Raw genomic sequence first — 133,523 nt, 5'->3', positions numbered from 1 at the left:
ATAATCCAAGTGGCTCAGGAGGCTAAGGCAAGAGGATCACAAGTACAAAGCCAGCCTTAGCAACTTAGCAAGGCACTAAGCAACTCAGTGAGACCCTGGGGCTGGGGATGTGGCTCAGTTCTTGAGTGCCCCTGAGTTCAATCCCCTGTACCCCGAAACAACAAACAAACAAAAAAGAGTCATGTCTTTTTAAAATTTTTATTTATTTTTGGTTTTTGGCAGTACTGGGGATTGAATTCAGGGCCTGTCACATGCTAGGTAAGTACTCTATTATTGAGCCACATCCCAAGCCCTTTTTATTATTTATTATTTTGAGACAGGGTCTTGCTGAGCTAAGGCTCTCACTAAGTTGCTGAGGCTGTCCTTGAACTTGTGATCCTCCTGCTTCAGCCACCTCAGTTTCTGGGATTTACAGGTGTGTGCTGCTGCACTCAGGAAAATTATATCTTTTATTAAGGAAACAAACTATAGTATCCTCAAATAATTTGAATGTCACCTCTGCTACTGTTGAAGGAGTTGCAGAACTAGAACTCTCCAAGTCTTAAAGTTGAGGGAGTACGTTAGAGAAATGTTACTGTGTGTTCCTTAACTTCACCTTCCAATCTCATAAAAATGGGAGATCCCTAAAAGAGTCAGAAGTGTTTGGTGTTTCTTGTTTTGGCTTTTGTGTGTGTGTGTTTGATGCTGGGGATGGAACCAAGGGCTTGACACTGCTAGGCAAACACTCTGAGCTACATCACCAGCCAAGACATCACAAGATTTTTTTTTTTAATATTTATTTTTTAGTTGTAGTTTTGGACACAATACCTTTATTTTATTTACTTATTTTTTTTTTATGTGGTGCTGAGAATTGAACCCAGGGCCTCACACATGAGAGGTGAGCGCTCTGCCACTGAGCCACAACTCCATCCCCAGAGAAGATTTTTTAACAGGAACAGTCACCTATTTTTCTGACCCCTTATTGTATCAGTCTCATTAAAGAATGGCTTTCTAGTTTCATCTGAGGATCCAGAATCACATTCCTTTTCCTCTAAAGAAGTGTGAATAAGAGGCAAAGTATAATGTTTTCTCCCTTCCCTAGAAGCTAGAGAGAGGAGAATGGATGTGGTTTCCAGTTAAGAAACATCTCACAGCCAGGTGGAGTGGAGCAAGCCTACAATCCCAGCCACGCAGGAGGCTGAGACAGGAGGATCACAAGTTTAAGGCCCGCCTCAGCAATTTACGGAGACCCTAAGCAAATTAGTGAGACTCTGTCTCAAAATAAAAAAAGGCTGGGGCAGTAAAGAACTTTTGGGTTCAATCCTTAGTACCAAAAAATAAATAAAAAGAAGGAAGAAAGAAAGGAAAGGAGGGTGTATGAACTAGGCATGGTAGGACATGCCTGTAATCCTGGGAGGCTAAAGCAGAAGGATCAAAAGTTTGAGGCCAACCTCCACAAATTAGAGACCGTGTGTTATGATTTGGATATAAGGTATCCCAAAACTTACGTGTGAGACAATGCAAGAGTGTTCATAGATTAAATGATTAGATTATGAGAGTTGTCACCTAATGGTGGTTTAATACATTATATGGATTAATGGGTGATAACAGTAGGAAGATACCGTGTGGTTGGAGGAATCTGGTCACTGAGGACATATCTTTGGTATTTATATTTTGTCCCTGACAAGTGGAGTTCCCTCTCTGATTCCTGGCACCATGAACTACAAGTAAGAAAAAAAAAATTTAATTACTCCCTGATTTTAGGCAGACAAAGGGAGGGCAGAAAACTCTTCTTGCAACTTTCCTCACAACACCCTTCCTACATGATGTTCTGCCTCACCTCATTCCCAAAGCCATGGGTTGACCATGGACTGAATCTCTGAAACTATAAGGCAAAATAAACTTTTCCTCCTCTAAATTGTTCTTGTCAGGTCTTTTGGTCACACTGATGCAAAATTGACTTAAAAATCCTGTCTCAAAATAAAATTTGAAAAGAATGTATCTCAGTGACTGAACATCCCTAAGTTCACTCCAGTTACCAATAAATAAATAAATAAATAGTTATACATTCGTCAGCTTTTCATTGCTATGACAAAATACCTGACATAACTTAAAAGGAGGAAAGGTTTATTTTGGCCCATAATTTCAGAGTTTTTGATCCATGGTTACTTGGTCACATCATTGTGGGCTTGTGGTTAGGCAGAGGTAGAGCAGAGCTGCTCACCTCATGGTGGTGGGTAGCCGGGGAAGGGGCACAGGCTAAGATACATGCTTCGAGGACACACCCCCAGTGACTTACTTCCTCCAACTAGGCCCCATCCCCTGAAGTTTCCGCCACCATTCTAGCACCACAGGCTACAGACCAAGCCTTGACCCAGGGACTTTGGGGGACATTTTAGATCCAAACCAAAAGAGGGAATAAAGCCTCCAAGTATAACTACTTCTTTGAGTTTTATTCCTCTGTCAACTCCCCATATGTGTATTATGAATAAGAGCTGTGCCTTTTCTCCTGTTTATGTGTCTTTTGTTATTTTAATCCACAGGTCCCCACACACTGAGCCCAAGAGAGGCAAGGAAAAGCTTTTCCTCCCTGCCACCTCTGAATTCACTCTACACTCAGCCCTATGTATCCACAGGTTCCATATCCTCAAGGTCAACCAATCATGGGTCAACCAATTGCATAAAAAGTTGCATCTGCACTGAACATGTACAGACTTTGCCCTGACATTATTCTCTAAATAATATAGTATAACAACTACTTACATAGTATTTACCTTGTATTCAGTATTATAGAGGTGATTTAGAGTCTACAGAAAGATGTATACAGTTTATATAAAAACAACACACTTTTAAATAAGGAACTGGGGCATCTGCAGATGTTGGTATCTTTGGGGGTCCTGGAACCAATCCTTAATGGATATCAAGGGACAACTGCACTGTGTTATAATGAGCTACCTTAGCTAACTATGTATATTTAGGGCCTATAAACTTAAATTATTATAGCAGACAATTACTTCTAAAATTCTCATAACAAAGTGACACTTAAGGTATTTTAGGAAGGGCTGGGGATGTGGCTCAAGTGGTAGCGCGCTCGCCTGGCATGCGCGAGGCACTGGATTCAATCCTCAGCACCATATTAAAAAAAAAAAAAAGTAAAATAAAGATATTGTGTCCACCTAAAAACTAAAAAATAAATATTAAAAAAAAAAAGATATTTTAGGAATCTTGGGGCTGGGGCTGTAGCTCAGTGGCAAAGCGCTATGCCTAGCATACGTGAGGCACTGGGTTTGATCCTCAGCACCACATAAAAGTGAACAAATAAAATAAAGACGTGCTCCATCTACAACTACAAAAAAAAAAAAAGAAGATATTTTAGGAATCTTGGTGATGGGGGGGTGCCTCAAGATATCCTAATTAAACATGTCTTCCAGTAATTGTAAAAGAAGTGGTTTTTATTGTTAGTTTGTTTATTTATTATAAGGCTGAGTTATATTCCATTGTATTTATATGATATGATAATAATTCACGAGTGCAGCCAGGTCTGTCTTTAAATGCTTATTATTTCCTAACAAACATGCAGTATTGCCAGGCTATAATGTAGCTCATTATAGAACACATACTTAGCATGAAGAACACATGATCCCCGGCATCCTCCTCCCACCAAAAAAAGAACCATACTTATTGTAGAGCTGTACAGTCCCTCAAAGAGCTCTTCTGTAGTACCTGACCAAAGAGAAAGATGAGCACTATTGATGCACCTTATGGGTTGAAGATGTGGGAGGGGATATCACAATTAAAATGTAATACCTTTAAAGCCTAGAGTGCCAGGTGCCTGTGGTCCCTCCACTCGGGAGGCTGAGACAGGAGGATCACTTGAGTTCATGAGTTCAGGTCAGCCTGGGCAACGGAGTGAGACCCTGTCTCAAAAAACAAACAACCAGGGCTGGGGTTGTGGCTCAGTGGTAGAGTGCTCCCCTAGCAGGCATGAGGCACTGGGTTCCATCCTCAGCACCACATAGAAATAAAATAAAGATATTGTGTCCACCTAAAATTAAAAAAATTAAAAAATAAATAAAAAAACAAAATTAAAAGTCAAAATTAAAAAGCAAACTTTTTATTACCACTGTTATGTAAAATATACTTGGTCATTGCCCCCTGGCACAAAACTCATAAAACCCTTTGGAATTCCTGAAATGATGATCTTTTGTTATCATAAAATGCCCCTTTCAGTTATGCCTGAGTTTATGCTACAGAGGTGACTTCTGGTGGGTTCCCAGGTAGCTTCAGGATGGGCCTAGTTGCCAGAGGAACCAACCATGAGATTAAGGAGTTGGAACTTTCCTTACTGGGACTCCCAGCCAATGATTTAACCAATCATGCCTGTGTCACAGAACCTCCATTAAATCCCTGAACAACGGGGTTCTGAGAGTTTCCAGTCTGGTGACCACACTAAGATCTGGGAGGAGGATTTTTGGGAAGGGGACAGAAGCTCCACATCCCTTTCCCCACATCTTGCCCTATACATTTGTTCCTTTTACCTCTTCCTGAATTGTACCCTTTGAAGTAAACCAGCAATGGAAATTAGCAACTTTCCTCAGTTCTACAAGTGCAGCCAGGTCTGAATTCTAGAGACTCACTGAACCCAAGAAAGGGTTTTGTGGTGTAAGGGTCTGGCGAAGCGTCGGAGGAAGAGACCACCAAGAGGCTGACTTTATGCAATAAGCAAGAGGGAGTTTATTGAGGATCCAATTCAGCGCAGCGCGCTGAGGCTCCAGGCAGGCTCGCTCAAAAAGGGAGAGCAGCCCAGAGCCCAGAGCAGAGGTCAGGCAGAGCTTAAGTACACTTTTTGGGGAGGGTGGGGGCTTTGCATACATCAGAACAAATCATCATGAGGCGCGGGGAAATTGAACAACAACTCTGAGACATGATTAGTACATTCATTGGCGGGAACAGATTGGACGGGAGTGATTGGCCACTCCTAAGCGGGGTACACATTTAAACTGATTGGTTTAGGTCCTGCGATGCCTATGTGACATATTACACAGAATCCCAAGTTTTTAGACAACCAGAGGAGTCAGTGAGAATATTTACTGGGCAGTTCGGGTATTGTCCTAACAGCTACAGGGATTACAGGTTTTGGGGGTAGCAGAGGAATTTAACAATACTTGGTCTTTTACTCTTTAACCCAAGCCTCGAAGCTTTACAATGCCCGGTCTTTTACACTTTAACTCAGGCTTTGCGGCCTAGAATCAGCTTAGAAATTTTACCTTTACAGTGGGAACCCCTGATTTCTAGTGGGAACTTGCGCAGTGGCACTGGTACATGCCTGTAATACCAGCGGCTCAGGAGGCTGAGGCAGGAGGATTGCGAGTTCAAAGCCAGCCTCAGCAAAGGCGAGGCACTAAGCAACTCAGTGAGACCCTGTCTCTAAATAAAATACAAAATATACAAAATAGGCCTGGGGATGTGGCTCAGTGGTTGAGTGCCCCTGAGTTCAGTCCCTGGTCCCCCACCCCTACCCCCTCACTTCCCCCACCAAAAAAAGTACAGGGACTTGCTACTGATGCCTGGAGGAAATCCTGTAGGAGTGAGGCCTTAAACCAGGGGGAGTGTGCTAACTCAAGGTGCTTTGCATCACAATTGAATTGAATTGCAGACCACCCAGTTGGTGTCCAAGAGAATCTGAGAATTGGTGGTAGAACCACAGAAGCAGGACTTCCCTTGGCTCCAGAGACATTCGTGGAGAAGGAGCCTGGGCAGCCATGCCCGCTGGGCATACCTGAAGCATGTTATGTATTCAATACCTGGAGAACAAATGTTTAATCAAAGGGAGGGAAAAGGAGGGAAAGGAGGAATACTGGAGAAAGATACTGAGCAAATTATATTGCTATATCATGTGCATGTAATTATAATGCACAAATAAAAATATGTAATTATAATGCACCAATAGAAATACAGAAAGAAGGCCAGGTGAGGTGGCACATGCCTGTAATCCAAGCGGCTCTGGAGGCTGAGACAGGAAATTATATTGCTATATCATGTGCATGTAATTATAATGCACAAATAAAAATATGTAATTATAATGCACCAATAGAAATACAGAAAGAAGGCCAGGTGAGGTGGCACATGCCTGTAATCCAAGCGGCTCCGGAGGCTGAGACAGGAGGATCACAACTTCAAAGCCAGTCTCAGCAATGGCAAGGCGCTAAGCAACTCAGTGAGACCCTGCCTCTAAATGAAATACAAAATAGGGCTGGGGATGTGGCTCAGTGGTCCAATGGCCCTGAGTTCAATCCTTTGTACCAAAAAGAAAAGAAAAATAGAAACAAGAAAGAACAATAACCAAAGAGATGCTTATTCAAAATAAGTATTATTGAAGTACCTTGCAAAATGAGGACATTCTATAATATTCTTGTAAAACTTGTGAGACATTTTCCAAGAATTCTGATTTGAAATAATTGATCTGGGCCCTTCACTTTGAAATTAGTCTTTAATTTTTTTTTGTTTCTTCTTTTTACATATTCATAACAATAGAGTACAGTTTGACATATTACACATACATGGAGATAACTTATTCTAATTAGGATCACATTCTTGTGGTTGTATGTGGTGTGGAGATTCATTGTGATGTGTTCACATATGAACATAGGAAAGTTATGTTTGATTCATTCTACTGTCTCCTATTCCCTTCCCCCCCTCCCTTTCCTTCATTCCACTTTGTCTAATCCATTGAACTTCTATTCTTCCCCTTCCCTCCTTGTGTGTTAGCATTCAAAATCAGTCTTAAATTACAGGAGGGGTCTGGCATCTTAACCTCATTTTGAGTTTGTCAAATATAAACATATATTTATTTAGCCAGACACAGTGGTGCACACCTGTAATCCCAGTGGCTAAGGAGGCTAAAGCAGAAGAATGGCAAGTTCAAAGCTAGCCTCAGCAACTTGGCAAGCCTAAGCAACCTAGTGACATCCTGTCTGAAAATAAAATATAAAGGGGTTGGGCTTTGGTTGTGGCTCAGTGGTAGAGTGCTCACCTAGCACGTACAAGGCACCTGATTTGATCCTGAGCACCACATAAAAATAAATAAATAAATAAATAAATAAATAAATAAATAAATAAATAAAATAAAGGTATTGTGTCCAACTACAAATAAAAAAATTATATATATATATATATATATATATATATATATATATATATATATGATATAGCTCAGTTGATAGAGTGCTTGCCTTGCATGCAAAAGGTAGGTCCTGGGTTTAATCCCCAGCACCACTAAATAAATAAGGTAAAATAAAATATAAAAAAGTGCTTCCCCCCGTCCCCTGACTCAGACAATGGCAAGGCCCTACTGAGGTGGATGGCGCAAGGTGTCCATCCTCTAGAGGAGCGCAGTATGTTTCTGGGAATGGGCTGATTTGTTTTTGTATTCCTGTTAATAAGTATAGTTGTGACTTCTCATATGACCATTAAGTATGAAGGAAAAAACATGACTTTCCCAATTAATGCAACTACTTCTAAAGAATAGATCTGTTTGCTCTAAATGCAATGATTCAGCTGTGGAGTGTAAATTGTTAATGTCTAATGAAAAACTCCCTGTATTCCTGTCAAGAAAGTTTTTGAGAAATTAAATAAAATCTAGAGAAGAAAAATTAATGTTAAGAAGACAGATTAGTGCTTAGTACTGGGCAACTTGTTCTTGTTCCTGTGCACAATGGTTTGTGCTCTTACTCTTGTTTGATTAAAATTAATAACAAGTCAACCACTTGCCATAACCATGGCACCGGTTCCAGTCAGTAAGTCAAGAAAGAATAGTCAAGGTATAGGCCAATAGTTTGGGACATTTGTAACTATTATTAAAAGTTAACTAAGCAGAAACAGCTCAAAGCAAAACGCGAACTGAAAGTACAAATGCTTGCTTATGCATAAGCCAAGATACATTCTTCTATTCTAATTGTAGCTAAGTAATATTTTGTTTCTTTGAATAATGATTCCTGTTTTGTAATCACAAAGTACTGTGAGCCTGCCAAAATGAAAAGTATATATATTTGATCAACTTCACAAGTAAAGATTGGGATCAACACCTGCACTTTGGTGTCTGTGTTGTTTCTCCACCGCTCTTTCGCCGACTCCTCACCATCCGTTAGTCTCCTGAGACCCCCTGTTGGAGCTGGTCTCCAACAAAAAAGGGCTAGGGATGTGGCTCAGTGGTAAATGCCCCTGGGTTTAATCCCTGGCACCAGAAAAAAAAAAAAAAAAGTGTTTGTTTAAAACAATACCAGTGCCTCAACTATTTTCAGCCTTCTCTGAATTAGATGTAAAATCCCTCACACAAGCTGCATAGAGATAAATGTGTTAGTCAGAGAAGGGGTGAGCAGGTAGCAGGAAGGTGAAGGATACAATCTGCTAAAAACTATGCTGCTTCAGCTTGATGGCTTCAGACACTGGTTTTGCCAATGTAGGTGGTGCCATGGTTTAAATGAGTTGCACAAAGTTCATGTGTTGAAATTTAATCTCCCAATGCACATGTTAATGGCATTTGGAGGTGGCTCCTTTGGGAGGTATTTAGGATTAGATGGGATCCTGAGGGTGATACCTTCATGATGGTATAGTGGCTTTATTTTTATATTATCTTATTTTTTGGTACTAGGAATTTAACCCAGGGGTGCTTTACCACTGAGCCACATTCCCAACCCTTTTTAATTTTTAATTTTGAGACAGAGTCTCACTATACTTAGAACCTTGCTAAATTGCTGAGGCTGATCCTGAACCTGTGATCTTCCTCCCTCAGCCATCCGAGTAGCTGGGATTACCTGTGCTCAGCCACCATGCCCAGCTGGTCTAGTTATAAAAAGAGGAAGAAATGTGAAGTAGGATACTCATTGTGTCTCTCCATGTGATGTCCTTTGTCACGTCATGATGTTTTAAGAAGCGCCCCCCCTCTTCCCCCGCTAGAAGCCAATTCCTTGCTCTTGAACTCCCAGCCTCTGGGGAAATGTGATAAAGAAATATTTTCTGTTTAAGCCAGCCAGTCCCGTATTTTGTTATAGTAGTGCAATCTGCTAAGAATTTAGGAGATAAAGAAAAATGATCAGGGCTGGGGATGTGGCTCAAGCGGTAGCACGCTCGCCTGGCATGTGTGCGGCCCAGGTTGGATCCTCAGCACCACATACAAACAAAGATGTTGTGTCCGCCGATAACTAAAAAATAAATATTAAAAAATTCTCTCTCTCTCTCTATCTCTCTAAAAAAAAGAAAAAAAGAAAAATTATCAGTCTTTTGTGAACTATGGAGAAGAGATGCTCATTCCAGACTTTTGATTCTTGATCCTGTTTAATTCCTCCAGTGTCATTTTTTATTTATTTTTAATTTTTTAGTTGTTGGTGGACCTTTATTTCATTAATTTATATGTGGTGCTGAGAATCAAACCCAGTGCCTCACACAGGCTAGGCAAGTGCTTTACCACTGAGCCACAACCCCCAGCCCTTTATATTTTCTTATTTTGAGACAGGGTCTTGGGCTGGATATGTGGTTCAAGCGAGCGCGCTCGCCTGGCATGCGTGCGGCCCAGGTTGGATCCTCAGCACCACATACAAACAAAGATGTTGTGTCCGCTGAAAACTAAAAAAAAAAAAAATATATTAAAATTGAGACGGGGTCTTGAACTTACGATGTCCCTGCTCAGCTTCTGGGGTGGCTGCAATTACTGGTGTGCCCCACTGTGCTTTTTTCTTTTACTGAAAAACAAAGGGTGGAAGAGTCAAACTAGTTTCTGGGGGAAGCTGTACAAAGACAGTGAAGAAAGAAAAGAAAAATGTCCAGTTTAAGTGGATCTTTATCCACTATGGTTTGGATCAGGCACGTCCCCAGAGATCCAAGTGTTAAAGTTTTGCTTCCCAGCTTGGCACTATCAGGAGGTGGTGGATAATTTAAAAGGTGGGGTGCTAGTGGGAGGTCATGAGGTCATTAAGGTGTGTGCTTGACGGGGACTGAGGGACTATGATCTCTTCTCTTTCTTTTGCTTCCTAGCCATGAAGTGAGCAGTTTTGCTCTACCCATGATGTGCTGTCTCAGGCCAGTCATGGACTGAAACCTCTGAAACTGGGAGCCAAAATAAACCTTTTCTCTTTATAAGTTGATTGCCTCAGGTGTTATGGTTTAGATATGAGGTGCCCCCCAGAAGCTCATGTGTGGTGTTATAGAAGCCTTAATCTAATCAGTGCGTCAATCTGCTGATAGGAATTAACTAGGTGGTAACTGCAGGCAGGAAGGGTGTGACTGGAGGAGGTGGGTCACTGGGGGTGTGCCTTTGGGGTTTATATTTGTCCTTGTTGAGTGGATCTCACTCTCTCTCTTTCTCTGCTTCCTGTCTTATCCTGAGCTGCTTTTCTTTCCCACGCCCTTCCACCCTGATGTTCTGCCTCACCTCAGGCATAGAAAAATGGAGTTAGCCAGCAATGGACTAAGACTTCTGAAACTGTGAACCCCCAATAAACTTTTCCTCCTCTAACATTGTTCTTGTCAGGCCTTTTGGTCACAGTAGTGAAAAGACTGACTGAAACACTCAGGTATTTTGTTATAGTAACAGAAATCTAACACAAGAGATAAAATGGAGGAATGTGGGAAACATGTTTTACCTTATGACCCTGTAAAAATGCAAAGCTCTGGAAACAGGGCTGAGCCAATGTTTATAGTAACACAGTGCTGGGCCCACAGTATCCAATAAATATTGGCCAATCTGCACAGGAAAACACTGATGTTTGATAAACCAGGGTGTAAGGGGTTTACCAACAGAAATTAATTTTCTTATCATTACAGAGACTTAGAAGTAAAGTTCAAGGTCCCAGCTGATTTGGTTCTGTTTTTGGCATACCACTTTCTTGCTGTGTCCTCCCACAGTCACCTTTGGATCTGTGTGTTATGTGTCTTCATCTCCTTTTCTTATAAGGGCTCTAGTTATTTTGGATTCAGCTTCACTATCTGACTTCATTTTACCCTTAAAACATTTTGATGGTGGAGATTGAATCCAGAGTCTCATGGAAGCTAACAACATACTTTGCCACTGAGTCACATCTCCAATCCCCTTTAATCATCTCTTAAAATTCTGTCTCTCAGTTGTGTATGGAGGCACCTACACGTTCTGTATCACAGTTGATCCAGGAGGTAAGCCAGGAGGATGGCAAGTATGAGGTTAGCCCGGGCAACTTAGTGAGATGCTGCATCAATAAATGAATAGATAAATAAAAAGAGTCAGGGATTTGGTTCAGTAGTTGAATGCCCATATGCAGTTTCAATTTGGGGGTGGGGGGTGAGGGACAGGGAGGGGGAGGGGGAGAGGGAGGGGAAGAGAGAGGGAAAGGAGAGGGCAAGGGGGAGAAGAAGAAGAGGAGGAGGAGGAGGAGAGAGGAAGAGGAAGAGGAGGAGGAGGGAGGAAGAGGAGGAGGAGGAGAGAGGAAGAGGAGGAGGAAGAGGGAGGAAGAGAAGAAGGAGGAGGGAGGAAGAGGAGGAGGAGGAGAAAAAGACCTATCTATCTACAGCACAAACATGTTGCAAGGTCCTGAGATTCAGCATGTGAATTTGGTTAGGGACACTATTCAGCCCAGAACAACAAGAATAGCCGCAAACCAACAAATGAGGGTCCAGTATTTCTGTTGGAAGAAATGGCACCAGAATAGTTTCATGAAAGGACAAACCCTATTAGAGGTAGTGTTGTATAATCAAAAATACGACAGTCCTTTGTCCCTGGTTCTGGGAGGGACTTTTAAAACCACTGGATTTTCCTGAGTAATAGGATTGTCTTTGTTACACACAGGCCCCTTTGATCCCACTTGAGTTATGTTAATGACGTGAGATGACTCAGGGTGGGGGCTGATCAACAGGAAGGGCAGCCAAGGGTTTGGAGGGTTGGGGCTTTGAGCCAGTCAGACTTCCGCAGAGAAGAGGAGGTGGAAATTCAGTTTAATCAGATGACCAACACTCAACCAGTCATGCCTGTCTGATGAGACCCTAATACGAACTCTGATGGTGAATCTCAGTGATGTGCCTGGAGGGTGATGCATCCTGATTCCTCAGGAATCAGGACCTGGAATTTCTGCACTCAGAGTCATTCCTGGCCTCACCCTACGTGTCTCTTTATTCCACTCTTCTTGTTGTAGCTTTGTGACAAAATTGTAATCAGTATGTATAGTGCTTTCCTGAGTTCTGTGAGTCACAGTGAATGATCGAACCTGAGCAGAGTTTGCATGGGAGGACATCGCCCACATCTGCAGCCTGTCATAGTTGAGGTGTCCTAGGGACCCTCTTACAGCTGGCTTCTGGAATAGGGCAGCCTTGCTGAGGCCTTTATCCTAAAGCCTGTGGAATTTGGCACTAACCGCAGAGGAGAGTGTTAGAATTGAATGGTAGCACACCAGATGGGATAAGAATATTAATTATTATTATTTTTTTTTGGTACCAGGGATTGAACTCAGGGACACTTAAGCACTGAGCCACCTCCCCAGCCCTATTTTGTATTTTATTTAGAGACAGGGTCTCACTGAGTTGCTTAATGCCTCGCTTTTGCTGAGGCTGGCTTTGAACTCCCAATCCTCCTATCTCAGCTTCCCAAGCTGCTGGGATGACAGGCATGTGCCACTGTGCCGGCCAGATGGTATAAGAATAGATGGTGACATTGGAAGGCTGTCAACTGTCACAAAGAATCAGAAGGATATATACCCATACAGGTGAATTTCTGTTGGATGGAGTCAGCATATGATATCTAGTGTTAGTATAACAGAAAACCCTCTGTCCTTCCCACCTTATCTTAGTACTGAAGGGACAGAGAGTTTTAGTTCTATGAACTTTCTTAATTTATCTGGGAAGTAATGACAGATGTTGTGATATGACGTAAATCCAGTAACCTTGGGTCCTTAGCCAAACTACTCAAACTTGTAGGTGTCAGGTTTCAGGATAAATGCCTACCTCAAATACCCATGAACAGTAGAATGGATAGATCTTTAATGGCCTATTTATACTGTGGATTAAAAAAAAATGCAATGAAAATGAAGACAGGTGCTGTGGCACATGCCTATAATCTCAACTGTTTGAGAGGCTGGGGCAGAAGGATCATAAGTTTGAGACCAACCTCAGCAACTTTGTGACATCCTGTCTCAAAATAAAAAAAAAATCAAAAGGACCAGAGATGTAACTCAGAGGTAGAGTGCCCCTGGATTCACTTCTAGGTACTGCCAAAATAACAACACAGTAAAGAGCAATGAAAATGAATAATCTAAAACAGCATGCATACTTAGAAGGCTGAAGCAGGAGGATCAGAAGTTTGAGGCCAGCCTGGGAAACTTAGTGAAACCATCTCAAGATAAAATAAAAAGGGCAGATGATGTAATTTGGCTTGCCTAGCATATGTGAGGTCCTGGATTCCATCCCTGGTTCTGGGGGAGCAATATGCTATCCTTAGTACCACTGTGCTTGAATTATATTAGCCTAGAAAAATAAAATACATTTTAATCTCTTTATATTAAAGAAGCAGAAATTAAAAACAAACAAACAAACAAACAAACAACAACAACAACAAAAAAAAACCCAGCATGCCCTGGGCTAGGAATATAACTGAAGGGTAGAGTGCTTGTGTGGCATGCCTCATCCCTGGGTCCATCCCCAACATTGCAAAACTAAGGAAATAAATAAATGAAAAAACATGCACACTACGAGCAAATCTCTCATAATAGTGAACGTAAGTGGAAGACACCTCTTTGTGTGTGTATTTTATATATGTGTGTGTGTGTGTGTATACATATAATAATAATAATAATAATAATAATTATTATTATTATTATTTTGATACTGGGGATTGAGCCTAGAGGCTTTACCACTGAACCACATTCCTAGCCCTTTTTAAATTTTTATTTTGAAGCAGGCTCTCACTAAGTTGCTTAGGGGCCTGGATAAGTTGCTGAGGCTGGCCTCAAACTTGCCATCCTCCTGCCTCAGCCTCCCAAGTCATTGGAAATATAGGCATGGGAGCCACCACACCTAATATATGATCAATTTTAAAAACCAGGCACATCAGATGTATGGGTGTTAAGATTCAGATATTCAGATGTGGTCATCCTTGGGGTGGCAACTGGGATTCCTGGCTGGGTGGGAGCACAAGGGGAGCTTCTGCAATGTTGATAATGTTTCATTTCTAGATCTGGGTATGAATGAAAATAGGAGTGTTCACCTGGTGAAAATCCACAGGTGTTATACTCAGGGTTTGTACATTTTTCTGTATGTACTTACTACTTCAAAAATAAGTGACCACCACACCATAGTGTGCATGCCTGTAATCCCAGTGATTTGGGAGGCTGAGGCAGGAGGATTGCAATTTTTAAAAAAATCTTTTTTTGGTAGCTGTGTATGGTCAGCATGCCTTTATTTTATTTGTTTATTTTTATGTGGTGCTAAGAATCAAACCCAGTGTTTCCCACATGCTAGGCAAGCACTCTGCCACTGAGCTACAGCCCCAACCCCAGAGGAGGACTGCAATTGTCTGGGCCATAAGCAACTTAGACCTTGTTTCAAAATGAAAGATAAAGTCAGGAATGGTGGCGTACACCTGTAATCCCAGTGACTCAGGAGGCTGAGACAGGTGGATTGTGAGTTAAAAAACAACCTCAGCAATGGTGAGGCACTGAGCAACTCAGTGAGACCCTGTCTCTAATAAAATACAAAAAAGGACTGAGGAGATGGCTCAGTGGTTGGGAGCCCCTGAGTTCAATCTCCAGGACCAAATAAATAAATAAAATAAAAATTTTAAAAAAAGGGCTGGTGGTATAGCTCAGTGTTAAAAGCTCCCCTGTGGACAATCACCAATACAGTAATAATAATAACAATAATAAATAACCAAAAATATTAATGGAAAAAAACAATATTAGTCATATAACATTCAAATTAAAAATTCAGAGAGAGAGAAGTTTTTAATATTTATTTTTTTTAAGTCTCGGAAACAACATCTTTATTTTATTTTTATGTGGTGCTGAGGATCTATCAAATTAAAAATTCAAATTAAAAGTTCAAACTATGGGGCTGGCTTGTGGCTCAGTGATAGAGCACTTGCCTAGTACATGTGAGACACTAGATTTAATCCTTAGCACCACTGAAAAATAAATAAAATAAAGGTATTGTGTTTATCTACAAATAAAAAAACAAGTTTGAACTGTGAGGATTTGGAGACAACATATGTGAAGCACTTGACAGGTTTTAGCATAAGGTTATTTGTGGGGTCTCCTCTGCTCCTTAGATAAAAGGCTGAATGAATATGCAAATGAGCAAACTGGATAGGGAAAGAATAATCAGCATACAGTGAAGAGTGGAATGGACCGAGGAGAAAGAGCCCAGATTGGGGTTTACTTTTAGGATCCTCCATTTATGAACAACTCACCTCTCTGAGCCTCAGCTTTGTCCTCTGATGAATAACCACCCAACAGGTGGTTGTCACCAAGAAGTGACTCACATACAGACCCTCTCTGGGCACCTGACCCACCCTCACCCAGCAGACCTCAGCAGTCAGTTAGAAGATGATGACGTGGAGTCCCCATATTCTTGCAGTCGGAAGCCTCACGCACTTGACCCATTCATGACTCTTGCCTGTGACAGGTACACATCGTCAACAGGCAGTTTAAACACAGATTTTCCTTGGGTGCTGTACGCACAACTGTAATTCCAGCAACTTGGGAGGCTAAGGCAGGAAGATCAGAATCTCCAGGCCTGGGCAATTTGGTGAGAGTTTGTCTCAAAATAAAATAAAATAAAAGGGTTGGGGGTGTAGCTCAGTAGTAGGGTATTTGTCTAATAGGGATAAGGCCCCTGGGTTCAAACCCTATTACAGCAAAAACAAAAACCAAATTCTCTGTAGACGTTAACCTCTAAACATTTGTTGATCGACACTTCCAATTTTGCTCTAGAAAGTTAACTTTCCAAGAAACATTGCTCACAATTTACCTTCAAGGAAATCATTTGCAGTTCCAGCAGCCATGTTCTCCCATTAAGCTTATTGCTGGTAATAACGGTGCCAAGACAGTATGCCAAAAACACTCTTCCTAAGTGACCTTAAAAAATTATGCTAATGGCAATTTTATGTCTCATGGAAACTGTTCCTGTGTATGACCTGCCAACAGGAGCTGATCCCAGCCTCTTCTGCCTCCATCCAACCTAGACATTTCAGGAAATTATATCCATGAAGAGATGCCTCTTAACTGTACTGTTGTTCATTTGGAAGCTAGCTGTACAACCAAGTTCTGGTGGAAACATACTTTAAGTGTACATTAATGTGTTTTCTCACCACTTACTCATGCCCTGCTAGAAGGCAGACATAATGGCAGGTTGTTACTTCAACAACAATTTCTAACACTTAGTACTAGAGAGGAGGAGGAACAACCTCTTTGATACTTTGCGTACCTCTCATGTCACTTTGTACCTGCAAGACCCTAGTTTATTGTGTGTATAAGGCCCAAATAATACACTCAGAATACATAGATCAAAGACCAAGAATGAGTAAAAGTGTTCAAAGGTCGTGAGCTAGACAAACGGGTTGTGGAGGAAGTATTATTTAAGTGGGATGCAAGTCACATGCCACATTCAGTCCTAGCAGACAGGTTCTTTGCAATAAGAAAGGCCTCTTGATAGGTGAGTGGCCTGAAGAAAGCTGAGCTTTCTAAGTATAAAGCAGCAAAGAATGGTGCTAAAAGTGGTCTTATGTTGTTGTCCAAGGAGTTTGAGAATAAATACTTCTGAAATTATTTTGGGAAAAAACTCCAGAGCTGGGTGTGGTGATACACACCTATAATCCCAGCTATACAGCAGGCTGAGGCAGGAAGATTGCAAGTTTGAGGCCTACTAAGGTAAACTTGTGAGATCCCATCTCAAAATAAAATAAAAAAGGCTGAGGATGTAGCTCAGTGGTTAAACACTTCTGGGTTCAATCCCTAGTACTGCAAAACAAATAAACAAAAATCAACAACAAAACCCCAAAACAAAACAAACAAAAACTTCACCAGAACTAGAAAAAAGACAATGCTAAAACTTACCACAAAAAACCCTAATAGTCAAAGCAGTCTTGACTGAAAAGAGCAAAGCAGGACCTGACTTCAAAACATGCTACAAAGCAATAGTAATCAAACCAGCACGGTACTGGCATTAAAACCAGATACATGTACAAATGGACACACATTGGAGAAAGGACAGTCTTTTTACTTTTAAATTTTTATTTATTTATAGTTTTTTGGTACCAGGGATTGAATCCAGGGGCATTTAAACACTGAGTCACATCCTCAGCCCTTTTGTGTATTTTTATTTAGAGAAAGAATCTTGCTGAGTTGTTTAGGGCCCTGGTAAATGGTTGAGTCTGTCTTTCAACTTGCGATCCTGCTGTTTCAGCCTCCCAAGCCGCTGGGAGTGCACCACTGTGCCTGGGTAGGATAGTCTTATTAATACATGGTGCTGGGAAAATTGGATATCCATATGCAGAAGAATGGAACTATATTCCTATCTCTTGCCGGTTATTAAAATCAATTCAAAATGGACTAGAGATGAAACATAATGCCTGAAACTATGAAACCACTAAAAGCAAACATAGGGGAAATACTTAGGGGTGTAGGAATTTGTAAGGAGTTTTTGGACAAGACCCCCAAAAGCAAAGGAAACCAAAGCACAAATAGATAAATGGGATCATGTGAAACTAAAGTCTTTGGCACAGAAAAGGAAGCAATCAAAAGAGTGAAAGACAAATCTAGAGAACAAGAGAAAATATTCACAAACTATATATCTGACAAGGGATTTGTACCCAGAATATATACAGAACTCCAAAAACTCAATAGCAAAGTACCAATAACTCAATTAAAAACTGGGCAATAGGGCTGGGGATGTGGCTCAAGCGGTAGCGCCCTCGCCTGGCATGCGTGCGGCCCGGGTTCGATCCTCAGCACCACATACAAAACAAAGATGTTGTGTACGCCGATAACTAAAAAATAAATATTAAAAAAAAAACAACAAAAAACTGGCAATAGATCTAAAGATACGTTTCTTAAAAGAAGACATACAAATGGCCAACAGGTACTTGAAAAAAAAATGTTCAAAATCATGAACATCAGGGAAATGCAAATCAAAACCATAGTGAGGGGCTGGGGTTGTAGATTAGTGGTGGAGCGCATGCCTAGCCCATGTGGGCCACTGGGTTCAATCCTCAGCACCACATAAAAATAAATCAGTAAAACAAAGGTATTGTGTCCATCTATACTATTAAAACACACACACACACACACACACACACATACAGTGAGGACTAGGGGTATAGCTAAATGGTAGAATACTTGCCTAACATGCACACAGGGTTTGGTATAGTAATGCTGTGAACCTGGGTTTGGTTCACAGCATTACCATACCAAACAAAACAAAATACAAAGAAACAAGTCGGGAGTGGTGGTGCATGCCTATAATCCCAGAGGCTAGGGAGGCTGAGACAGGAGGATCGAAAGTTCAAAGCCAACCTCAGCAACTTAGCAAGGCACTAAACAACTCAGGGAGACCCTGTCTCTAAATAAAATACAAAATAGGGCTGGGATGTGGCTCCGTGGTGGAGTGCTCCTGAGTTCAATCACTGGTTGAACAACAACAATCTCAAAATACAAAGAAACAAAATCTAAATCTCCCTCAAAACACAATGAGATAACATCTCACCTCAGTAAGAATGACTATTATCAAAAATACCAAGGATACTAAATGTTGACAAAGATTTGGAGAAAAGGAAACCCTTCTTCCTTGCACACCATCAGTGGGAAGGTAAATTAGTTGAGCCATTATGGAAAAGCATATAGAAGTTCCTCAAAAAATTAAAATTAGAACTACCGTATGATGCAGCAAGCTCTCTACTGGCTATCTATCCAAAGAAAATGAAATCAGTATGTCGAAGAGACATTGGCATTCCTATATTTATTGTAACACTGTTCACAATAGGCAAGAAATGAAGACAACCTAAGTGTCCATCAACTGATAAATGAATAAAGCAATGGAAAACTATCATTTGCAAAAGCATGGATGAAATTGGAATCACTACGTTAAGTGCAATAAGTCAGGTACAGAAAGGCAAGTACTGCCTGATCTTATTCATAATGTGGAATTTGAAAAAGTTGATCTCACAAAAGTTGAGAGTAGAATGGTGGTTAGCAGAGGCTGGGGAGAGTAGGAAGAGGGAGGGATGGAGAAATGTTGCTCTGTAGATACTAAGATACAGTTTTAAAAAAGGGAGCAAGAAGTTCTGGTAGGGTGACTATAGATAGTAATAACGTACCATTCATTTTGAAAAGATAGAAGAGCCCAGTGCAGTGGTGCATGTCTGTAATCCCAGCAACTCAGGAGACTGAGGCAGAAGGATCGCTAATTTAGTCAGCCTCAGCAACCTGGTGAGGCACTAAGCAATTTAGCTAGACTTTTGCCTCGACCAGCGCAGCCAAACTAGCAGGTTCTGGGTCGGGTGATGGGAGGTTAGAAAAAATAAAGATCAACATACGCAAATCTTGAAGATAAAACAGCTGAGACTGGGTGGAGCACTGCTCTCTGATGGAGAAGCAGGTCTAAAGAGTTAGACACCAGCAATCTTTATTATATATGTCTCTAAATCAGATTAAAGACTATGCAAGCATTATTCTTTGTATTTATGAAAGTTACAGAGCTAGCAACAGCATGCAGCTATTTCCTCAGTTACATTCTACAGTTGCAATGTGCAATGTTAGGAGCATTGTGCAGCTCTCAAGAAAGTCTGTTGTTTAAAGTTACTAATTCCCAGGCAGATTCATGAGCAGCGGAACTGGAGAAACATTGTGGTTATCTCAGCAAGGAAGTTCCTTCATTCCCAGGAGCTGTGTGCTTGAGAATAAGGTCAAAGCTGATAAGACTCTAGCATGGAGGACATCTCCATAGCAACTGGGCATCCTATGCCTTTGTACAGAAACTTTCCCAGTCACCAAGTATGTCACAGCTATGAAGTCATCAGGGACCCCAATCACTGTCACCACTCTCTACAACTTTGTCTCAAAATAAAAAAATAAAAAGGTCTGGCGATGTAGCTCAATGATTAAGCACCCCTGGGTTCAATCCCCAGGAAGAAGAAGAAGAAGGAGAAGGAGAAAGAGTAGGAGAACGAGGTAGAGGAAGAGAAAGAGGAGGAGGAGATGGAGAAAAGAGCTGTGGGCAGTGGTGCATACTTGTAGTTTCAACTGCTCAGGAGGCTGAGACAGGAGGATGGTAAGTGTGAGGCCAGCCTTAGCAATTTAGAGACACTCTGCCTCAAACAAACAAACAGTAACAACAACAAATCAGGATTAGAAGGGGAAAAAAAAAAAAAAAAAAAAAAAAAAAAGCCTGGATCCCAGCAGCAGCCTGACCCTGCTCTCTGGATGAAAGGACAAAATGTCCCAGCACTGGATCCTAACAGCTGCCACCCAGGCTGGCCACCCTGATGGTGACCCCAGTTTTAACTCCAGACATGCTGAGGCAGAAAGGTTATGTCTGTGGAGCTGGTCCCTGGGAGGGTCCAGCAGTTCACCCACTGCACCAAGCCATGCAGGCAGCTGGAGATGAGTTCCAGACCCTTGTGACTTCTGGGATCTGTGAGCTCAGCTGCATGGGACCCCGGGTTCAGCTCAGCCAAGCCTCACCTAGGTTTCTGACAAACTTTTCCAAGGGAGTCCCAACTGGAACTGTCTTGTGATCTTCTTTGTCTTTGGGGCTGCCCTGTGTGATGGAGATGGAGCCACTGGGAGGACAAGTGCAGGGGCGGATGGTGGCCTACCTGGAGATGCAGCAGTGGGGGCTGGGAGCTGGAGGATGTCAAAAAGCTGTACTGGGGAGATGGAGGAAGAAGTGGAGCAGGTACAGGAGCAACACGAGGTAGAGAAGCAGACCAATAAATAATAATAATAATAATAAAATAATAATGATTGGGGCTGAGGTTGGGGCTCTGTGGCAGAGCACTCACCTAGCACGCATGAGGCACTGGGTTCGATCCTTAGCACCACCTAAAAATAAAATAAAGGCATTGTTCCCACCTGCAACTAAAAAATAAATAAATGATTAAATAAATACATAAAATATATATTGTGAAAAGGATGGGAATCCCATGATTCTGAGGAGGGACCTACTTTGGGGAGTAGGGGGAGGCCCAGAAAGTGGGGCAGGGAGCTGCTCACTTTGGGGATTCACCATGGACACTTCTCAACGGTGCAAGCTGCTCCCCACTTCACTCCCTTGGGGGCTGCTCAAGGGTAGGTGGCCACGGGTGGTAGGGGGGTTTCTTTGACTCAGGGCTCTAGAACACCAAGCTGTTTTGCTTGTTACCTTCTCTGATCTTCTCCTTGGCAGTCCTCCTGCCTGCTCCTGTCCTGCTGGGTCCAACACCCACCCTACCCTCTTTCTGGCTCCCTGCCGCTCCAGATTGCCTGTGATCTATTTTGTTTCCTTTTGTGTTTCTTTTTCTGTTTTGAGTGTCTTTCTTTGTAGGCCCGAAAATCTCTGTTCTGCTTCCAGGAACTCCAGGGTGAATCCCCTCCCGGGTCTCCTCTCTAAGGAAATGCATGCCTTGTTTTGGGGGTGTTTTTTTGTTTTTGTTTTCCTTTACCTTTCCCCCACTTTATTTGGAGGGAATGGGAGGAAATGGGAACAGGGAGGTGGAGTTTGTTTATTTTTTAAGCTCATTTCCAGGGGGCGGGAATTTAAAAAAATATATGTATGTGTCATGAATAAATTTGTTTTTGAAACCAAAAAATGGCTGGAGATGTAGCTTAGTGGTAGGCAGGTTTAATGCCCCATGCCATCAAAAAAGAAAAAGAAAACCCAGAATTGTGCAATGTATATGTGTATTAAAATACCATAGCACAATACTCCCCTTAATGTATGATTTTTATGTTCTTTGTGTGTCAGTTAAAAGTTTAAATAAATGAGGGATGGGGATGTAGCTCACTGGTAGAGCATCACATGAGACTTTGGATTCTGTCCCTAGCACTACTTTTTTTTTTTTTTTCCTTAAAGGTAACAGAGGCAGGTGTGCTGGCAAATGCCTATAATTACAGTGACTTGGAAGGCTGAGGCAGGAGAATTGCAGTTTATTTTTTTAAAAAAACTATACACTCTTTAAAATATACCTTTATTTTTATTTGTCTATTTTTATGTCGTGCTGAGGATTGAACCCAGGGCTTCACACATGTCAGGGGAGCGCTCTACCACTGAGCCACAACCCCAGCCCCAGGAGAATCGCAATTTAATAAGACCCTGCCTCAAAAAAAAAAAAAAAAAAAAAAAGTAAAAAGGGCTGAAGGGTTGCTGGGGCTGTAGCTCAGTGGCAGAGAGCTTGCCTAGCACATGTGGGTTTGATCATTAGCATCACATAAAAATAAACAAATAAAGGCATGCTGACCATATACAACTACAAAAAAAATTTAAAAGTAAAAAGGGCTGAAGATGTAGCTCAATGGTAGAGCACCCTGGGTTCAATTCCCAATTTACCAAATAAATAATAAAAGAAATAGAAATATTTATAAAAGGACAGAAGAAAGCCACAAGTTTGGATATTGGCTTTATTTGTCATAATCATGTATACCTATATCTATTATATAAAGAAAATGTAGCACAAGAGTTAAAACTTAACCAGTTCAAATTTATCATCATGACCAGCCCACGCCACAAAAGCATGACCATCCAGGTCAGGAACACCATCCAGGTCTTGGGACACCAGACCAGGACTTATTGTAATGTGTTAGAAGCTATCTTTCCAAAGAAACAGCATCTTCTATCCAAATACTAACCATCCTGGCTGTCTTCTCCTCTGGAGATGGCCCACGTTCTCTTTTGAATGTGCCTCTGCTTTCCTAAATAAACCTCCCTTGTCTGTCTATGTCTCTGAAACAAAACAAAAAACAGAGAGAGAGAGAGAGAGGGGGCGGGGGGGGGGGGGGGGAGAAAAGTAACTATTCTGAATGTTGTGATTAGAGATTTTCTGCATTGTAAGATTAGATCCCATAGGCATGGGTTGTAACACTAGGAAGGAAATCCAGATGTTCCTTTTAAAAATCTAGAAGGCTTTTATTTTCTTCTCCATTATCTGTAAAATCCCAGGTCCTAAGGCATTGATGGAAAGAGCTTTTGAGGTCATTCCTATACCCATGTCCAGGACAAGATGCTTAAGCTCTACTGTCAGTTTTTGGAAATTGCTTCTTTGACAAAAATAGGGGATGAGGAGGATGGGAAGGTAAGCACAGCATAAATTTAATATGATTTAGGCCGAGTACAGTGGCACACACCTGTAATCCCAGCTACTCCTGGAGGCTTAGGCAAGAGGATCACAATTTTGAGGCCAACCTGGGCAATTTAGCAAGCTCCAGTCTCAAAAATAAAAATAAAATAAAATAAAATAAAAAGGGGCTGGGGATGTAACTCAGTGATAAAGCACCCTGGGTCAAAAATGATTTAGCCTCAAAGTACCCTGCTATTCCCAGAGTAAAATTTTCAGTAATAAGAGACTGTTCTCTTTTCTACCTTCACAAATAGTTCTGAAAGCTAAAAATAGAGTAAACCATTAAATAAAATCTGAGAAAAATAACTATTTGTTTTGTGACTTTTAAAAAATAAGTTTTGTCAATATAAATTGTATAGCATAAAATTCACACTTTTATTTAAATTTTTAATTTATTTTTGCGGTGCTGGGGAATCAAACCAGGGGCTTGCACAGGTTAGGCAAGAGCTCTACCACTGATCTTCAAATTCTCTTTCTTTCAAATTGTGCAATTTAGTGGTTTTCATATGTTAAGTTGTGCATCTACCACCACAAATAGTTTTAGATATTTTTTATCACTCCCAAAAGGAACTTCATGTCCTTTGGCACTTATCCTTCCTTCCCATAGGCCCTGGTAACTACTTGCAACTTTCTGTATGAATGGATTTGTCTTTTCTGGATAGTTCATCTAAATGGAATCATACAATATGTGATCTTTTTTACTTCATTCCTTTTTTTTGGGGGGGGGGCACTGGGGGATTGAACTCAGGGGTGCTCTACCACTGAGCTACATTCCCAGCCCTATTTTGTATTTTATTTAAGAGACAGGGTTGTTTAGCATCTGGCTTTTGCTGAGGCTGGCTTTGAACTCAAATCCTCCTGTCTCAGCCTCCCAAGCCGCTGGTATTACAGGCATGTGCCACGGTGCCTGGGTACTTCATTCCTTTTCATGGCTGATCCATTGTATGAACACTCTATGTTAAATTTCTCTATCCATCAATTGACAGCATTATTTTTACATTTTGGTCATTATGAATAATGCTACTATAAACATTTATGTGCAAGTATATTCAGGGACATGAAAAGTATGGGATATTTCATTTCTCTTGGCCACATATCTAGGAATGGAATTACTGGGTCATATGGTAACTTTAAGGAAAGCATTTTGAAGACCTGCCAGACTGTTTTCCAGAGTTGTCTCACCATTTTACATCCCTAGCAAGAGCATTAAGGGTTCCAATTGTTTCACATCCTCAACAATACTTGTTATTAGCCATCTTTTTTATTACAGCAAACTTACTGAGCATGAAGTGGTACCTCGTTGTAGATCTGATTTACCTTTCCCTAATATATTTTAATGTGCCATATGTATATCTTCTTGGAGAAATGTCTATTCAAACCTTTTAAGTTGGTTTGCCTTTTTATTATGTTTATAAATTTTCTTTTTTCTCCCCACAAAAATGTCAAATCTTTTAATGTCATCCTTAAGTATTCTTTATATATTCTGGATACAAGTCAGATGACTTGCAAATATTTTCACCTATTCTGTGCATTGTATATGTTCTTTTTTTAGCTGGAAATGGTTTGGCACATCACTTTTTTTCTGCAAAATGGAATTCGCTGCAGTTTAGGATTTGAGAAGCTATTTCTATTTCTTACCCTGAAGGGCAGGTAGAGTTGTGGGTACTTTACTCATTCAATTCCTGATGAAAAAGGAAATGGGACTTATGTAAGTGCATTCTTGCCTGGTTGATAAGCTACATTGTTTTTGTTTCTTTTTATTCTTAAAGGAAATAAAGGTGTGTAAGAGCCAATGTTAATAATGTTAATTCTGGTAGTGGCTCATTAGGGGACTAGGGGTAGAATCTCTCTTTTTTTAAAAAAAATATTTGTTTTTTAGTTGTAGTTGGACACAATACCTTTATTTTATTTGTTTACTTTTTTGTGGTGCTGAGGATTGAACCCAGGGCCTCACACAAGCGAGGTGAGCACTCTACCGCTGAGCCACAACCCCAGCCCCTAGGAATAGAATCTTTTATGACCAGCTACAGATTTGGTTTTTCTATCATTCATCTTATCCAAATCCACACAAGAAGCAAATGAGAGTGGGTAGACTTCCCATTTGTTTGATTGTTTTAATTGCTGCTAGTAGTAAGGGTTGTTGATAACACATGACAAAAATCCTCTCTGGTTGCTTTAAGGAGATAAAACATTCATGGAAAGACATGGATTTCTTTGGAGAGCTGTTGAAGTGATTTGGCTACAGGGCTGTGGGGAAAGCACCACAGGTCCTTCAAGGATAGCAAGGCTGCCATTGACTAGACCCTAAAGATCATCTCACCATCACAAGTGCTGCTGGCTCTTGTGCCCCAGGAGACTGGAAGGTTTTTACCACCATTAGAGGCAGGCAGTTCTTGACCATTCCTGATTATTTGCACCTTGTAATGAACTGTAAGGTACTGCAGATCCAGGATGATAGACTGGACTAGTTTGATCTCAGCTACTTGCTGTGGTGGAAACTTCTAGAGCTCTCCTATATCCAAGCCTCCCCTTCTGCCAGGGACATTAGAAGATTATGCTTTTTGCCCCCTTGTAGTTAAGATGGAACAGTGAGCTGTGAGTCAAAGTGACAAGTCTCGTTTCTGGGCTAAATTGTTTCATTGAGTGAACTCCCTCCAGCAATTTATGCCCCTGTGCGTGGACAATGAGAGTCAGTTTGGTCGCTTCAGGATGGTTTCTGTCTGTCAGTCTGGGTCCCAAGGTCATTGAAGCAGAATTTGGGACAACCTATGTTAGATACATGATATGAGTAAGGAGGAGGCTTGTGTGATTGAGCCACTGAGGTTTTTTAGTTTTTTTTGTTCCTGCAGAACAGTACAGCCTTCAGTTTATCCTAACAACATAAGGAAATAAAAATAACACAAAAAACAATAGGCTGAGGGAGGCCAAAAGGAAGAAAGTTTAAGGTCTTCCTTGTCTTTAAAATGAGGGAATCTTCATTTTATTTTCCTTTGCTCATATTTGTATTCTGGGTCCAACCATATTTCCCCCATGGTCTATACTTGGTTTTATGTTTAAATGGATTCAGATTTTACCTCCCATCCTTTTACCTTGAATTCTCTACTGGTGAGTTCTTTATTTTGAATCTTTCTTGCCTGGCCAGATTTTGCTCTTGAGGAGCCTTTCAGCAGCCCACCTGCCAGCTGCTTTTTGTCTGAATGAACATCTGGACTCTGTGTGAAATTCTTAGGTCAATCTTTCTCATAGAATTTTTTTGGGGGTATTTCTATTTATTTTTTTTTTTGGCTATATTTTTTTTCCATAGCTTTATTGAGGTAAAATTGAAGTACAATAAAATGCACATATTTGAAGTACGCTATTTGATCAGTTTCAAAATGTATGTAACCAGATCAATATAAAAAAATTTCCATTACTTTTTTAAAATTTTGAAATCATGCAGACTGTGTTTCCTGCATGACTTATTACATTAGAAATCAATCACTTTATGATATATAGAACCCTATCCCCACATGTCAACTATTTCAAAATTAAATGGCACACTTATAAATATCTCAGAGGTCAAGGAAAGAACCACAAGAAAAGTAAATAAAAGGCACTTTGAACTAAGTGATAATAAAAGCTTAAAATATCAGGATATCTGGGATAAAAACAGTACTTAGATGAACATTTATAACTTAAAAGTACTTGTATCAGAAAGAATAACAATAAAATTACTTGCAAATCATGTAGTAGGAAGAAAAAAAGAAGAGTATGAGCAGAAATATATGAAATAGATAAGAAATAATATAGCTAAAGTTGATAAAAATAAAACAAGTCTAATCAAGAAAAAAGCAAGAAGGGGCTGGGGTTTTGGCTCAGTGGTGGAGCACTTGCCTCACATGTGTAGGGCACTGGGTTTGATCCTCAGTATCACATAAAAACAAATAAATAAAATAAAGGTATTAAAAAAAAGAAAAAAGAAAAAAGCAAGAATATGAAAATTAATATCAATGGAAAGAGAATTAGCAAAATAAGCCTACAGATGTTAAAAATATATTAAGGTAATATTACAATTGTAAGCCAGCATATGTGATAGCTTACTGGTTTATATTAGAGAAAGATCCATGCTCTGCTGAGAAGAAAATGTATTCAGTCATTGATGAAATATTCTATATGTATCTGTTAAGTCTAAATTATCAATTGTATTTTTTACTTAAAAACTGAGGTTGGGGCTGTAGCTCAGTGGTAGAGCACTTGCCTAGCATATAAAAATAAATAAAAATAAAGGTATTATGTTCATCTACAACCCAAAAAACATTTTTTTAGTTGTAATATGGACTCAATACTTTTATTTGTTTTTTAAGGTGTCAGGATTGAACCCGGTGCATCACATTTGGGAGGCAAGTGCTCTACCACTGAGTTACAACAAAATAGCAGTCCTATTTTTTACTTCTATAGCTTCTTTATTTAGTTTTTGTTTGGAGGATCCATCCAGTGGTGAGGGAGGCATGTTAAAGTTACCCAATATTATTGTGTTGTGGTCTATTTGTTTCTTGAAATTGAGCAGGGTTTGTTTGATGTATGTGGATGCTTCATTGTTTGGGGCATAAATATTTACGATTGTTATGTCTTATTGATGTATAATTCCCTAAAGCAGTATGAAATGGCCTTCTTTGTCCCTTCTGATTAACTTTGGCTTAAAGTTCACTTTATCTGATGAGGATAGAAACCTTGGCTTGTTTATAGGATCCACGTGAGTGATAGGTTTTTCCCCCATCCTTTTGCCTTCAGTTTATGGATGTCTTTGCCTATGAGGTGATTTTCTTGGAGATAGCGTATTGTTGGGTCTTGTTTCTTTAGTCCAATCTTCCAGGCTGTCTTTTGATTGATGAGTTTAGGCCATTAATGTTCAAGGTTATTTTTTATTTTTTTGGTACTGGGGATTGAACTCAGGGTCACTCGGCCACTGGGCCACATCCCCAGCCCTATTTTTGTATTTTATTTAGACACAGGGTCTCACTGAGTTGCTTAGGGGTTCACTAAGTTGCTGAGGCTGGCTTTGAACTCATGATCCTCCTATCTCAGCTTCCTGAGCTGCTGGGATTACAGGCACATGCCACCATACCCAGCTCAAGGATATTATTGAGTTATGATTTGTATTCCCCATCATTTGGGTTTAATTCTAGTTATTAATTTGAATTAGTTTCTCTTTTGACTGACTATTCCTTTAGTATGGTTCCTCCCTTTAGACTGGCTTTCACTTTTTTTTTTTTTTTCCATTTCAGCTTCATGGAATATTTTGTTGAGAATGTTCTGTAGTGCAGGCTTTCTAGTTGCAAATTCTTTTAACTTTTGTTTATCATGGAAGGTTTTTATTTAATCTTCAAATCTGAAGTTTAATTTTGCTGGCTATAGGATTCTTGATTGGCATACATTTTCTTTCAAAGCTTGGTATATGTTATTCCAGGACCTCCTAGCTTTGAGGGTCTGGGTTGAGAAATCAGCTGAGATCTGAACTGGTTTCCCCCTTTACGTAATCTGATATTTTTCTCTTGCAGCCTTTAAAATTCTATCCTTTTTCTGTATGTTAGGCATTTTCATTATAATATGCTTTGGTGTGGGCCTTTTGTAATTTTGTACATTTGGGGTCCTATAAGCTTATCATATTGATTTTTCATTTCATTCTTTAGGTTTGGAAATTTTTCTGGTATTATTTCATTGAAAAGATTATGCATTCCTTTGGTTTATATCTCCATGCCTTCATCCATCCTGATAAATATTGAATTTAGTCTTTTCATGTTATTCCATAGTTCTTGGAAGTTCTGTTCATGGTTTATTAACATCTTATCTCTGCGGTCAACTCTATTTTTAAGAGTACGTATTTTGTCTTCATTGCCTGAGGTTCTGTTTTCCAAGTGGTCTAATCTGTTGGTGATGCTTTCTATTAAATTTTAGTTTATTGTTTCCTTCATTTTGAGGATTTCTGCTTTTTTTTTTCAGAATCTCTGCTTTTTTATTGAAGTAATCTTTCACTTCCTGTATTTTCTCTCTGATTTCATTTCCTATACTATCTTTTACTTCGCAGATCAGTTTAACTGTGTACATTCTAAATTCCTTCTCTGACATTTCTTCCACTGTGGATTCTGTTCTTGGAGTATCTTGGTTTGTTTGGGGAGATTTGTTCCCTTGCTTTTTCATGTTGTTTGTGTATCTATCCATCTAACAGTATGGATCTGAGGCAGTAGAGTTTCTGTCCTATGGATTTATAGTGTCCCTGAAGGTTTACAGCACCTCACTGTTTAGGGAAAGACAAATAATAACAACAACCAATGCAAACAATTTACATCATTAAACCAAACATATTTAGGAGTCAAATTGCTGGAGCATATTACCAGACTGTTCTCCAGAGTGACTGCACCATTTTATATTCCCATCTACGAGTATGAGGATTCCACTTTCTCCAGTGTGGTCAACATTTACTGTCATATTTTATATTAAGGTCATTCTAAAAGGTGTGAATTGGTATCTTATTGTGGTGCCAGTTTACATATAACTAATTATCAGAGCATCTTTTCATGCACTTACTGGCCATTCATATATCTGCTTTGAATAATGTTTATTCAAATTCTTTGTTCATTAAAGAAATTGGATAATCTTATTATTGAATTATAAGAAGTCTTCAAATATTCTGGATACAAGTACTGTGGCATATGCCTGTAATCTTTACTCTGGAGGCTGAAGCAAGTTCAAGGCCACTCTGGGCAATTTAGAGAGAACCTCAAAACATAAAAGTTCTAGTGATATAGCTCAGTGAGAGAGTGCCCTGGGTTCAATATGCAGTTCTATTAAAAAAATTCTACATACAAGTTTCTTAGTAGATAAAGATTTGTGTTATATTCTCCCATTCACTTTCTTTGTTCTTTGTCTATGACACTGAGGATTGAACCCAGACCCTCATGCATGCTGGGCAAGCACTCTCCCACTGAGCTACATCCCCAGACCCCTTCACTTTCTTGATAGTCTTGTTTGAAGCATTAAAGTTTTAAATTTTGATAAAGTCCAGTTTATTAATTTTTCTTTTATCATTTTTGCATTTGGTGTGTATTATCTAGGAAAATATTGCTCAACTCAATATACTATGGTTTCTTCTAGGAGTTCTATAATTTTAGCTCTCACACAGACGTTTTTGATACATTTCTTTTTTCTTTCTCTTTTTCTTTTCTTTTCTTTCTTTCTTTTTTTTTTTTTTTTTTTTTTGATATTGGGGATTGAACCCAGGGGACATTTAATTACTGCCACATCCCCAGCCCTTTTTATTTTTTGAGGCAGGGTCTTGCTAAGTAATTAGGGCTTTGCTAATTTACTGGGGCTGGTCTCCAACTCCATCCTCCTGCTGCAGATTTCCAAGCTGCTGGGATTACAGGTGTGTTCCACTGTGCCAGGCTTTGAGATCCCTTTCAATCCAAGTTTTGCGTATAGTTTAGGTAAGGATCCAAAATCATTCCATTTCATGTGAACATCCACTTTCCCCACTATAACTAGTCTTTTCCCATCAAACTGCCTTGGCAACATGGGCTTGCACCTTTTGCTTAGATGTCTGAAGAACCCTTAATCCTTGAAATTCAGAAACTTAACCAGACAGAATCTTACAGCAATTGTTCTTAATCACTGTTTTTTTTTCATCTTTTCCTTCTTTCCATTTGTTATGCAGCTGAGGTGTCCTCAAAAGCTCCTGTGTTCATGCAAGAATGTTCATAGGTTAAATGTGAGAGTTATAATGTAATGAGTAGATTAATCCATTTAACGGATTAATAATTTGAAAGTCTACTATACCGGGAGGGTGACTGGACAGGTGGGGTATAGCTGGATGAAGTAGGTAACTCAGGGAATGCCCTTGGGGATTTTATCTTGTCCCCATAGCTTCTCCTCTCTCTCTTGGCTTCATGGCTGCCATGAACTGAGTAGCTTTCCTATGCCTCACATCAGATCCAGTATCTTGTTGGATACTTTGGTCATTGTAAAAAAATTGACAAGCATATTCACTTTTTTTCCCCAAATATGGGGGTCTGACTGGGTTGCTCAAGCTGGCTTCGAACTTCTGGGCTCACGTGATCTTCCTGCCTCAGCCTTCCAAGTAGCAAGAAATACAGGTGCACACCACTTGTATTTTCACTTCTATGTACTAGAATTTTTTTGGGGGGCGGGGTTTGATAAATTGCCCAGGTTATCTCAACCTCCCACATAACTGAGTTTACAGGCATTTACCACTATTCCTGGCTGAAGAGAGATTTTTAAAAAATAATTAATATCTATAGTGTAGTGGTACACACCTGTTATCCCATGTTATACCAGTGGCTTGGGAGGCAGAGATAGGAAGATCACAAGTTCAAGGCCAGCCTGGGCAATTTAGACCATCACAAAAATTTAAAAAAGGGCTGGGAATATAATTAAGGGACAAAGCACCCCTAAGTATGTATATGTGTGTGTAGATTGATTGATCTTTTTTTTTTTTTTTTTTTTTTTTGGATTCTGGGGACTGAACCCAGGGCTTTGTGCATGCAAAGCAAGCACTCTACCAACTGAGCTATATCCCTAGCTCCGGATATCTTTTTTTTTTTTTTAATTTATTTTTTAGTTGTAGTTGGACACAATACCTTTGTTTTATTTATTTTTAAGTGGTGCTGAGGATAGAACCCAGGACCTCGCACACACTAGGTTGAGTGCTCTACTGCTGAGCCACAACCCCAGCCCCAGATTGATTAATATTGTATGGCAGTTATCTTCTCCTCATTGTAGAATGATGTCTAGAATTCTAGTCATCAAAAGTTTAAACTGAGTCAGGCGTGGTGATGCATGCATGGCTGTAATCCCAGTTTGGAAGGTTGAGGCAGGAGGATCCCGAGTTTAAAGCCAGCTTCAGCAAAGTGAGGCGCTGTCTCTAAATAAAACTCAGTGAGACCCTCTCTCTAAATAAAATACAAAATAGGCCTGGGGATGTGGCTCAGGGGACAAGTGCTCTTGAGTTCAATTCCCGGTACTCCCATCCCCCCCAAAATTGATTTTTTTTCAAGCAGAACTTTGGGATATTTACTAGTATTAATCAGTAGTTTCATTGTGTTCTTGACTCTTGTGTTTTTATAAGAGATGACTTCAAGCAAGACATGAAACATGGTACAAGTATAGCAAAGTTTATTAGAAGACAAAGGAGAGAAGGAGGGGAAATCACCCTTGAGAGAGAGTGGGTTGTCTTAGGAAAGTGAAGACTCCCTTTTTTGGGTCCCAATTTTTCTTGGGGTTCAGGGGCAGTTTCTGGAGAAACCAGCATAAGCACCACCTCCTACTCTGATTGACAGCTGTATTGTATCAGATCTTAAATCCCTACTGCCACATGTCTTACTCATGAATATCTAAGTGAAAATTTATAATCACAATAAGATTAAATAATATGCCAAGGATCTAAAGACCACTTTTGGTCTTTGTGGCATGAGCCAATTGATTTTATATGGAACTTGATTTCTCAGACCTTGAGGCCATTGAGCTCTCCAGCCTCTATATCAGGGTAATCTGTCATCCTCTTGTTAAATGACAAAACTTGGGCATGTGAATAATATGTTGTTATAGGGCCGCTATTTTAAGTCACAGCAGGGCCAGGGTGACCTTGTAAATTGTTTCTTTAAAAACATGTTGAGGGGCTGGGGCTGTATCTCAGGGGTAGAGCTCTTGTCTCACATGTGTGAGGCACTGGGTTCAATCTTTAGCACCACATAAAACTAAACAAATAAAAAAGTCATTCTGTCCATCTACAACTACAAAAAAATTTTTTTTTAATTAAAAAAAAAAGAAGTAGAGGAATAGTACATAGGTTAAGTCTATATAAATAACCCCTTAATTTACATGTTTCCACCACTCATTTCTGCCTGCTACCTATCATTGGTATCTACTTTGACTTTTTCTGAGTGGATTAAGTTTTTTAAATAATGAAAATTTATAATTTTTGTATAAAAATAGAGTTATGACTAAAAACATCACTACTGTTGGGCACAGTGGTGCAACCTGTAACCCCAGCCACTGAGAGGCTGAGGCAGGATGATCACAAGTTTGAAGCCAGCTTGGAAACTTAGTGAGAGACTCTGTCTCAAAATAAACACTAAAGAAGGGCTGTGAATGGTAAAGTGCTATTGGGTTCAATCTCTAGTAACACAAAACAGAACAAAACAATAAAATTCCCACTGTTTTCTTTTTTTCTTTTGTTTTGGGGGGTACCAGAGATTGAACTCAGGGTCACTCAACCACTGAGCCACATCCCTAGCCCTGTTTTGTATTTTATTTAGAGACAGGGTCTCACTGAGTTTCTTAGAGCTTTGCTTTTGCTGAGGCAGGCTTTGAATTTGAGATCCTCCTGCCTCAGCCTCCCAAGCCTCGGGATTACAGGTATGCGCCACCATGCCTGGCAACCCCCACCATTTTCAATTTGTTGTTTGGTTTGCGAAGCTGGGGAACCAGGGCCTTGCATACGTCAGATAAATGTTCTACCATCAAGCTACATCCCCATTCAAATACCTTTAAGCATGTTTCAAATTATTTCATTTCTTACCACTGTTGCAGTGTTATACTTCACAAATTTTGGCCTAAGATTCTTTGTCTCTTATCAAACTAGCTAAATATTCATCACTGCCAAACAATGGCTCCTTGGCCCCATCTTAAAAGTTTTGCAGAGAGTATACCCTTTTCATTATATCAACACCTCAGAAATGGTGTTATCATCCCAATTTAACAAATGTGGGGACAGAGGCTTCGAGATGTCAATTAGCTGACCAATGGTCACTAAAATAAGTCCAAGAGAAAAATTGTCCTTTGGTGCCCTTCTCTACCCTTCTCTACACCAGTTTTTTTTTTTTTTTTTTTAATGCTGGGCATTGAGTTCAGGGCCACTCTACCACTGATTCACATCCCCATCCCTTTTTATTTTTTTATTTTGAGATGAGATCTCAGTTGCTGAGGTTGGCCTTTTCAAACTTGCAATTTTTCTGCTTCAGCCTCCTTAGTGTCTGGGATTACAGGCACGGGCTATCACTCTTGGCTCTCTACGCCTCTTAACATGTGGCTCTGTGGTCAAATCAAAATTGTACAGCAGGGTATACAAAGTTGCAAGATTTAGCTGGGTGTGGTGGCACACTTGCCTGGAGACCAAACTACTTGGGAGGCTGAGGCAGGAGGATCACAAGTTTGAGACCAGACTCAAAAACTTAAATTCTGTTTCAAAATAAAAAGTAAAAAGGGGGCTGGGATTGTGGCTCAGCGGTAGAGCACTCGCCTAGCACGTGGGAGGCCCTGGGTTCGATCCTTAGCACCACATATAAATAAATAAATAAAATAAAGATATTGTGTTCAGTTACAACCAAAAAATAAATATATATTTTTAAAAAAGTAAAAGGGCTGGGGATGTAGCTCTGAGGTAAAATGTGCATGGATTTGATCTTGTAGTGGGAGGGAATAGCTGGAAGACTTATCTCTGCCCGTGTTTGCTGAAATCTCACTGAAGTCGTCCTTCCCTTGCACCCTGCCCTTCAGCATGGCCATTTCCTGCTATTCCTTTCTCTGCAATGGTATTTTAAACCTCCACCATCTGGCGGACTCCTACTTATCCTTTTAGATCGATGGAATCCCTTTCCTATGTGTTCTATCTCTAATTGTCCAGCATTTTAATCTGCCCACATTCATTTTGTTCAAAGTTTTTCTCTCCTACCAGACTATACATTCCTGGAAGGCAGAGACTGATTCATCTTTCTACCCGCACAGTATCCTACAGGGTTCAATAAATATTTCTTTAATTCAGTTTTGAGATCCAACTCCGTTGTTACCATACAAAATCTTCTCTGCTATTCCTGCCCTTGCTGATCTTTTCCTTCCCAAGCCCTGAAAGCATTTTTATTTTACACTTTTGATTTAGCATTTAGTACATGCTGCTGTTTATTGTTGATTTCTTTTTCTTTCCTTTTTTTTTTTTCTTTTTTTTTTACCATATGCAGTCTATAATAACATGGGCAGGAAAGTACCAAATCATGTTTTGCTCTTTTTGTTTGCAAACTTAGCCTAAGTGCTTGCTCACATCAACGCAAGACATCTCAGGCCCAGTAATATGGGAGGCTGAGGTAGGAGGAACACAAGTTCAAGGCCAGCCTCAGCAACTGAGTGAGCCCTTCAGCAACTTAGTGAGACCCTGTTTCAAAATTTAAAAAAAAAAAAAAAAAAGGTGGGAGAGGCTGGGGATATAGCTTAGTGGTAAAGTGTCCCTGGGTTAGGGTGTCAAGAAAAAAAAAAAAAAAAAGGAAACCAAGACTAAGACATGCAATTGTTTTATACACTTAGAAAACACTAAACAAGGGCCAGGGATGTAGCTGTGTGGTAGAGTGCTTGTCTTGCATGTGCAGGATCTTGGGTTCCACCCCTGGTACCAGGAAAAATAGAAAGAAAACAAAGAAACAACAAGACTCACTTCAATCCATTTATGGTAGGCAGACATGTAAGTTACCCCAGGATTCCTGCTCTCTGTGTTCAGAGCCTTTTTTATAATCTCTTACCCTTGAGTATGGGTAAAACTTGTGAACATGATGGGATTTCACTTGCCTGAATAAGTTTTATCTTACAAAAGATATGGAGAGATTTTTCAGGTATTATTAATATCCCCAATCAGTTGACTTTAAGTTAATTAAAAGGGAGATCATGGTGGGTGGTCCTAGCATAGTCAGGTGAACCCTTCAAAGTTTGAGGCTGGCCTGTGCAACCCTGCGACACCCATCTCAAGAAAAACAAAAAAGGCATTGCAAAAACGCCAAGGGGGCTGGGAATATAGCTCAATTGGTAAAGTGCTTGCCTCACATGCACCACAGTAGGGGAGGGGGAAACAAAACAAGAGGCAAGACAAATTATAGTTTAGAGGTATACACTTGGCTAGTAAAACCACAAAGAAGTTTTAAAATGTAATTATTAAAAAGTCAAGATGTGGGGCTGGGGATGTGGCTCAAGTGGTAGCGCACTCGCGGATCCTCAGCACCACATACAAACAAAGATGTTGTGTCCGCCGAGAACTAAAATAAATAAATATTTAAAAAAATTCTCTCTCTCTCATCTCTCTCTCTTAAAAAAGTCAAGATGTATTAAGATCACATTCTGGACCATAATACACACCTTAAATTTTTTTTTTTTTTTTTTTTAAAGAGAGAGTGGGGGAGAGAGAGAGAGAGAGAGAATTTTTTAATATTTATAGTTCTCAGCGGACACAACATCTTTGTTTGTATGTGGTGCTGAGGATCGAACCCGGGCCTCACGCACACCAGGCGAGCACTTACCGCTTGAGCCACATCCCCAGCCCCACTTAAAAATTTTAAAAGAATAGAAGTTATGGAAAGTATGTTGTCATATCCTGAATTAAACTAGAAGTCAGTAACAGAAAACCAGAAAATTCCAAAGTATCTGGACATTAAGCCATATATTCTAATAATAATATATTCTAAATAACATGGGTCAAGAGAAAGGAAATATTGTGAACTAAATGAAAATATAAGTTATCAAAATTTGTGGAATGCATGAAAGTGGTGTTTAGGAGGAAATTCATATATCTAAATATATACAGTAGACATGAAGATACAAAATCAATAGTCTAAGTTTCCATGTCAGGAAACCAGAGAAGGAAGAATAACTTAACCCTTAAAAAAGGATTAGAAATTATAAAACCCACAAAGGAAGTCATGAAATTGACCACAGGAGGAATGATCAACAAGAGCAAAGTTGGTTCTCTGACAAGAGCAAGAATATTGATGAACTTCTGGTCAGGATAACCAAGGAAAAAGAAGGTGTTACAAAGTATTATTATCAGAAACAGAAGAGGAGTCCAGTGTGGTGGCACACACCTGTAACTTCAGCTACCTGGGAGGCAGAGACAGGAGGATCAGATGATCGAGGCCAAGGGCAGCAACTCAAGTGAGGCCCTCAGCAACTTAGGGAGACCCTCCTCAAAAAATAAAAAGGGCTTGGGATGTGACTCTGTGATAAAGTCCCTAGTATCAAAGAAATAACAGCAAACAAAGAAACCTCTCAAAAGAAAGGAATAGGAGCCAGGAGTGGTGGCTCATGCCTGCAATCTCAGCTACTCAGAAGGCTGAGGCAGGGGGATTGCAAGTTCAAAGGCATCTTAGTAAGATCCTGTCTGTCTCAAGATAAAAAATAAAAAATGCACAGTTCAGGGTGTAGCTTAGTAGATTGCCTAACACACATGAGGTCCTGGGTTTGATCCCCAGCAGTGTGGAAAAAAAAGAGAATTATAAGGTAATACTTGAAACAATGTATGCCAATAAATTATATGTAATTTAGATGAAATGAACAAATACATAGAAGAACACAAACTACTAATATTTATTCAAAAACTGAAAATATGAATAGATGTATAATATGTAATACACAAAAACTTCCCACAAAGATAATCCCAGAACCAGATAGCTTCACTGGTGAACTCTTAACAAATGTGTAAAGAAGTAATATAAATCCTTTAGAAACTTTTCCAAAAACTAGGAAAGTGAGAATAATTCTTAACTTTCTTTGATACCAGTGTCACCTTGATATCAATACATCATACAGTGGGGCGTGGTGGCGCATGCCTGTAATGCCAGTGGCTCAGGAGGCTGAGATAGGAGGATTGCAAGTTCAAAGCCAGCCTCATAAACAGCAAGGTCCTAAACAATTCAATGAGACCCTGTCTCTAAATAAAATGCAAAATAGGGCTGGGGATGTGGCTCAGCGGTTGAGTGGTCCCGAGTTCAATCCCCAGTATTACGCCCCCGCCAAAAAAAAAAAAAATCATACAAAGAAAAGTACAGACCAATATACCCCAAATAGAGCAGCAGACAAAAAAATTCTCAAATAATACTAGCAAACTGATAAAAAAATAGATAGCAAATAGATAAAATGGAGAACATATCATGAACAAATGGGATATATTTCAGGAATGTAAAACTGATTTAACATCATAAACTATGAAGGCCAGAAGACAGTGAAATGATTATTACTCCTCCTTTTCCTCTCCCTCCTCCTCCTCCTACTCTGTGGTCTGGGTATTTAAACCCAGGGGTACTCTACCACTGAGCCCTTTTTGAGATATGGCCTCACAAGGTTGCTGAGGCTGGCCTCAAACTTACAATCCTCCTATCTCAGCCTCCCAAGTTGCTGGTATTATAGGCATGTGCCACCACAACTGGCTAGTGAAATGACTTTTTTAAAGTGCTGAAGGAAGAATCTATCACTCACAAATTTTGTACCTGACAAAACTACCCCTCAAAAATAAAGGAGGGGCTGGGAGTATAACTCAGTGGTACAGCACTTACCTGGGTTGTATCCTAGCACTATAAAAACAAAAGCAAACCAACAAGAGCAAAAGCAACAAAAATCAAGAACAAAGAAGAAATGAAGACATTACTAGTAGACCTACAATATAAAAAAATGCTAAGGGCAGTTCTTTGGGTTAAAATGAAAGAACACTAGCCAGTGTAAGTCAGACATAAGAAAAAAAAATTAAGGAATACTAATGAACCTAATTTCATTGGTAAATATAAAAGCCAGTATTATTGCACTTTTGGTTTGTAACCTCTTTCTTTTTTTCCATATGTCTTAAAAGGAAAAATGTGTAAACTAATAATTATAAATCTGTGTTGACAGATGTAGGACCCAGTGAGGATTGGTTAACATCTGGTTACTTCAGGTTCCTTTCCTTTCAAGAGACTGAGGCAGGAGGATCACATGTTTGAGGCTAGCCTGAGCAACTTAGGCCAGCTAAAACTAGCCTGTGTGGACATTTGGTTCTGTCTCTTGCTCTCTAATTTTCTTTTAAAAATCTTTTTTGTGGTGCTGGAGTCTGAATCCAGGCCTTAGGCGTGCTAAACAAGTGCTCCACCCCTAAGCTACGCCCCAGCCCTTTTTACTTCATTTTCAGACAGGGTTCTCTGCCAAGTTGCCCTGGCAGGCCTCAAACTTGCACTGCTCTAGCCTCAGCCTCCGAGAACTGGGATCGTAGGTGTGTACAACCATGCCCAGCTTTCTTTCTTTCTTTTTTTTTGAGAGAGAGAGAGAGAGAGAGAGAGAGAGAGAGAGAGAGAGAGAGAGAGAATTTTAATATTTTATTTCTTAGTTATCAGCAGACACAACATCTTTGTTTGTATGTGGTGCTGAGGATTGAACCCGGGCCGCATGCATGCCAGGCGAGTGCGCTACCGCTTGAGCCACATCCCCAGGCACCCCCAGCTTTCTTTTTAATTTTTTTGAGATGGGTTCTTGCTCTACTGCCTAGGTTGGTCCTGAACACCCTTTGGTTGGGCTGTCATGAAGGTGAGCGTGTGACAAGTCTTAGGATCTCAGCATGTCCTTGTCTTCACGGGTTTCTTTCGGTTTCTGTTATTCTAGCTGGAAACAGACCATCTGGTATTCAGGATAGGGATGCACACAAGCATTTAAAACTTTTGAGAAAATTCAGGACACCAGGACTATTAAGACTATGAGGAGGATAATATCAAGAGATTGGGGCATTCTGTAACCAAGGTCCCCATGATTTAAACCAACTAAAACCAAGTAGGTCAAAGAAAGAGCCAAATGAGGAATCTATTCATATTAGTAGGAATAAGTGGGTCTCAAAAATCTGATTCTTTAAACAAGAACACTAAAATGCTGGGTACAGTGGGGCACACGGGTAAATCCTGTTGACTTGAGAGGCTGAGGCAGGAGGATCACAAGTTTGAGGCTAACCTGGAAAACTAAGCGAGACCCTGTCTCAAAAGAAAGAAAAAAAGGGTTGGATGTGTAGCCCAGTGGTAGAGCACCACTGGGTTCAATCCCTAGTACCACACATACACATACATAAGAAATATGTTAAATCAATAACCTAATTATATACTAAGGAACTAGAAAAAGCCAACAGAAGGAAGGACATAATAATGGTAGAGTACATAAAATAGAGATGAGAAAAACCATAGAGAAATTTTATGAAACTAAAAATTGGTTCTTTGGAAAGAGTAAAATTGATGAATCTTTAGATTGACAAAAGAAAAAAAATCCGAAAATGAGACTGTAGATATTATTACCAATGTTATCGAAAAGGATTGTACAAGAATACTGTGAACAGTTGGATACCCACAAATTAGATAACCTAATCTATCAAAAACTTAAGACTAATTTTATCAGAAGAAATGAACAAATTTCTAAAAACAGTCAATCTACCAAAAGTGACTCAGAAATAAAGAAAAGTAGGGGCTGCTTTGGAGGCAAATTAGCAGTGTTGAGGGCTGCTGGGGTAAAGCATCCCAGAGGACACTTTTAAGGCCAAGCCCAGACATTCCTGTCCTTGTAGGGAAAAGCCTTCAATGGAAGCCTTCCTCTATAAAGATACAAAGAATACAGTATTCTGAACAGACGCTTAAATCAGTTCTCATCTCAAAGAACCCAGCATGAGGGTCACAGTATGAGAACTCAGATGCTGGAGAACAGTGTTTGATAAAAGCAGACTTCCAACCATGTGATGATCTCTTTGGACCCATTTCCTTGCATTTGCAATTAGACTTGGAAAGGCTTCTGAAGATCTTGAACAATTTTTAATGATCTTATAGAGGGGCACACTCCTCAGAGATATGCAATATTTATATACAGCCCATTGGTATATATTGAATCTCTAGGGAAGACTAGAATTATCAGTAAAGAGTATATTAAATAGCATTACAATGAAGCATTACTATTCTATGATCTGATGGTAAAATTCTCAGAACTGGACTGTATATCTGCGATGAGGTGTTCCTTTAGAGTCAATGATAGTGCACAAACTTACACATTTGTACAGGGTATGTCCTGAAGATTTTAGAAAAGAAACTGAAGATGCATTCTGTGTTGCGGGTATTACAATGATTGATGCTTACCCAAGAGATTCCTGGAATTTTGTATTTGGACAGGATTCTTTGACAGATGGTATTCATCCTTGCCAGGCATAGCAGTTGATTTCTATAGCTCATGATACAAAAAAAAAAAAAAAAAAAAAAAAAAGGCAAAGATACTCCAGAAAACATCTTCAAGTGACTTATAAAAACTTTTTTTTTTTTTTTTTTTTAGTACTGGAGATTGAATCCAGGAGCACTCTACCATTGAGCTACATTCCCAGCTCTTTTCATTTTTTTATTTTAAGACAGGGTCTTGCTAAAATGCTGAGGCTGGCCTTGAACCTGTGATCCTCCTGTCTCAGCCTTCCAAGGTACTGGGATTATAGGTGAACCCTACTGGGCCTGGTTTGTGACTGTCAAAAAATTTTTTTAATATATATATTTTTAGTTGTAGTTGAATACAATACCTTTATTTATTTATTTATTTTGGTGCTGGGGATGGAACCCCGGGCCTTCTGAGTTCGAGGAAAGCACTCTACTGATTGAGCTATATCCCCAGCTTATTTATGTATTTTTATATGGTGCTGAGGATCGAACCCAGTGCCTCGCACGTGCCAGGTGAGCGCTCCACTGCTAAGCCACAATCCCAGTCCTGTGACTGTTAATTTTTGATAACTATTATATTCTTGAAGTGACTAGTATTTTCTGCTTCAATCAAGACTTTAACCCATGAAACTGAACACATTGAAACTGCAACTTCATCATGGGCCCTCTTGCCTAGTGCAGAGCTCCTTCTACTTGGAAGAGGTTGTATCCATCTAAATGTTTCCCCATCTATTTATCTAAGTTGCAGTGTGCTCTGGCTTCAACACTGCAAAAAGAGATAAAGTGCTGGTGAGATGGATTCTTATTTATTTAGTGGTACCAGGGACTGAATCCAGGGGTATATTACCCCTGAACTACATTCTCAGCCCTTTTTAATTTTTATGGTCTCACTAAGTTGCCTAGGTTGGCCTTGAATCTGTGATCCTAGTGCCTCAGCCTTTGAGGTGCTGGGATTACAGGTGTGCACCACTATGCCCAGCATAGTGAGGTAGATTGATGATAAACCTGCTGACATACCTGTAGTCACTCTGGAACAGTCATGAGGACAATGTGAGTTTGCTAAAACCCATGGAAATCTTCAAGCAATGGAATGAGTGAATAAAAAAATGGCAAGCAGCCTTTCAAAAATAAGGAACTACAATTAACATGACAGTCAATGGTCAAAGACTGAAAGCTCTTCCTATAAGCTCAGGATCAAGGCAACAAGTAGTGCCCAGCTTTCTCACTCCTGTTCAACATGGTTATGGATGTTGGGAAAAAAAATTACGCAAGACAAAGAAATAAAACATATCCAAATTGAAAAAGAAGTAAAATTATCTGAGTATGCAAGTAACATGATTTTATATGTAGAAAAACTCTAACAATTCCATAAAACAATTTATTAGATAAATTCAGCATATCTGCAGGATACAAATTAACATGCAAAAAATCAGTTGCATATTTATACTCTTACAACAAATTATCAGAAAGCAATTTTTAAAATTCTATTTACGGGCTGGGGATGTAGCTCAGCGGCAGAGTACTTGTCTAGCATGTGTGAGGCACTGGGTTCAATCCTTAGCACCACATAAAAATAAACAAATACAATAAAGGCATGCTGTCCAGCTACAACTATAAAAATAATTAACAACAACAACAACAGATTCTATTTACAATAGATACATGCACACCAGTGCTCATTTCAGCATGATTAACATGAGCCAAAAGGTAGAAACAACCCAAGTATCCACCCAGATAAATGGATAAATCAGTGACATATACATACAATGGAATATTATTCAAACATAAAAAGGAATGACATTATGATAAATGCTACACTATAAATGAAACTTAAAGCCTATGCTAAGTAAAACAAGACAGATAAAGAACAAATATCGTACAATTCCACTTCTATGAGGTGCTTCAAATAGGTAAATACATAGAAAGTAGACTGGAGTGTATCCAGGAGTCAGGGTAAGGGGAAGCAAGAGGGGAAGTTACAAAGGGGAAATGGGAAAGTTTCAGAAATAGTGGTGATAGTTGCAAAACATCATGAGTATAATGAATGCCACTGAACTGTACATTTGAAATAACAAATTTTGTTTTATATATTGCATTACAATTTTAAAATATAATATATTGAAAACCTTTGTATACTTTAAATGGGTGAATTATATGTGTGTGAATTACATCTCAATAAAGCTGTTTAAAATTTTTAAAAATAGATATAAAAAATTAATTATATTTCTATGCTGTAAAAACAAGCAAACTGAATATAAAATTAAGGAAACATTTGCATTTACAACCACATAAAAAACAAATAGAAGACCTTCAACACACTGAAGAGAAAAAGAAGTGGGCTGGGATATAGCTCAGTGATAGAGCAATTACCTAGGATCATGAGGCCCTTGGATTGATCTCCATCCCTGCAAAACAAAGAAAACAAAAACAAAAGATCAAAAAAGTACTTAGAAATGAACTTAGCAAATAAAGTGAAAAACTTATACTTGTATTAGTATAAAACATTGTTGAAAGAAATTTAATTAGTACTAATTAAATGGAAAGACATCCCAGGTTCACAGATCAGAATACTTAATATTAAGATAGCAAAATTTCCCAAATTGTTCTATAGATTCAACATGATCCATATTAAATCCCAGGTGCCTTCTTTTCAAAAATTGTCAGGCTGATCCTGAAGTTTACAGGACTCAGAACAGCTAGATCAATCTTAAAAGAATAAAGAATGGAGAAATCCTATGTTGAGTACAGTGGAGCAGGCTTGCAATCCCAGATACTGAGGAGGCTGAGGCAAGAAGAACACAAGGTTAAGGCCAGTCTGGGCAATTTAGCAAGACCTTTTCTCAAAAAGAAATTAAAATGGAGCTGAGGATGTAGTTGTGTGGTAGAGTACCCCTGGGTTCAACCCCCTATACAAAACAAAAACAAAAACAAAAACAAAAACAAAACCCTAAATCAAAACAAAAGAAAAATTCCTAAGAAGTTAACATTAAGCAAAAGTGTGGAAGTAGCCTAAGGATATACATATAGACCAATGGAATAGAATTGAGAGTCCAGAAACAAACCTTTACATATATAAGTAATTGTTTTTAACAAATTACCAAAAAAATCCAATGGGGAAAGAAGACTTTTTCCTACAAATGGTCCCAGGACAATTGGTTAGCCACATGCAAAAAATTGAAATTGAACTCCCACCTCACACTATATGCAAACATTAACTTAAAACAGACTATCCCACACTCAAGTGGGATAATAGTTTGGAGTGAAAGAGTTTATTTTGGGGACAATGAAAATGTTCTAAAATTGACTCTGGTGATGGATGCACAACTCTGTAAACACAATAAAAGCCACTGAATTGTATACTTCAAGAAGGTGAATTGTATAGTATATGAAGTGTATCTCAATAAATTGCTTCCAAAATGAAATCAAAGTCCAGTAAAGTGGGGCATGCCTATAGACCCAGTTACTCAGGAGGCTGAGGTAGGAGTATTGCTTGAGCCCAGGAGTTCATAGCAAGTCCCTGTATAATAAATGAATGAATAAACCAATAAGTGAAAAAGGGTTACCATCACTGATCCCATAGACGTGATAAGGATGATAAAGGAATACTATGAACAATTCTATGTCTACAAATCACTTAGGTGAAATGGCCCAAATCCTTGAAGACAAGAACTAACAATGGAACTCACACAAAGAGAAATAGATAATCCAAATAGGCACATATCTATTTAAAAGCTGAATTAATAATGAATAATTTCCCCAAAAGGAAAGCATCATGTTCATTTATTTTCCCTAATACATTTTACTAAATAGTTGAGGAAAATACTAATTCTCTAATCTCCTCCAGAAAAACACACGCAGAAAGAACACTTCCTATTTCATTCTATGAGGCCAGCATTACACTGATACCCAAACCAAAGATAGTACATAAAAGGAAACAACAGACTACTATCTCATATGAACATAGATGCAAAGAAATATTGGGAGGTTGGATCTAACAATGTATAAAAAGAAATATATACTACAATTTAGTGGGATTTAGTCCAGGCATCCTGGTTTGATAGGCTATTTCAACAATAAAAAAAATAATGTAAACCATCATATCAGTAGGCTAATGCAGCAAAAGCATTTGCCCAAACCCACCATTCATTCAATGATTAAAGATACTAACCCAATAGGAATAAAAAAGCCATTTCCACCAGGCACAGTGGTGCATACCTGTAATCTCAGCAGCTCAGGAGGATGAGACAGGAGAAATGTGAGTTCAAAGCCAGCCTCAGCAATGGCGAGGCACTAAGCAACTCAGTGAGACCCTGTCTCTAAATAAAATACAAAATAATGCTGGAGATGTGGCTCAGTGGTTGAGTGCCCCTGAATTCAATCCCTAGTACCCAAAAAACAAACACACAAAACAAACAAACAAAAAACCAAACAAACAAAAAAACAGGCCATTTCCTCAACCTGACAAAGAACGTTGACAAAAACCCATATAGCTAATATCATAGTGGTGAGAAACTGGGCATTTTCTTCACAAGACTGGGAACAAGGCAATCCACACTGTCCACTCTTATTCAATATCCTACTGGAACTCCTACCTGATGCTAAAAAGACAGGGAAAGGAAATAGATGGTTTACAGATGGGAAAAGAACAAATAAAAGTACTTGTTCATGATGTTCTGATTGATTCTGAATCAACACATTAAAAAACATTCCAATATAGCAATATTGTGATATTCAATATTAACATATAAGTGGCAATTCCTTTTCTATATAACCCCCTGAGAAAAACTGATAATCAGAATTAAAAACACAGCAGCATTTACAACAGTACCAAAACAATAAACTATTTAAGTACTGTGATGGTTAAGGTAAGTGTTCCCCAAAGATTACTGTGTGAAAGCCTTGGTGCCCAGGATGGCACTAATGGCAGGTGGTAGAACCATAAAGAGATGGGGCCTGGGCTGGGGCTGTAGCTCAGAGGTAGAGCGCTTGCCTAGCCTAGCAGGGGTGAGGCACTGGGTTTGATCCTCAGCACCACATAAAAATAAAGTTATTTTATATATATAATTTTTTTTAAAGAGATGGGGCCTAGTAAAAGGTCCTTAGTAACTAGGGGGCATACCTTTGAAGAAAATGGTCTCTTGGCTTCCTGGTTCATGATGCAAGTAGTTTGCTCTGCCCTACCCAGAGGCCTAAAGCAGTGGGGCTGCCTGATCTTGGACTGGAGCCACCAGAACCATGAACTAAATAAAAATTTTCTTTTTATAAAACTAATTGTCTCAGGCATTTCATTATAGTAATAGAAAACTGAAGCAGGTACAAACCTAATAAGGATATATATGAAAAAAAGCACAAAACTGATAAATCAAAGATCTAAATAAAAGGAAGAATAGTTCACACTCATGGATTACAACATTTAATGTTGTCAAGTTGTCAGTTTCTCCTAATATACATTCTATGAAATCCTAATCAAAGTACCCAGGAGAGTATCTTATATTTATAGATTCTAAAATTTGTATGAAAAGATGATACCCAGGAAAGCCATCTTGATAGTGAAAAGAAGAGGTGGAGGACTAATATTTCCAAATTCCAGACTGATTATAAAATTATGATATTCAAATACAAATGGTATTTGAAAGCATAAACAAGTATAAACAGGTAGGCCAATGAAACAGAATAGCACCCCTTCCAAATATAGTTAACTAATCTTTGACAATGGAGCACAATTATATGGAGAAAAGACAGTTTTTCCAACAAATGGTGCTAGAATACAATGCCAAAAAAAAAAAAAAAATCTTGACAGAACATACATCTTTCATAAAAATTAACTCAAAATGGGCCATAAACTTAAATGTAGAACATAAAATTATAAAATTCATAGAAGAAAACAAGAATATCTAGGTGCCCTTTGGTTTGGTAATAAGTCTATTTTTAAAAATTTATTTTTTGCTGTGCTGAGGATTGAACTCAAGGCCTCATACATGCTAGACAAGTCCTTTATCATGGAGCTATAGTCCCAGTCCTTATAATGCTAAATACATGATTTAAGGGAAAAAATTGGTAAGCTGAACTTTACTGAAAACATTTGCTTTCAAAAGGAATTATTAAAAGAATAGAAAGATAATGACGACTAAGAAAATATTTGCAAAACACATATCTAATAAAGGACTTGTATTCAGAATATACAAAGAAAAAAAAAGTCACCGGATTTGGTGGAGCTGGCCTATAGTGTTAGTTAGCTACTTGGAAGGCCGAGGAAGGAGGGTCATTTGAGCCCAGAAGTTCAAGGTCAGCCTGGGAAGCATTGTGAGACCCCCAACTCAGAATAGAAAAAAATTGAGAGAACAAAATATACAAATAACTCTTAAAATTCAGTAAAAAACAAAACAAAAATCCAGTCTAATTAAAATGAGCAAAGACCTTAACAGATACTTCACCAAACACCATATTAAAGATGGCAAATCAGCTATGAAAAGATACTCAATGTCCTACCCCATTAGGGAACTGCAATGAAATTAATGATGATATACCACATGACTAAAATTCAGTAACACTGGCCCCACCTTGCTGGCAATGATGGGGAACAACAGAAACTCTGATTCACTGCTGGCCGGGAATGGAACTCTTACAGCCACTGTGGAAAACCGTTTGGCAGTTTCTTAGAAAATTTAGCTTTACCTCAAGATCCAACAGATTTTTACCTATTTATTTGAAGATATTTCTACACATTTATACAGTTTTGTTCATAATAGGAAGCTACCAACATACCCTTCAATAGGGAAATGGGCAAACAGTTCCATGGAATAGAATGTACATAAAATACCCCTTTGGCAATTTAAAAAAACCTGATACAACAAATGGATAAATCTTGAGTTATGTTGAGCAAAAAATCCAGACACAATTAAGTATGTACTCTATGAATCAGTTTATTTGAAGTTAAAAACTTTCACAGTAAAAATCCATTTTTTTGTGCGTATAGGTTCTTTGGCTCTCCCTGCCCAGACTGGCCTCAAACTTGCAATGCTCCTGCCTCAGCCTCTGAAGTAGCTGGGGTTCCTGGTGTGCACCACTGTGTGCCATCTATGTTAACAGATGGTAGATCAGTGTCTACTTCCTGGGATGGGTGAAGTATATTCATCAGAGAGGCACTCCTTCTGGGATGCAAAAATGCTGGTGTCTTTGATTGTTGGCTGTAAAGGTACACACTTGACAAAATACACAAAATTATACCTTTAAGATTAGGGCATTTGACATTTTATATATACCATAATAAAAGGAGAAAGACTTATGTAATCTAAGGAAAAACCAGAGTATTATATAGCATAACAAAAAATGCTTATTTGAAAAAAAAAAGTTAAGATGGTTTTCTTGTGGGGGAAGCAGAGGATTGTGATCAGGATGCAACAGTTGTGGAACTTCTGAGGTGACTGGCAAGATTCTATTTTTCACCTGGGGAGGTTATTTCAAAATTGTTAAAAGTGGTCGGGCGCAGTGGTGCACGCCTGTAATCCCAGAGGCTAGGGAGGCCGAGACAGGAGGGTCGCAAGTTCAAAGCCAGCTTCAGTAACGTGAAGCGCAACTCAGTGAGACCCTGTCTCTAAATAAAATACCAAATAGGGCTGGGGATGTGGCTCAGTGGTCAAGTGCCCAAGTTCAATCCCTGGTACAAAAAAAAAAAAAAAAAAAAAAATTGTTAAAAGTGTATGAAGCTATACATTTGCTCTGTGTAGTTTTCTACATATGTATGGTATTCTGTAATAAAAAAGTAAAAACATATGCTTTTTAATAGCCTCCAAATAATCTTTCAACCCCTGAAACTATGTAACTGTTACTATTATGATAAAGCTGTTGGAAATAAAAATATTATATGGTTTTTCTACTTAATGATTTTTCAAAATATCCAGGCTTTAAAAATAGTATGATTTTCTAGACTAGACAGATGGATTAGACTTTTTTTTCCCCCGGATCAGTTTGATTTTTCCACTGTAAAGACAGAAGTGTTATCTCAAATATATTCCAATTTCTTTCTTTTTTTGGGGGGGTACCGGAGATTGAACTCAGGGGCACTTGACCACTGAGCCATGTCCCCAGCTCTATTTGGTATTTTATTTAGAGACAGGGACTCACTGAGTTGCTTAGCGCCTCGAAGTTGCTGAGGTTGGCTCAGGATTCTCCTATCTTAGCTTCCCAAGCTGCTGGGATTACAGATGTGTGCTACTGCACCCCGGCCAATTTCTTCAAATCTTTAAGTATGCATTTTTCTGGAGTTACTTGGAGCTGGGTGTGGGGTCTCATGTTTGTAATCCCAGCGACTCAGGAGGATGTAGAGGATGGTTACAAGTTCAAGACTAGACTAAGCAACCCAGAGAGGCCCTGTCTCAAAATAAAAAGGGCTGGGGATGTCTCCCTTGGGTTCAATTTCCAGTACAGGAAAAAAAAAAAAAAAAAAAAAGGCAATGGATTCTGGGCTTCTCAGCACTATTCTCCTGGTTACATGACACTGGAGTAAGCACAACGTAAAATCATCAACTTTGTATACAAACAGATGTCTGTACAAACAATATGAGGATCGTAACCTATATTTGTGATATTCAAAACTTGCTAATAACCCAAATGTCTTTCTACAGGTGAATAAATAGCTTAGGGAAGACAGACAAAATACTCAGCAATGAACTTCTGAAAAGAAGCAACACGAATAAATCTCAGCATTATTTTCTATTATATTAATAAAGCCTGACTCCTTCTCCACAAGAAGTACATGCTGTATGACTGTATTCTCTTAAAATTCTAGAAAATACAAGCCAGTCTAGAGTGACAAAAAGCAGCTAATATTTGCCTAGGGATGAGATAGGGGAAGGAGGCAAGACTGAGTCAAATGGAAACCTTGGGGGCTGACAGAGTCACTATTGTGATTATGGTGATGATCTCACAGGTGTACATAGTCCAAGCTTACCAGATCATTTACTTGGAAAACAGTTTACAAAAACCTTATGTTTAGCTGAGGCAGTGGTGTACACCTGTAATTCCATCTACTTGGGAGGCTGAGGTAGGAGGACCAAAGGTTCAAGGCCAGCCTTGGCAATTTAACAGAACGCTATCTCAGAGCTGGCAAAACAATAAATAAAGAGATGGAGATGTAGCTCATTTGTAAACTGCTCCTGGGTTCAGTCTTCAGCACCAGAAAAAAACAGTCACAACAACAAAAAACCCAGTTGTGTTCAAAGACAAAATTCATTTACCCATTTCGCCCAACTTCCTTTTACAGTGCTGGGACCAGAAAACAGGGGCTCACATTCTACATCGATACTCTACCAACGAACTATACCCCAGCCCTCTCCCAACTTCTGATTATGTTGTCCTCCTCACAAGATGAGGGAAAACACTGTTCTAACCTGCACTGACTTTCAGGGCTTGTACTGGCAAGATGACAAGCTTCCTTTGAAAGGGTTAAATTTTGTTTAAATGGCGACAATACCTTAGGAGAACACCTCTGTAACCTAGGACCCCAAACATCTAATCCTATCCTATCCTAGCTTGCAGACGTGTGATCACCTGACAATAAGAGCATAGACAGACTCAGGTAAAGGAGCACTATTCCATCAGTCACACCTGCTTATGCCTGAATAAACAACCAGTCATTTAGGTTGGCTCCATGTCCCAGTGAAAGTCAAGCAAGGCTGCCTTGTTGGCTTTGTCTTTCACCCCAATCACACAACAGGTGAAAACTCCCCATGTCAATAGCAGGGAGACTGTCCTGGGCAAGCTGAAGTGTTGGTCCCACCCGCCCAGGCAGAAACAGCATATACCTCATTTCAACCCTGTGCAGGTCAGGGCAAAGGGACGAACTCCAGGTCCAAGGACTCCCTCCTTCCTTAAGACACGTTTCCAAGGAGGGAGGGCAGGTCTTGTCCTGAGGAAGAGGCTCTGAGACAATCTTTCCTGCCTGTCTCATGAAGGCCAGATAGAAGGGAGATGGCCAGTCATGTGTCCAAAGGAAGCAGGACTGGGCCTTAACACGCAGATTAGAGGCACGAGCAATCTTCTGTGAAAAGAATCCAACTACCTGCAAGTTCTGCCTCCAGTACTGTAGTCTTCAGAGTCCTACAATTTAATCATCAGGTTTGTATTTAAGACAACCAAGAGCCAACAGACTACACCACTGTAACACTTTCCAATTACTGGGATGAGCAGAACTCCTACAGGGAATGACAAAACCTTAAGAGTGGGATCAACACCGCATGAGAAACAACTGCAGGGTAAAGATGTACGTGATGTGCAGTACAATACTGATGCACTTTAGAAAAGATGCAAACCGCTCATGTACAAAAAACCTCTTTGAGTCCTTTATTAAGGTTTGGAGATGTGTGGTACATACAATTAACAGCATCACACCAGCTACGGAAGTACAGGTAACCAAGAATGTACTTCAGAACAGGATCTCAGGGCAACTTATGGTGTCACCTGCTCTGAACCTCCACAAAAACCCAATTTGGACACACAGGACAGACAATATAACAACTTCACTTGGAAATGGTTCTTTAAAAAAGTAACAAGAACTGGTACTTTGAACCCTTTAAATGTGAGATGTGGCAGCTCTCTTGGTGCTGTGGCACTACTGAAAAAGGCCAACTTGGGCATCTGAAGGTCAGATAGAAGAACTGACTGGGGTGAGAAGAGGCTTTATTTTCAGTGTAGAGAGAGAACAGATGGTCCGAGTGGATACTTTCAGTCCAGGCTCAGTATGGGTCCTGCAGGAATCCACCAGATAAATACAGTCCATAAACTGTAGGCTGAAAAACGCCTGTCAGCCATCTGTGTCACTGTGCATCAGGAGTCACTTATGACACAGAGCAGGTTTAACAGGGATGTGCCTGAAAGAAAGAATGGGGCTCACTGTGTCAGGTCAACTCTGATCCTTTTGTGCCACTGGATGCCATGGGTCCCTCTGCTTTCATGTGTGAATTAAGGAACACTTCCTTTATTTCAATGTTCCATTTTGAAAATAGTCAAACCCTTCCCCCCCACCCCCATCATCATCATTCTTCATAAATTCTGTTTCCAAACTCTGATTCTTCTGGGTCTAGACTTTTTCCTTTCGCTTCAATTTTGACACTTTCTTGACAGTCCCATTCTTGTTTAGAAGCTTCAGAACACGATCTTTATGATCTAAAACCTTAAGCATGGAGTCTCTGGCCTCACTGATTTGATCCATCACAAGTTTACACCTCTGCATGTTTCCCTGGAACAGAAGATGGCACATCATCAGTCAGTGGCCACGAGGATGACATGGCTTTTTGAGAAATGGTGCCCTTTGGGCAGAGGTCATTTTGAAACTTTCACATAGAGAAAATGACCCAGTGTTTCTTGGCAATGTAAGCTGAAATAAATAATACATTTTTACTAAAGATGCTGGAGTATGAGGCAAGGAAATGGGAAAAGTAAGACTTTACAGTAAACAATCTCATAAAGTGGGTGATCATAAGGGAAAGGGCTCATTCAAACCTGAATTAGTTCGTTTATTCGGTGTAGATCATCATCAGTTGCTGCTTTTTTCTTTGGGATAATCCCTTCCTGTAGGTTGGTAAGTCTTTCATAAACATCATGTTCTAGATTTGTCTACAACACAGAAGAAAAAGAACTTCGTGACCTCAGAGAAACTTTTCTATGTTAACCTCAGGTAAATGAACCCATCTCCAATCAACTTTGAACAGTGGTGTAAGGGCTATTTGAGTGATAAAGTCCTTTCTCCCAAGGACTAAGGTATAGAAAGGTTACCAAACAGTGAAGGAAACTGGTCAACAATGGTTTGTAATATAACATGCCACAGTTCAGAGTCTGTCCTCAAGGAGAACTTTTTTCTCTGAAAAACAACTTCACTCTTCTCACATAAATATGATTTTCTGCTAAGTGAAAACTAGCCAAAGGTTTTTAAATAATTTTTAATTAAAATTTTTTTTTTGGCACCAGCGATTGAACCCATAATTAAAAAGGGCTAGAATATAACTCAGTGGTTAAGTCCTTTTTAATATTTTATTTAGAGACAGCATCTTGCTGAGTTGCTTAGTGCCTCAATAAGTTGTTGAGGCTGGCTTTGAACTCGCAATCCTCCTGCCTAAGCCTCCCAAGCTACTGGGATTACAGGCATATGCCACTGTGCCTGGCTCAGCAATATGTTATTTATTTATTTATTTATTTATTTTTCAGAGAGAGAGAGAGAGAGAGAGAGAGAGAGAGAGAGAGAGAGAGAGAGAGAGAGAGAATTTTAATATTTATTTATTTAGTTTTCGGCGGACACAACATTGTTGTTTGTATGTGGTGCTGAGGATCGAACCCGGGCCGCACGCATGCCAGGCGAGTACGCTACCGTTTGAGCCACATCCCCAGCCCAGCAATATGTTTTTTAGATCTTCATAGCAGACAATATTCTTGAGAACACTGCTATTCCAAAGATGGGAAAACTTTATGAGGTGGTTTTGTTTTTTGTTTTTCTTTGGTGCTGTGGAGTAAACCCAGGGCCTCATGTATGCTAGGCAAGTACTCTATCACTGAGTTACATTGCAGCCCTTTTTAATTTTTATTTTAAGACAGGAACTTGTGTTAAGTTACCCCAGCATTGAATTTGTTCTCCTCTTTGCCTCAGCCTTCTGAGTAGCTGAGATTACATGTGTGTCTCACTGTGCCTGGCTAATTGACCACTCTTTACTTAGTTGGTAAAGGAGAAATTCCTATCCTAAGGTTACAGAAAAGGCTGAACTATCATAAAAGATCCACAAATGGATAGGGGAGATAAATGTCAGTTGATTAGTTATATATACTTATGGCCTAGGAAAGGAGGACAGGGCATGCCACTCAGTGACACAAAGGGGTTGCACTCAAAAAACAGAGTGAACAAGCAGGGGCTGTGGAAGGCAGGGTTTATAGTATATCAAGAGGGAAGGGATCACTTCTGTTCCCCAAAGATAGATGTGACTGGTTTGAGTAATAATGAAAACTGGTAGATCACTGAAGCCCACTACTCAATGAGAATCAGAAACTATTCTCAGTCCACAGAGTGAGGGGAATTATTTGGTTAGAGGACCTTCTCTGAGGGAGTTGAGTGGGGAGGTGGGGCTCATGTGTACACTATTTAAGGTTACTGCTATTTCCTATAGTTGTTGCCATAGTTGTTTCAAATAAACTAAGATTTAGACTATAATCATATGTAACTGACATAGTGCTTATAAAATACAGCAACACATAAAAATCCTACCATAACCTGTTTTCGTCTAGAATGCTTCCAAATTACTCAAAAGAAAATGTTATATGCACTTAGACATCTCCAGCCTCTGTTCCTCTTTACCACAACAACTGTTGAGCTGCACCTACCAGCTGTAATAATTGGGCAGCACAGAGATGGACTTTCCAGCCTTGGGCACGACAGGATACTCCTTTCTGATTAGCTATTTCTTGCAGCATAGCTTTCTTCTCCTCTGGAACCATATAAAAACAAGTATGTTTCAATTTTTATAAAGCTCAGCTATTTGATTTAAGCAGGTAAGTGCCAGTATTTCATCAAAATTTTTTTACTTAAATATTTAAAAATAAGTCTTCGGCATTTAAGTCATTAGGAATAAGGTCAATTAGATGAATAAAGGCTTCCTTTTTGTTTACTCCAGAAGAAAGTTTTGAAGACTATACTCTGTTAATCTGGTGAGTTAAAAAGAACAAATTAATGTTCTAATCTCTTTTTATTTTGGGGCTGGGAATTGAACCCAGGGGAGGTTCTTTACCACTAAGTTATATATATCCCTACCTCTTTTTATTTTGAGACAGGGTTTAAATTTCCAAGGCTGGTCTGGTCTCAAGATTTGTAATCTCAGTCTCAGCCTCAGTCTACCGAGTTGCTTGGACTATAGGCCTGCGCCACCACACCTGGCTCTAATTTTTCTTTTTTTGTGTGGTATTGGGGATTGAACCCAGGGGCACTACCACCGAGTTACATTCCCAGTTCCCTTTATTTTATTTTTTTAAGTTTTGAGATGTGGTCTTCCTAGGTTGCTTAGGGCCTCGCTAAATTGTTAAAGCTGGCCTCAAAACAAATCCTCCTGCCTTAGCCTTATAGTCCAAGCAACAAGTGTGTACCACTGTGCTCAGCCCAGCTCTAATTTTTTTAAAATAGGGGGAAATGGTCTTTAGTGAGTAGAAGCCTTACTCAATGTGATGTTTACAAGCACACTGAGGGCTAGTCATTAAGTCTGAGAAGTTTCTTGATATTATTCAGTTCTTGGGGAATCACATGAATCAAGTGTGAATTATATTTCAAATTTGGAAGAAAAGTCCAGTAACCAAAATTGGAATAAAGTAAATACAAAATTTATCAACAAGACTGGGGAAAATCAGACTAGTATTGAGGGATGCTTTTAAAGTTGACTTTAGCTGTATTGGCAGTCTTTTTTTTTTTTTAAATATTTTTTTTTAGATATAGATGGACACAATACCTTTATTTATTTATATTTATGTGGTGCTGAGGATGGAACCAGTGCCTCCTCACACGTGGTAGGCAAGTGCTCTACCACTGAGCTACAACTGTGCCTAGACCTCTGCATGGTCTTAATTACTCTTTAGGACTTAAGATAATCAAATGTAACATGAATAACTGAAAATTATTTTACAAACTAATTTTGAAAAACTTAATTTATTATTCAAACTCATATAATAAGAATGAACCTAAAGTAAGCTATGGACTTTGAGTGATAATGATGTGCCAAAGCAGTTTATTAGCATAAATATGATTTAAAGAATTTCTTAGCTTTTTACAATAATTATAGAGTCACACATTACAGGACACTCTGTTACAGGACATAACAGAGAGTAGGGCATGATGGTGTGTGCCTATAATCCCAGCAACTGGGAGGCTGAGGCAGCAGGATCACAAGTTTGAGGACAGCTTTAATAAGACCCTATCTCAAAATGAAAAAATAAAAGAGGTGAGGATATAGCTCAGTGGTAGACTGTCCCTTGGTTCAATCCCCAGTATCTAAAACAAAACAAAAATTACCAATAAACACATGAAAAGTTAATCATCATCAGTTATTAGGAAAACGTAAACCAAAACCACAATGAAATACCCACTAGGATTAGTTATAATAATAAAAAAAGATGTACAATAATTAGTGTTGTGAGGATGTAGAAAAAGCAGATCCCATAGGAACAGCTCTTGGGAAAGCAAAAACTGAGCAGAAGATTGAAAAAATAACATTATAACAGTTCCTAATATGCAACACAAATATTTGTGATTCATATCCTCTTTTATTTCAATCTTGCTAAAGATTCATGAGTTTTTTTTCAAAAAACTAGTTTTTTTGTTTCCCTTTTTCCCTACTGTTTTCCTGTTTTCAATTTCACTGATTCCTCCTCTTATCCTTACTATTTTCTTCCTTGTACTTGCTTTGACTTTGCTCTTTTTTTCTGGGGAGGAAACCCAAGACCTTCTGAATATTAGGCAAGCATTCCACCAAACAGTTATATCCCCAGTGCCTTTGAGTTTTATATTTTTTAAAAGTTTCCTTGAGACTTTCTTTGTGACTGTGGATTACTTAGACATGTGTTATTTAAATTTCCATGGTTTGGATTTTTTTCTCTTATCTCTCTCATTGTCTTCTAGTTTGATTCCATGATGATTAATGCAGATACCCCATATGACTTCAATTCCTTTAAATTAGCTGTTTGTTTTATATCCAGGATAGGATCTATCTTTACATAATCCATAGCACTTGAAAGAATTATATTCTATCAATGTCTATTAGATGTTGTTGGTTCATTGTGTTTATTCTACATTCTTGTTTCCTGAGAATTCATTCTGCTAATTGTTGTGAATAAGGTGTGAATATTCTAATTATAACTGTGCATTTGTCTATTTTTTTCTTTCAGTTTTGCTTTTAGTTCATATATTCTAAAAGCTCTTGTTTTTGGTTGCCTATACATTTAGGACCATTTCCTGGTCAACTGATTTTTCTAAAAGTATGTTTCTCTTTGTCTTTAGTAATTTTATTTTCTACTTTATCTAATATTAATCTAGCCATCCTTGCCTTTTTTGAAATTTGTTTTTATTTTCTCATCTTTTTACTGTCAATCTGTCACTTCCATTCAAAATAAGTTTCTTACATTTAGCATATAGTTAAATTGTACTTTTTCATTTACTCTCTGCCAATCTGTTTTAATTGGTATGTTGAGACTATATTTATATTTAACTGAATACAACTGAATGTTAAGGCTTGTGGCCATCATATTATGATTTGTTTTCTGTTTGCTTCTTGTGCTTTTTCCCTGTTTGTCTTTTTCATTCCTTCTTATAAAAATTTTTTCAATATTCCAACTTGATTTATTTATATGAATATGACAACAAAGTTTAGGTACTGTACTTCACTAATAGTCAAGAGGCCTGGTAAAAATGAGATGTTACTATAAACATAACCAATTAGTTATCTAGGAATCATAAATCTTTCAGCTGTCAAGCTAGCTTTCTAAAGATAATTATTGAAAAGTGAGTCTCAAAAACAATAAAAATCTTTTTAGGCTAAAATATTATCAGGTTGGGTTGGGGCTGTAGCTCAGTGGCAGAGCGCTTGCCTAGCATGCGTGAAACACTGGGTTCAATCCTCAGCACCAGATAAAAATAAACAAATGAAATAAAGGCATTCTGTTCATCTACAATTACAAAAAAATTCTGCTACAGAATTCTCGTGGCATTAACTGATGTTTAGTGATCTATGTCCTAGCTCCTGAAGGTTAAAACTCTCTGACCTCTGGAAATCTCACCTTCTTTAAAAATTTTAGAGTACAGTTGGCTTTCTGCATCTGTGGATTCAAACTTGTGGATTGTCAATACATAAAAACCTGCATCTGTACTGAACATGTATAGACTTGCATTTACATTGTATTATATAAGTAATCTAGGAATGACAAAATACACAGAAAGATGCAGATACTTTAAATGCAAAAACTACACCATTTTATATAAAGGAACTTGAGCATCCATGGATTCTAGTATCTGAGAATGGTCCTGGAATCAATTCCTCATTTATATCAAAGGATACCTGTTTAATTGTGAGGAAGAATAGACATAGCTGGGAAGCATAGTCATCTTCGTACTTCCACTGAGACTGAGCTGTGAGCACCTTTGTCCCTAATCACTGACATTTATGAATACCCCATTGAGGCCTCAGGAAAACCAACAGCTGTGCATGGTGATGCACTCCTACACTCCCAGGAGGACTGCAAGTCTGAGGCCACACTGGGCAACTTAGCAAGACCCTGTCTCAAAATTAAAAAAATAAAATGTTCCAGTACCACCCCCCCAGATTCCAAGTTTCCACATTGAATTTGTGTAGGAGAATGGGAAATGTGATAAATTCTCTAGAAGCTCATACTTCTTGGTGCATTCATTTAATCTCAGATGAATGACACTTAAAAGTCCATCAGAAAAAATATCTACTGACATTGTGCAAAGTATAATTTAACCATTTTCATTTACATGTAGGTTTATTAAAATGTTCTCAGGTTCAAAACTTAGAGTCTAACACGTTAGGCAAAGTGAGTTACACTAATGATTTACCTACAGTTACACCCCTAGATCTATTTTTCTCTTCCTTTTTTTGGGTACCAGGAATTGAACCCAGGGGCTCTTAACCTCTGAGACACATTCCCAGCCCATTTTTTGTATTTTATTTAGCTCTTACTTAGTTGCTTTGAGCTTCACTAATTGATAAGGTTGGCTTTGAACTCATGATCTTCCTGCTTCAGCCTCCTGAGCCACTGGGATTACAGGCATGTGCCATCATGCCTGGCCTGTTTTTCTTTTATGATTATAATAATATAGCCAATAAAGGGGAGAATGGGTCATCATAAATGTAGGAGGGAGACACTCATTAGTGTTATACCAGTTATACTAGGGAAGGGAAAGGGGAGGTAAGGGGAGGCACTGGGGAATGAAATTGATCAAACTGTTATATGCACATATGAATGTTCTCAATAAAACCTACTGTTCTGTGTAATCAATAAACAACTAAAAAAATTACAGACAGTGTTATACCAGTTTCATGCATTAATATTTGATGTTTCTAGGAAGACTGACCTTTGACTCGGACATCGCTGTACCTCTGAAAATGGTGGTAAGCAGCTTTCCATGGGTTTCGATAATGACGAAGCAAAGTGATGGGAGGTCTTGGACGCACTGGGACATACCTCACACCTTCCTCATCTATTGAAAAGGAAAGAAAAAAGACATTAAAGAGCTAATTACATATTTTTAACATTCTCCAAGTTTAATTCCAATCAGGAAAACTGACAATGGGGACACCCTCTGGGAAGTACACTTGACTAGTGAGAAGTATCAGGAGACAAGAATTAGCCTAAGTGACCATTACCAATATACTCCTTGGGAGGAGATTTTCGCTTCTCAGCCTTCACCAGAAGACTTTTGGCAGTGGACTTCTCATCGTCAGTGCTGTTTGTCTCCATCATATCCCCCTCTTCTGTTGAGATCACGTGCTGCTGTTTTCGAGGCTTTTTTCTTGGGGAGGCACCAGGTGGCAGGTCACTTGTAGGCATAGACAGGTTGTTTGCCAGCAAAGAAAGAGATGGAGACACAGTGTTGGTAGCCAGTGGAGGAACTGCTGTCAGAGGAAATGGAGCATAGACATCTATGAGAACCCAAATATCAAGGAATGCTTCACTTGATTTCCAGCAACAACAACAATTCAGAAGACAGTACAGACACCTAGTATTCCTTGAGCCTTTCTCTGGGCTTCTCACTGTGCCAAGCACTCTGAGGCAGAGACTGTCAGATGTTTTGTAATGCCATCTTCACCTTCTGTCATTCTAGGACTCTTGCTTTAACAGAGGCACAATGCCACTAAGCTAAAAGAAGATATTTCTTATCCTCTGTTGTAGGTGTGGTCAGATAAGATGAAAGCAGAGAGCTCTGTAGTACTTTTAAGGATGTTTCCTTAAAAGAAAGATATGACTCTCTATTCCTTGTCTTCTTTCTGTTCCCTAGAGCCTAGATGTATGTTTGCAGCTTCAGTAGCTACCTTGAATCAAAAGCATGAACATCACATCCTAGGAGTTGCTGAGTGAAAGGTGGAAAGGGCCTAGATCCCTACAGATGGAGTCCACATACCATCACTGGACTGTCTGCCTTGGGTATGCTTCAAGGGAGATAAATCCTTACATGTTGAAGTCACTGTTGTTCTGGCCTTTAAGTATAAATTCCTACCAGGTAACTTATTAACACATAATCTTAGAAACAATCTAAATATAGGAATTATTATTATCATCCCTGAATTCACAGATGAGAAACTATGACACAAGCCACATAAGTACCAAGTAGCAAAGTTGGAAGTTAACAGAAGCAGGATGGTTTCGGAGTCTGCACTGTTATCTACCATGGGATGCTGTGTCCAGGTAAAAGAAAGGGAGCAAACATTAGTTAGAGTTTGTAGGCTCACATATTTAGGGTCTTAAACATACTCTAAAGGTTCACTGGACTCTTACTTCCAGTCTACTACCTACTTGCCTTGCCCTACCCTCTCCAACCTCAGCTACCGATGCCAACAGCTACACCCTACACTGCCACCACTAATAATCCCAATACGCTTGACAGCCATCTTGGCCTCCAACTCAAGTCCAAACTCTCTTTCCAGGTCAGTCCCCTTCAAAAATAGCCTCCAACAAACTTTAGAACCCATGAGAAGATACTGGCCAGCCATCTTACCACTTTTCTGCTATCACTTATAACACTCATTCTCTTCCATTGCCAGATTTAAATTCTATATTTTACTCATTTTATTCCTTCATTGTTCCTTTTCTTGATTTACTGTTCTCATTTAGCAAATGCAAAAGAGGTTTAATTTAATTCTCCAACTATGTAGCTGAATGTAGCTAGAGACACACAGCAATGATGACTGGCCTCATTTGGACAATTCTATTGTGTTCGCTAAGTCCATTCCTTTTCTGGATGATTATTTAATATTTTCCCTTCCCTCAAGCTTTTGACTATTCTTCCTCTATCTTTACTCTAAGTAGAGCCTTGCTTCTACTATTTATTGAAAAAGAAGCAATCAGAAGGAAATGTCCATAAATGCCATTACTACATCTCCCCACATGGACTGGGATCATATATTCTCTTCCTCCTTTGGGTTATCTACTCCCAAACAGAACACAGAAACACACTGGACCTCACCTCCTCCCACCCCCTGATATGCTGCTCTAGGAATTCTCATAGCTCTCTCTTGCATCATCAATTCTTCTTTTCTTGGTGGATTACTCCAATTAACATACAAAATTTGTTTCACCTTTTTTTTTTAAAAAATTTTTGTTCTAATTAGTTATACATGACAATAAGAATGCATTTATGCCCTTTGATATATATAAATGGGGTATAATTTCTCACTTTTCTGATTGTACATGTTGTAGAATCCCATTGGTCATGCTGTCATATATGTACAAAAGGTAATAATGTCTGTTTCATTCTATTTGCCTTCCTATCACCATATCCCCCCTCCCCCTTCCTTCTACCTAAAGTATCTCTGATCTTCCCTAGCACCCGGCCCCTCCTCATTGTGAATTAGCATCTGCATATCAGAGAAAACATTCAGCCTTTGTTTTTTGGGGATTGTCTTATTTCACTTAGGATGATATTCTCCAACTCCACCCATTTACTGGCAAATGCCATAATTCCATTCTTCTTTAAAGCTGAATAATATTCCATCAAATATTATTTTTATCCATTCTTCTACTGAAGGGAACCTAGGCTGGTTCCATAGTTCAGCTATTTTGAATTGAGCTGCTATAAATTTTGATGCTGCCACATCAGTGTAGTAGGCTGATTTTAAGTCCTTTGGATATAGACTGAGGAGTGGGATATCTGGGTCAAATGGTGGATCTATTCCCAGTTTTCTGAGGAATCTCAATACTGCTTTCCAAAATGATTGGACTATTTGCATCCCACCAGCATTGTATGAATGTAACTTTTTCTCCAATCCCTGCCAACATTTGCTGTTGCCCGTATTCTTGATGATTGCCATTCTGACTGGAATTGAGATGAAATCTTACAGTGATTTTGATTTGCATTTCTCTAATTGTTAGAGATGAACATTTTTCCATGTTTCTTTTTTTAAATATTTTTTTTCTAGTTGTCAATGGACCTTTATTTTACTTATTTATATGTGGTGCTGAGGATTGAACCCAGTGCCTCACACATGCTAGGCAAGTGCTCTACCACTGAGTTACAGCCCCAGCCCTCCATATGTTTCTTGATCAACTGTATTTGTTCTTCTGTGAAGTGTCTGTTCAGTTCCTTAGCCCATTTGTTGATTGGGTTATTTGTTTCTTTGGTGTTAAGTTTTTTAAGTTCTTTATATATCCTAGAGATTAGTGCTTTCTCTGAGGTGTATGTGGTAAAGATTTTCTCCCAATCTGTAGGCTCTCTCTTCACATTATTGTTTCTTTTGCTGAGAAGAAGCTTTTTAGTTTGATACCATTTGATCATCCCCCATTTATTGATTCTTGATTTACTTCTTGCATTGTAGGGTCTTATTAAGGAAGTTAGATCCTAGGCTGACATGGTGAAGATTTGGGCCTTCTTCTTCTAGTAGACGCAGGATCTCTGTTTTAGTCTCTCTCTTTGATCCACTTGGAGTTGATTTTTGTGCAGGGTGAGAGAGAGAGGTTCAATTTAATTTTGTTACATGTGGCTTTCCATTTTCCCAGCACCATTTGTTGAACAGGCTATCTTTTCTCCAGTGAATGTTTTTCTTAAAACGATGACGACAGCAACAGTAAAAAGCAACCCTCTTAGGGCTGGGAGTGGAGCTTGTGGTAGAGTGCATACCAGGCAAGCATACACAGTCCTGAGTTCAACCTCAGAACCCAAAAACAAAACAGACCCAAATAAGAACTTCACCTTGACATCATTTCCCTTCAGTTACTACCCTTCTTTTTTTCTATCCCTTCATAACAAATTCCTGAGAAGTTATTTGTATACAATGTTTGTATTTCTCCCCTAACTTTTTCTTGATCCTGCTCCCAATCAATCACCGTCGGGTTTGGTGTACAAACTGATTTTATTGGCATTTATTCCCCAGATGACCTCATCCACTTACTGAGGCTACAGCTTTAAGAACAATTAATATGTATACTGATACCACCTCAATTTATATCTGCAACTTCACTTTCTATTCCAAAGTATCAGACTAATAGATCCCACTACCTATTTGCATGTCTAATAAACACACAACTTAAACTTAGCATATTAAAAACTAAACTCTTCCTACTAAATATGATCCTCCTGTGGTTTTCCCTATTTCAGCCAAGGGCAACTCCATGGCCTCCTGTTACTAAGACTAAAAACCTTGGGGTTGCCCCAGACCCTGTTCTCTCTCATTCAACATTCAATCTTTAAAGAAATCCTCATAGAAACACATCCAGAATTCAACCATCTCACGTTACTTCCATGGCTACTACCCTAGCTGATTCTGCACTCCTCCCTGAAAGTAATGCAACAGTCTCTCCAAAATCTCCTCATTCATCTCTGCCCCCACAGTCTTCTCCACACAGGAGCCACTATGTTCTGCTTAAAATCTAAGCAGCTCCTCACATTCCTCTTTTCAAGCCCCTCTAACAGTTTTCCACTGGCCTTGGCAAGGCTAAAGTCCCTACACAGGCTGCAGAAGTTCTATCAAGGCAAAATAAACCCATGGAAGTATATACTTATGGCATAATACATTATAATAAAAAGTAAATAAATAGCAGGTTTAAAAACCTTCAGACAGCCAGGTGCACTGGCACACACCTGTAATCCTAGCTGCTTGGGAGGCTGAGGCAAGAGGGTCTCAAGTTTAAGGCCAATCTCAGAAACTTAGCAAGACCCTGTTTCAAAATGAAAAGAACTAGGGATGTAACTCAGTGGTAGAGTGCCCTTGGGTTCAATCTCCAGTACTAAAACTGAAAAACAAAACAAAACAAAACAACAACAAAAACCATAAATACAATATAACCACACCTCTTACTGAAAAAAACAACACAAGGAATAAAGCCTTCTCAATGAAATGGTGGGTAGTACTAGGTAAATGAGCACAAATCTTTTTTTTCTTTGTTCTTATTAGATATATATGACAGTATTTTGATGTACTGTACATAAATGGAGTATAACTTATCCTAATTACAATCCTGTTCTTGTATGTGATGTGGAGTTTCACTGGTTGTGTATTCATATACGAATATAGAAAAATTCTGTCCTCCTCCCTTCCCTTCATCCCCCTTTGTCTAATCCAATGAATTTCTATTCCCGCCCCGCTCTTTATTGTGTTAGCATTCACATATCAGAGAGAACACTTGGCGTTTGTTTTTTTGGGATTGGCTTATTTCACTTAGCATGATCGTCTCCAGTTCCATCCATTTACTGGCAAATGCCATAATTTATTCTTCTTTATACCCAGTAATATTCCACTGTGTATAGATACCACATTTACTTTATTCATCTGTTGATTCCATAGTTTTATGTTGGTTTCATAGTTTTACTATCATGAACTGAATGCTATAAACATTGATGTGCCTGTGTCACTGTAGTATGCTAATTTTAAGTTCTTTGAGTATATATCAAGGAGTGGGATAACTAGGTCAAATGGTGGTTCCATTCCAAGTTTTCTGAAGACGGAGCACAAATCTTTTGAGTGTGTGTGTGTGTGTGTGTTTAGGTATGTATGATTAGATATATATGCTGGGGATTGAACCCAGGGCTTTGTGCATGGGAGGCAAGCACTCTACCAACTGAGCTATATCCCCAGTCCTGAAACAAAAATCTTAATTTTCACTTTGCATTTGTCTCTATTTCATAAATTTTGTATACTGACTATGGTACTTTTGTTAAGAAACAAAACAAAAAAACAACAAAAACCCTCCAAAATGATTTGACTTTCATAAACTGGAAGTTTAGAGTTGAGAGGAAAGAGGTAGTGGATAGCTTTAAGATTTTACTAATCACATTTATCAAGAGAGTATTTTCAATTTGGGCACAATGGCACATGCCTGTAATCCCAGCAGCTCAGGAGGTTGAGGCAGGAGGACTTCGAGTTCCAAGCCAGCCTCAGCAATGGTGAGGTACTAAGTAACTCAGAGAGACCCTGTCTCTAAATAAAATACAAAATAGGACTGGGACGTGGCTCAGTGGTTGAGGGCCCCTGAGTTCAATCCCTGGTACACCCCCTCACCCCCCAAAAGAGTATTTTCAAAACTACACATCTTACTTTGAATGCTAGGAATTTATACTGAAGAAATCCATAGGGAAATATTAATATCTTTTCACAATTTTGGTTGAAATTAAAATCAATTACAAAAGGGAAACAAGATTGGCTTAAGTTTTCAAAAATAATTTCTTTCATTTAATAAAAATGAATGGAATGCAACTTTGGTTTTTTGGTACTGTGGATTGACCCAGGAGCACTTTACCACTGAGCCATATCCCCAGCCCTTTCTAATTTTTTATCTTGAGACAGGGTCTCACTAAGTTGCTTAGGGCCTCACTAAATTGCTGAGACTGGCCTTATACTTGCAATCCTCTTGGCTCACACCCCAAGGTGCTGGGATTACAGGCTGGTGCCACCACATCCAGCAATGAAATGCAACATTTAAAATGGGCTTCATGGGGCTGAGGATATAGTTCATTGGTAGACTGCTTGCCTAACATACTGAGGCCCTAAGTATAAAACAAACAAACAAAACAAAAAGGGGCATCAAGGAGTTAGCTGGGTTTCCTTGCTGATGGTCTCACAGAGATGGAACTCTAGAGAGGAGAGTTAGGAAAAGGGAAAGGAACAACTGCCAAAAGTGAGAATTATGTAAATAAACTTACCAGAAACTGGCCTCATGATGTCCATTGGTTCTACTTCTTCTTTCACTTTGATCTCAGGTACAGGAGGGCCCAAAACAGAGGAAAGACTGCCACCCACAGTGGCTGTTGGTGGTGGTGCAGCTGCAATGGTAGTGATGGGTGGAGTGATGGGGACTGCTCCAGGAATGGTTGAAAGGGCGACAGCTGGCTGTGATGGGGGACTGGCTGCTGCAATCATGGTTGGAATGGTTGGTGGAGGCTGCTGGGCAGTGGGAGGGACTGCGATGGTAGGCTGATCATTATTTTGATTGGATACCGTCTCCATGGACACAGTGACTGGAGTGGCCATAGACACGTGGATTTCAGATTTAGGTTTCACACTGAAACACAAAAGCAAAGCACACAGAGCAGATAAGAGTAAATTGCCTTAACCTGCAACATCTCAGATGCTGGTATTTGTCTAATTATTTCTGTACAGCATACAGCACAAGTAACTCTCTATTCTTTGATTTTAAAAGTTCAACTTTGGGGCTGGGGATGTGGCTCAAGCAGTAGCGTGCTCGCCTGGCATGCGTGCGGCCTGGGTTTGAACCTCAGCACCACATACAAATAAAGATGTATCCGCCGAAAACTAAAAAAATTCTTTCTCTCTCTCAAAATAAATAAATAAATAAAAATAAAAGTTCACCTTTAAGGTAACTTTTAAAAGGAACTCAGGTAGGTATGTACTTATGAAGCTGGACACTGAACTCAGGGCCTGGGCATGCTAAGCGCGTGTCCTATCACCAAAGCTACACCCCCAGCCTGACCATTCAGGTTTGTGGTTCGTTTTTTGGGGTTCTGGGGATTGAACCCAGGGTGCTTTACCATTGAGCTACATCCCTAGCCCTTTTAATTTTTCCAGACACTGTCTCACTAAATTGCTTCTGGCCATGATAAGTTGCTAAGGAGGACCTTGAATTCGTGATCCTCTTACCTTGGCTTCCCAAGTCACCAGGATTATAAGGGGTTGCCACCACATCTGGCTTAGGTTTTAAAAATATCTTGTGTGCCCCACCCCTTCCAAATTTCTTAAAAACAGTAATCAATTAATTCAGAAAAAAAGAACATTTTAAATAAACCAGTCACTTCATTGTACACAGACTACTCATTGTTTTAAACTATTTTAGATGTTGATGGACCTTTATTTTATTCATTTATTTATATGTGGTGCTGAGAATTGAACCCAGAATTTAACCCTAGAATTCCTGAATACATATGTTGTCTTTGGAGTTTCTTTTTTTCCTTTTAATCTATAGATACACTCATATTGCACATAGTTTCTTATAAAAGAGGAAACTCATGGAAGTGGCAAAGTTCCAAAAGGCACAAAAGAATACAAATTGAAAGTTAAGTTCTGCTTTGTACACCCACACCTCTACCCAATGGCACAACTTCCAGAGATACTTCAGGCACCTAACATAGCCACAAACACTGTTCAAAAAAGTACATCCTAGTTGGTCAATTTAATAAGTGGTAATATTTCATCAAATAGAAGTAATGGTTTACCTACTTAACTACTACCACAGAAAATTCAGATAATGAAACCCAACATAATGTTCCCTCAAATTCAATACCAAAAACAACTGGACTGCCATAGGCCAAGAAATGAATGTAGACTTAAACCTCATATGATATGTAAAAAATCTGTACTCAAAATGAATCATAGTCCTAAATTTGAAATATAAAAATATAAAATTTTTAGATAAGATACAAAATAAAACCTAGCATTAGGTGGGGAGTTTTTAGATACAACTCCAAAAGCACAGGAAAAAATAGCGTGGGCTTCATTAAAATGAAAAACTTGTTTTGCTAAAAACCATTAAAAGAGGTTGGCAAAAAACAAGGCATAGAGAAAGAAAATATTTGCAATGAACATTATCTCACAAGATGAACCTCAAGGACACGATGCTTGAGTGAAATAAGACAATCACATAAAAAAGACAAACACTGGGACTGGGAATGTAGTTCAGTAGTAGAGTACTTGTCCAGCACATGCAAGGCCCTGGGTTCCACCCCCAGCACTGCAGAATGAATGAATTAATGAACAAAAAGTTAAAAACCGTATGCCTGATTCCAATTATATGAGGTTTTCAGAGTAGTCAAATTCACAGAAATGAACAGAAAATAGTGGCTGCCAGGGTAAGAGGCAAAGGGAGAATGGGAGTTAGTGTTTAATGGGTAGAGAGTTTCAGTTTGGGAAGATGAAAAAGATCTGGATCTCTATTTACAACAACACAAGTATACTCAACATTCCTGAATTGCACACTCAAGGATGACTCAGATGGTTTAAAAGAAACCTGAAACAAGGGAATTATAGTCAGAATATATAAAGAACAACACTAAGAAAGCATGTAATACCATTAGAAAATGGGCAAAAGACATAAAAAATGAACAGATATTGCACTAAAGAGGATATCCAGTAGCAAATAAGCACATAAAAAGACACACATCATTTTCAGCCATTAGAGAAATACAAATTGAAGTCTCCATGATACTTTACCAAATGCTTATTAAAGTTTTAAAATAAAATTTTAAAAGTACATACTAGGTGTGGGAAACCCAATCTATGGTATAGCCACTATGGAAAAATTTGGGAATGTCTTCTAAAACCAAAATACATGTACCATATAACCTAGCAACTATACCCTTGGGATCTGAAAATGTATGTCTACAAAGAAAGCTGTAGATGAGTACTCATACCAAATGTATCGCTAAGGCCCCAAATTGAAACAACCCTAATAACTTTAATAAACAAATGGATAAGTTCTGGTACATACATATAATAATGCAGTACTAGCCACCCAAAAAAGAATTAATCACTGATACATGCTACAGCTTGAATGGACCTTGAAAACACTAGGTTGAGCCAATATCATTAGGTTATTGTACATCAAACAAATATTTATAATTCTATTTCTATCAAACTCTAAAATGATGAAATAAATTACAGTGATGGAGAACAACTAGTGGCAAAGGGTGTGGTTTGCAAATGAGAGTGTCATCATGGCAGTAAAACAGTTCTCTATTCATATTATGGTAACAGATACACAAACCTATGAATGTGATAAAATTTCCAAGTACTGTACATTTCTGTTTCCCCTCACAAATTGCTGACATCTTAATAAGGCTGGTAGTTAAGTCAACAGTATTAAACCAATGTCAATTATTTTGAAAATGTACCAATGTTATGTAAGATGTAACCACTGGTAAAGGGTACATGAGAAAGCTATTATTTTTGCAATATCTTCTTGGTCTTTTTTTTGGATAGGGAGTAATTGGGGAGTGAACCCAGGAATGCTTTACCATTGAGCTATATCCCCAGTCCTTTTTGAGACAGTTTAAGTTGCTGAGGTTAGCCTTGAACTTGCATTTCTCCTGCTTTAGCCTCCCAAGCTGCTGGGATTATAGGCACGTACCACCAAGTCCAGCTCTTGTTAAATTATTTCAAAATAAATATATCTAAAATGGGAGGCTGGGCGTGGCAGTGCACATCTGTACTCCCAGTGGCTCAGGATGATGAAGCAGAGGATTGCGAGTTCAAAGCCAGTTTCAGCAACAGCGAGTTGCTAAGCAACTCAGTGAGACCCTGTCTCAAAATAAAATATCAAATAGGGATGGGGATGTGGCTCAGTGGCTGAGTACCCCTGAGGTCAATTCCTGGTACCAACAACAAAAAATATAAAAGGAAATGTTTATAACAGCTCAATTTATAATAGCTAAACTATGGAATCAACCTAAGTGTCCTTCTATGGATGAATGGGTAAAGAAAATGTGGTATAGATACACACACACACACACACACACACACACAATGGAATATTACTCAGCCTTAAAGAATGAAATGATGGCATTTATTAGCAAATGGATGGAACCAGAGAATTATTATGCTAAGCAAAGTAAGCCAATCCCAAAGAACCAAAGGCTGAATGTTTTCTCTGATATGCAGATGCTAATTCACAATGGGTAGGGTATTTTGGACTAGACAGAGGGGAGCGAAGGAAGGGAAGGAGGTATAGGGGTAAGAATGATAGTAGAATGAATTGGACATTATTGCCCTATGTGTATATATTATAGAACCTCTGTAACTCCTCATCATGTACAATAAGACAAATGAGAAGCTATATATCATTTATATATGTCAAAATATATTCTATTGTCATTTATAACTAATTAGAACAAGTAAAAAAATATATATGTGTGTGTGTGTGTACACACACACACACACATGACTGGGATTGTAGTCAGTGGCAGAGCACTTGCCCAGCATGTGCAAGGCACTGGGTTCAATCCTCAGCACCATATACAAATAAAATAAAGGCATTCTGTCCATCTACATCTCAAAAAAAATTTTAAAAAAACATACAAATAATAATAATACTAATATTAATAAAGAAAACTGGCTGAATCTAATGGGAATAGCAAGCTTGATTCTGTTTTAACTTGATTCTGTTTTAACTTTAGCTCTATAGTAGGTTTGCACAGCCAGTTCACACTCAGTGAAAACCAGCAGCCTAGCTGTACAAGAGGTTGGAGCATCTTTAAATTCTCATTTTCAGAACACTGTCACTGTGGAACTGGTCTGGTTATGACCCACAGACCCCACATGCAAAACCATATCTGATCTGACTTGGAATGTATCTACTAAAAGCACCTTTCTCCAAAGAGACATTTGTTAAATAAAAAAAAGAAGGCCAGACATGTTGGTGCACACTGTAACCCCATGAAAAGTTTAAGGCCAGCCTTGACAACTTACCAAGACCCGAGGCAACTTAGGGTGATTCTGTCTTAAAATAAAAAATTAAAAAGGCTGAGGATGTGGCTCAGTAGTTAAATGCCTCTGGGTTTAATACCCAGTATCTTTTTTTTTTTTTCTTTTTTTAAAGAGAGAGAGAGAGAGAGAGAGGGAATTTTTTTTAATATTTATTTTTTAGTTTTCAGTGGGCACAACATCTTTCTTTATATGTGGTGCTGAGGATCGAACCCAGGCCGCACGCATGCCAGGCAAGCGCGCTACCGCTTGAGCCACATCCCCAGCCCCTCTTTTTTTTTTTTTAATATTTATTTTTTAGTTGTAGTTGGACACAATTCCTTTATTTATTTATATGTGGTGCTGAGGATCGAACCCAGGGCCTTGCACGTGGTAGGTGAACACTCTACCACTGAGCCACAACCCCAGCCCCTAATACCCAGTATCTTAAAAAAAAAAAAAAAAAAAAAAAAAAAAAGGCAACTGACAGACTTCACAGTGGTCTGAGGGTCCAAAGTGCTTAAAGGAAAAGGTAAGGAAGGAAATATCCACATATATTTTCTGGCAATCTAAGAAGCAACATGTTATGCGTAGGATGTGTGCATACCAGAGCTGTGTACATGGCCAGGAACAGATGAGAGGACTTTAAGCTTTCCTGTTTCCTTTAACTGACCTTGAAACTAGTATAAAAAGGAAGTAATGGGTAAGGCAGTTTTATTAGTTTGGTTTTTCTGAGATAGGGGTCTCCCTATTTTACCCAAGCTGCTCAACTGATCCTCATATCTCAACCTCCTGAGTATCTGGGACTATAGGTATTCACCACCCTGCTTGGTTAAGGCAGAGTTTTAAACTGCCTGTCAGGGCAATAAATGGATAACCTCAAGACATATGCAGGGCCTCTTGGTAAATGCATGGAGATGTATTGGTTTTATGCATTCAAGGAAATTTCTGTTGAGAGAATTCAGGGGTCAAACAAGATGAAGATACAAAATATACAGGATTTAAGTTCAGAAACGGCACTACACAAAACTACAATAAACAGCAATAACAATACATTCTAGGGAAAGAATCTGATTTTTAGAGCTGTCATACTATATGGTATATAATGCCCAAGTTTTCAATAAAAACTTATAAAATATGTAAAGAAACAAGGAACTATAACTCATACAGAAGGAGGAAAAGTAATCAATAAGTGTCACTGAAGAATCAGAGATGTTAGACAAAGAATTTAAATTAGCTATTTTAAATATATTCAAAGAACTACTTGAAACCAAGTTAAAAGAACTAAAGGAAAAAATGAAAATTATATTCTTAGCAAAATGAGAATATTAATAGACAGAAATGATAAAAAGGACCAAGCAGGAAGTCTGGAGCTGAAAGGCCTAAAGGCCGAGGGAGGGGGAAGTCACTATAGGAGCTCAACTGTATAGTTGAGCAGGCACAAGAGAGAATCAGTGAAGTTGGTTATGGTGGCATACACAGTAATCCTGCACTTGCCTAACACGCATAAGGTTCTGGGTTCAATCTAGAGTACTGTAAGAAACTGAGCGTGGTGGTGCAGGCTGGTAATCCCAATTACTCAGGCAGCTCAACAAGGAAGATTGCAAGTTCAAGGCCAGCCTGGGCAACTTGATGAGTCTCTGCTTCAAAATAAAAAATAAAAAGGGCTGGGAATGAGGGTAAAGCACCCATGAATTCAATCTCCAGTACTTTAAAGAAAAAATAAAAAGGGAAGGAAGGAAATGAGATTAGTGAATTTAAACAGTGTCAGCTGAGATATGAAAACCAAACTAAGATACCTCAAGAAAAGAAAACTTCAGACAAATATCCCTGATGAACACAGATGCAAAAATTCTCAATAAAATTCTGGCAAATCGCATAAAAAATATTAAAAAGATCGTGTACCAGGCTCAAGTGGGGTTCATCCCAGGGAAGCAAGGATGGTTCAACATATGGAAATCAATAAACGTACTACATCACATATATAGACTTAAAGATAAGGATCATACGATGATCATCTCAACAGATGCAGAAAAAGCATTTGACAAAACACATCACCTCTTCATGTTCAAAACACTAGAAAAACTAGGAATAGTAGGAAAATACCTCAACATTGTAAAAGTTATCTATGCTAAACTCAAGGTCAACATCATTCTAAACGGAGAAAAACTGAAAGCATTCCCTCTAAAAACTGGAACAAGACAGGGATGTCGTCTTTCACTACTTCTAATCAACATAGTCCTTGAAACTCTAGCTGGGACAATCAGATAGGTGAAAATAAATTAAAAGGTTACAAATAGGAAAAGAAGAACTCAAACTCTTTTTTTAATAAATATTGATTTTTTTTAGGTGTAGTTGGATACAATGCCTTTATTTTATTTATTTACTTTTATGTGGTGCTGAGGATCAAACCCAGGGCCTTGCACGTGCTAGGTAAGCGCTCTACCGCTGAGCTACAACCCCAGCTCCCTCACTATTTTTTTTATATATATTTTTATTTGTAGATAGACACAATATCTTTATTTCACTTTTATGTGGTGTTGAGGTTTGAACCCAGTGCCTCACATGTGCTAGGTGTACACTCTACCACTGAGCCACAACCCCAGCCCTAAACTCTCGCTATTTGCGGACTACATGATTCTATATTTAGAAGATCTAAAAGATTCCACCAGAAAACTTCTAGAACTAATAAATGAGCTCAGCAAAGTAGCAGGATATAAAATCAATACCCATAAAACAAATAAATTTCTATACATAAGTGATGAATCTACTGCAAGAGAAATTAGGAAAACTACCCCACTCATAATAGCCTAACAAAACTTGGGAATCAATCTAATGAGAGGTGAAAGACCTCTATAATGAAAACTACAGAACACTGAAGAAAGAAATTAAAGAAGACCTTAGAAGATGGAAAGATCTCCTATGCTCTTGGATAGGCAGAATTAATATTGTCAAAACTGTCATACTACCAAAACTATTATATGGATTCAGTGCAATTCCTAATAAAATCCCACTGACATTCTTCATAGAAAAAAAAGCAATCATGGGATTCATTTGGAAAAAAAAAAAAAGAGAGACCCAGAATAGCCAAAGCAATCCTTGGCAAGAAGAGTGAAGCAGGAGGCATCACAATACCAGACCTCAAACTATACTACAGAGCAACGGTAACAAAAACAGCATGGTATTGGCACCAAAATAGACATGTAGATCAATGGTACAAAATAGAAGACACAGAGACAAACCCACATAAATACAGATATCTCATATTAGATAAAGGCACCAAAAACATACATTGGAGAAAAGATAGCCTTTTCAACAAACGGTGCTGGGAAAACTGGAAATTCACATGTGTGGCAAAATGAAAGTAAATCTCTCACCCTGCACAAAAATCAAAGACTTAGGCACTAGAACAGAGGCTTTACGTGCACTAGAACAGAGGCCTTACGTCTACTAGAAGAAAACATAGGCCCAAATCTTCATCATGTTGGCTAAGGACATGACTTCCTTAACAAGACTCCTAAGGCCCAAAAAGTAAAATCAAGAATCAATAAGTGAGATTAATTCAAACTAAAAAGTTTCTTCTCAGCAAAGGAAACAATAACCTGAAGAGAGCACCTACAGAATGGGAAAAAATCTTCACCATAAACATCTAAGATAGAGCAGTAATCTCCAGGATACATAAAGAATTCAAAAAAACTTAACACCAAAAAAACCCCCCAAATAACCCAGTTAATAAATGGGCTAAGTGACCAGACACTTCACAGAAGAAATACAACTAATCAAGAAACACATGGAAAATTGTTCTTCATCTCTAACAATTAGAGAAATGCAAATCAAAATCACTTTAAGATTTCACCTCACTCCAGTCAGAATGGCAATCATCGAGAATACAGGCAAGGGCCGGGGATGTGGCTCAAGCGGTAATGCGCTTGCCTGGCATGCGCAGGGCACTGGGTTCGATCCTCAGCACCACATAAAAATATAATAAAGGTGTTGTGTCCACCGAAAACTGAAAAATAAATATTTAAAAAATTCTCTCTCTCTCTCTCCTCTCTCTTAAAAAAAAAAAAAAAAAGAATACAGGCAGTAATAAATGTTGGCGGGGATGGGAGAAAAAGGTACACTCATACATTGCTGGTGGGACTGCAAATTGGTCCAACCTCTTTGGAAAGCAGTATGGAGATTCCTCAGAAAACCTGGCATGGAACCACCAATTGACCCAGTTGTCCTGCGCTTGGATTTATCCAAAGGATTTAAAATCAGCATACTACAGTGATGCAGCCACATCAATCTATAGCAGCTCAATTCACAATAGCTAAAGTATGGAACCAACCTAGATGCCCTTGAAGAAATGAATGGATAGAAAATGTGGTACATATACACAATGGAATATTATTCAGCCTATAGAAAAATGAAATTATGGACTGGGAATGTGGCTCAAGTGGTAGCATGCTTGCCTGGTATGCTTGAGGCACTGGGTTCGATTCTCAGCACCACATAAAAATAAAGACATTGTGTCCACCTAAAAACTAAAAAATAAAATATTAAAAAAAATTGAAATTATGGCATTTGCCAGTAAATGGGTGAAGTTGGAGAATAAGCCAATCCCCAAAACCAAAGGTTGAATGTTTTCTCTGATAAGCGAATGCTGATCCATAGTTGGGGGCAGGGTAAGAAAGAATGAAGGAACTTTGGCTTGTGCAGAGGGGAGTGAGGGGAAGGGGTGGGACTGTGGGGATGGGAAGGACAACAGTAGAAAAAGACAGACATTTTCAACCTATATACATAGTATACTTTTTTTGGGGGGTGGGGGTACAGGGAATTGAACTGAGCCACATCCCCAGCTCTATTTTGTATTTTATTTAGAGAAAGGGTCTCACTGAGTTGCTTAGCACCTTGTTGTTGCTGAGGCTGGCTTTGAACTTTAGATCCTCCTGCCTCAGCCTCTCCAGCTGTTGGGATAATAGGCGTGTGCCATAGCACCTGGCTACCCAATATATATGTATGATTACACTACTGGTGTGACTCTGCACCATGTATAGCAAGAGAAATGAGAAGTTGTGGTCCATTTGTGTATAATGTGTCAAAATGTATTCTACTGTCATGCATAACAAATTAAAAAAATATTGAAGGGGATTGAGGGAGGGAGGAGAGGGAAAGGGGAGGTATTAGGGAATGGAATTGATGAAATTATACTGTTTTATTGTGTGCATGTATGAATATAGCAAATCCCACTGTTGTACATAATTTCAATGTGCCAATAAAAAGGGGAAAACAAACAATCAATAAGCTCTTTGTAAAAATAAGTAATATGGTACATAAAACATCCTGTTTTGCTTAAATGTTAGCACAATTTAAGGATATTGTGCCTCCCTTGCCAAATATTCAGTACAAAATTGTATTTCTGCTTTTTATATTATTCATAGATAAAAATAAAAAAAATATTCTGTTCTTTGTTTCATTAAAAAAAAATAGTGTCAGCTGAATTTCCATTGTGAAAAACAAAAACAAAATTGTGAGGAAAAATAAACCAAGCCTTGGGGACATTTAGGAAACTCTCAACTGTATCAACATTCACATAATGCGAGTTGAAGCAGAAAGGGACAGAAATACTATTTGAAAATATAATGTGAGAAACTAATATGTACATCCATGTTTAATAAACTCAATGAAGGATCAACTTAAACCCATACCTGAATACCTCATAGTTTATCTGCCAAACTGTTGAAGATGGTATTTAAAAGTGAAATTCTGTAATTTGGCTAGATAAAAAAACACTAAATGTGGCAAAATATTAAAACAATTAAATCAAGCATTTTTTGTATTTTTCCCACAGATTTTAAGACTTTAAGAAAAAAAAAATTGACAATATTACCTAAAATAAAAAAAGAGGTGGCACAAAGAGATGGTAAATGGGAGACAATATTTAAAAATTAGGCCATTCCAGAAGTGCATTTGACAAATTCTGACAAATTGGAGATTCTCCCCCAACTCCCCAAAAAGTATAGGGGTTGGAAATTGATTAGTAAGAAAAAGACTATGAAAAGAAACAAAGATCAGAAGGTCATGGAATACCTAGCATGCACGCACATTCACACAAAGGACTAACCCAAATTTTACTGTGGAACTTCTAAACATTGGGAAGTGAATTCATTAAAAGTTTCAGAAAGAAACAAATACAACAATATGGGTCTGGGGATATAGCTCAGTTTGTAGATTGCTTGCCTTGCATGCACAAGGCCCTGGGTTCAATCCCCAGCAACACACACACACACACACACACACACACACACACACACACAAATTGATATAAAGGTTGGGGTTCAAGATAGCATTAGGCCTTTGAAGAATAATAGCAAAATACACAAGACAACAGTAACACTTGAATATTTCTAAGGAATAATAGTGTCCAATCTAAAATTCTTCAAGCCCTTCTATCACTTAAGAGGGAGGAAAGTAGGTCTGTTTTTAGGTTGGGAAGATAAAGAGACATACTCTTTCCTAATTCTAGTACTAAATATAGCCAAACATCTGAGTGCAATGTATAACAAGCAACTAACTGTAGGGTAAAGGGAAGACACACTAGCTAGGGACCTAAGGACCTGCAGAACAACACAACAATGAAGGGAAGGTAGGGATGGTGATGTTGTCTAGTACTGGTGCTACCTGCTCAGGAGAGTTGCACTGATTCGGGGTATGGCAAACCAGTTGATTTCCTTATGGAGCCCTTCTAATTCCAGAGCTTTACTTCCAGCCTCTAATTTTGATAAGTCCTTTCCCATAAGGTTTTTGACATTTTTCACTTTCCCCAGTTTTTTCAACAGTGTGATCAAATCCTGGAGTCTTGCCAATATATGCATACAATGGTATCTCAGAATATTTTTAATTTGCTCTTTTCTTCATATAAAGAAGCCAAGCATCATTCCACATGTTAAAGATCATCTATAAACTATTAGAACTTCTGGTCCATTTTGCAGAACTTATTCTTCATTTCTTGCAGTTATTTACAAATATTTCTCCCTAATTTGTCTTCTGCTTTGCTTAAAAAAAAAAATTTTTTTTTTCCTTTTCAATCCCCAGGACCATGAGCAGCATGTTAGGCAAGTACTTATCACAAAGCTACATTTCCAGCACTAAGTTTTTTCTTGACAAGTTAAAAAAGATTTCTTAAACTGAGTCAAATTTCTTAATGCTTCCTTTTAAAAAATAGCTTCTAGATTTTTAGATTATAAAAAAGATTATAAATAAATTTACTCATTTTCTTCTTTTGTTATTTGCATGGATCTGTCTTGAGGTGTTTTTTTTTTTGGTTGTTGTTGTTTTAAACTTTTTTCAGCTTCTCCGGTTATTTTCCCTGTTTCTTTTTTTCTTTTTGCAGTGCTGGGGATCAAACTTAGGACTCTGAGCATTCAAGGCAAGCAATCTATCATTAAGATACATTTCTTATTTCACTTGTGCTTTTGTTTTGTTTTGCTTTTTGTTTTTCTTGGTTAGTGCTAGTCTGTTTTCTAAATCACTGATTTCTGCCTCTCTATATATTATTTCCTTTTTTTCCGTTTTGTTTTCTGTCATTGTAGGTTGATAATTTCAAATGTTTTCATTGACATTAAGTATTTTTTTTTAAGTTGTAGATGGACACAATACCTTTATTTATTTTTAATATGGTGCTCAGGATCAAACCCAGTGTCTTACATGTGGTAGGCAAGTGCTCTACCACTAAGCTACAACCCCAGGCCTGCCATAAGTATTTTAAGGCTATGATTTTCCTCTAGCTACTACTTTAGAAGCAGCTCGATGATATTAATAGTGTTTTCCCTGGGTTTGTTTTTCTGTCCTAATTTCCCCTTTTTAAAGAATAAAGTACTTCCTCACTTTAACTAGTTATATCTTCAATGACTCTCTTCCCAACAAGGTCACATCCTGAAGTATTGAGGATAAAGAATCCAACATGGGAATTTGGGGGGAACATAATTCAACTCATTATAAAGTCATTTCCATGTACTGTAATATGACATATGCTTGATCTTTTACCTCAGTATGATCTGTATGAATTTTCTTTTCATTTTCATCCTCTGTTTTATACTGTTTTCTGCAGTTTTAATTTTGCCTTCATTCTGTGGCATCACCTAGTGCTTTGCTGAGTCTTATCAACTTGGGTCATCTCTGTATGTTTTGCTATTTACTCTGGGAATCTGTGCATTTCATCTTTGTGTCTCCCTTCATAGAGATATAGTTATTTCATTAAGCTGTTAGATTTCACGATGAAATGTTTGTTTTATGTGTGCTAGGGACTGAACCCAAATGTGCTTTAGTACTAAGCTATATGCCCAGCACTTTTTATTTTCTATTTTGAGAGAAGGTCTTACTAAGTTACTTATTAGGGCCTTGCAAAATTGTTGGGATTATGGGCATGTACTACCATACCCAAGCCATGATAGAATGTTTTGTTATAAATCTCATGTTCCCTGGTGAGTGTTTTAGTGAGCAAATTAGTAATATTTTGTTGCTCTTCTCTGTTTTATCTTCCTATCAGTTATTATTCCTCATCAGAGAATGAGTTAGGCTATGCCAAAAACCCGTCATTTACATGAGAATCCTTCTCCTTGGATGTGGTAGTATGGGGAGGTTGTTTTTCCAGCAAGTTATTTTTTCATAATTCAAACAAACTCATTTTGGGTACCACAGAAACAGAATGACTACTTCATATAAGGCCACTATGGGTGCATGTGTGGAACCCCATCTCCACAATGTCTCTGAATCACACTAACTCCAAAAATGATTCTACAAAATAGTCCCTCCCCAACCCCAATTTTTGCATCTGCTATTACAAACAGGAAGACTTGGGGCTGGGGATGTGGCTCAAGCGGTAGTGCGCTCGCCTGGCATGCATGTGTCCCAGGTTTGATCCTCAGCACCACATACAAAGAAAGATGTTGTGTCTGCTGAAAATTAAAAAAAATTTTAAAAATAGAAACAAATAGGAAGACTTGGTATGCTCTTAATCTTCAGGAACTAGACACTTTTTTTAGCACTTTAAAACTAAGTCCATATTTTATTTGGATTTTTTAAAAATACATTTTAGGGTTGAGATATAGTTGGTAAAGACTGATCCCCAGTTTCAGAAGACAAAAGAAATCCATTTCAAACAATAAAAACAAACGTATTAATTTAAAACTGTTAATAACTAGGGTTAGGGGTATATCTCAGTTCCAGAGCACTTGCACATGTGAGGCTGTGGGTTCAATCTCCAGTTATGCCAATAAAATCAAATCAAACAAAAATGTAGTATCAAATGTTGGCAAGAATGTGGAGAAAATGGAAACACACATTTCATGTAGATGTAAATGAGTACAATGACTGGAAACCAGAATTAAGCTACACATTTACTTTGACCCAGCAATGCTACTTGTAGAAACACATCAAAGAAATGTATGCAAAAGAGTCAATGATAGAGGAATAAAGAGATTCATGACAATATTACTACAGTAAAAAATGGAAATAACTGAAGCATTCAGTAGCCAAGGTTTAATAATGGTACCAACAATGGTAGGAACATCATGTACTACAGTTTCCTTTGGTGGTTTTCCATTTTCCTAACCTCTGACAATGATAGGTCCCCTAAGGCATGGTCCTTATTTTACTTTTAGTCTCTATATTTATACTCTTCTAACTGTCAGATGGGGATTATGATTACTGAATAATATCACTTCATTACAAGTCTGGTGGTGATTGGTTACTGCACATCTGAACCAGTTATTTCATAGTTCACGAAAGCAATTAAGTGTGTAGGTGTGCTCCTCTGCTTCCCCAGCAATAAATCCAAGTGAAATTTTTACAAAAATGGAGGACTGAGAGAAAACTGGACAACAAAGATGAAAATGCAGGAAAAAAATTCCTGAAATAAGAACAGAAACAACAACAACAACAACAACAAAAACACCCCCCCCACCAACCTCAAAAAGTGATGCTGCTGTAGAAGGGAAACTGGCTGTGACTAAATATAAAAATGGCCCAGCAAAGAGAAGAACAAGACCTAGGCTTATATGAAACTATGGTATGGACCACACTAAAAAAGTCTTATGAATATTTTTTTAAAAAGGTAAAGTTGCTTTAATTTTGTCTTTTAGTTTAAATTGCACTAGGAACAGAAAGCTCTGGTGGATGGACAATTTACTGAGGTGAACTAAAAAAGAGTAATTTTTTTTTTTTTTTAAATCACAATCATTCAAGGCCAAAGTGTTGAAGATATCTGCTACACTAACAGAAAATGGTAGTTACCAGAAAAATGAAAATCTTTTACTGTGGATAAAGCTGGTTTCATCATTTCAGAAGTCAGCATGAATATGACTGATTTTAAACACTAGTGAAGCTGCTAGCACAGAAAAAGATGCTGCTGTGAAATATATACCCAGAATCTAAGCAGCAGCAAAGGCAAGTGGTTTGATGAAAAAAACAAAACAAAACAAAAAAACAAGTACCACCAGGTGTGGTGGTGCATGCCTATAATCCCAGTACTTGAGAGGCTAAGGCAGGAGGATTGCCAAGTTTGAGGCCAGTCTCAGTAACTTAGTGAGGCCCTAAGCAAATTAGTCTCAAAATAAAAAATAAAAAAGAAAAAGGAAAAAAGTAAAAATTCTTCTATTTAAGGGGGAAAAAAAGTACCTGAAATGAAGCTAGTAAAAATCTTCACATTATAGGAACTGTGAGAGATTTCACAACACTGAATATGTAAAGGATACAATCTTAGAAATGGGTCCTATCTTGTTAAGAAGTGTAACAAACTGGGTGCAGTGGCACTTGACTGTAATCCCAACAGCCTGGCAGGCTGAGGCAGGAAGATCAGAAGTTTCAGGCCTGCCTTGGCAACCTAGCAAGACCCTGCTTCAAAATAAAAAATTTTGAAAAGGGCTGGGGATGTCACTTAGTGGTAGAGCACCCTTGGGTTTCATCCTAAAGACTCATCCATACGTACACACACACACACACACACACACACACACACACACACAAGTATTAAAATTTGCAAAGGCTTAGAAGGAGTTTTGCTTTGTATCTTAAGTTATAAAATGAAAAGAAGGCAAGAATGGTTGCAACTACTCTTGTGTTTCTAGCATTTTAAATTATACTGTACTAAGCAAACAGTTTCACTATTTTTTCCCCATTTTCTTACATATTATAATCAACAGTAAGTTTATTTTTTAGTATTTTCACAGAAGATTTAACAGGTCACAGAACAATTGTAACTTTCCCAATGATTAAGATAATATAATCTTATCTTAAGGTATTGCAGGGCTGGGGACATAGCTCAGTTGGTAGAGTGCTGCCTAGAATGCACAAGGCCCTGGGTTCAATCCCCAGCAACACACACACACACACACACACACACACACACACACAAAAGAATAAGATTACATTGCAGTTTCAGCTTCCAGCGACATTTTTTATGCTCCTGCACTAATGTGCAAAATGACAACTGCAAGTACCTTCTACATCAAAGTCTTGGTCCCTGCTCTTTTCTCTGCCAGACACATTCTGACACCAGAGAGCACATGGTGTTTCCTTCACACTTTTTACCTCTGCGAAAAGATTTACCTCTGTAAATCATTAGCTCTTTCTCCCATTACTTTTTATTCCCTTTATACTGTTTCTTTTTTCCTAATACATTTTTTATTTCTCTACACTTATAGGAAGTAAGGTTAAAGGGAATGGACGTTTAGTGTCACCGCAACCTGTCTCTAGAACCCCAAATGACACCCAGAAAAAATAAGGGTAATTAATAATTTTTCTTTTTAAATAAAGCTTTATGAACAGTAGATCTAAGATGATTAAGTTATTATTTATACTAAGAAAAAAGTGGAGATGTAAAAGAATCTTATCAGCAAAACTCCTTTTTTTTCCCCCCTCCAGTACTGGGGATTGAACCTAGGGCCTCACGTGTGCTAGGCACACCCCAACTCTTTTGAAATTAAATCTACTTTTGTATTTGTGGTACTAGGGGATTGAACCCAGGAATACTCTACCACTAAGCCACTAAGTTAAGCATCCACAGTCTGTTTTATTTCTGAGACAAGGTCTCATTAATTTGCCTATGCTGGCCTTGATCCTGCCTTAGCCTCCCAAGTAGCTGTGTTATAGGCATATGCCACAGTGCCAACAAGACTTCACTTTAAAGAATCCATTAAAGCTGGGCACAGTGGCACACACCTATAATTCCAGCTACTGGGAGGCTGAGGAAGTTTCAGGCCAGCCTGAGCTACTTAACAAAAGCCTGTCTTTAAAAAAAAAAAAAAAACATGGCTGGGGATGATGTAGTTCAGCAATAGAGTACTTGCCTAGCATGCGCAAGGCCCTCAGTTCAATCCCCAGTAGTAAAAAATGAATGAATAAAAATAAAGGAAAAAAAATAATCTATTGAATTGTTACACATGGTGACACACATATAGTTCTAGTTTCAGCTCCTCAGGAGCTGAGGTAGGAGGATCACTTAAGCCCATGAATTCAACACCACTTGGGAAATATAATGAATGATACACCATATCAAAAACAAAAATGAAAAAGAATCTATTTATCTACAGTTATATGTAGAAAAAGACATGGAAAGGAATTTCAAAAAAATGTTATCAATAAATATTATTCTGGGCAGTGAGACTGGTAATGAGGGTGGGGAACAGGACAACAATTTTTACTTCATACATCAAATACACACACACACACACACACACGCACACACACGCGCGCGCGCGCGCACACACACACACACACACACACACACACCACCTTTCATTACATTTATTTTTATATAGTGCTGAGGATCAAACCCAGTGTCTCACATGTGCAAGGCAAGCACTCCACCAACTGAACTACAACCCCAGCTTCAACATCTTTCATTTTAGAAAGTTTTATTAATTTTTTTTTTCAGTGCTTGGGATCAAACCCAGGGCTTCATGAGTACCAGGCAAGTACTCTTTAGCACTGAGCTACACTTCAAGTCCAATGGAAGATAATTTTGAAATGGGTCTCACTATGTTGATCAGGCTAGTCTTAAATTCCTAGGTTTAAGCAATCCTCTTGCCTTAGTTCCAGTTAGCTGGGACTAGAGGTGTGCACTACCATGCCTGGCTTTTCACACTCGAATATTTTTATATTGTCTGATTATCTTTTTTCCAAAATAATATTACTTTTATAATTAAGAAGAAAAGGAATACAGAAAAAGCAAGCACTGACTATTATTGTGATTCTCTTTTTTGGAGGGGGACTGGGGATTGAGCACAGGGCCTTGTGCATATGAAGTAAGCACTCTTACCAACTGAGCTATTGATTCCCAGCCCTGATTCCATTTTTTTCAGAAGTAACAACGGGGTATTTACTACAAGGCAGACTTTATGCCAGTGCTTTAAGTGCATCGTTTCATTTAAATGCAAGAATCCTATGAGGTAATTTTATAAGCATGCTCATTTTATAAATGAAGCAAACAGAGATCTGAGAAGTTGAGAAACCTGTCGAGGTCATGCAGCCAGAAAGAGCATATAAAAGATGGACAAGAGGAAATTATACGAAATTGGTCACACTTATTAGATTCTTCCCTTCACAAAGACATATAATTAAAAGTAACAGTGGTAAGAACATTTACGTGCTCACCCTGCAGGCCTGGGTGACCCAGATGTACTCCGCATGGAGCTCTCTACTCGAGGACTAGCCACTTCAGGAGGCTGAGGAGGAATGAGGGTTTTCCGAACTGCCATTCTGAAAGAGATGAGACAAACCGGGAAAAAAGCAGTCTGAGGATATTAAAGGACATGAAATACAAGACACACATTTGTCGGGTATATCCATAGGAAAATAAAAGCACTACATTGATTATGTATCTTTAAAATGGATTTTTAGTATATCACATAACACAGAAATATTATTTAAAAAGCCAAATACTACTAAAGGCTTTTAACAAAATGCAAGTCTGGTCCTTTACCCCATTCCTACTCACTTCCTGCCATCTCCATCCAGAAAGTAACCATGGTGACTCTTTTATCTGCTGCTTCTAGCATGCCACACCTCCTTTCTACCTAATGTTATTAATATGAAATGTTTATGATCTTTATTATGCCTATATATTGATTTAGACCTGAGCAGGTCCTCAGAAGCTATATGAAAAAACTTATCAAGGAAGAGTTTGAGATCAACTGTATTGCTCTGACAGAATTTCCCTCTGACTTTAGCAATGTGGACATCACAAGTGATCTTCAAACATTTAGCTTGAGTAGAATGATGGGAACTGATGCCAGACAAGAATTGGTGTAAGAAGAAATGGCTAGAACTAGAACATGCCATTTTTTCAATGCTTAATCCACTGGGCTGCTAATATCTCAAAAAGCGTGATCAACTACCAGACAGTTCAGGTCTCCTGGTAAAAGAACTATGAAGTAGTTTTCACACAAGAAACAATAAATAAATAAATAAATAATTTTTTTAAAAAAAAGTAGCTCTAAAATTTCATCAAACCTTTAGTTAAACTAACAACTTACAGAAAACGCAAAAGACAGAAATACAAACAGAACTACTCTGTAGGTGTAATTGGTTGAATTCCCTATAAAGATACTGTATATTCAAGTCCTAATCCTTATACCTATATGAATGTGACCTTACCTGAAAATGGGGTTTTTGCAAGTTACAAATATCAAATTAAGATCATTACAGGCACTCCCTAAATCCAATTACTAGTACCCTTAAAACAGGAGAGGAAAGGAATATTTGACACACAAACATGTGAATATGGAGGATTTTCCAAATTGCCATTTTGTATATAAACCCTCAAATGACCAAATTTAAGAGTGACAGTAGCAAGTGCTAGTTGGTGAGAGTGTATATGGGTGTATACTTAGAAAAGCCATAGGCATTATCTACTAGAGGTGAAAATAAGCAAACCCCATGACCTAGCATATTCCTCCTCAGTATATGTAAGAGATATATCCATGTGTGCATCAAAACTCATGCACAGAAATGTTCAGGATAACATTCTATGCAAAACCTAGAAATAACTCAAATATTCATGAATAAACTATGGGATTATTATGTAATGGTTACTGTATATAGCAATAAAAAATTACAATCACATGCAGTAATATAAATGGATCATACAAAAACTAAGCGAAAGAATTCAGACTTACACAAAAAAATGCATAATACTAGGTATGATTCTATTTATGAGGTCACACCTTAGAAAAACTTACTTTTGTGAGAAGATGCTACTTAAATACTGTTGTGGTTAGACACTGTATTCATTTTGTGTCAATTCATTTTGTACATGCATTAACTGGGTAGAATACAATGAAAATGTTGGAAGACTAGCAGAAGAATTGGAGAGAGCAAAGACAGATAACTCCTTTATTTTCTTTGCAAAGAGGAACAACAACAACAAAAAAAGGCAGGGGATATTGGTGGTAGAAGATGAAACAACATGGGCTCAACAGAATATATGTATTTTTTAATCTACATTTTTTAGTTGTAGGTAAACAAAATACCTTTATTTTAGTTTTATGTGGTGCTGAGGATCGAACCCAGTGCCCCACGTGTGCTAGGTGAATGCTCTACCACTGAGCCATAACCCCAGCCCTCAACAGAATATTTTTTAAGACAGAAGAAATGACAGCATGCATTGGTTAGCATGTAGAAGGCCCTATGTTTGATCCCCAGCACTGAAAATGAAAAAAGAAAAAGAAATGACAGCATGTTTATGTTTTTGATGTGATTGATTCTCTAAGAAGAAAAACCTGCTGGGCATGGTGGCACATGCCTGTTAATCCCAGTGGCTAGGGAGGATGAGGCAGGAGGACTGCGAGTTCAAAGTCAGCCTCAGCAACTTAGTGAGACCCTAAGCAACTTAGCAACTCAGCGAGATCTTGTCTCTAAATAACATATAAAGAAGGGCTGGGATTTGGCTCAGTGGTAAAATACCCCTGGGTTCAATCCCTGGTACCTAAAAAAAAAAAAGTAGAAAAACCTGCTAATGTGCCAGAGAGAGGAAGAAGAGCTCCCTCTAGAGCACTGTTCTTGAGTATGCAAGAGAGGAGGATATTTGTTGGCCAGCTTAAGATCCTACTTGAGATTTGTGAGGATGAGCAAAAGGCAAGGGGAAGGCAAAGAAGTTGAAGGATATACAAGGAAATGACTGCAAGTGACCACCAACTGATTTGGAAGAAGAGGAAAGAGGCCAAGAAAGACAGTGATGGAGACTGAAAAGGTGGTTAGGCCAAGTGGACAGAAGACTCATGTGAGGCTTGCTGGAGAACTGCTGGGAGGGAGGTAGAAAAAGGTTGTGAGCTATGGGACGTAAGAGCAATAGAAAACAAGGTCAGTGAAGTGTTGATGATGCTAACAATGTGTACACAGGTGGCTGGGGATATAGCTTAGTTGGCAGAGTGCTAGCCTCACATGCATGAGGCCCTGGGTTCAATCCCCAGCACTACACACACAAAACAAAAATGTGTACACGTACTGCTCAGAGAGGGCAGAGGAGAAGCACTCAAACATTGAAGCAGCCAAAGAGTTGGGAAAAAAAATTATTTTTTAATTAGGAATTGAACCTAGGGGTACTTTACCACTAAGCTATATCCTCTGTCCCTTTTTTTTTTTTTTTAATTTTAAGACAGGGTCTCATTAAGTTGCTGGGCTGACCTCAAACTTGCAATCCTCTTGCCTCAGCCTCTGATTCACTGATATTACAGGCGTGCACCTCCACATCCAGCTCATTTCTGCTTATATTGAAGGGAAAGACAGGAAGGCTACCATCACAATTGCCAGCCAGGAATGTGGTTCTGAAGGGCACAGAGACATACCTGCAAAACTAAACTTGAATCCAATCGAGTCCTATGGTCTGTCCTGTCCAAAAAAGGAGCCATATGGCACTACTGAGCACATGAAATTTGGCAAGTACAACTGTGTTATTATTTGTACGTTTTAGCTGTTACAGTGCTAGGGATCAAACCCAGGGTCTCTCACATGCCAGGCAAGCACTCTATCACTTAACTATGCCCTCAGACTTGTATTATTTTTTTCACTTTAAGTACTTTGAACTTTAAATCAGATATTCTATTTCTGTTATTGGCACACTTTTCACTGTGCCTGGAATAGTTTGGCTACACAAAAGTACTTTTTCCAATACAAATATGAAATCTAAATACAGATTAAGTGGTTTTGAGGTGAAATGGCTAGAAAATGGCAGCAGGGCATGACGAGAATCTACCAAATGCCACCAAGTGATGGATAAGAAGATATATAATCACTATTTCCGAGAGCTGCAGGGGAAGTACAGTCTCTGAGGAAGAGCCATGTTTAAAGCAAGAACGCATGAATAAAGAGGAGGGTATTCTGCTGATGACAGATGTGACAGAGAACATAGCAGAATGGTCTTTGGAAGGTGACAAAGTATGAAAGAAGGAACAGATTTTTTTGTGTTCAGTGTTATAAAATTTCAAGTTACTGGTGTGGATTTATTGTATCCATCTATCCATGCTAAGCACTTCTTTAAATCAGGAAACTCCTGCCCTTCAGTTTTGTTAATATTCTTTGTGTTACTTTGTAAATGATTCTCTTCCATTTCTTTAATCTCTCCTGTTGAAATCCCATTAATTGGAGGCTGGATCTCCTCAACTGGTTCTTTTCCTGCCTTTTTACTCCACTTTTCAATTTCTTATCTGCAAACTCTTTTTTGAGTTTTCAATTTCTATTATCATATTTTAAATTTCATGACAAGCTTTGCTTGTTCTCTGAGTGGTCCTTTTCTATAGGATCATGTTTGTGCAACTTTTCCTTTTATCTTTCTGAAGATATCATTGATAGCTTTTTGTTCATTATAGCTTTATTCTCCTTGCCTAGCCTTAGCATCTTTCCAGTTACTTTTATGGGCACATTTATCAGGGTTTCTGTCTTCTAATGTTAGAGGAGCCCTCAGATACCTGGTTATGCTTGGTGGCATAATCATGACTAGCAGTGGGGGTGGGGGGGACAAAGAAGCTGGATAAAGGGCTTGTCTACTATGAGGTTCACTAGAAGGTGGTCTAGCCCCTATACTTAGGCAACCCCTACTGTTCGAATCATTAAAGCTTCCTGCTTGGGCCAGGTAGATTCTCCAGAGGAAAGCGTAGTTCTCTCTCATTTTCTCTCTACCAAGTCAAGTTCAACTGCCAAGGCTAAAAGGGGAAACTGGACTGGGAAGTGTATGCATTCCACCCATGGTTGGGTAGTTATTTAATTCACTTCTAAAAAAAATATCTGTGGCTCCACTGTGCTGGTTGATCCTAGTGAACCATCTGCAGAGTTTGCACCTCTAGATTTCTGATAGGATGAAGAAGGGACAATGTGTCCCACAGTGTGGATATAGAACAGTATTCTGGGCTCTAAGTATTTCTCAAAAACAGATTTTAAACAAAGATGTTCTTATCTTCCCCCAAAGAAGGCTTACAATTTAGCTTTCTCACAGCTAAGATTGAGATTACTTGCCTAGCTGCTTTCCAGCTTTAATGTTTTGTTGCTGTTGTAAGCGCTCCTGTTTTCCTCATCCTTCCATGCCTGTAATCTTTCTTTAGAAAATACCCAAGTTCAGTGATGGGCTGTAGCTCAGTGGTAGAGTGCCTGCCTAGCATCTGTGAGGCCCTGGGTTCGATTCTCAGCACCACATATACATAAATAAATAAAGGTCTATCAACAACTAAAACATATAAAAAAAATACCCAAGTTCAATCAGACATTATTTCTCTCTCTCTCTCGCTCTCTCTCTACACACACACACATACACATACATGATGGGTGTGATTCTATATCATGTACAACCAGAAGAATGAGAAATCATACATTTATATATGATGTGTCAAAGTACATTCTACTGTTATGTATAATTAATAAGAATAAAAAAAACCTCAACTTCTACAGATTTTGAGAGGAAGTTTAGATGTGCACGATCAATTTGGTATCTTAACTACAAGCTTTGCTTCATTAATAGGGTTATTTCATTGGGCCTGATTTATGCTTTAAAAAGGACCTTCTTTACAAAGTATTCATAACGAGTAAAGATAGAAACTCTGGTCATACAAAGCTCTGTCCATCTGAAAACCTTGGATGACCCTAGTTCCAGCAATTTAAGTTTGTGCTAAGCTTTAATCTTTTGATGCCAATGCTATCAGCTCAGCTAAGCCACAGAAACTCTGAAATGTGGCTGCTCATCTCCCATCACCAGAATGTTTAATAGCACAGCACATATCTGCCTGCCTATCCCACCAACTGAGAGGCTTACACAATACAAAACATGACCTGCTACTAAAAATGAGTCTGAATACACTGTGAAAACTGCTTGCCCTTTGCAACAACTCTTGTTGAATGGGGAGGAAAAAAGTATATAGTATGCATTAATTTAATACCCAACAGGTCTGGAGAGTTAATTAAAAGCTACTTTAAAGTTTCTAGGATTAAACTTCCAGTATAAGAGAGAACTCCCACAACATTATGCAACAGATAGGTAGAAACTGATACTCCACTGACTTAAGGATTCTTAATATCATATAGTCTGAGTTAGACAAGGTTCTACCGAATAATCCTATGGTCAAGTTGTTTTGAAGGAAAATTAAAAACGCCATAGAGAAGAGATACTAGGTTGCTACCAGCACTGAATATGAGAGGCTAGATATTAATATATCTAGAACTCAAGGCATCACTTGGCACTTCTGGGTCTACTCACCCATCTGTGGCAGGTTTTTTCCGGAGGATGCTTGGCCGAGGGGAGGAGCCCTGGGCTGGAGCATTGGTGCTAGCACCCTGGCTGTGGGTCTGCACCACTGTTGTTGCTGCTGGAGCAGCACTAAATGGACTGCTAATGGGATTGGCTACAATTGTGGCTCCATCTGCCAATACCACTGCTGGAGGAAAGGGAGGTGGTAGAAAACAAAGAGGGAAACAAAACATTACTAAAATATCACATAAGACATCAATGAAAATAATAAGACTACAGGCATTAGGTATCCGTGTCATAATTGTTCCACTTTGAGAAGACGAGAGGGTCTGGGGGTGTAGTTCTGTGGTAGAGCTTTCACCTAGCATGCATGGGGCCTTGGGTTGATCCTTAGAAACATCAAAAATAAAATATAAAATAGAAGAACAAGGGATAGTGTACAATGTCCATCTGCCTAAGAGCAGAGAGCACACTTGGGGAGGCTATGAAGCTTACTCATGCAGATTAATATCATTATTTTCCTTTGCTCTATAATCAGTTACTCAAAAATGAGATAAGATATACAAAGTACACAGAGTATCTCACTCTACTATCTCAGTTCACATTTTTACTTACATAATCCTTGTCATCATTATTCCCATTATAAAAATGGGAGAACTGAGAGTCAAGAAAAGCCAATTAAAAAAAGATTCATAAATAGAAAACATGATCTGCTGGCCTGATAGTATGCCTCAAAGTACCCTTCAAGAAATGCATGGATACAGTTTTTGAAAAATATGACTCCCTTTGACTCTTAAAAATGGTACCATCTTCCAGTCTATCTTTTTGGAAGACACTTGACCAACAGACACTTTAACTATATACTTTAAGTTGGCACCAAAATGCTGGTCACCATGAGACCATCATCAGAAACTATGCATGTTTGACAGTTTTTAAACCTACAAAAATGGCAATTTCATAGAAGCCATCCTAATACAAGTTTCTTAGCAGGAGCTATAAAAGATGTAGATACATTATTCTTTCAGATGGGCCACTATGGACAAATTTCATCCATATGACAATATGTTAATGATTAAAAATATAATACCAAATAGTTACATCTGAGATCTATGGCAACTGAAATTCTTAGTTTCAAGCTGATCTTCTCATGTTATAGTTAACATAAAAAATAATCTTTATGATCAATACCTAGCCTAAGAAATACTCTAACTATGTAAGAGCAACTGCTAATTAACACTGCACACCAAACAACTTTAAAAAAAAAAACAAAAAACCTACTCCTTTAACATTTCTTTTTAAGTACTGACAATATTAGCTGACACTAGTATGAGATTTTACAGCTTTATATACAGCTCTGGGGAATATCTTAAACTGAATGAGAACACAACTTACAAGGTAAAAGTTGCTTCCTCAACTAAGCTTTTTAGAGAAAGCTTCCTGCTATGTACAAATGCATACTGTGCATGTCATTTCTAATGTTTACAATGACCCTGAAAAGTCAAGTTCTAAGCAACTCATGTTATAAAGAAATTAAAGTGTAGAAAAATTACCTGAGACCACAAAGTCATCAAGTGGCAAAACTAGGATTAAAACCCAAATGTACTTCTCTTTTCCATATCAACTCTCATGCAAAAAGTTAGATTTACCTGAAGTTTTCCCTTCAGGCTGTGGCTGCTGAGTACCCATTGGTGCAGGCTGAAGCCCTTGAGTGTTGATTGGGGTTGCTGAGTGAATTCCCTGGGTGCCAATTGGTGCTGGCTGTATCCCTGGTGTCCCAATGGGGGCTGGCTGGATACCCTGTGTACTGATGGGTGCTGGCTGGATCCCTTGGAGATGTCGAGCATGTGATGCATCCACTGTCATCAACTGCATGGGGTTTAAGTGGACAGTAGATGCTACACCAACTCCAGTCTGAGCTGTGATGGCAGAGTTTGGAGCCTGAGCTGAAACTAAAAATGATGTAAAAGGTGACTACAAGAAGGTTAGGAATGAACCAGGGGCACTTTTACCATTGAGCTACATCTTCAGTCCTTTTTATTTTTTATGTTGATAGGGTCTCACTAAGTTGCTGAGGCTGGCCTCAAACTTTCAATCCTCCTGCCTTAGCCTCTCTGGTTTCTGAGATTATAGGTATATGCCACCATGCCCAGCAGAAGGTTAGCTTTGATCAGACACAGTCCATAAAGGTTGAAAAACACTAAAATAAGAATTTTTTTACTATAGATATAAGTCATTGGTTTATAAAAATAATACTATTTTTTACACAATACTATGTAATTTTCTATGTATAATACATAAAACTAGGTTCTGGCAACTTTCATTTTTTTAAAACTTTCTACAATTTATTATGATCTTTCTGTGAATTATAAGAAATAGGTTGTAAACAACATCCAAGTGCAGTAGTGCACATCTGTAATTCCAGCGACTTGGGAGGCTGAGGCAGGAGGATCACAAGTTCAAAGCCAGCCTCAGCAACTTAGTGAGACCCTGTTTCAAAATAAACCATTTTTTAAAAAAGGGCTGGGGATGTGGTTCAGTGGTTAAGCAGCTCTAGGTTCAATCCCTGATAACCCCCTGACCCCGCAAAAAATCAGCCATTCAATTCCAAATATTAGCTAGGTAACTGTGCTAAATAATATAAAACTTTTAAAATAAACCCATGGGTCCAAGGTCAAGAACTTTTGCTTAAATGTTAAAATCACAGACACTTCTGAAATACAATATTTAGAATTTCAAATAGCTTATGGAGAGAAAACAAGCAAGTGTCATTTTCCTACAAAGCAAATCTCATCTACTATGTATATTAAAACAGAAACATCCCTGAAAGCAAAAAAGAAGAGATTTCACACTATTCAAGGAGAGAAACAACTACAAAATGACAACTCTTTTCAGTCATCAGAACAACTGAGAGATTTCTGAATATATTCAATACCATACAATGTTTGAAATTTTTGAGCAGCGTCATCCAATGGAAATATAGTCATGTAATTTTAAAATTTTCCAGTACTACATTAAAAGGTAAAAACAGATCAAATTTTAATAAAGATATTTATTTAATCCAATGTATCAAAAATATTGTCATTTCAAATGTAATTACCATAAAGTCATACACACACACACACACACACACACACACATATATATATATATATATATATCACACACACACACACACACGCATATATATATAATCTAAATATGTATTGAAATCCAGGGTATATCTTATTCTTAAAGCACATCTCAATTCAGACACTAGGTATTTATCAAAATACTTAATTTATATTTCTATTTTATAAAGTATATGATCAAAAAAGTAGTTTCACCTTGCTAAGTTGTTACAAACATATTTGAAACTCCTTTATTTGTAATTAAATTTTAAAATTTTAGCTTTTTATTTGTATTAGCCCCTTTTAAGTCCTCACGGCCATATGTGGCTTTGGTTGTTATATTGAACCATGGGGCATATCTATAATCTGGACAACAAGGTTTTTGAGAACCAATGTAAGCTATCTCACAGGAAAATATTATATAAACTCAAATTTAAGGATTATTTTTCTTAAATTAGAAAAATATCCCACTATTTACAAATCAGGTTGGACTAAAATTTAAAACACAACAGGTATTTCACAAAACAAGAGAAAACCTCCCAAAATACAGCTTTATACATTATAAATGTACTCTATTTTAAGGTGTAGCAAAAAGTGATTGTTAAAGTGATTACTTTCAGGGTGGGATAAAACTATGCAGATATCACTAATAAGTTAAACAACCCTTTCATAGATCACAAAGGTGGTGATCCATGCAACTTCATATTTTAGACTTCTCTGAATCTGGAAATAAAAGCTAGAATACAAATTCCATCTAGAAATACCCCCTAACCAATTTCTCTCACTGCTGGAAAAAATAAAAATGTGAAAAGTCATCTTAAAAATAGGGCTCATACCTGGGTACTGTCGGATAGTGGACACAGAACTGGTGATTGGTGTGTAAGTATGTGCAGCCAGTGGGTATGCAGAGGGTGGATAAGTTGGCAAAAAGTACTGGAACTGAACAGGAACTGATGGTCTAGAGATACAGTACAGATCATATTAAACAAAACTGTTATTTTCTTCTTTACCTTTAAATTATCCTATCCCTCCCAATCCTGCTGACCCTCTTCCTTTCTAACTTCCTAACCAGCTTCTCCAAAATTGTGGTTCCAAACTCCAAGATCAAGGGATATATACTAAGATAGTGTAAGCTTTTATAAAATACGAAGTTACTGTAAAGACCTACATCAATTAAATGTAAAAACACAGATAATATTTTATGAATGATTCTTGAGGATAACAATTACCAAAACTGCCTCACAAAAACTCAGTAATCACAATTCTTCCCTGCTCAATGCCACTTGAAAGATACTAAGCTCAGGGGTTTTGTTTGTTTGTTTGTTTGTTTTTGAATAATTATTTTTTAGTTTTAGGTGGACACAACATCTTTATTTTATTTTTATGTGGTGCTGAGAATTGAACCCATTGCCTCACACATGCTAGGCGAGCATGCCACCACTTGAGCCACATCCCCAGCTCTTCTGGCAAATTTTAACACATATACATGAAACAGATAATCTTAACCTCATACAAACTGACCCAGAGACCAGAGAAAAAGAAATGAGATTTAACCTCCCCTGCTACCACTTGGTCCTGGTGATTAATGTCAGGGCCTTCCACATGCTATGGAAGTGCTTTACCACAGAACTCCATTCCCAGCATTTTTTTATTTTATTTTGAGACAGGGTCTCACTAAGTTGCCCAGACTAGCCTCCAACTTGGCAATACTTCTGCCGCAGTTTCCTGAGAGCTGGGAATATAGGTAATGCCATCACACCCAGTTCTAACTTTTAATTTGAACTTAATATAGTCTTGACACTAAAATTTGACAGGGAGAGTACAAAAAATATTATAAATCAATTTCACTCCTTACAATGATGCAAAAACTCTTAAATTAAACGGAATTAAGTACTATATAAAATTAAATACACTGTGGTTAAATTAGGTTTATCACAGAAAATTGGAATTAGACATTTGGATTTCTATTCATGCTTTCAATCTTAAAAAGTCCAAAGAGAAAATCATTTGAAATAGTTGCAAAATATTTACAAAAAAATATATGATAGCATCTATACAAATTCATAACAGAAATACCAAAGAAAATAGGATTTTTTTTCCAAATTAAAAATGGTATCTAACAAAATCTATAGTGAATTTTCAGAAGAATTTCCTTTCAAGTTAGAAATAAGACAAGAGGGCTCACCATCTCACCTTCTCTGTTTATAATATTTTTCTCATACTCTTCCTGTCAAATTTTAGTATCAAGGCTATATTAAAGTTCACTATACTGGATGCTTCTAACCAATGAAACAAGATTTAAAAAAAAAATCTGTATAGAAAACTGGAAACAGATCGTCTTGAGTACCCACAAAAACCTGCTCTTATTTGTAGATGAAATAAATATCTACTTAGAGGGTCTAAAAGAATCTATAAACTTTTAGAGCTAAAAGGAGTATGTAGCAAGGTGGATGAACACAAGATCAATGTATTAAAACTTATATGTATTTCTATAAACAGTAAAAATAAAATAACAAGATGTAAAAATCACCCAGTTCTGAAAGACTATGTACACTCACCGTAGGAGAGGGGAAAAACAAATACAGAATGTGGGAAGGAATTTAGTTAAACTGGAGGTATCAGCATACATTCAAATGGTTAAAAAAAAAAAAATGTTACTTCCTATTTTTGCCTAACAATAGGGCCTAGAAGAAATATCAACCCTTAGGCAAAAGCAGAGATCATGCCTGGATGTTGGTTTCAAAATGACAAAGGGCTCCTTTGAAAAAACAGCAGATTCCAAGACTCAGTAAGACTTGGAATAACTTGTGGTAGAAAATAAAAAAGAGCTAGACTGGAGACATGGTGAAACCTTCCTAAGAAGTCTAAAGGGATCTCAAGGCCAAACTGGAGATCATTTGAGCACCAATATAGATGATGGCAATGGATTATACTAATGAATAAAACAAATCCATAAGCCCACATTGATTTTAAAAACTAAAATACTCAAATAAATATAGTAGATAGAAACTTTCTTAATATGAAAATGCCAACTAATAAATGTGGAAGAAATGATACTTTGAATAAGTATATTTTGCAACTATCATATTGATAATTAATTTGCGCAGGAATTATCAAGCCTAAAATTATCGGGTGAAAGTTTCCTGGAGAACAGGAATATTTATAGTCTCAAAGTATTTTCATACAGATTATTTGTTTATAGTAGGAAAAAAAATGGCAAGTATCATCTTCATTGAGTTAATATAATCAATAATGGGACAAACAGCCTAAACTCTCTAATGATGTAATAATGGTGAGAACACATCTCTTAAATGATAATTCCTCCAAAATAGGTATAACCTGAATCTAACCATGAAGAAACAATGTAACAAAACCAAATTGAAGGATATTCTAACAAAACAACTGGCTTATGTATAGTTTTAAAAAAATGTCAATGTAGGAAGGAGAAGAGAAAGCTAAAGAATCATTCCAGAAATCTGTAACTATGGTTAAAAAAGAGACTGTGTTGTTTTAGGAGTTACAAATGGAGGCACCTTGGATAAAGGGTCACAATCCTGCAACCCTGCAACCCTTACTCTAAGAATGACTCTAAATACACACACACACACACACCCATCAAACAAAGAATGGCTTAATAAAAATAACATGTTTTCCTGTGAACACTGAAAAAGAAATTATACCATGTGTTATTTTCAGGGGAAAAATTTGAAAATATAAACATATGCCTTATTTTCTGGGACACTTTAGTGAAATATCAAAAACAATTAATGACACAATGGGGCAAGCTAACTGGCCCACTGTCTCCTACCTGTTGTCACTTCTGGTTTCCATAGCCACTGGATTTGGAGAGGCCCGATGTCCTGAAATGGGTATCAGGCTACTCCTTTCTGCAGGGTAATCAGGCTGGATCCGAGGAGAAGTGTGTGTGATCTGCTGAGGTACCACCTTAGCTACAAACAGTAAAAGTCAATTATATTACCACCCATATACTCTTACTGGTATGCCAAAATATTTTTGCTAGCAGCAACCTTACAATGCAGTTATAAGGTGGGATGTTTAGTTTTAATCAAAATAAAAGTGAAAGATGACTACAAGAGAGTCAAGTGAATTATTTTAATAATTCACTAATATATTCATACTATTATCTGTTAAAAGGATTAATAATTTAAAAAATTAGCAACCAGGTCTTCTTCTCTCAACCTGGCTTCTTTTTTTAAAAAAAATTTGGTACCAGGGATTGAATTCAAGGGTACTTAACAACTGAGCCACATGTCCAGCCCTTTTTAAAAAATTTTAATTTTGAGACAGGGTCTCACTACATTGCTTACAGCCTTGCTCAAGTTGCTGAGGCTGATTTGGAACCTGTGATCCTCCTGCCTCAGTCACCTGAGCTGGTGGGATTACGGGTGTGCAACCAACTGGCTTCTTGGAGACCCCACTTTTTTTTTTGCAAAAATTTTTTGAAAGAAGTAAACTCTTTAAAAAAGAAAATCAACAAAATATTGAACACAAAAATGGCAAAGAACTTAAAATTCTACTTTGGAATCAGTCTTTTTTTCTCCTATGACCCAACACATTCCTTTAGCAACAATGGTTAAATTCAAGATTTAATCTCACCTGGCGAAAACAAACAAGTAAAATGTGGAAAACTCCACTTATGTGATTTTAATATATTCTGTAGAACCCTAACCTGGAAATTAATGCTTTGTGGTTATATCAGGTTTCCCCTCTCAAATGAGAAATCTTTTTAGAGGAATTCTATTATGATGTAACAAATATTTGAATTACTATATAAGAGAGCAAAACTAGAACATAAAACTGATGAAACTTAAGAATGAACATATTCATGTTCTCTGGTACTTTAGGTGAGTTTATTTCCAGCATAATCTCTTAGGAAAGCACAGGGACACTAGTAAGAACCAACTTCTTAAAAACAATTCTTCACATTGGGGGTGTCAAGAGGAAGCCGGACACCTCCAATTTTACTTTACCCAGACCAGTAAAGAAAGATACAATGTCCTCTCTTTACTGGTCTGGGTTTCCTCATAACTGTAAATACCCTAGTTAGCCTCCCAGCTATTATAAAGAAAAAAGGAACAGGCTTGCCTCTGTTCTTACAGCACTGAGGACAGCTGACCTATCAGGTGAAGCCAGAAAATGGTCTAAAATTGAGATATGGAACAACCCATAATTTTATCCAACAAAAGTGTATTAATGCTAAAACAAGTCTGAGAGAAGTTTGTTTTCTCTACTGCCAAGTCCTAGCAAGCAATAATGTGAGAAAGATCAGCAGTCCAGCATTATCTCTGCTAAAGGCCTGACGTGGTGCTCAGAACATATTTTAGGGCTGGCATAGTCTGCTTACCTAAACAGGAGTGGAAATCTCTGGGTCCCTATCATTATTCCAGGAAAGTGTCTTTGAAGTTACCAAGGAGACCAGGAAGCTGTTGCCTATCTCATTTATATAGTAAGAAAGACCTAGCAAGTGGGGAAGTCATACCCCTATGTCAGGTTACCAGACTTCTGACAATTCAGTATGTCAGTGTGTCCTCTTCACAAAAAGCAAGTCTTCTAAAATCATATTATATAAAAAATAGGGAAGATGTCTCCTATCTTTGGAACACACTCACCATTACTGAACCAAAACAGAGAAAACTCTGGCAACATGAGTCAGAGAGACAGCTACATTTCTGCCTGCTAGGCCACAGCCTCTGCTTTGGATATGGTAGTAGAGACATATCAGCCTGTATGACAGGCGACAGACATTGGCAAAGTGTGGTCTGTGAGCCAATCCAGCTTGCTGTTTCTATATGGTCTGTGAGCTAAGAATGGGTTTAGATTTTTAAACAGTTGAGGGGGAGGATATTTCATGACATGTGAAAGTAATATGAAATTCAAATTTCTCTGTCCATGAGTAAAGTCTTACTGGAACACAGTCAAACACTCATTTGTTTTTATATGGTCGTCCATGGCTGCTGTGACACAGACCTACATAGCCTACAAAGCCTAGAATATTTACCATCTGGTCTTAGAAAAGGTTTGGTAATTCCTGCTCTTGATGACTCAAATTTAGTTGCCAGAATGTTTCAAAGACTTTTAAAATATTCATAGTATTCACATATTTAAAACAAGGAATAAACATGGTCTAAAATAAATTATAGGATGATCATGAAACATCATGGGTTAGTAATCAGATGACAACTGAGAGTGATCAATTTGAGGCTTAATGCTCTTCCCATAGTTGCATCACCCAAAGATTTTTTTTTCCTGAACAGTCTATGGAAGTGTACATGTTTTTAAATTCAGTTCTTGCTTTTCCTATTGTTCTTTTCTGACTATGTCAAAGTTGACTTATTTCTATATGAAGTACATATAAGAGGTATAGTTTGATAAGAAAGGCATTCAAAACCAGTTAAAGTTAAAACTTTCAGTACTTGAAGATCACTATCCTCTTTTTATCTCCTACCATCAATACCAGATCTGTATGACAAATAATATTCTAAGTCAAATTCAGTGTTGCTTTTATGATCAGAAATTAAAAACAATAACAAAAAATAATACTAGCCTTGGACATGAAGGCCTGGACAAAAGGGCTGAAAATTTTCTCATAGGCTTCTGTGTGAAGGTCACATAGCACTTACCGACTGGGATGTTTGAGGTGGTCACAGCAGTCGCGTGGGATGAATGGGAGGGCATTGTCATGGTAACAATTGTACTCGTGGGAGCTTGTGTGTGTGACACAGATCCTAAAATGAGGGAAAAAAGGAAATTCTTTAACAATGGCCTCTCTGCACATATTAGAGATTCTTAAAAACCTTGGAAAAGGTCTTGAAAAGTTGTGAGAATTTTTCTAGCCTGTTGTTTTCCTCAGAAGGTGACAAATGAAAAATTCAGTCACCCTTTATGTCCCTTTTATCCCTGGCAGGAAGGAGAGCAGGGCAACTGACTTACCGGCCGTGGTTGCTGAAGGAAGGGTGTTGGTTGCCAAAATAGGTGCCACTGTTGCTGCGGCCACCGGTGTGCCAGTACTGAAGATGGTTTTCTGTGGGGGGAACCCCGCAACACGGTTATAAACAAGAACATTTCCCATTCCATTCAGTCCAAAAGTAATCATCGCTCTCATACTGCCAGGTCCTCAGAAAGCTGTGCATGACTCTGGGTTTATCCCACAAAGTACACAGGTGATTCTTCACCTCTGGTTTTACCTGAGCCATCGTATGAAGCTGCTGTTTTGGTGTCCCTAATGCAGGGTGAGATGGTAGTGTGATTCTTGTTGTCACATCCCGTGACTGAGCAGGACGCTGAATACTAATTGCTGCAGATGGTGGGTGCTGGATAGACAAAGTGGGCCGACTGAAAAGACAGAAAAGATATTATGTGATTTATAACTAGTGCACAGACACAGTGCAGGCAGTCAAGGTCATTTACTATCTCATACAGATTACAGACACAAATTGTATCTTTTCATAGGTCTGTGAAGTCCACAGTTAAACCAATATTTGGTCTTTAAGTCATACCAGTGAAATAAATGGTCCACTGAGTTTCTCTCCTCAAACTACCATAGTCTTATTTTGAAAGATATGAATATATACCACAAATTGAGTAAATTAAGCAGTAGTTGGGCTGGGGATGTGGCTCAAGCGGTAGCGCGCTCGCCTGGCATGCGTGTGGCCTGGGTTCGATCCTCAGCACCACATACAAACAAAGATGTTGTGTCCAACGATAACTAAAAAATAAATATTAAAAAATTCTCTCTCTCTCTCTCTCTCATTCTCTCACTCTTAAAAAAAAATAAATTAAGCCGTAGTTATGAAGTAGTTAATCAACACTCCATACTATTTTTTGAGCGTGGTATAGGGGGATCAAACCCAGGGTCTTGGTAGACGAGGGATCTATCACTGAGTTACACCCTAGCCTTACATAACAAATTGAGTAAGCATTATTATAATGATTACACTTTCCTCTGGAAAAATCTAAAGATATATAATAAGGATCTCACATGAATTTCTGACAAGTTTTCCAAGGAAGATTACAGGCAATCACAAATAATAACATTTCAACCTGACTCCTGAAGCATTGTCCTTCCCCTTAAACTTGTATCATACTTTACCAAATGGAAGGAATTCTTAAAATGACATGAAGTTCCAGTTATAATTGACTAATGATTGAAAGGGATAACAACACAGACAGCACGCCAATTGGTTGATAGTAAGGTACAGAAATTGCAACAATGGCAAGAAAACTTGACAATATAACAACACTGTCTTCTCAAATCAGAGAGAAAAATGGACTATTTAATAAATGGTGTTGGGAAGACTATGAAGCCATTTGGAAATGATAAATTTGTATCCCTACCTCACAAGTATGTTAGGATGAATACTAAAAGAATTAAAGATTTAAGACAACTAAGAAATGTATATGAAGAAATGATGGGAGACTTCTTTATAATCCCGGAGTGAGGGAAGCTTTCTATAGGTTAAAAGCTTTCAGAGTTGAGGATGTGGCTCAGTGGTAGAGATCTTGCCTAGCATGCATGAGGTCCTGGATTCAATCTTTAACACTGGGAAGAAAACAAACACAAAAACTTACAAAGTCCAGAAGCTACAAAAGAAAATATTAATAAATTTGACTATGTGAACAAACAAGCAAACCTCCTATACATGGCAAAACACACTATTAAGCAAAGACAAAAGAGTAATCTTCCTAATAAATTATAAGGTCCTAGAAATCAACAAGAAAAAAAGGAAAATAGGAGCAAAAATATGAACAACCAGTTCACGAAAGAAAGAAAAAGAAAGAAAGGGAGAAAGAAAGAAAGAATGAATTCCTTAAGAAAACATCTTCAGTCTCTGTTTTTGTTTTTGGTTTTTTTTGAGACAAGGTCTCACTATTTGCCCAGGCTGGCCTTGAACTCCTGAGCTCAAGCAATCCTTCAGCCTCAGCCTCTCAAGTAGCTGGCACTAAAGTGTGTGCCACTGTGCCTAACTCATTCTCATTCTTAAAGAGAGAAATTCAAGGTAAAATACACTGAGATAGCATTGCTCACTGCTCACCTATTGGATTTTTTAAGAATGTAGAAGAAGGGTACACTGGTATAAACCCTAAGAAAGGCAATCAGATGGTAGATATCAAAATTACAATTGCATATACCCTCTGTTCACATGCATAATGAAACAACTATAAGGTTATTCACTGTAATATTATCTATGATAGTAAAGAATTGGAGACAACCTCAAATCCATTTATACAAGGGATCACTATGTTGCTACTAAAAAAGTGATGGCACCCTTCCAATAAGTTATATGGAAAAAAGTAAAAAGGAATATATGAATTAAACATTCTTCTGGGTAAATAAGATAAAAATAAGAACTGCATTTGAATCTGAATAGATTTGCATAAAGAGATACTAAGAGGATATTCAAAAAGCTATTAACAGGTTGCCTCAGAAAGGTAAAAGGCTCTCTCAGATTTTTGCTTCCAAGATGAAAAAAAGAAAAATGGAACAATGGTTGTGCCCAAAGGGCCACATCCACACAGAGCCTATGTGCTGCATGGGTAACTGCACCCAATGTGTACTCAAGGACAAAGTCATTCACAGCAAGGTAATTAGAAATCATTCTTGTAAAGTCTAGAAGATCAGACACCCTTACCCCAATTTATACTTGCTGGTGCTGCTTAAGACTACTGAAGTCCATGGAAGAAGCAGAGTCCTTAAGGACTAAAGAAAAAACTGTCCTCTGGGTAAAAAACTAAAATGGAAATTATACTAAAAGAAGGAAAAAGGCAAAGAAACAGGTACTTGATAGATGGGGGACAGAGGAGAGAGTAACTCCTTACTACATGCCTTTTTATGCTTTTATATTTTGGAACCATGTAAATGTAAATCAGTGAAGGGGCTTGGGGTGGGGGGAAGCGGTAGTAGTATGTGACTCAGTAGTAGAACACTTGCCTAACAAGCACAAGACCTGGGTTATATCCAGTTGTGCAAAAGCATAGCACACATCATGTGTGATGAAGCACACCTGTAATTCCAGAGATGTGGGAGATTGGGTAGGAGGAGAGCAGGTTTGAAGCTAGCCTCAGCAACTTAGTGAGACTCTGTCTCAAAACAAAACAAAAGGGCTGGGGATGTAGCTCAGTAGTAAAGCACCCCTGGATTCAATCTGCAGTACCACACCAAAATATAAACTAAAACAAAATGAAAGAAATAAGGCACATACAATTATGTACAATACATGATACTTGAAAATAACAACTATTAAAGATTTATGTGTTTGCAATACTTTTTATTGTTAGAGGATACTCCTACTAATTAAAACTGTTTACCGTAAAAGTTGTCATTTTACATGGATAGCAGTCTCATATATCTAATGTTTACTGTTTCTTAACTGTATCAAGAGGTGATGCTGAGTGAGTGACCAATCATTTAGGTTTATGTCAATATACTCTGATGTTCGTACAATGATGAAATTGTTTAACAATGAGTTTCTAAGAGCATTTCCTCATTATTAAGCAATGCATGACCACATCATTACAAACATTCAACAGCATATGCAAATATGAAAGAATAAGTTAGGAACCCTTTATACTGATTTGGAGTCATCTCCAGAATGTACTGCTATATGGTAAGATTTTTGTATATAAGATGAAAAAAAGCAAATAGCTACATTAATGTCTTTAAGGAAATAAGGTTTTTTTTTTTTTGGTTTTAGTGCAAGGAAAAAGATACACAAATATGAATTCTAAAAAACCAAGAAAAAGGGCTGGGGATGTGGCTCAAGCGGTAGCGCGCTCGCCTGGCATGCGTGCGGCCCGGGTTCGATTCTTAGCACCACATACCAACAAAGATGTTGTGTCCGCCGATAACTAAAAAATAAATATTAAAAATTCTCTCTCTCTCTCTCTCTCCCTCTCTCACTCTCTCTTAAAAAAAAAAAAAACAAGAAAAAATGTGATATTAAGTTTTAATTGGAAATGCCACTCCAAAGAAAAAGCCTCAAAGCAATGACACCCCAGAAGCAATGAGTACTGCTAGCACCCAGAACTTGGGTTCCAACTACTATTCTTCACCCAAAGGAACCAAGAGCTTGTAGAAATGGCTGATTTCAAGACAAAAGAAGTACTCAAAAACTACTGAGTAATAAAAAAGGACATTCAGGCCAGCTCAGAGGGGTTACCACAGCCAAACTCAAGGAACTGTGAGAAGAAGAAAGAGACTCTTAAGACACACTGAATAAATGTAACATCCATGAGTTCATGGTGTGACAACCTCAACTACCACAAAATAAGGTCACACAGATTAAGTCACTCAGCTACAAAATGCTCCTTAATCTGTTGGCTTAATCTTATATTTCTTCCATTGATCAATTTTTTTTTAAAGCACTCTGAAAGGCAACCCAAGTTATAGAGACCCAATTTTGTCACCTGACATTTACAGAAAATTTCCAACTTGATTTCCAACAAGTGGACTTATGATCATCTTCTGATGTTCAGCTGAATCCTTATCTGACTTTAGAGTAAGGACAAGAGGGCTATAGGCAGAGACTACTAGTTTGGTATTTTCTCCTCTCACAGAAAAAGAATTGAGTTTCCATTTTGACAAAATTAGGAGACACCTGAAATCTTAAACCTCAGAATGGACAGCAGAACTGGCAAAGGAACTGAAAACTAAAGAGGAATCCAGGAGCAAAGGAACACAGAATTTCTAGAGTTATAATTTCAGGGATTAAAATCCATCAAAGTATAATCCTTTGAAGTAAGGAACATACTCTGACACAGGAAAGCAAATTCTTTTGTTTGTACCGCTGGGAACAGAGCTGGTAGTGAAGTAGAACATGGACCAATTCCAAGGGTTAAGAAGCAAAGAATATAAGGTTGAGCCAGGAATTGCATAGATAGATGAGTAAGACAGACAGTGTGCAATGAAACCCAGGAGAGAAGCTTTTCTGTTTTGAGTGGTCTATCTTCACCGGCAGGAGAGGTGCCCCCCAAAACACAAACACAGGACATTAAGTCATTCAGGAACATTTCTCCTAACCCAGTATATAGCCCAGGCTACAGGAACCAATGACAAATAACTGATTCAAAATACACAAAATCTAATCAAAGACGAGAACTCAAAAGGGAACCAGGATAGTAACTTTTAAATAAGTGCTCTAAGAAAAAAAAAAAAAAAAAAAAAGGTGGAAAGAAATGGGAAACATACTAGACAGGATTTTACTAGGCAGATGAAAATTGTGCCAGGAATTTTAAAACTTAATGAAATAACTGCTTCTATGAAATGAAAATACAAAGATATAAAAGCACACTGGAAGTGATGACAAGACAACAAAAAGAGACAAAATAAATGAGTAGAATTCAAAAGAAACAAGATGATTGTTCAGCCACTTAAAGAATGAAGGCAAAATTAAGAGTAAAATATAAGAGAGCAGGGTGAAAATGCAGAAAGGGAATCACTGGCACAATTTAAAGAGAAAAAGTAGTCTAAAAGGATTAGATAAGAAAGGCATACAAAAAGTTTCCACATAACATAATTGCTCCTCTCCAATAGGTCAGAACAGAATGAATACATAAAACAATAATTCAAGGAAATTTTCTGTACAGTTTTATGTTACAGATTAAAAAGGCACACCATATTTCAAAACAAACCATACACAATAGTCACCACAAAACGTATCTTAATAAAGTTGCTGAAACTCAAAGATAAGGACTCTTGGGCAAGCAAACAGAAAGATCAAGGTCTTTTTCGGGGTTAGAAAATAGATCAGGTTGGCTGCAGACTTCTCAACAGCATTACCCTGCTCTAGGGATTAGGAAAAAATACCTGTAAAGTACTCAAGGAAAGTACATAGAAACAACAAAAAAATTATACTAGTCAACTACCAGTTAAGTAGTTAAGATGTGAAGACATCTGGGAAATGATTCTGAGCATGTGAAAATTTAAACTATCAGCCCTTTAAGATAAGGTCGTTTAGGGACTGGGGTATGTGTAGTTCTGTGGTAGAGTGCATGCTTAGCATGTACGAGACCATGAATTTGATTCCTAGGAAACACACATAAACACACAAAAAAAGATCACTGCTTTTTGAAAAAAAATAATAAAGAACATATATTATTTAACCAAGCGACAAATGAATAGAAAGAAAAAGCCAAAGAATTGGCATGCAGGATTGAATGTACTTAACATTCAATAAAACTTACCTTAAATTTTTCTGGAATTTTATTTCTTTTAGAAGTAAAATAGACTACTTCTTTTTGTATCCCTGGAACCAATGTCATTATATTGGTTTATTTGGCCTTTGAGAATTGGTAGAATTTTACTCAACCATCTGGGCCTATTGCTTTTCTGGGAGACAATACTTTGAATTCTTTGTTCTATTTCTTCCATAAAAATTGGTCTGTTTAAACTTGCTATCTACAGAATTCAGGGAACTAGATATTAGAAACTTATGATAATTACAAATATAAATAGAAAAAAAATCAAATAATCACTAGGGTTTGTCTGTATAATTTACTAACGCATCTCCTGTGCATACAGCAGTTCCTACAGTATTTGTTGTCTAAGGGAATACTGAACACTCATTTGGCAAAATTCAAGGTCCACTTTTTATTGAAGCACTCAATACATGGGAGAAGATATTTTGATAACTCATTTAAAAACAAAAACAAAAACAAAAAACCCCAACCCTAAGTGGGCAATGGTACCTCTGGCCTACAGTCCCAAACTACTCAAGAGTCTAAGGCCAGAGGATCACCTGAGCCCAACTTTCAGACCAGCCTGAACCCCAGTTTAGAATAAATAATCCCCTAAAACTATTTTTAAATACACTTTTTTTTGGTAGATGGACACAATACCTTTATTTACTTTAAAATTTTTAACTCTTTTTGTGGTGCTGCGGGTTGAACCCAGTGTTTCACATGTGCTAAGCATGCATTCTACCACTAAGCTGTAACTCCAGCCCTAAAACTAGTTTTTACTGTATTATCTACTCATATATTTTGAATTTTATAACATCATCTGAACATAGTAACTTTTTAAAAAGTATATGTGAATATAAAACTAAAATGAACAAGTAGTCTATTTTATGTTGGGCGGTTGTGTGTCTTTATAACTAAAACTGCATTTTTATGTACCACAAAATAAAGTATCCCTATTTTTTTGGAGGGAACTAATGATGAGGGAAGTTAACTTGCTTAATGTCAAACAGCTAGCAGGTGAGAGTGTTAAGGATTAAAAATAAACCCTAGGCATTTTTCTTCATTTAAATGTTACTTTCTTCAGATCTGCCGTGGGCAGATTCAAGTAACCCAAAGCTTTAATTTTGGCCCACATGCTGATGTCCAGCACAGACGTTTCTTTAAGTACCTGTTGACAAAAGCCACTTGATTGTTCCACAAACTCAATATTCCCAGTACAACAAAAAGCTTCTGTGACCATCTCTCATCAACCAGATTTTATCTCTGGATGGCTCTATAAATCTCTTAATAGCACTACCTTCCCCTTTCAAATACCCAACCTGTACCCTCTGGACTTATAAGTCATCTTTAGCAAAAAAGTTACATCCCATGTCCTCAACCTTTCTCTGAATATACCCTTCCCTTTCTGCCTGAAGGAACCTTGGTTCTCCCCAGAGACGACTCCTGCCTTTCAGCCCTCTCCAGCAGGAGCTGTTTCTCTCATATCCCTGCTTCCCATCTAGACCATCTCACTGGATCATCTCTTTGAGATCTTTCCCTGAATTCCAAATTCATCTATCAATATCTCCACTTGGGTATTTGGAAGTCATCACAACCTTAAAATGACACCAACTAAAGTCTGGAATTCATCTCTAAAACCATTCTTCCTCACTGTTCTCCATCTCAAATTAATGCACTTCTACCTTCTCAGGTGCAGAGGCCAACTAATACCAACATAATCTCTTCTTCTGGCACCCCCCCCCCATGTAATTCCTCAGAAATTCTTTTCACTTCTTCTAGTATCAAACCATGTTATTCTAACTCCATAATCAACCCCAGTAGATTCTGCCTATATACCCTCCTGTATGATCTCTGCTTCCCAACTGTGCCATCTAACAGCCAAGGTGATCCAATTAAAACTTCAGATCATGACATGGCTCTGCTAAGGATTCCTATCACACCCAGCAAAGCCCAGATTCCTGGAATGTTCATAAGGTCCTCTGTGATTTAGAATTCATGCTACCTGCTAAACTAAGCTCTGTCCCTCTTCCTGACAGAGGCCTCCTTGACTATTCTTCATATGTGGCAAACATTTATATCTTAGGGTCCTTTACACTAACAATTCCTGCTGCCTAGAATACTATTTCATATAGCTGTAACTATATAGCTCTTTCCATTACAGCTTTTCTGCTCAAATATATTCTTATCAACAAAGTCCTCCTTGACCACCTTGTATGAAATAAGCCTCCTATGCCACCTCCCTCCCACTCCAAATGCTCTCACCTCTTTTCATTGCTGGGAAAAAAAAAAGAAACATTATTTGTTGTACCTCTAGGAATAGAATCTCTACAAGGACAAATTTCTTCACCTGTTCATTGTTTTATGTAGTGTCTAGAACACTATATAAAAAGCATTTAAGCCAGGCACAGTGGCGCATGCCTGTAATTCCAGTTGCTCAGGAGGCTAAAGATGGAGGATTGCAAGTTTAAAGCCAGCCTTAGCAAAAGTGAAGTGTTAAGTAACACAGTGAGACCCTGTCTCTAAACAGAATACAAAACAGGGCTGGGGATGTGGCTCAGTAGTTGAGTGACCCTGAGTTCAATCCCCCACATTCCACCCCTCAAAAAAAAAAAAAAAAAAAAAAAAAAGCATCTGAAACATTTACTGAATAAAGAAAAAGAAAGGAAGCAGGGAGGATACCAGGATGGCCCCCATCTTCATACTCCCCAAGTATACCTCAGTGCTGAATCAGTTGCATGTGCTGCTGTTGTAGTGATGACAGGAGACTGAGCTCTGGTGGCTGAAACAGTTGCAACCACAGCGGGAGGGATTGTATTGGAGGTGGTAACAGGTGGACGAGACTATTAAGGGAAGAAGAAAAAAATACTTTATTTAAAACAAAAGGCAAAATAAAACATATTAAGTCAAACATTAAAAGTATAAAAATATAATTTGAAACGTGGCTATTAGGGCTGGGGATGTGGCTCAAGCGGTGGCGTGCTCGCCTGGCATGCGTGCGGCCCGGGTTCGATCCTCAGCACCACATACAAAGATGTTGTGTCTGCCGATAACTAAAAAATAAATATTAAAAAAAAAAAATTCTCTTTCTCTCTCTTAAAAAAAAAAAACAAAAAGTGGCTGTTAGATGGCACAGTTGGGAAGCAGAGATCATACAGGAGGGTATATAGGCAGAATCTGGTAGAGTTGATTATGGAGGTAGAATGACATGGTCTGATACTGGAAGAGGAAGTCAAAAGAATTTCTGAGGAATTATATAGGCAGAATCTGGTAGAGTTGATTATGGAGGTAGAATGACATGGTCTGATACTGGAAGAGGAAGTTAAAAGAATTTCTGAGGAATTACATGGGGGCGGGGTGTGAGAAGAGGAGATTATGCTGGTATTAGCCAACATGACAGTATTATGCCCAAATGACAGTAAATTCTTACAGTCCAACTAAAGAATTCTTTTTCCAGATAGATTATTATAAGATCAAGAGTCTTATTTTGGTTGGACAGCACATAAGTCCCTCCTTTCCAAATATGACTAGAGTGTCAAAATACTGCCTGACTCCGTACAAACTAGAATTTAACCCTTCACACCTGGAGTTCCTACAGTCTATTGAGAGTCCCGGTATAGACATTTTTCACCACTGCTAAACCAAGTGCCCTTCTCAGCTACTGTTAGCTTTCAGGTGAAGTTAGCATTCAAAAGGCAAACTCAGGTTAGAGCTCCAGCACTGCAAAACAACAGTAAACAGGGCCAGAGACGTGGCTCAGTGGCAGAGTGCTTGCCTAGCATGCAGGAGGCCTTGAGTTTCGCCCGAGCACTACAAAAACAAAAACAAAAAAACCAAATAGCAACAACAAAAAAACATAAACACAGGGTAACAGTATTCTGTGCTGGCAAGTCAGGTGCTCAAAGAAACAAAAAAGTCTTGATGCTTAGATGTTTCTTGGATGTTTTCATACAGGTACAGAGCCCTCTAACCTATCACATCAATGCATAAAATCTTCATCTGATAAAAGAGTCTCATACTGGGATTCACAGTCATTCTTCTACTCACTTGAGTTCTGATTCAGCCCTCAACAACTTGATCCTGATGTCAAATCCCCAAACTTTGCCCATTCTTTTTGGTATCAAAGATTGAACACAGGGGTATATAAGCACTGAGCCACAGCCACAGCCTTTCGTTATGTTTTATATAGAGACAGGGTTTTGCTGAGTTGCTTAGGGCCTTGTTAAGTTGCTGAGGCTGGCTCTGAACTTGTAATCCCCTGCCTCTGCCTCCTGAACAGCTGGGAGTACAGACGTGCTCCAAGGTGCCAACACTCTGCCCATTCTTTATCCTTGCTTTTCAAAAACCTCAGTCTTTTATCTGCTGCTCCTACTGTGTACAGCTGCATATCTCACACTAGGGCTACTGCTCCACTTCCTCACTAGTGAGTTCCTAGTCTTGGCTCTCATACTTCTCTAATTTTTCATATATTCTATAGGTACTCCTGAATGCCAATGCCCTCCAACTGTGTTTTGCTGGGAAAGTCTTTTGTTTCACTGTATTTCAGCACATAATCACTGCCACCACATTAATATACATTCATGAGTATTCCATGCACTTTAATCTTGCACCAAAGACTGTAAAGTAATAAATTATTTTTTAAGTAATACCAGCACTATTAAAAAAAAAAAAGTAGCTTTACATAATGATCACACCCCACTTTAAAAAAAATTGGCATAAAATCTGTGATGATCATATACAATGAAATACATAGTTTGAAAGTTTTAGGTAAAACATATACTACTCACTGTCCTAATCGGGACTCTGCTCTATTATATAAACACAACTGTTTCACACACATTAACTTAATGATTTCTAAAAGCATTAGAATTTCCATCTCCTCTGTGTAATTCAGTTAAGATTAATCTTTCTGGGCTGGGGTTGTAGCTCAGTGGTAGAGCTCTTGACTCACTTGTGTGAGGCACTGGGTTCAATCCTCAGCACTGTATAAAAATAAATTTCTTTAAAAAAAGGTATTATGGGCTGGGGATGTGGCTCAAGTGGTAGTGCGCTTGCCTAGCATGTGTGAGGCACTGGGTTCGATTTTCAGCACCACATAAAAATGAAATAAAGATATTATGTCCACCTAAATAAAAACTAAAAAAATAAATATTTTAAAAAAAGGTACTGTGTCTTAAAAAAAAAAACTAATGAAAAAATTAATCTTTCAAAGACATTTTTTTAAAAAGTTGTACATAGACATAATATTTTTTTTTTAAAGAGAGAGTGAGAGAGGAAGAGAGAGAGAGAGAGAGAGAGAGAGAGAGAGAGAGAGAAAGAATTTTTTAATATTTATTTTTTAGTTATCGGCGGACACAACATCTTTGTTTGTACGTGGTGCTGAGAATCGAACCCGGGCCGCACGCATGCCAGGCGAGCGCGCTACCACTTGAGCCACATCCCCAGCCCAACATAATATTTTTATTTATTTATTTTTATGTGGTGCTGAGGATCGAACCCAGTAACTCACTAGTGATAAGCAAGCACTCTACCACTAAGCCACAATCCCAGCCTGACTTTTCTTTTTTTTTTGATTGGATATAACTGGTTAAAAAAAAAAGTGGCTCTCACTGGGTGCAGCAGTGTATGCCTGTAATTCCAGTAGCTTGGGAGGCTGAGGCAAGAGGAGCACAAATTCAAAGCCAGCCTCAGCAAAAGTGAAGTGCTAAGCAACACAGTGAAACCCTGTCTCTAAAGAAAATACAAAATAGAGCTAGAGATGTAGCTCAGTGGTTGAGTGCCCCTGAGTTCAATCCCTGGTTACCACCCCCCTGCCCCGCGCAAGTGGCTTTCTACACAAAAATCAACGTTATATTTCCTTAGCATTCCCAATTTACAGATATATCATCTACACTATACTTTGGTAGTTCCAAGGCCATAGATTTTCTTGAAAACAAGTTGAAAGGCACAGGCTATCTTCTCGGAAAACCATGCTTAACGTATAAAAATGTGCATGATGGGCTGGGGATGTGGCTCAAGCAATAGCGCGCTCGCCTGGCATGCATGCGACCCGGGTTCAATCCTCAGCACCACATACAAATAAAGATGTTGTGTTCGCCGAAAACTAAAAAATAAATATTAAAATAAAAAAAAATGTGCATGAAGCCTTTAGAGGTTCACTGACCTCTAGCAAAATTAAAATCCCTTTCAGGTCTAGCTACCCTTCATTACACACTATCACCATTATTCTCTTTCTTGACATTGTTTCATTTCCCTCTTCATTTCTCTGAATCCTCCCTACTACTTTCATCCCAACAAAAGGCATTCCTTTATTACCTCTGTTCTATATTCCAACAATTCACATGACACTGTATATCCTTCAAACTTCCCTAAGTTTGGGAAGTGACAAGGTAGCACTAATTTTTTAAATACTAGGTTAAAAGTCAATGAAGTCAAGGATTCTATCAGTGTCTGGCAGTGACTAACTTAGGCACTTAAATCTTGCAGGATAAGAGGCCCTGGCCCTGACGTACCTGGATTGGTTGGTGAATGATGTGCTGTACTGCTGGCTGGGCTGCAGCAGCATTTGGTAACTGTGAAGTGGGCCTCAAGACTGTGGTTACTTTAGAACTGGACATTACAGCTGCAGCAGCTGCACCTGAAAAAAAAAATTTTTTTTATTAGTATTTAAATAGATCCAATTATATCCCCTAGGAAAATGACTTCTAAAACTCAAATAATGTTGGTATTTAGATGAAGTATGTTATACATACTTCCCATTCATCTTAAAGAAAATTAAGAAAAGGCCAGGCACAGTGCCTAAGGTCCCAGCTACTCAGGAACCTGAGGCAGGAGGATCATTTGAGCCCAGGAGTTCCAGGCTGGCCTGGGCAACACAGCAAGACATATAGTTTCAAAAATAACGAAAGAAAATTAAGAGGTTGTGGCTCAGAGGAAGAGCACTCACCTAGCATGTGTGACACACTGAGTTTGATCCCCAGGACCACATAAAAACAAAATAAAGGTATTTAAAAAGAAAGAAAATTAAGAAAAGCTGTACTCAAGGGTTGAGATTTGTTTTGGTGGTAATTATAGGCAGATAGGGTGTGGCTGGAGGAGGTGGGTCACTGGGGGCATGCCTTCAGGGTACTTTTGACCCTGGTCTGCTTTGTCTCTGTGCTTCCTTGTGCCATGTCCTCAACCACACTCTTTCACTACCTCACTAAGGGCCCAGAGCAATGGAGCTGGCTGTCTATGGGCTGATATCTCTGAAAGCTTGATAGCCAAATAAACTTCCTCCTCTAAAATTGTTGTCAGGTCTTTTAGTTACAGCAATGAAAAAGCAGACTAAAACAAGATTTAATAAGATAACACATACTGTTACTTCAAGGATGTTCTTAAATGAAACTGGCTAGTGTCTTGTTTTGTTAATTCCAAGTACAAAACAAAATGAATAGCACAGTGTGGTGCTGCTATATACTTTCTGGCTAGCACTGGAACACTTTAACCACCAGACAGTGATACTTCACTTACCTACCACTGCCTTTGTTCCATTAATGCAGTTATCAACACTGTGAAAAAGGAAGAGTATCTTAATGCGTTCATGAAAATAGTTCTGACCCTGTAGCCTCTTAAAAGGGCCTGTGAATATCACATGTTGGCAATCACTTGAGTTATGGTATGCCTAAGCAAACCTGGTTTTTAATTTATTAGTCTGATTACAAGTTCAAAGTCAGCAACATCAAGGTACTAAGCAACTCACTTGAGACCCTTCTCTAAATAAAATACAAAAAAGGGCTAGGGCTAGGGATGTGGCTCAGTGGTTGAGTGCCCCCTGAGTTCAATCCATGGTACCCAAAAAAGAAAGAAAGAAAAAAAAAATTTGAGTGACAGTATACTTTGAAAGAATTCAGTATTGGCCTGGAATATAACTCAGTGGTACAGTGTTTGCCTAGCATGGGCAAGGACCTGTTTGATTTCTAGCTCAATATACACACACAACAAAAAAAAGAGGGAGAAAAAAAAAAGAAAGAAATTTAATATTAATACTAGTGACTTATTTATGAAAAATGAATACCACATTCAAACTATCATAGCCTTCTGAGTTCCTCAGAATAAAGAACAATTTTTAGATAATTAAAAATTCACACATGAGAAGAAGACTACCACTAAATAGGGAAGAGAGGTGGGAGGAAAAAAGAGGGAGAAGGGGAGTATCACAGAAGATGGGAGGAGAACCTCATTGTTATACAGAATACATATAAGATGTTGTAATGAGAAAAAGAAAAAAAAAGTGTGTCACATTAGATTGGATAGAGAGAAAGGATGGGAGAGGAGAGGAGGAGTAGGGAGGATAGGAAGGGCAGCAGAATAGAATAGACAATATGATTGATGTATGTACATTCCATGTATGTATTATATATCAAAATGCATTCTACTGTCATGTATGACTAAAAAAAATAGATAAAAATTTAAAAAAAAAGAAAAAAAAATTCACACTAATTTTACACATACAGTTGTTCTAACCCAACTCTAAGAAGCACATCTTAGACCTCATTAAAAATGTATATTGCCTTAAGTTTACCTCTACTGTCCTGCAACTTAATATGCTGATTATGAATACATTTTTTGTAAGTATATCTTCAACCAAATGTGTATTGCATTTCCAGAGTCTGAACAAAACATGCAGTCTTTACCTCGAGGTAAATGAGAAGCGCCAATGTGAAGAGGGGGGCCAGGAGCGTTGCTGCGGATAATGGACATCTGTACATTTGTGGTCATGATGTGATGCAGATTACTGGGATGTCCCTAAAAGAAATGGGATATAATATCATTTTCACGTACTTGGTCTTAGCTATTGCCTCTAGAAGTCAGTTGCCTCCAAATGTGGGTCAGGTTGTTCTTTTAGATAGTGGGTACCCCAAGGGAAAGGGCTGAGGACATTTAGCTTTATCTGTTTCAAGCACTGTACTGCATAATGATCTATGCCAACAGTAATGCCACAAGTGATCTGAGGCACCTTCAATTGTTTCAGGCCAGTTAGTTGCTAGACCCCAGTAACACATGACATATTCTACTGTCTCCTTTTCATCTGCAATATTAGCCTTTCGTACTCGCTTTCTCTTTCAGGGCCAAAGGTTTACTTTGTATATTTTCTCACTGTTTGCATGATTCTCTTTCCCTCATTCCTTATGCTATTGGGAATTTCTAAGTAAATGTCAGTTAGTACCCAACAGGTACCCCTCTACCCATTCTTTGGCTCACCCCTCAAATGTCCCAACTTCTGATATCAGTGCTTCTCAGATGGCAATTCTTAGACTTCTGGGAATACTTAGCAATATGACAAAAGAACAGCATCACAGGGAATTGTTTTGGAATATTAATTTTTCTTGAAACTATGAAAGGGAAGAATCCTGGGAACTAGTTTTTTTCATAGGTAGATAATTTAAAATATTTAAGTCAAATATATATAAAGGGATAAGACTGCAACTTTTCAATAATTTGAAGAAAAACCAGGTAACTTCAATATAAATGTTCATAGCTGGAGGGCTACCTGAGCAAACCTACCAGTATTCCAAGAGATACATATTTGTGCTCCTGAGAAAAACCTAGAGAAGCAATGCCCAACACTGCTGCTGTAAGGTGGTTCCCAATCCTTCAGAGCTATCTCTCTATAAGCAAGGACAACTGGACTCTGACCCTCAAGGACATGGACCATCCAAATTGGATTTGTATCTCACTGGGGCAGTGCCTAGCATATAGCAGCAGATGCTCAATAAATATGAGTTACACCACCACTACACACCCTGGCCTCTATTCCTATCCCTTCTGTCAAATCTACTATCTTCCCATTTGTAGATATCAGTGACTATTTACTTTTTTATTTAGGATAGTGCCTAATGTACTGCTGGCATTCAATATATAATGATCAACAGTTTGGAATCTTAGTTTGAAAATCAGCAAATTAAGAGGAAAAAACCTGTTGTCCACTGATTGTTGCCACAGGAATGGCTGAAGCTTGAGGGATGCTACTCTCCATGGTAACGGTAACCTGCCCTGGAACCTTGGGGGGAAGTGACAAGGTAGAAGGTGGAGCAGGAGCAATGGGACGGCTAGGCATGGTGGGCTTCGGGGGCGGCTGCAAACAGAAAACCACACAAAATATATCAATAGCCTTGTTCCAGTGATGCATTTTACTCTATAGTTAAAAGTACACAAATCAAACCCAGCGAGTGCCAGGAAAGATGCCATAAGCCTTATATGCTTTATCTGTCAGCATCACAGCTGTTCCACTGAAGTGCTAGCACTTTCATTTCATAGAGGAGGAAATGTACAAAGCAAGGCTAAGTGACTTGCTCAGCATCACACAGACAGTAAAAAGTAGAACTGGGAATAAAGCCAGATCTATATGGCACACAGCCCATGCCCTTTCTTCTACACAGCACTGCCTCCCAAGTTTGGGCAAAAGTAAACAAAACTCTCAGTAACTGAAACATAATCGCAAGGAAATATACAAGGCAATATGCTAAAATACCTCCAAATTAGCCAGCTATTAAAATAAATCTTGGAGAAGAGTACTACCCCAAGATAAAAACTAACTAGCAGGCCCATAAATTAACATCAATGTCAAAATGAATAACAGAAAAGATCCTGTGATTCCAACTGCCCATGCCTAGGTACTGCAGGCAGTGACTCTGAGTTACACAGAAGAGCTGAAATGGTAGGACAATGGAAAAAACACCACAGCATGATTCTACGAAACAGCCCAAGATTTTGTTAAAATTGTTAAAAATTTTTGCCACCATTAGATGTGGTTCAATGTGAAATATTAAAGCTCTCCATTACCTTCATAAGTCCCTCCGAAAAAGGGAGTGGCACTGCTGGCGTCAAGTGTGCTGGCGGGGCTGTCACTGCAACAGGTGTGGCTGATGCGACAGCATGGTGTGTAGACAACATCTGCACCTGTGGATACGGCCTTACCACAACAGGCTCTTGCTTCTCTTCCCGGGACTGGAGGGAGCTGCTGGAACCCATGTGTTCCCTGGCACTGACTTCAGCATCTCGACCTGATTCATCGTTGACTAGGAAAGACATGAAGGCGAGAAAGTATGTCACAATTTTTCAACATTAACTAACACAGCAGAATGGATACAGTGGCACTTGCAGTTAAATTTCAGAGTTAACAAAGTGATCACATTCTTTGGGGCTTTCTTAAAAAGAAAGATTTGGGAGTTGGATTGTCTTGATAGACATCAGACCCAAGAGTCACAAGTGTGAAACATAACATTTATTCTGGATATTATGGTTTTCTCAAACTTACAAAGGGTTTGACAACCATTTAAAATAAGCTCAAATAGTTGAAAGTGCATTACAAGATATAAAACAATTTCATTTAAAATGCCTCAACAAAACAAAACAAAACAAAACCAAAACAAACACACAAACAAAAAACCCTTACATTAAAAAGATATGTTTAGGGGCTGGGGTTGTAGTTCAGTGAAACCTTTGCAAAAATCAATTGATTAACCCAGAGAGCTTGCCTGGCATGTGTGAGGCACTGGGTTTAATCCCCAACATTGCCTGGCATGTGTGAGGCACTGGGTTTAATCCCCAACATATCACATTAAAAGCTAAATAAATAAAACAAAGGTATATTAAAAAAAAAAAAAAAGAGGGGCTGGGGGTATAGCTCAGTTGGTAGAGTGCTTGCCTTATAAGCACAAGGCTCTGGGTTCAATCCCCAGGACGAGAGAGAGAGAGAGAGAGAGAAGAGAAGAGAAGAGAAGAGGAGAGGAGAGGAGAGGAGAGGAGAAGAGAAGAGAAGAGAGACAGAGAGAGAGAGAGAGAGAGAGAGAGAGAGAGAGAGATTAATATAATTCCTAACTCTAAGAACATGATTTTTCAAGATTGGAGGACAGGGATCAGGGATGCTGGAGATACTTTTCACTGAAACTTCTTTAACTTCTGGAATTTTAGATTACCAGAACACATGACCTATTTAAAAATTAAGATAATCAAGGAATACTAGAGTAATAAAGGAGAAAGTTTGTAGAAATACTAACTTACACTTGTTTATCATTTTTTTCTAAAGTAATACTAATAGCCTTATTTTTCTGAACACAAAGAAAATATTTACTTATGTGGAAAGTTTAAATTATTTGGAGATCTATAAAGAAAGTAAAGGTGCCCCAAAATCTATAACCCAAAGGCAACAATAGTTAAAACTTTCAGACACTTCTCACCAGTTTTTAATTTGGAGTAGGTTTTATTTAACCATTTTCTTTTTTTAACCATTTTCCATTGACATGTAACTGTTTTAAAGATAAGTGCACAAATGTTAACTGTGCAGCTCAATGGACTTTCACAAACAAGAATACTCTTGAATCACCAGTTCGCAGCTCAAGAAACAAAACATTTCTGGCCCCTGGATATCCTCCTATCCATTCTGCTCCACTGCAGTCCATTCCCTCCCAAAGATACCCACACTCCTAAACATTTAACACCAGGTTGTTAACAAATATGCCCTGTTGTGTCATGCTTCTTTCACTTGTAGATATGATGATCCACATTACCGTACAGAGCTGTAGATTTTTCATTCTCAAACCTGTGTAGTATACCAATGTGTGAACAAAGCACAAATTATCCATTTTACTGTTAAGAGGCATTTAAACAGTTTTCTATTTTTTTTTTATCAAAAATATTATGAATAACTACTAATATTCTTTTCTCCCGCCAGAACTGGGAATTGAATCCAGAAGTGTAAAGCCACTGAGCTACATCTCCAACCCTTTTATTTTACTTTAAGACAGGATCTCACTAAGTTCCGACCTTGAACTTATGATCCTCCTGCCTCAAGCTCCCCAGTAGTTGGGATTATAGATGTGTGCCACTGTGTGTGGCTGTTAGTGCTAGTTATGTCTTTTGGTGAACATGAATACCATTTGTATTGGATATATACCTGAAAGTTGAAATGCTGAGTAATATACAACATGTACATATTGCATTTAAAGGTTCTCTGGAATTCTACCGCCCAGATAATAAAAAAACAGTTTTTTAAAACCACTGTGGTACTTTAGGTTATTTCTAAATTTTCCCTGTCAAGTGGTTTCTTTAGGAAAAAAATTATAGAAGTGATGGGTGAAAAAACCGACGCATATTTCTAGTTTGCTATATACTGACTTTTCTCTCAGGTCATTCAGAATTCTTAGAATTCTGATTTATAAAACCACTTGACTGAATTCTAATTTACATACAATAAAATGGCTACTCTAAAGAATGATTTCCCCATCTCCTATGATACTAGGGAATAAACACAGGGCCTTTGTGCATGCTTAGGCAGGCATTCTACTACTGAGTTATATTCCCAACCCTTTAAAAAATTTTATCTTGAGACAGGGTCTTGCTAAGTAGTCCAGTTGGCCCTGAACTTGTCATACTTTGGCTCTAGCCTCCATCGTGGCTGGGAGGCCTAAGCATCACACCCAACTCTTCAATGATTTTTAAAGAAATAGCCTCAGCAACTCCTAGGAGAAGAAAGGTAGGAACAAATGTTAAGTACTTGTTTAGCTTTCTAAAAAACTGCCAAAATACTTTTGAAAGCAGCTGCATCATTTTATGTAGAGTTTCAGTTGCTTCTTATCCTCACCAATGCTTGATATATAGCCATCTCAATGCTGCATAGTATGCCAATCTGTGAACAAGGCACAAATTATCCATTCAGCCTTAGTATTTCCATGATGACTGGCAATGCTGCACATCTTTTTATGTGATCACAGGACATTCAGATGTATCTTTTATTGTTGTTGTTGTTGATTACAGCCTCGATAAGTTGCTGAGGCTGGCTTTGAACTCATGATCCTTCTGCTCAGTCTCTCTCAATGCTGGGATTACAGGCATGTGCCACATACCCAGCCTCAGATACATCTTCTTTTGTGAAGTATGTGCTCATCTTTTAGTCAATTTTTTAGTCATCATTTTTAGTCAATCAAATTTACTTACATATAAAATTCACTAATTGTGTATAACTAAATTTTTTCAAAAGCATACAGTAATGTAACCACAACACAATCAAGATATGCAACATTTTTCATTACTCTGACAAGTTCAATCAGGTCTCTTTGTTCTCATTTCCCTCCCCTCCCATCCAACAGTGATCTGCTTTGTCATTACAACTTTGTCTTTTCTAGAATTTTCTACAAATAGACAATCTGTGGTTCTTTTGAGTCTGGCTTCTTTTCCTTAGTACAACGCTTTGTACTGCAACAGGGAGGTCCCTCTGTGTTGGTGAGTGTACTGGTAGCCTGCCTGATCTTTTTTATTGCTGAGTAGTATTCCATTATATGGTTATGTGCAATTTGCTTATTATCTAGTCAGTCATTGATAAACATTGAGTTTTCCCAAGTGACTTCTTGGTACAAATAGAAGTTTCTATGAACAGTCAAGTGTATAAAGTATAAACATACTTTTCATTTACCTTAGATAAACACATAGTACGTACGATTGTTCAGTTGTGTATAAAATATGTTTAATTTGATAAGACACTGCTAAGTTGTTTCCCAAAGTGGCTAGACCATTTTGCATTCCTGTCAATATACAAGTTCCTTTTGTTCCACATCCATACCAATATTAGGTATTGTTGTTTTTTTAGCTTTAGTCATATTATTGGATGTGTAGCAGTTTCTCAATGTGGGTTTAATTTGCATTGCCCTAAGGATGAATAATTTGAGCAACTATTCACATGCTTCTTCAACATTTATAGATTTTTTTAAAAAAATAGTTTTTTACTTGTAGATGAATACAATACCTTTATTATTATTTTCTTAAATATGAGGAGTGAACCCAGTTTCTTTCACATGAGAGATGAGCACTCTATACCACTGAGCTACAACCCCAGCCCCATTCATAGATATTTTTTAGTGAAGTGTCTATTCAAATAATCTGCTCACTTAAAAAAAAAAATTAAGGCTATCTTTTTAATATTGAGTTACAGGAGTTCTTTATACATTCAGAATAAAAATCCTTTATAGAAAAAGTAATAAAAATTGTGGCATTTGCCAGTAAATGGATGGAACTGGAGAATATCATGCTAAGTGAAATAAACCAATCCCAAAAACCAAAGGCTGAATGTTTTCTCTGATATATGGATGCTAACTCACAATTGGGGGCGGGGGGTTAAAAATAGAAGAGCAGCAGAGCACTCGACTAGAACGTGCGAGGCCCTGGGTTCAATCCTCAGCACCACATAAAATAAATAAATAAAATAAAGGTATTAGGTCCAACTACAACTAAAAACTAAATATTAAAAAAAAAAAAAAAGAATAGAAGTACTTTGGATTGGACAAAAGGAATTAAAGAAAAGGAGGGGGAATGGGAATAGGAAAGATAGTAGAATGAATCTGATATTATCATCTTATGTGCATATATGATTACATAACCAATGCAATTCTACAGCATGTACAACCAGAAGAATAAGTTACACTCCAGAAGAATAAGTTATACATAGGTATACTATGTCAAAATACATTCTACTAAAAAAATAAGAACAAAAAAAGCATATATGAACAAGTACAAAAGTAAAGAATGAATTGTTCTCCAGCTCTTAAAAAAAAAAAAAAAAAAGAACCATTATAGATGTATTTATTGAAAATATCCTCTCTGTGGCACACCTTCTAGTTTTCTTAATGGTATCTTTTGAAGAGCAATCATTTTTAAATTTGTATGGACTGCTTCTCTTTGCATGTGACCTGAGCAAGTTTTGCTTACCCTGAAGTTGTAAAGTTTCTCCTATTTTCAAAATTCTACATTTAGATCAATGATGTATTTTCAGTTAATTTTTGTATGTGAAGAAAATATGGATCCAGATTCATTTTTACCGCCCAAATGGATATTCCAGAATTTCCACGTTACTTTGAAGAGTCTATCATTTTCCTTTCAAGTTACTTAGAAACCTTTGCAAAAATCAATTGATTAACCCAGGTGCTGTGATGCATGCCTGTAATCCCAGCAGCTAGGGAGGCTGAGGCAGGATGATTGCACGTTCAAAGCCAGCCTCAGCAAAAGTGAGGCACTAAGCAACTCAGTGAGACCCTGCCTCCAAATAAAATACAAAACAGGGCTAGGGATGTGGCTCAGTGGTCGAATGTAGTTCAATCCCCAGTACCTAAATAAATAAATAAAATTTTAAAAGATCAATTATCACACGTCTAGGTCCATTTCTAGATCCTCCACTTTATTTTACAAATCTGTAATTTGTCTCTTTATGCCAATACCACACTATTTTCTTCTCTGTTTGGGGGCGGTACTGAGGATTGAACCCAGAGCTTTCTGCATACTAGGCAAGCACTGTCCCACAGAGTTACATCCCATTCCTTTAAAAATTTTTGTTTTCAAACAGTGTCACACAAAGTAGCCCAGATTGGCCTTTAACCTGTGATCCTCCTTCCTCAGCCTCCAGAGTAGCTGGGATTAAAGATGTGCATGATTGGGCCAGACTTCATCATATTGATTAGTGTAGTTTTGAAATAAGGCAACAGTGTCCTCCAACTGCTTTAGCTATTCTAAGTTCTTTGGATTTCCACATAATTTTAAAATTATGCTGTTAAGTTTTACAAAAAAAGCCTAGTGAGATTTTAATTAGGATGTCTTTGAATGGACCAATATCCTAAAATATTGGGTTTTTCCACTCATGAATATGATAGATTTTTTTTTCATTTACCTAGTTCTTTAATTTCTCTCAGTAAAGCTTTAGTCTCCTAACCCTGGAACACTAGGTCTTAATTTTGTTAAATTTATTCCTCCGTAATTTTTTTTTTCACATGCCACTGTAAATGATGTTTTAAAAGTTTCTTTTCTATTGCAATGTCCAGACATAATTCATTTTTGTGCACTGATCTTGTATTCTACAACTTATTAGTTCACTTATTAGTTGAAACACTTTTAAAAGATTCTTTTGGATTTCTGCATATAGTATCATGTTGTTTATGAATAAGAACAGTTTTACTTCTCTCTTTCCATTTTCTACTTATTTTTTTAATCATATTTTGTTTGTTTGTTTTTCAGTTTTTTTTTATTAGCTATACATGACATTACAATGATCTTGGCAATTCATACATTTGAATCAATAGGGGTATAAATTCTCATTTTTCTGACTGTACAGATTGCAGAATCACACTGGTCATAGTCACCTATATACAGACAGCAATCATAATATCTATTCTTTCCTTTTTTCCCCAAATTGTCCCTAAATAAAATGAAGAAAAAGAACAATTCCACACCATTTCCCATAATCTGTTTGTCCAAGAAAACCAATTTTTAACAACTTCATTAAAATAGAATGCATTGATCATTTCCTATTAGACTCTTTTGGGGTTCATTTATCATTTCCTTCCAGATACTTGGATTTATTTGTTTATTTCTATTAGGAAAAAAAAATCTTGAAGCATTATGTATATTTCTTAACTTTGAATATGTACTTCATTCAGATCCTGACATGCTTAGAACTTCAAATCGTCTCTTATGACACAAGCCATAGGAAACAGAGACATCTAACTACTAAGAGAAAATTTCTATTTTATTTCTTTAAAGCCATTCAAAGAATATACATATAAGCACCCTTGAGAAGTAAAATTTCAGACACTTTTGTTCCAATAATTTGTCAGCAAAACTTGAGGACAATAATCGCTAAGTAACACCTTTTTAAGTGAGCAGTATAATTCCTTGCAAGGAAAAGATGTTAAAAAATGTTCTGCTTAATTATGCTCCTTTCAATTATGCTATTGTGAATTTATGCCACAGACAAAATATCATCAAAAATATTTGTTAAGGAATAAAAAACTTTAGGAGGTTTTATGAGAAGTCATTGACCATATCTTTGTGCCCTCCACTATAGCAAGTACAGCATATGCAAAGATGTAAGAGACACAGATGGCCTTGGCTTTCCTTTGAGCTTCACTCTAGGGGAGGTCACAACCTGATTGCTGTGGAAGATAAAGTCAGCAAGGACATCTAGAGAAAATGACATCTAAGATGAAACCTTAAGGAAGAACAAGAATTAACCAAATAACTGAGTATGGAAAGGACAGTTTTAAGATTGTGGCTTAGGAAAAGAATGTGCAAAGTTCCAAGGTCATGAAAAATAAGAACCTGAAATTATTCATTGAGAAAACATGAGTAGATCCCATCCAGAAGGAGGCAGAACACAGCTTAAAGTAATTTTGAGACTAAAGAGAACTAAAATAAATTTGTAACAAAAGATGGAATTGGCAGGATGGTGGTAAAGCAATTTGAAATGAGACTGAACATTAAACAAGGGTCAAGGCTCACAGGTAAGAGACAATGACAGAGCAATTAAAGATGCCTCAGATCCTCATTTGAGCAATGAGTCAACAATGGTACAATTTACCATAAGGAATAGAACCACTGGGTGGTAAAGAAGAAAATAGTATACATATAAGAGTTTGTGAGGGGAATGGGAAAAAAACAAGGAGAGAAATGAATTACAGTAGATGGGGTAGAGAGAGAAGATGGGAGGGGAGGGGAGGGGGGATAGTAGAGGATAGGAAAGGTAGCAGAATACAACAGTTACTATTATGGTATTATGTAAAAATGTGGATGTGTAACCGATGTGATTCTGAAATCTTTGTAATGTTTTGAATAACCAATAAAAAAATAAAATTAAAAAAAAAAAAGAAGAAAATAGTAGAAAAAGTAATATATTTCACTTTGCAATATCATGTTTTTCCTTAATATACAGAAAAAAATGGTATTTGAAGGAATTCCTTAACTTCAGCAACGTTGACTGGACTGGATAATTCTTTGAGTGGGGAAGAGATTGTCCAGTGCATTTTAATATATTCAGCAACATCCCTGGCCTCTAACCTATCAAATGCTGAAAGCACCACCTAGTTGTGATGACCAAAAATGTCTCCAGCCAAATATTCTCCTCATGGCAAAATCAACCCCCACTGACAACCACTAATCTATACCACTCAAAGGATACACTAACTAACCAAATTGCTTATATATTTTTTTTGTGTATATACATTATATATATTCTTCTTTTTTCTATTTAGCTAGTTCCTAAGAGGTGGCCTATCTTTACACACTGTTGTGCTCCCTTTATGCACTACTATACATATGGGTGATGAGAATATATCCATGCATTAAAAAATAGTTCTTATAGGCATGCTTTACTATAAGTCACATGAATACTCAGTACGTGTGAAGGAAATGGCTAAAAGAGTAATAAAAAATGTCTTATTTCAATCAGTACAGTAACATACCCTTTCTTTAAATTCAATAACCTAGTATTTAAATCCTAGAAGGAATCTGCTAATTTTTAAGTTACAAAACCGGCATTAGTCTTGAAATAGGAAGCAATATAGAAGAATAGTACACATCTCACCTGTAGCCGCTGGGTTTATCAATCCTGCAGAACCACTGTTTGCAATCTGTGAAGGTGCCTGGCTCAACCCAGTGGAGGGGGTTCCTAACCGAGGAAACTGTTGAGAACTCATTTCCACCTGCAAGTACATAGTCATATAGTTGTTACAAGATTCTGAGATTAAAGTCAATAATGACTTTAATCTTTGGTATCCATAATATGTTTCCTTGGAAAAGCAAATGCAAAATCATTTATCTAGAACAATAATCAATGATAATATGAATGCAGACATTAGCTAAATTATGAAAGTTTTTAAATGCACATAGGTTAAATTTAAATAACATCATTTATACATCACTGGGGGATACTATGACCCTCCAAAAATACTTGTGGATTGCGATGTGGAAAAAAAAAAAGGACATTAAATCCTGTACAACAGCCACATGACAGGTAATTCCACAAGGCATATCTATCTTTTGTGTAAAGTTTTATGGAAAATAGCATGTCTCTTTGAAAGACAAACCTCACGCCAAAGTAAAAAGAACAGTAATTAGTATGTCATAAAAAGATGCAAGAGGGGAAATGCCCAGCCCCAAGAAAGGATTAGAAATCTTACATTAAGACTTGATGTACAAGGAATTCTCAAACGCTTTTCTGCAAAGGCCTCCATTTACAGATTTCCTTTTTTTCTCTTTCAAAGACATCCCACTGAGCCAGAAGGATCCGGCAGACACCTTCTGCACCTCCTCAAATAGTCCCCCACTTTTCCCTCAGGGGTCAAGCTCCCCTGATTCGACCCTAACCCCACCCCATCCCGAATCCCCCCTCCCTGAGATCAGAGGACAGATTTGTTTCCAGATACTTCGGGTGTCCAAGACTCCGTCTCCCAGGGAAAGGAACCAAGCGTTCTGGGGAGTACCTCAACAAGACAAGCAGTGTCCCTCTTTACCTGTAGCCGCCGCCCGCCGCCCGCACCTCCCGCTTCCACCTCTCCGGCCTGGGGGTGCTGCAGAGGGCCCGTCTTGGCGGCAGCGCTGGGCTCAGGGGACAACAAGAGGACTCGTGCCGAAGCGCGCCCGGGCCCGCCGCTGTCCAGCCCCGCCAACCCCACTCACCCCCGCCACCCGGCCGCCGGTCGGCTCCCAGTCCTCTTCCCCCGAACCTGCCCCTTCCTCCCCCGCCCGCCCATTGGCCCCACGCCCGACGCGTCACTGGAGGCCCGGCACCAATCTACAGAGGCCTGCGCGCTCTGAGCCCGCCCCACCCTCCCGCCGACCGACAGCCAATCAAAAGCGAACCTCGCCGGGGCAGCCCAAACCCCTCGAGGCTGGGCCAATGGCAGAGGAAGACAAGCACTCCCGGAGAGGGGGGCGGGGAGTGGGGAGGCCCCGCCTCAGTCGGGGTCTGAAAGCGGCGGGCGCAGGGCCCGGATGTGGAGAGTCACTTTAAACTGCTTCAGGAGCCAAACTCCCTGGGCCGCCCGCCCGCCCGCGTTCCCCCGGCCACCCCGCTTCCCCGCCAAGGCTCACATCTGCCACGCCCCCACTCCCAGGTTGGCCCACCCTCCCGGTTCTTCTCTCTTCCCCGCCACTAGACATCCAGCCCTTGCCGCCGGCTCAACCGCCGTGCCTAGCTCGCGAAAGAGCTGAAGTCCGAGACACAGAAGCTGGGGTACCTCTGCCCTTCCCCGGGGACGCGCAGCGGGACGGACGCTGCAGCCCGGCTCGGCCGCCCCGCCCCCTCGTCTCCTCCCCTGCCCTCCCGGGCACCCGTCCCGCCTTTACCTGAGTGCTACGAAGAGTGGCCGCCGCGCCGCCTCGAGCTCGCTCCCGTGCGCTCTCCGACTGTGGAGCCAACGTCCTCGGGCTCCGGACCCGCAGCCGCCGCCGGGGCGCTAGCACTCTGCCCCCCACCCCTCACTCCAGCGCCGCTGCTTCCGCCGCCGTAACGAGCTTTCCATCTATTGGCTGAGGCAGGCCCCGCCCCACTCACGGAAAGCCAGTCACCGCTCTGCGTGAGCGGGAGAGCGGACGGTCCTGCCCCCCAGGGCCGAGGAGACCTCCGGGAAGTGTAGTCCCTGGCTTCAGGAGGGCGGGGCCGAGAAGGAGGTGGTTAGTCGGGGCGGAGCCTCCTGCGACCCTGTGGGGCAACACACCCCTTTGCTGTCTAAAGTCGGTTTTGCCTTTTCTCTTTGCGGAGTGAGAAGATAGTGGATCCCACCCCTTGGTCTAATCCTGACTCTGCTGGGTTTCATTTTTCCGAGGTGGGGGAGCTGCGACGTGGGAAGGGCAATGGAGGACGATTCCGGCGGCCGGAGGGGCCGCAGGCGGGGTCGAGGGTGTCCAGACTGCCGGTTTCCCTTTTCCCTGCGCCGTGCGGGTCTTAAAGTCAGCACCGAAAGCCATGGCCTGTGAAGCCTAGGCATCGTCAGAGGATCGGGCGCGCAGCACTGGAGCGCTCTGGGTGTTAAAGCTGGCCCTCCGGAGAGCGACTCAGGGCACACAACTCGGGAAGGCAGTTGTGCACCTGCTCAAGAGGGGTGATGTGTTTGGTTTGGGGTGGAGAGTTGAGAGTTTATGCACCTGTAGAAGCCTTAACCAAAGCTACTGAGACGAAATTTGGGTCTGATGAGAGATTACGATCTCCTCTTCCCTTCCCAGATGGTCTTTTAGGCCTGGAGTTTTGTGATTACTTAAGAAATAAATGCGGGGGCTAGGATCGTGGCTCAGTGGTAGAGCGCTTGCCAAGCATGCATGAGGCACTCGGTTCAATTCTCAGCACCACATACAAATAAATAAAATAAAGGTCCATTAACGACTTAAAAAAAAAGAAAGAAAGAAAGAAATGGGGCTCAAAATCCCTTCTTTCTGTCTTGCACAGTGGTATAAGTCAATAGCTTGGAAAGAAAAGAGTATCTCGGGACTACAACGATGAGTCTCAAATACCCTTTCTCCTCTCTCAAGCCACTTTCCTTCCTCACTTTATCCCTTCATTCTCAAACTTCTACAAGTTACTGACCTTAATATATTTTAACCTGTTTGGCAGTCTCTACTCCTTGTTGAATTCCACTCTCACCACCCTTCTCAAACTGCTCCCCCAAAATTCCAGTCCCTACTCAGCTTCCAATCCAGTGGTCCTTGCTTAGATCTCCTCTTGTTTAGCTTACTAATAACTCATCCTTAAAACATTCTTCTTAGTCCTCTAGAACCAAGTTCTCTCCTGGTTCTACTATCTATATCAAGCTCCATAATACCTTCTCTTTCTCATAAATACAGCATTATATAAGGCCACAATACTCTTTTAATGTTATACGATCTTCCTAAATGGATTAAGGTACTATGGCAGTTCCAATTATCATCATTGAAGATGTTATATACACAGGGACCTCTCTGGGCTTTATACTTGTATTTCCACCTGCTGTACCAATCCCCATAGATGTCTTACAAGCCCTTTGAACTTAACATGTTGAAGACCTTCATTGATTTGGCTCACCTATTTATTTCTGATTTCTGGTTAGTGGCCTCACAATTCTTTCCCTTTTCAGTATAATACTTGTTTCACACTCTTTCATCTTCCACCTGTTTTCCAATCATTTACATAGTCTTGGCTCAAACCTTCATTATTTTTTGTTTTGCTTTTGTTTTTTAGATGGGAGTCTTGCTATGTTGCTTAGGCTGGTCTCTCAAAGTCATGGGCCCAAGTGATCCTACCACCTCAGCCTCCTTGAATAACTGGGACTACAGAGTTGTGGCACCATACTTCTCAAACCTTCATTATTTTTTTATTCGGATTGCAATAATTCAGCTCCAACAAATCCCTTCCTACCCTTAATCTGTCCTCCATGGAACTGTTTTTCCAAATCACTAATGTGAATCTGTCTTTCCTATCCATGGTGGTCCAATAACTCAGAATATATTTTAAACCCCTAACTCCAGTATTCAGCAATCTAAAAAATTTAGTTCCTTCTGTATCTCCATACACTGGACACTCTCTTGACAACAGTTTCTCTGCACAGTTTGGCTTCAGGGGTTTTGCTCTAGCCTGAAATTCCTTCTATTTATAGGACCTAATCCTTGGCAGTCATCTAGTAGATGCCTTAACTGAAAAGAAAATAATTTCTTCAAGAAACCTTCATCAAACCAGATAGTTTGACGCATACCTGTAATCCCAACAACCCAGGAGGTGAAGGCAGGAGGATTGTAAATTCAAGGTTAGTCTTGGCAACTTAATGAGACCCTTTCTAAAAAAAAATGGGGAAAGGTTGGAGATGTAGCTCAGGGTGGAGAGCCCATGGGTTCAATCCCCAGGACTAAAAATATAGCTTTAATTAAGCCAAATGCATGGCATACACTTGACAGTAGGATCACAAGTTTGAGGCCAACCTGGGCAACTTAGCCAGACCCTGTCTCAAAATAAAAATAAAAAAAGGTCTGAGAATGTAGGTCTGTGGTCCAGCACTTGCCTATATGAGGTCCTGTATTTAATTCTTAGCACCACAAAAATAACAAGAAAAATGGGGGAAAAAAGCCTTCCTTGAATTATTCTCCATCTATAGCCTTCTAGAATGCTTCCATGGAGCTTCTTAGGTATTTCTATTATAGTTCTGGTCTGTGTTTATATGTATTCTCCCTGGAGCAGGCAGAGAAGGAAATTACTCATTTTTATATCTTCCATCCATGGGATTTTATATTCAGGCAATAAATGTTTGCTGAATGTAATCACAACACATCCAGAGTACATGAATGAAATATGTTTTTTAAAAAACTTCTCTAAGGATAGTCTCTACTGCCTTATTCATCCATGTCTTTAGTGAATACTTAAAGAAGAACAGATGTTTCATCTATCAATGTATTGCTAAGATTTAGATTTCTCATCCACTGGACTTGGTGTGCTGAAGACAAACCTTATGCCCCAGTTAGGCTGAACCTTTTTTTCTCCTCAAACGTTCAAGCCTTTTGCCAGTTTCAGGGGCTTATTAGTCTCTTGAGTTTTGGAAGATGATGTTTTCAACCAAGATAGTTTGAATGTATTAAGCAAAGTTATCAACAGGAAACATTTGTGCTGGGTGGTGTTCTAGAAAAAAGCAAAAACCTACTGCCCTTTGTCCAAAAGAAGAACTAGTTCTTCATACAGTGTCCTGTGCTTAGTCAAATGTTAGCTAGTGGTCTGTAAGTATTGGTGAAGTTCTAGAGGGCCCCTCTGTCCCTAGACCCAGACGTTTCTCTCTCTGTCACAGCCTGAGTGATTTAATGATATTGATTCTGTGAGTCCTTTCTCTCCAAATACTCCCCTTGGCCCAGTTTTCCAGTTAGAAAACACCTTATCCCTTCTTCTAGTTCACTCATCTGTAAGATGAGGATACCATGACATATCTTGATCTTATTGTATAGATTAAATGAGCTACATCTACAAAGGAACTTGCCCATTGTTTTTATAACTTTCATCTCTTCAGTACCCAGGCCAAACTCAGCATCTCTCTCCTCCCAGCACATTCTATTTTGGGGGTTGTTTTTGTAATGTGGGGGAGGGGCAATCCCAGCGCCTGTGGATGATAGGAAAGTACTCTACTACTGAGTTACATCCCCAGAACAAGTACCACATTCTAACACTGTCCCCACCCTAAGTACAGCTTTGCTAGATGTGATGGGAAAAGTCAAGATTGGTCTCTCAAGATCCCTTTCTGGTATTCATATCCTTAAATTATTCCTTTCCCTTGAGTGAAGGTGAGGCCTGTGACTTTCTTCTACCTAATAGCATATGACAGAGATGCTGAGATGTTCTTTCTTTCCCTTGTTTACTGAAAGCTCTGTCTTGCTACCCAGATCATTATAGAGACTCTTCTTACTAGCTTGATGAAGCAGTGATAAAGCCCACATGGCAAGAAACTACAAGTAGCCTGTAGGAAGTACAGCAACATGTGGGAGTCAGGGCATCCTCCCACCAAATACCTGCAAGAAACCAGGACTACACCAAGGAAATGAATTCCGCCAACAGTCAAGTGAGATTCAAAGTTGTTTCTTGCTTAGTCAACACTGCAGATGACAACACAACCCAGTGGATACCTTGCAACTTCATGGGATCCTGAGCAGACACCTAGCACACCTGGATTCCTGACCCACAGGAGCTGTGCCATAATAAATGTTGTTTTAAGCCAAATTTGTGGTACTTTGCTCCACAAAATATGGCTAATACAGCAAGTATAGAATCACATCCGATCCTCAAGATCCACAAGGCTCCCATGTGATGAGGGGGTCCTTCTGGCTTACTAATGGGTGTTTATCATCTCCTACCTACTGCCTGTGACTTGACCTCTCTCTGTTTCTGCTTTTAGAAACTGCCCTTGACTGACAGTTGTCTCTGAAAACTCCATGCTGCCCTTTTCTCTTTTAAGGTTTCAGCCAATTCTTGACTCAGCTTTCTTATGGCTTTCATGGAGTTCAGGCTTCTCAGCTCTGTTCCTTCAAGTCTCTCCACATCATTTTCAAATTCGGGAAAAAGTCGAGGAGCTTAGCTAATTACATTTCTCCCACTTTGGGTCAAACTTTCATTCCAGACAGCCATATTTTCTGTCTAATCTCTGTCCCACCCAGGAAAGGTTCTCTGATTTTAAGGACTCATGTGATTAAACTGGACCCACCTATATAAATTAGGATCATCTCCCTAATTTATTTCAACTACCATTCTCTTCATCAATCTATAGACTGTCCTTTTTCATAGAAGGTGATTCAATAACAGTTTCCAGGATTAGGATATATGCATTTTGGGGAGAGGGTATTATTCTATCTGTCACACTGTATGTCTGATTCATTCCTGGGATTCATGGGACCTGATTTCTCTTTTGACTCTGCTACTAGTTAGCTTTCTGACACTTGTCAAATACTTCTATCTTTATGCTAGTAGGTCACAAAAGGAGTTCATGTCCTGGGAAGCCACGTTGACACTGCCTGCAATACAGATTGATAGTGAGATAGGACTTATGAGTCCAGGGTAGATGATAGGTTGAGCCTGAGTATGAAAGCCAAGTTGTTCCTGCAAAGGGAACCATAGGGCAAATTGGAGAAGCCTATTAGCTGTTTATGTTAGTTAACTTTTTAATTACTGTGACCCAAATACTTGACAAGAACAACTTAGAGGAGGAAAAGTTTATCTTGGGCTCATGGTTTCAGAGGTTCAGTTCATGGTTGGCTGACTTTATTGTTCTGAGCCTG

The 133,523-nt window shown here is 38.5% G+C and overlaps 1 protein-coding gene and 1 pseudogene across 5 annotated transcripts; one reads left to right on the top strand and one right to left on the bottom strand.

Annotated features, from left to right (window-relative positions):
* The first annotated feature begins 37,227 nt into the window (after positions 1-37,227).
* LOC143642159 (archaemetzincin-2-like) lies at positions 37,228-41,914 on the top strand (annotated as a pseudogene).
* Positions 41,915-51,613: 9,699 nt separating this feature from the next.
* Sap130 (Sin3A associated protein 130) lies at positions 51,614-128,229 on the bottom strand. Of its 5 annotated transcripts, none has more exons than XM_076865638.2 (21): positions 128,100-128,229; positions 126,337-126,454; positions 117,780-118,015; positions 116,914-117,072; positions 115,631-115,742; positions 113,468-113,592; positions 109,674-109,798; positions 100,967-101,114; positions 100,713-100,803; positions 100,403-100,507; positions 97,570-97,711; positions 94,598-94,719; positions 92,301-92,603; positions 90,664-90,841; positions 84,579-84,683; positions 66,173-66,531; positions 59,688-59,936; positions 59,396-59,521; positions 54,649-54,752; positions 52,786-52,899; positions 51,614-52,522 (listed from the first exon to the last, which is right to left on the bottom strand). In XM_076865638.2, the coding sequence occupies exons 2-21, from the start codon at positions 126,446-126,448 to the stop codon at positions 52,364-52,366; spliced, it is 3,174 nt and encodes a 1,057-aa protein (XP_076721753.1). In that variant the 5' UTR covers positions 126,449-126,454; positions 128,100-128,229; the 3' UTR covers positions 51,614-52,363. The 5 variants fall into 5 exon arrangements, with proteins under 5 accessions (XP_076721753.1, XP_076721755.1, XP_076721754.1 ...); XM_076865640.2 differs by having other exon boundaries at positions 90,664-90,838; XM_076865639.2 differs by lacking the exon at positions 128,100-128,229 and adding an exon at positions 127,431-127,472.
* Positions 128,230-133,523: the final 5,294 nt, after the last annotated feature.

Source organism: Callospermophilus lateralis, chromosome 9, assembly GCF_048772815.1.
Source record: "Callospermophilus lateralis isolate mCalLat2 chromosome 9, mCalLat2.hap1, whole genome shotgun sequence".
Lineage (NCBI taxonomy): Eukaryota > Metazoa > Chordata > Mammalia > Rodentia > Sciuridae > Callospermophilus > Callospermophilus lateralis.
The sequence above is the reverse complement of the archived record's forward strand: the minus strand, read 5'-3'. Positions and strand labels throughout refer to the sequence as shown.

Coding starts and splice junctions, on each gene's coding strand:
- Sap130 (XM_076865638.2), bottom strand. CDS start 126,448: ATGAGTTCTCAACAGTTTCCTCGGTTAGGAACCCCCTCCACTGGGTTG. Junction 66,532..84,578: donor GGGTCACCCAGGCCTGCAGG/GTGAGCACGTAA, acceptor TTTGTGTTTCAG/TGTGAAACCTAAATCTGAAA. Junction 52,523..52,785: donor GAATAAACGAACTAATTCAG/GTTTGAATGAGC, acceptor CTTCTGTTCCAG/GGAAACATGCAGAGGTGTAA.